Raw genomic sequence first — 144,179 nt, 5'->3', positions numbered from 1 at the left:
TTGTGTAATAGATTCAAAAGCATCAGTTCAATTCACCAAATCCAAGCAATCTGAGTTATCATAGTTTGCTACAGATGATGATCATACTGTAAAAGTGTAGTCAATGTCATTATAGGTAACTCAATCAAATAATACCTAAATTCATTGAGATCACAAAACAAATTGAAATGTCATCCAATCAATCTGTGATTTGATTCAAATTAGGAAATTAATCAACAACATAATTTGTTTCCAATCCTTAACGCATTCAAGATCATGAAATTCAAAAATAGAATTGGAGAAGAAGATGAACATTCTCACAAAATTTGAAATACTTAACCAAAACTCAAATTCCTCATTGCTTCGACTGGATCCTTAGACTGATTAGTTGTTTAGCCTTTCATACTGATCACCCGTTGAAGAACAATGAAATTTGATCAAGAAAAAGGAAAAACAAAGGTGAAGAAAGAAAGAAAGATGAAGAACAATTGAGAGAAAAATATAGAAGAGTTTGATCATAAAACTTGTACAAGAAATTTATAAATTTTTCTTTGTACAAAATGATTCTAACTATCCAACTAACTAACTACACTAATATATATTTTGACTAATCAGAAGGAAAGGATGGGCCTTGATTAAGCACAACTAATGTCTCTAATCAAGGCAATTACACAATGCAAAGGCCCAATTTCATAGCCCAAAATCCAAGTGCAAAGGCTCTGACTTCCACTCCTAAACTGACCCTCAAAAAGAGTGAAGTGGCCCAAGATTATTTCTGAGAAAATTGTAGCTCTTTTCCTTATCTTTCAAGGGACTACTCATATGCTCCATCTGGATTTCTATAGCATCCTATATGTCCTGCACGAGGCGGATTGGTCAAGTAAGCACAAAATCCAAAAATAAGCAATAATTATCAATTAAGCCTAATTATTTGCTTAAGACCAAAACTAAGTTAAGGTGAGAAAATAAGATTCAAAGAGAAGTCAAATAATCTAAGAAGAATATAAGGCATAATTGGTGGCAAAAGGCTATAGTCAAAGAGAGATATCGACTATGATGGGGTATTTGCTTCTGTCACTCGACTAGAAACTATTAGACTAATTATTTCATTAGCGGCTTAAAATAATTGGAGGATATATCAAATGGACGTGAAATCTACTTTCCTTTAATAGGGTTCTTGCAGAAGTCTTCATTGAGAAACCTCAAGGCTACGAAGTCAAGGGAAAAGAATACAAAGTTTTAAAGTTAAAAAAAGGCACTCTATGGGTTGAAGCAAGCTCCAAGAGCTTGGAATGCTCAAATGGACAAGTACTTACACAAGAGAAACTTTGTCAAGTTTCCATGTGAGCATTCCTTTTACGTCAAAGCCCAAAATAATGATGTTTTGATTGTGTGCTTGTATGTAGATGACTTGATCTTCACATGTAGCAATCCAAGCATGTTCGATGAATTTAAGAAAGAAATTATGAAAGAGTTTGAAATGATTGACATTGGTCTCATGTCTTACTACCTTGGCATTGAACTAAAGTAAGAAGATAAAGACATTTTCATCACTCAAGAAGGTCATGCTAAGGAAGTGATTAAGAAGTTCAAGATGGATGTCTCTAATCCTATCAACACACCAATGTAATGTGGAATCAAGCTATCAAAGCATGAGGAAGAAGAAAGAATAGATCCAACACTCTTTAAGAGCTTAGTTGGAAATTTGCAGTACTTAACATGCACAAGGCCCGATATTCTTTATGCGATTGGATTTGTTAGTTGCTACATGGAGAATCCAACAACCACTCATTTGAAGGCGGCAAAGAGAACTCTTCGCTACATCAAAGGTACAACAAATTTTGGCTTGCACTATTCTACTTTTGATTATTACAAGCTTGTTGGATATAGTGATAGTGATTGGAGTGGAGATGTGGATGACCGCAAGAGCACAAATGGTTTTGTGCTCTACATGGGAGACACTGCTTTAACATGGATGTCAAAGAAGCAGTCAATTGTTACTTTTTCTACATGTGAAGTAGAGTATGTAGCTGCTACCATATGTGTTTACCATGCAATTTGGTTACGAAAACTACTAAAAGAGTTAGGTTTGTCACAAGAAGAGTTGACAAAAGATTTTCGTGGACAACAAGTCAGTAATAGCGTTGGCTAAGAACCCAGTTTACCATGACAGAAGTAAGCACATTGATATGCGCTACCACTACATTAGAGAGTGCATCACGAGAAAGGATGTGCATTTGAAGTACATGAAGACTCATGATCAAGTAATTGATATCTTCACCAAGCCACTTAAGAAAGAAGATTTCATCAGGCTTAGAAGTTTGATTGGAGTAACAAAACCAAGTTTACGAGGGGGTGTTGAAATATAAACTTGATTTTGATCTTATTTGTCTAAACAAGAAAGTCCATGTCTAGAAGATTCTAAAAGACATGTTAAGCTAAAATTTTGGAAGTTTGTTCTAGAATAATCTATTTAGAAGATAATTATAGTGTATGTAAAATGTTTTAGAATGTGTGAGTAACTTTGTATGTATGAAGAAAGTTATAAAAAGTCATTTGTAACCATTAGATTAAGTGTGTTGGCAAAATTCTAACTATTGGTTTGGGAGGAGCCACTATTATAAATAGGACTGATGTACTAGAGTTTGTATGAAGCAAAATCAAACAAAAAATTAAGAAGTGATCATTTATACAATTAGCTTCTTCCTCCAAAACTTTCAAATCTCTCTCATTCTCAAATATTTCATTCAATACTAAAATTTCATTCCAACTATCAAATAGTGCTCTCTTAACATATATGACAAGGACTTCCTAATAATCCCACCAATTCCTGAATCTACTTCAAAAATGGCTTCTACCCAATCTTTGAACTTGATCTGTAATTCATTTTCTAGAGCACTGCCAGCATCATTGACTAAGCTGACTAACATGGTGTTACTTAATTATATTGTTAGTACAAATGAAAGTTTGAAAAAAAGAAAGGAAAAAAAAGAAAAAAAAAGCTTCAAGTCCCACATCGCTCAGGATAAACACTTGAATAATGTTTCACTCCCTATATATAGAGAGCTCATTTCTTCTTTTTTCCTTGCCCCAGTTGAGAAGCATTTCCTCAACTTTTCTTTCTCCCTCCCATATTTCAGCCGATGCATTTCCGGCAAACTTCTCCCTCTTTCTTTCTGTCGCTCTAAAATTTTGGTTGCCTTTAAGAGTGACTTTCTAAGTCATATTTTTCGGTTGCCTTTCAGAGTAACTTTCTAAGTCATATTTTTCGGTTGGTTTTAAGAGTGACTTTTTAAGTCACATTTTCCGGTTGCCTTTTAGAGTGACTTTTCAAGTCATATTTTCGGGTGGTTTTAGAGTGATTTTTCAAGTCATACAAGAGGGTGTAATTCTAGAAAAGGTTCCCTCGGTGCAGTGGGAATCTTATACAGTGATCTGGGCTGTTTTATCCTGGGGACGTCGTGGTTGATAGTCTGCTTGCACAATTTTTGGCAGTGCCACGAAACGTCTTAAAGAAAGCGACATTGTTCGTGACTCAGCCAATAATTTTTCGGTTTGCCATAAACTTTTGATACAACATATATCATAATGGCTTCACGAGAAAAATGCCCAAGGTTTTGAGCTGATATTTGCTCTTGAAAAGCTTGACTTACATGGAAATATGCTAGATGGTCATTTTATGAGAACATGCTAGTGACTTCTAGTTCTCTGCAACATAAGTATCTTCCACAAATGTAAGTATTAAAGGATCAATTGTTAGTGAAGGTGAACAACCAGATTGAATACTTGAAGGTGTAGGACCTCATTTACTATCAATTACCAGGAAAATAGCCTGAATTTTATTTTGTTTATGAACTTATAGTCCTTAAGCTCTGCTGCAACAACAAATTTTCAGAATTTATTCTGTCTGGTACCGGTCTTGATGCAAGCTCCATTGGAGCTTGTAGGCCTAGGATCTTCTTCATCAATGGATTCCTTTGCTTCTTGGAAGATGAATGGCAGCGGAATGGAGAAGGAAGAGAGAGAGGAGACGCCACTTCAAGGAGAAGATGAGTCTAGAAGAAGTTCACCACCATAGGAGGCCATAGATAAGAGCTTGGAGGAAGAAGGAGATGAATGAAGGGAGAGGGAGAGAAGAGCACAAAATTTTGTGCTCCAAATGAGCTTTGAAATATGAAGTTTAATATTCAAATGATCAAAGTTCCAAAAAAATGCACACACATGACCTCTATTTATAGCCTAAGTGTCACACAAAATTGGAGGGAAATTCAAATTTCACTTGAATTTGAAATTGAATTTGTGGAGCCAAACTTTGGAGCCAAAATTTCACTAATTATGATTAGTGAATTTTAGTTATGGTTCAGCCCACTAATCTAAGATCAATTCCAAGATTCTCCACTAAGTGTGCTTAGGTGTCATGAGGCATGAAAAGCATGAAGGACATGCACAAAGTGTGACTATATGATGTGGCAATGGGGTGTAGTAAGCAAATGCTCACCTCCCCCTCTAAAATTTAATTGGATTGGGCTTCTACCAATTCAATTAAATTTATTTTCAACCACACACATCAAATATCCACTTAGTGCATGTGAAATTACAAAACTACCCCTAATACAAAAACTAGTCTAGGTGCCCTAAAATACAAGGGCTGAAAAATCCTATATTTCTAGGGTACCCTACCTACATTATGAAGCCCTAAATACAAGACCCAAAATTAATGAAACCTTAATCTAATATGTACCAAGATAAGTGGGCTCATACTTACCCCATGGGCCCGAAATCTACCCTAAGGCTCATGAGAACCCTAGGGCCTTCTCTTGCATTTTTGGCCCAATCTTCTTGGAGTCTTCTATCCAATGCCCTTGGGGGGTAGGATTGCATCAGGTCTTCTTAATTAAAAGAGACTCTTTGGTTTTAACTGATGAACTAGATTTGAGTAGCAACAATCTCGGTTAGAAATGAGCTTCTAAGTTGTTTTCTTTATAAAGATCATATCTTATCTTTTTGGGAATAGTTGGTACTTTCTGATATCTTTTATTACTCCTTGTTTGAATTGCTATTAAATCAACCAATACTCATATTGTCTTTCAGGGCATCTAAGTGTAATTAAAAAACGATTAAGGTTGCAATTTTGTCACATTCCTTGACATTACGCAAAATTGGGGAGAAATATAATTGATCTGGTTGGGTCACATTGTGGTTACATAGGCACTCCAAAAATCTTGATGTTGTAGCAAAAAACACGGTTACCTTCGAGATTAACATGAACAACACTTAATAAAAGATTTAAACTAACTAGCTTTGCTAATAAGTATATACTTATTAACCTAGAAAAATATTTGTAACCTTATTTCATATTCCTACTTTAAAGTAAGTTTTTTTAAATGGACTTTCTCATCATGTTAAACTTTTAAAAAGGTCATATCAAACTTTAAAGAAGTGGTCTTAATGGGCATTTGGACCACAACCACCCTCTAGGGTCATTGCTCTTAACAAGGAAAGAACCAAAGAATTCTTTACTCATTTAGATAGAGGAGAAAGGAAAAAATCAGTGGTACCTAACAAAGTAGGCAAAAGAGTCTCTAGGATTTTTTGTTTATAAATAACACTGCAATTCCTAGAATTATCAAAGTGATTTGTAACATATGACTGTGAGCCAACTCGAGCCACCACAAATTTGAGCTGGGTTAGATTTATAAAAATCAGTCCACCTTAATCATATGTAAAAAGTAGGTTGACTTAAAAAAATTCACTCACTCAAGTTGGCTCACATATTAAAGGTTTTACTTTAAAAAAGATATTTTACTATTATTTAAATAAATATATATATATAAAATATTTCGTGCTTAATTACATTCTCTACAATTACAAATGCAGAAACATTAATTTAAACTTTAAATTTAGATGTTTAATTATTTTAATATTTCGTCACAAAAATATTAAATTAATGTTTTCATTTTGTTTAGTTTATTTTAGGTGAGCCAATCTATTTAATTCACCAGCCATTGATGAATTGAGTTGGGTTAACTGTTTTTTGGTTTGTCAAAAAGTGAATCAGATTGAGCCGTGTCATTTTTTGACCAATATGTAACGAGCCAAATTAATATTGGTTCTTCTATGGCTCGTTTGGAAATTATAAAAAATATAGACAAAACATATTGAAAGTGTAAATATATGCTTACGGTATCTTATATGAAAATATGACTTTTATACCATAGACCATAAAAGCTTTGAGATTGATCATAATTCTATAACCACTCACTTAAATAACATCCCAAAAGTTTAAATTAATGAATACATCTGAATACACATTCTTTACTTATTCAAGGATTATTGGATCATTGGTGGTCCTCTATTGATAGTTGGTAAATATAATGATTTGATATTTTTAAAACATATCTAATGCCTATTAATGAAAGATTGCCTAAATCAAATGACCCCTTTACCATTTACTCAATGCTCTAATAAATCCATTTTTTTTTATCTTTATTAATTTTAGTGGCCAACTTAAGTTAGAGTCGGGCAGGCTTTCGATATTGTATGAGTTGGCCAAACTTTGTTCTATGAAATGTAGTGACGATTATAATCAATTAATTACTAATAGGTTTAGTTCCTTACACTTTTTCTTCATAAAAAAATATAGTTAAGAACGAAGAGATCAATGTGTTTTTTCCATGTATACTTTCCTCCTAGTCATGAATAGGGAAATTAAATCATAAATAAACTTGAAAATATATACCACAGGCCCAAGATACTTATCTTTTCAAGAAGACTAGTCACAAACTTTATGCTAATTATTTTAAAATGTATGAGATGAAATCTTCTATCATGTTGAATATATAAATTATAAAATATGACTCAACGTACTTCCAACCTTCTTGTTGTTATCTCTATCTACTACTCCGTTGGAAGCATGACATCGCATTTGGGATGGCTTTGAGATATATAGGAATAGGACAATGGCAATTTGAGGTGGAGAAATGAGGTGACGTTAGATTTTCTACATGAAAAAGTCACATGCGTTTTTCATAAAAAATATAAAGAAACGTATGAAAGTAAGGTGGGATCCACGTATGAAAATGTTTTTATTTAGGAACCATGCTAGCTATTTCTTAAACGGGACTATAGGTTGATTGGTTAGTTTCATTTCCTAAATTACTATTGCTTCTCAACCAGATCATAGAATAGAATAGAATAGAATCACACACCTAACACGTGGATGGCTTTTATCAGCAGGAAATTCACCAACAAAATCTCACACGTAGATTTTTACTAATATATTATAATCTGTTCGTGCGTGCGCTCAAAACTGTGCATAATATATGAATATGATTGCCTTTTTGCTTTCTTATAATGCAGGTTCATGCATTAGCATTGAAACCCTGTTATTTGGTGTGACCTCTCAATCTCATGGTGGGTCTCCACTCTCCACTATCCACTCTCAAAATGCAATTGGGGGAGTTTTCGTCCTCAGTATTTTTTTAGCGGCTCTTTTAGTCTTATATGGATTAGTGACTTTTCGTGGATTCAAATGTGAAGTCGGTATTGCGTTTTCTCAATTCAAACCATTACACCATAGTCGTCATAGTCCCCAATCATTACTTGAAGGCAAGTGCAAATCATTTCGGATTTAGTCCATCAATAACAGCACTAGAATCCAAAACTAGAATTTATTGACATTATCATGAAATCAATATTGCAGACACATGTGGCTCGAAAACATTTGACATGTACTAAGTTTTATTTAGTTAGAGTAAGAAATAACACATTGATCATGTGTCTACAAATGTGAAATCCTATTATTTCATGTTAAAACTATTGGACATAGCTATAACTTAATTATTAATATCAACTCAATAAATTCAAATCATTATACTCTTGTACGATATTTATAATTCACCCATATGCATAATGGATCATGTGACCAACTAGTGTCACTTTCAGGTTCAAATGACGGCACCCTACTCATCAAAGTTTAATAAACTGTCAACAAAATGAAATGAGTCACGTCACGTTTGAGATATTATTCTTATCCAGATGAATTGTGCCCCTTTGTAACACAAGAATAAATTAATAAAGTAACAAGAAAATTTGGATACGCGTGAGCATGGACAAAGATTTTCCAGCTCTTATTACGTCACAAAATCTCGAAGCATCTCATTCATTAGCCGTCGTCAAACTGAGAGTCATGTGACCACTTTCTGTCATTCTCGTTGGAGTGGAAAGAGAGCACATTACACAGCAATAGTAGCAGTGTAGCATGTGCTTTTTTTGAATGAAGTCGGAAAGTTATGTAGGACATCTTGAATGAGGTCATGTAATCATTAATCAGTTCTATATGATTTGATTAAACTAAAGTCTAGCTATTTACCACTTTAACTCTCGATTTAATAATAGTTTTTTTTTTACAGAGATTTAATAATAGTTAAGAAGTTGAATTTGTTTGACTTTTCTCGAATTATCTTGCCACAATATTATTAACATGTTAGCTTGTAAGAAAAAATTGAGTAATGAATTACAACCAATCACTCACGGGCATTGTTTCCTGTTCCTTTTTCTTCCTCCATATAAAAAAATTAAGCAAGCTTTAATATACATAATTAGTAAATATTTTTTAATTTAAGTAAAGTAAGAAAATAATATCAATAAAATATTTAAAACTATAAGATACTATAAATAATAGATTTTAAAAATTGAAATTTTAATATGAAACTTAATGAAAATAAACATTACCCAATTTTTAAACATTTTATAATTAAAAAAATAATATCAGATAATATTTAATAATTCAAAAATATATACATTGGCACCACTTTTTACGTGAATAATGGTAGAAAAAAGAGAGATAGCGGAGAAAAAAGAAAGAGCAAGGAAGAAGGAAGGGAGTGAACCCAGGAAGGAGGGAGGGAGAGAGAAGGATAAGAGAGGAGACATAAGAGAAGAAATAGAGTGAATAATAGAGAAAAAGAAATGATAGAAGAGACAACATCAAGATTTTCAAATTCTTATTTTTTTTATGGAATTTGAAGTTCTTCAATTTCAAATAATCAAAATAATTTCATAAATTTTTAGAATTTCATTTTTTTTTTCTAAAATTCTTTGTATATCTAAACAACATATTTCACCACAAAGCATATTAATTTTTTTTAAAATGAATTACCCTCTTATAGTTTCTCATCCAAATACAAGGTAAATTTTCATTTTTTTTTGTTTTATACAAAACAAAGAGTGTTTTTCTCCTTTCAGTTTTTTTCATTATTTTAAATTTTAATTTATTTAGGTAAATAAATTTCATTATTTTCAAAGTCATATTTATTTTTTTATAAATAAAATACTTTTTATTTTAAATTTCTGTAGCATTCATTAAAAACAATTTTTTTACTGTGCATGTAATTAAAAATTTCTATTATTCAAAATGAATGTGAATAAAAATTTCCAACATTACAAATTCATTAATTATGTCATCATAATATTACATATATTTTATTTTTTTCAGTATATAAATGAAGTAATTTTTCTTTTTTTCTTAAAATAGCTGAAATAAGGGATAGATTTAAAACATGGAAACAAATAAAAATATAAAGTATATTGGATATCATATTAATGAAAACTACTTATTGCTTACATCAATAGGCACGTATAGTTGTCTTACTATTTAGAAGAAAAGTTTTAATGTTAATAATAGTTTTATCCAGCTTAAATAACATTATCTTTAAAAAATTTATGTGATTTTGTAAGAAAAATTATTGATTCAAGAGGGTAAACTTAAATAACTTTAATTTAGAAGAGAAAAACATAAATATGGATAAAATATGAATAAAGTTTTAAAAATAAGGAATGTATGAAAATTGGGCATTAACTTTAAGTACAAATTTTTGCCTAACTTCAGATGCTGGCGGGAAAAACTTGAATTTATCTGAAATCAGCCTATTTCAGGAAACCGAAAGGAAGCTTCTACTTTAGTTAAATAAAGTCCACTTTCTTTTTGTTTTCACCAAAAAAGAAATTAGTCCACTTTGTTCAGACTTTAACGATAAACACAAATAAATAAAGTACATGAACACACCCTATAAAAACCACAATCTTGAACAAGCCAACCACAAAACTCAGACTCATCTGCAGCATAAGCTTGCTGTATCCATACCTGAAACCGGTTCTAGCTATGGCGCACAGCACCGGATCCGATGACAGTAGTTGCCAAGGATTCTCCCTCACTCAACAAGAGATTTCTATGGCTTCGTATGAATATAACTCTTCAGATAATCAGTTTTTGTATTTTTCATACCTTCACGATGAGGACCACCACGAATATGATGATGATGAACAAACTGCATATAAAAGGGTATTTATTTTTTGCTATGCATGCATGCCATGCTAACAGGATATTTAATTTCTTCCATATATGCACTTCCTATCCTAGCTACAATGACTTACACTCCCTTACTTATAACGCATTCAATATATTCTTCCATATAAACAAATATAAACTATTGTAATATATATATATATATATATATATATATATATATATATATATATATTGGGTGAATCTATTTTCCTTTTTCTTTTTAATTGTGCAGAGAGCGATCACTGATCTTGGTGGTTATGTATTTGTGTTGTTCTTTAATTTACAGGCCCTGAAAGAGTTTTCCCAGCTTCCACCACCCCTAGGGTTGAAAATCACTATGACACCTGAAATGCTGCAATCAACCAGGACAAGCCAAGTTGCAGCCAATAACAAGGTTGAGAAACTGAAGGCGGTGCAGTTTCCAATGAATATGCTCAAGATCGGCTATTTTAAGGTACGTAATATACATAATAGGTCAAATATTGAATGTTGAACTAATGCAGTTAGAATATCATTTAAAGGGAAAAAATATATTATTCAACCTTCGTTTAAAGATTAATATCAAAATCCGCTTGTTTAACTTCTTAGCTGAGCTTTGCGTCTTTTTTCCTTCAATCTACCTACGTTAGAACCTTCAACTGCATGTATTCTAGAAACAAATTTGCCAAATAGTTGGAAAGCATTACCTAGTTTAGTAAAAATTTTAATAAGTTTAGAAGATCCATGTTGAATCCTAAACTGTTGTATTATAAATAAATAAAATTACACTTTGTTATGTGGTTTTCCCAGCTTGTACAGATTTTGATAATCTTAGACTAAAATGGATGACCATTTTCTTTCAAATATTATTCATATATAAAAGGTCAGTATTAGTCTCGATTAAATTATTGACTATACAAATCTAAACACGTGCAGATTGAGGCCAAATATCCTTATGAATTGGTAGCTAAGTGTTATTATGCGAGACAAAAATTGATGTGGGAGATATTACATGATGGTTTGAAGTACAAGATTGAAATACACTGCCAGAACATATCGGCCATTCGAGCTGTTATTGAGGAAAACTCCCATGGAATCCTAGAAATTGAGGTATTTTTCTTTTACATATGTTTTTAGAAGAAAAAATGATGACCTAGTCAAGTACATGATGATAATTTTTTTTATATAAAATCAGTAATAAAATAGTAGGATAGGAAAGTTAAAGGAGTGGAAAGTGGGCCAAGATAAATAAAAATGCAATAGCAACGTCACATTGCCACTTGAGCTCTTCCTTTTTTTATTACATAAATTACATAATTTAGATAATATCTATCACAAAAAATTACGGAGGTTAAAATAATCACAAATCAAGCTCAGTGGATAACGAATCCAAGTATCCAACGATCATTACGAAACAGTCAACAATTTCATTCGTTCTACGATTATTTCAATTGAATAAATGTAAACTTTACAAGTATGAACTAAAAAAAGTAGAATATTTAAAATTATAAGAAATATATATATATATATATATATATATATATATATATATATATATATATATATATATATAATCGTTAAGATTAAATTTCAAAATTATAAATTAAAAATAAATTTTAAACAAAAAAATCGTGTCATGTTTTTGAAAATGAAATGCATATTAAGTTATTTTATTCTTGGTTAATTTTTTAAGAGAACTTTAAACAGAAAATCCTAAAAAGGTGTTCTCTATCCCAGTAAAAGAATATTTAAGTTACTCTAACATAATATATTGTAGTTTAAAAAATAGGAAAAAATATTTCAAAAAAAATCATTAATTAGGTTCCTTATCTTTTTGTTCTTTTAGTAATATACATATAATCAGCAAAAAAAGTGTATACATATTTTTGTTAAGAAATGTAATAAAATTATTTACATACATTGCCCAACCTTCTTCACCAAGTTCCATCCCTACTACTTCTTTTTATTATAAATAGATAATTTTTTTTCTTTGGTGAATCATATATATTAAATTTAGTACACAGAAAAATGAACAAATGCAATATTAACACTTTGAAATTCATAGGGCTTTTAGGGAAAGAAGCATGCATATTCAGATAGTAAAATCATACACATTTTCTTCACCTAACTAGCTAACAGTTTAAGTGCTTCAAAATAGTTTATGCCTCTCTTATGTTCGAAACTTATGTCCATAAAATTATTTCCACTGCAGCTAGACAAAGTACCGTCGTTCTTTCGCGAGATTGATCCAAAGCCTAAAAAACACACTATGTGGACTATATCTCATGACTTCACCGATGGTCAAGCTTCAGAATACCGGTACATATTTTTACTCTTCCTATATTTTTTCCTCTTTAATTTTATGTTGAATTAAAAAATGATATAATTTGCTCACAAATTTGGTCCATTAGTTTATACTTTAAAATATAGTTTTAACTTGTTTAGACATTTTATGTAAAACAAAAGTTATTTTTTATTTGGCTACAATTATAAAAAATACATTTTTTTTATTTTAGTTTAAACAGTAGTTATAATTCGACCTTGTTTTAGAAACTATTAGAAATAACTTCTCATAATGATTTTTTTTATGTATATATTCTATATTTTTTTCCAAAAGTTTAAATATACACACTAAACATATTTTAAGGTAATTTTTCAAAAAAAAAGTTGAAACAATTGTGTGCATAATATAACTTTCCATAGGAGTTTCACTCCTAGATTAGTAGATGTTTAGTTTTCTACTCTCCTTGTAAACAAAAAAATATAATATAACTTTTCATCTCTTATTTTTTTCATTTTTCTGCTAATAATATCTGTTGCTGACAAACATTTCTATTCAGGAGACACTATCTACAATTTCCTCCTGGAGTTCTTGACCAACACTACATGAAGCTACTGCAAAGCAATAATCGATTGCTAGAATTGAGCCGAAAAACTTTTCCTAGTTCATATTCTGCTTATTTTAATTCGCATATAGATCAAGGAACGACTCAATTTTCTTTTGGTCATGATCTACATGCCATTGCCTGCCCCTACTCCCTTATGCTCTGAACATGTTCTTTTGTATTTCTCCATGCTTCATATTTCTAACAGAAAAAAAAAAGTTATTTATCTTTTTAAATTTTCTTGCCCTTTACGCGATATATGCATCACTAGTATGAAAAAGAACGAGTGTATTTCCTCATTTTTATTTTATTTTATCATATGGTGCAACATATACGTAACTAGCCTATTTAGGTCAACAGCTTAAAGAACTTAGTATCTCAAGTGAGATCAACTCTAAAATAAAATATTAAATGAGTAAATAGTTAATTCACTAACACAAAAATAGAAAATTACATTATCATCGATAACAAACTATTGTATATAAGTTCATAAAAATTAACTTTTATGATAACTACTTTCCATAATTCATAGCCCCTTTCTTGTAAGAACGAACAATGTATTATTGACATCCCTTTCTCCATATCCCTAGCCCCTTCCGTAGTAATAATAAAAAATAAAAAATAAAAACGAAGCTAGAGTTTGAGACACAGAGAGACATACACATATATATATTAAGTGGAGTAATTCTAGAGGATGACTCTCCATCCCCACCCTATGTGTGTAAAAAAAATGAACTTGAAAAGTTGTTTAGTATTATTGTATGTATTAGAATATTCTTCCTTGTGAACAACAACACTCCAGGGCCCTGCCTCGGCAAAAAATGTAATTTTTTTTAAAAAAAATCCCTCAAATATAAATATACATGGTATTACAATTGGAATGTCTGAAAAATGGAAATAATAGAACAAGACCTTGAGCCCAAGCGATGAATAGAAACTCCAAAAACCATTGGTACTAAATTAATATAGTACCAAATTTAGCTGGTTCCCAGCTCAACAAAGAATCAAGTTTCATCTCAAGATCCTACAGAACATTAATGACTCTCTATATTCTGAGATTGATCATCACCCAAAGCCAAATTAAATATCTGCATGTAGTCATCAACAAAATGAACATCAAGACCTTCTTTCACATTAGGTGCTAGCTCATCAAAATCTCTCCTGTTAGCTGAAGGGAATATAATAGTCTTAACTTCACTCCTTCTTGCAGCTATGGTTTTCTCTTTAACCTGCAAATTTCACAGCATTGCATGATTGACAGTTTCAGACACAATGTACAAAAAAGAATTCACAGCACAAAATATTGAGGGGTAGCTTCTGAGAAATAATCTGTTGGCTGGGCAACCATAACTAGAGGAGTTTTCTTTTTTTATTCTTAATGTAATTTAGTTAGTGAATAGATACTGAAAGCAGGGGGCCAACTCATCAAGGAAATACCCCTTCATTGTTGAAACAAATGTAACAACTTCAAAACAAAAATTTCCATAACTTGAAAACCAACGACATCTAAAGATGCACACGTTTCTGCATCCACAAGTTATGAACAATAATATTGCAATAGAGGGTATTCTCAACATACCCCGCCAATGGGAAGAATCTTCCCCGTAAGAGTCACTTCCCCAGTCATTGCTAGATCCTTCTTCACAGGCTTCTTCATGGCAAGGGACAACAGTGAAGTGGTCATCGTGCAACCAGCACTTGGTCCATCCTTTGGTGTAGCCCCTGCAGGGACATGGAGGTGTAGTTTTGAGTTTGCAAAGAAAGGATTTTCTGGTTCTTTTTCCAGTAGTATTGCTCTGGCAACAGTGTGAGCTATCTGAGCACTTTCTTTCATCACATCTCCTAATTGACCAGTGGGGTGCAGTGTTCCTTTTCCCTCCCCTTCTTCAACAAGTGTGGTCTCTATATACAGTGTGGAACCACCCATTGCAGTCCAAGCAAGACCCATAACAACACCAACGGGTGTCTGATCATAGATGCGCTCAGCATGGAAGACAGGCTTGCCAACAAAGTCAGTTAAATTAGACTCATCAACCAAAACTTTTTCTATAGTCTTTGTTTTAATTTCCTTATCTTCCTCACTTTCTTTTGCAACCTGCCAAAATTAGGATCCATATATATTAATATATATCAAATAAATGAACCAGTGGCAATAGGACAACAAAAAAAATTCAGGTTTCACAGGGAAAAAAATCAAACTACCAACTTTGTGTATAAAGATTTTTACCAGTTAAACTTTTGAACAAAACCACAAGGTTTCACTGTGGTCAAAGAAGAGCAGGTAAAACACTAAAATGCATGTAAATAGCTCTTATATATCAAAGAAAAGATCATTTTTTATAAAAGAAAGTATTTGATTGTACTTCCAGGGAGCTAACTTACCTCGAGGCATTGAGATTCATCAGATGATAGATCTGTTTGCACCTTGTCAACTTTATCAGAGGTTTCACCCTCTTTTTCAGGATCACTACCCTCCACCAACTCGGAGTTCTTATTTTGAACTGTATTTTGACCCAATTCATCAGAGTCTATATTTTCTTTTATTGGTTCCACGGTAGCATCAATCATTTCCCCTTGCCTCACGAGTTGTAGCGCTATCTGCCATTCCACAAACAGAACATTTTTTGTCACAGCTAACTGAATCATTTACTATTCAAATTCAGATATAGTGATGAAATAATGCAGCCAAAACTATTGAAAACATCAAATCATGAGTGGTTGTCTTTTCAACCATATACAACATAGCCTTTTCACTGTCAGTAACTAAAAGTTGACTGTATTGACCTAAAAAAACAAATTAACAGACCTTTCGGTAAATTTTTTCTATGTGCTTTTGAAGATTCCTGACCCCTGCTTCTCGGCAGTAGTTTTCTATTAGGGCAAGAATAGCAGCATCAGTCACTTCCACCTAAAGCAGGATAATTTTTTAAGTCAATATTTTCATCAAGAAAGGCAAAAAAAGCTGGCATCATTATGCTTGCAATAACACTATGTTAAGACTTTGAACATCCCATTCTCTGCAGGAGAAGGGACTGCAAAACAGGTAGCAAAGATAAATACTTGTTTAGGCTTTATTCCACAAGCTTCACGAGTGGTCTTCTCCAGATAATCTCTAGCAATATGCATCTTCTCATCAGTAATATACCCAGCAATAGCAACAACCTCCATTCTATCCAACAGGGGATTAGGTATCATTTCCACAACATTTGCAGTGCAAACAAAAAGAACCTGCAGTGAGAAAAACAATACGTTCAAGAATTATTTGACCATCCTAAGAACTACCTATCAGCAATGAACACAACTAATAACCATGCAAAAATACTGACTATATCACAACCTCACTATTAAGGCTCCAGATTATCAAATAAATACCTTTGATAGATCAATGGTAACATCAAGATAGTGATCCAGAAAATTAGCATTCTGCTCTGGATCCAGAAGCTCTAACAAAGCACTTGCTGGATCACCAGCATGTCCTCTGCCCAACTAACGATTGAATAAACAGATATTAGTACTAAAATCAGCATTTTTCTTTGAATATTTACAAGATTAGAAACCATGGTAAATTTAATGAAACTGAAATGCAAGCATTATATTTATTAGGGCCAGGACAACCCATACCAAGAGAGAACAGAACAGGAAATCAGAAAAAAAAATTACTCGGCAAAAAAAATTGAACCATTTAGAGATGTATTACTTTGTCAATCTCATCAATCAAAACAAGAGGGTTGGCAGTGCCCACATTCTTAAGGCATTGTACCATCTTCCCTGGCATAGCACCAATATAGGTTCGACGATGACCCTGTAAGATAAAATATTAATGATTCAAAAGATTACCAAATATGTTACCATTAAACTGGTTTATATATTTCAACTGTGACAAGGAAACAGAGACTTTAGCTACCTTGATTTCAGCCACATCAGCTAATCCTCCTACAGAGAATCGGAAGAACTTACGGTTCAAGGCACGTGCAATTGAACGACCAATACTTGTTTTGCCCACTCCAGGTGGACCAGAAAGACAGATAATTTTCCCTGCATATATCAGAAAGATCAGGAACCATGTCACACTTTTTGAACATGCAAAGATTTAAGCACCAAAAGATTAAACTTTAAACAAATGGATTAGCATACTACAGTCAACATCTTAAATCCATTTTAACAAGAATCAACACCAAATACATAAACTTGACACTCTTCTTAAATCCATTTTAACAGGAATCAACACCAACTACATTGTTTCTACACTTGACACCCTTCTTCATCCTTTTCCTACATTTTGGTCCCTTAATGAAAAAATGTTTACAAAATAGTCCCCGTTGTTTGTGACGTTATAACAAGGTTAGATTTAATCTCTACACTTGGTGTCTTTAGTCCTCAAGCGGAAAAAATTTACACTTTATTTTAGTCCCAACATTAAGATAAAATAAAACTCAACACTTTGGTCTTTACTCTTTACACCTGACACATTTCTTTGTTTCATCTCTACATGAAACCACACCATTATAACTTCAGCAAATGGCGGAGACTGATTCTAAATATTTTATTGTGTAAGGACCAAAACGTAGAGTATTTTATGTAAAACAAAAAGGTGCAAGGACCAAATTTTTAATTCAACCTAGTATTTTGTAGACAGTGGACAGTGAATAGCCGGATCAATATAGCAATATAGTATTTTGCATATACTAAAAACCCAGACAAATCTTCAGGATACATTACATAGATGATCATGATTACCTTGTGAAGTCCCTCTTAATTTCCCAACAGCTATGAATTCCAGTATCCTTTCCTTCACATCAGTTAATCCATAATGGTCTTCATCAAGAATCTTTTGCGCCCGAGTAACATCAAAGTTCTCATCACTGGATAGGGGAATTAACTGATTAAAATTCAAGAGATTTGAAGTAGCTTGTAGTTAACATAAAAAGCACAGTAATTCAGAAAATAAAAACCCTTGGTTCCACCAAAAGCCTCTGAAAACTATACTTAAGCATTTATTTGACACCTAAGGGCCTTTCCAAACCATGTTAAGCAGTTGTCCTAAATTTAAGCTGTCAAACACATCGGTCCCACATAAATGGTAATGGGTGGTAATGGGAGGTAAGCATTGAAATCTTAAATAACTTTAAATTACTCTAGCAATAACAGTAAGAATGGAATTCCATGTATGGAAACCTGTATTCACCCCAAGGCAGTGCAGTCAACCAGTCTAAGTAGTTACGGGTAACACTGAATTCACTAGAACTAGCCTCCAACAGCTGTAGCTTTGCAAGTTCTTCATCTATAACTTGTAAAATATGAGGTGGGCATTTTTCTCTCTTTGGCTCAATCCTTTCCCTGAATTTACCTGCAATAAAAAAAAAATGTTATGATAAAAAACAAATTACACTAAAGTATACCTCTATAAACAAATTTTATGGACTAAAAACTAGAAGCTATGTAACTCAACTTTGATTAGATGACAAGAAACCTCAACCAGAAGTCCAGAATACAAAGAAAAGCACAATACAAAGAATATTTCTATAGTACTATACCAAAAAAAAAGGTTAGGTGAACCTTCTTTAGTAATTTAGTAATCAGACTTCAATCACATACTTGTAAGTCCTACAAGCTAAAAGACCTAGCCATGTATGCACACAACAGCAATCCTTTGGTCATGACACGAGTTATATCTTGTACTAAAAGCAGACATTATAGATCAGAACCAACCAGTAAGAGCTGTTTTGTCATCAGTCTCCAGTCCCAGTTCCTGCAAATAGGAAAATTAAACGAAAATAAAATTAGGACCAATTTGAATAAAAGAGCATTCAGCAAAATATGTCATTGGCTTGGCGCATTCAGATAGACAACTTAATTAAGCACTTCCGAATTACTAAATAAGAGCTTATTCATAAGATTGATTGTGAAACTTACTGGAACATGCTAAAAAGAGCTTCTAAAAAGGTCATAAGCCTAAAGAAAAACCTTCCATACATATAATTGCACTCATGATTGGATAAAGGAAAATGCCACCAGCAAGATCAGGTGCCTAGGTCGACACCGAAACTTCCAATACCACAGGATAAACCATAAAGTCTAATTAAAAGACATAGCCATAAGAAATATGTCCTCTGATGGGATATCATACAAGACTTCCAAAAGAATGAAGTCAATGACACAATAAATAAACTAAACCACCCTTTTTCTCGGCATATAGTGATATCATTGCTTTGCTTGCTATTAGAAAATATTAACAAATTGGCTACAAGACAGACTGCCAAATTCAGAGATTAGTGGAACAGCCAAATATTATAAGGTTGCCTTGGTGGTTGGAAAAGGGGTTTAAGGGTTGAATGGAGAAGGGGGGAGGGGGAGAGGTTGTGGGTTCTAATCCCCCCACTAACATTCTAACAAAAAACTAACAACTAAATTGGCTGATTAAAAAAAAGAACATCTAGCATTTGGATGTTATGAATATATTCATGAGCTCCAGTGCAACACGTGGAATTAGGAGTAATCAACAGCAGAAAGAGATCATGCATTGAAACCATGTATAGAAAGAAATAATTCAAACAGTACCTCATGGGCAGGTTAACATAAAAAATTTTATAATTCAAGCTACATAAAAGGCATAATGAACCAACTTTCTGATGAGTAAATTTTAGTTGATATGAGAGAAATACAAACTTGTCTTTTTTTTTTTTTTTTTGAACTGCAAAGATAATTTATATTAATGATTAAAAGTACCAGTGGACAAACTTGTCTAGGATTTGCAACACATGAATGTAAACAAATTACGTCAGATTTGTACCTTCTTTATGGCCTTAAGCTGCTCATTTAACAAGTAACGACGCTGCTCACCACTTATCTTTTCTTCAATTGCTTTAGCAATTGATTCCTGACAAGAATCAACACAAGCCTTAATATATAATGAAAAGTTCAGTGCAACACATACAAGAAAGCCAAAGACATTATTACCTGAATTTTGCTTATTTCCATCTCTTTCTTTACCAACTCCAGTGTAAGTTTTAATCGCTTATACACCTGTACAGCAACACAATAAATTCACCTCCAAATGTGAAATTTTCAGTCTTCCTTATGTTCACATGTTTATATGTTAATTCAATAGTTATAGAGAACATTAAATTTCCAAAAAGGTTTGACCCAAGAAATTAAAACTTATTACAGCACAAAATGGAAAATATAGTCTCACAACATCAAGTCAGTTTCTCAGGGTCAGTGTCAAAGGTAAGGTGCTCACATCTAGCTCTTCAAGAACTTGTTGGCATTGCAATTTATTTGCCCCGGATATTGCAGCACCAAAATCTGCAAGCCTTGGATAAGTAAAATCACCTATATGCTGCACAATTTAAGAAAAAGGAAATCAATATAATAATATCAAAGAAGTAAAGTATTGAACTGTGATAACTGCAAAATATAAGCCAATTTGATAGCCAATTTGGATTAATGAGTAGGTGTAATTTTTTTTTATTATTATTTTTAATGAAAAAATTAACATCTTTGCAATTTTTAATTAGCAAAAGTCAAAAGAAGGAGAATGAAGTATTTTAGAGGGAATTTGATGAAAAATTGTGAAGAAAAAGAGAGATAAGAAGATAGCTCGCTCAGCGCGCACTGTAGGCCCAACACACAACACTCGCTTAGCGGGCAGGTCTCGCTCAGTGTGTGCACTCGCTCAGCGCGCAGGTCCAGCTCAGCGCGAGAAGGCCCACGAAGAGAAGCCCAGTGCGCACATAGCGCGCAGAGGTGTGCTCACCTACGAAGTTAGCGTGAAAAGTAAGCTACCTTAAGCCTATAAAAGGAGTAGGAAGCTGAAGGATAACACACACCGAGTCTCAGAGCCCTCCAGTACATAAATCCAAAGCCTAAGCCTCTCCCTTAGGGGAAACCCTCTTTCTTATTCATTTCCCTTGTTTTTGTTTGTTACTTGTCATCTATCACTTTCTTCTATTAGCCTCTGAAGTGTAAGGTCTCTCATGACTATGAGAGGCTAAACCCCCTCAGTTGGGGCTTAACAGCCAACGCTCCCTTATAATGTAATTGTTCCTCTTATGTATTAATGCAATCTCAATTTCCATTGTTCTTTCCTGCTTATCATCGTTATTGTGTGGTTTGGTCATCCATGCATCTGCTTTAGGGGTTATTCATTGGGAAGTGGTAATGTCTAAAAGAATTGGGAAAGGACATCTCAACACTGCATTTCTAGGGATAAAGTGACTTTATTGTGCCCCTGCATGCATCTTCATACTTAATGTTGTTTATTATTCTATCTTTGCAAAGGGATTTGGGAGAGAGAATACATAAATTAGGCTCTTCAACGTGAGGGATCCGGGTTGAGCATACTAGTAGATGCGGGTGAAAATTGGGAGAGCATTGATTCAATAGAGAAAATCATTAATATTGTATCAAGGGTAATTAGGCATGCTAGGACCCAACATTATCTTATTCTGAATTCATCTTTTATATTTAAAAGCTATTGTTTAATTTTCTAATTATCTTTCTCTTTTGCCCCTTTACTCTCAATTTTCACATTTATCATTTATTTTCTCTTCTACTTCTTCTATTGCTTACAAATTGGGTATTTACCAACAAAAGTACAAACAAAATTCCTATGGACTCGACACTCAGACTTCCATTTTAATCTTTATTACTTGTGATGAAATTGGTACACTTGACAATCTATTAACAAACTATAATCCAATATTACATGTAACAACCATATTATAAGAACTTCGGTACTTCAAGCTGCATAGTCCTTTTTTTCTATATTTTAAAGCAATAAAAAAAATACAGAATAACTAGCAATTGTTTTGAGATAGTCATTTTCATGTATGTGTATGTGGGAAGAATAATAATACACGATCCGTTAGTTTATTTGAAAAAATAACAACAATTAATAACTTGTAGGTATTTAAATAGAATAATAGTTTCCCTATCCTCCGATTTTATTACACAGAAAAATTGTTTCAGAAACATAAGTAAAATCGCTATTCATCTGGAACAAGATCAAGTTGACCCTAATAATTGTTATATAGTAATGAAAAATACAATAACTAAGAAAAGTAATTATCACTAAATTAAATAATTGAGTATTTTACTCTAAGTCCAACCAACAAAAACAACAAAGTCTTATCCCACTAGGTGAAGTCGGCTACATGGATCACACATTTGGCATGGTTAATAACCAAAGTTTCAAGAATATTACTTAGCCTAAGATCTCCCTTGACGATTTACTCCAACTCTGCTTATGTTATTCATAGCCAGTTCCAAGCCCAGGTTACGGAGGAGGGTAGTGTTATGCCCTCGGCAGCCAACATAAAACTTGTTGTTATACCAAACATGGATTACTCCAAGTCCAACCAACCAATACAAAAACAAGCAGCTCAAATATTATATAGATAGAAGACTTACATAGACAATTTATGTCTTTTAATGAGCATGCCAAATTGAAGAAAAAGTATTAACCATTCAGCACCCTAGAAATTTCCTTAACTGGGCTAAGGGCTAATAATTTATTATTATAAAACCTCAGCCACGATGCAAAGATGACTAACATGTCCTTATCACCAATATGCTGTATATTCTACCTTTGTTCAAATTACCTATGGATTCACAGTACCAAATGATACTTGGCGAAGGCTAAGAAGCACCACCGCTATAGATAAAACTTCTCTTGTACCAAAAATGCAAGCGCGCAAAATGATTGAATTTAAAATTCAGAGTAAAATGTTTTCTTGCATTAACATATATAATATTCAATAATATATTTATATCTTAGACATAATTTCCTAGGATTAGTTTCCCTTTTTCCTTGGTTTCCATACTTTCTTACCTTTTATGATTTGTTGCCTTGATAACCTAGAATTATGATCTAGTATTGGTAATATTAGTATAAGTAAAGGTTAGTGCTTCATGTTTTGTATCACATTGTAATATATCACATCATACGAAAATAATATAAATTTCTGTGGTGATATGCTGAGTGCAGAGTAGAAGAAAGAAAAAATGTCAAGAATCCATAAATCCCACTAGGAATCATTCTATACGACAATGGCAAGAAACTTGCTTGAAGTACAGCCAAAAACTTCATCAAACTTAAATTCATTGTTGTCACTTATCAAGATATCTAAAACATGGTTCTTAGAAGTTAAAATAATAATGATTTACACGCTCTTTACCTAATATTTTCTGTTCTTGATTGATCCTTTTATATTTCTTCTTTCTCACTCTACCATTCCACAGGTGGTAAAATTATCACAAAGACTGACATTAACTATTTTCCATGTTTGATAAGGCTTTTGGACATAGAATGAAGCAATTTAACCTAAGGAAGCATATTAGGGTCATTTGCAAGCAACATAGAGCCAATTCATTGGAGAGTTTACACAAAAATACAGTGTGTGTGTGTGTGTCAACTTTCAAAATTTCAAGAAAACTAATGCAAACAAACCTAGCCACTTAGGCATCTAAACAACTCTAATCCCTACTCCATGTTCTAATAAACACATACAGAGAAGGGTCCAAACCTTAGTGTAAGTCTGGACATGATCTCTCCAAAGGGAACTTGTTTTAAGAACATCTCTTAGGGTTGATATAACCTCAAAAGACGTGGCCTTTATAATATCATCGTCTTTGTTATAAGTTTTATCCTGCAGCACCAAGTAAAACCCAATAAGAGAATGGATAATTCAATACAAATCTTTCAGTTTAATGAAAATATAAAATGAGGAAGCAGTAGATAAAGACATACCTTGAGATGATCAACTTTTACAGTAAGTGGATCCTCACTAACCTGCAGAAAAGACAAATTTTCAGTGCTAAATAAACATCGAAGTACTTTAGCTACATACACGAATGATAATCAGAACTGCCGTGAATAATAAAACTCAAGCACAAATATGGATATACTGGAACAATAATAAAATTAAACACTAATCTTTATTAATTTTAACACGTTCAACTAACCATCTCTGTTATACGTAGACGCCGATGACCAATCAGGATCACCTGGTCCCCATGGATACTTGAAATCTGGTATTGAAAAGGGGAATAGTTGCAAAATGTGAGGTACTTGTTAAAGTTATACTAGCAGTCCATCGAAGACATAAAGCAACTAATAAGCTACGTATTTATCACATACCTGAGCAAGAGTCCCAACTTCGTGAAGACGGTTAAACAACTCTTTTCCTTTTAAATCATATACATTCTTATCTGTGTCAGAGCTAGATACTGCACTAGGATCAGCCTCTGGCTCGTCCTTAAGGAGGAAAGCACCAGCATATGGGGCTTGTCGTTCTCGACTTTCCTGTAAAGCTGCTAATAATTTGGGATCCTAGATGCAAAGCAAAATACTCATCAGAATCTGGATAACCATACTTTTGAGTTTCAAGTTACATTCCCTAGTCTTTGCCACATACATGCACTGATCATAGATTACAATTTGCATAAGGTTAAGCCAGAAGCATGTAATGAGCAAAGAAGGATATTTAACTCATCAATCCTGACAACTCACCATACCTTAACAAAGACTGGCATGTAAAATCCTGGGAAAAGTGGTCTATGTATCAATGGTAGTGCCAAAACCTGTTACAAAGGTAAGAAGAAAAAATAAACATCCAGAATATGATGTATGAGTTATCAAGAAAACTGAAAATAAAGCAATGTAGAAAAGAGACTTCATTCACAAGCTCCAATTCTTTTGTTTTACAAAAAACATCTAAATAACAAATACTAGGAAAACTGTACGAAACAGTCCTAGTTTTATTTCCACGATGGGGTGTGGGAATCACATGCACCCCCAAACACAACTGGGAATAATAGCCTAGACATGATGTAGTATAGCAAGGACAGGAAAACCTTCTGGCAGTCTACACACGAACATTGAATTCAAATGCTCTCCAAACCTTCCTTCTGGTTAACAAAAATATCACCCTCCAATCCAATAAGGGCCAACATTTCCAAATAGCTCATAACAAAGCAACCAGGAGCAGAAAACCCCCAAAGATGCCAACATAGTAGCTGAAGGAAAAACACTATATTTGGCTCAGCAAATAAAATCCCTAATCCCTATCACGGAAGCCTGAAAGAACTGTCGAGTTCAGACTTAAGACAGTGATAAACTAACAGTTTTTGCTATACTTCACAGATTAAAACAAATACAAAGAGTAAACTATGGCCATGTTTGGTCAAACTTTTCCATGAACTTGTACGATAAATAAGAAGGTAAAGTGAATTAAGCTTTTCCCATAAGTTAAAATTAACTTATGTTATATCGATATCCATATCATCACACATTTTCACTTGCATCAGAATAATTAAATTTTGCCACAAATCACAACTTGCTCGGCCCATTCAGCAACTAATAACAGCTGAAAGACTTCAGCAACTAATAACAGTAACCAAAGAGTAGAATCCGAAACTAACAGTGAGATAATCTTCGGGTCTGGGATATGTGGGAACGATAGCGGAGGCCTTTGACTCGGACTCCTCGGCGGCTTGGACTCCGGCGTCAACGACGCGATCGGAGCTGTCGCTGGAACCGGAACAGAAAAAATACCTGCCTCCAACATTAGTGTTTCTCCAGCTTAACCCGACGAGAGAACTCAGCACTCTGAGCAGCGGCGAGGCGGAATCGTGTGCGGGACGGAGCACCGTGGGGTGCACCCGGTGGATGCGCGAGGAGGATGCAATGAGCTTCAACATTGGCAATGGGATTTTCAGAATTGAAGGTTGGTTCATGCCCTAGCCATGTATACAAATTATTAGATTGGATAAGATTTAGACGACAAAGTGGGGTTTTAAAGTGCCCAAGGCAAGACCGCCATTGAAACCCAAAGTGGAGCGGAGAGGTCGGGTTGTGTTGTGTTCGTGCATCCAGATTTCTTAAAGCCCTTCATAAACCCTCGTCTACCCTATTTACCAAACTAACCTTTTCTTGCAGCGGAAGTACTGTTTGCTCTTCTGAGTTAGTCAAATAAAACTCGGTTAAGAAACGTGTTTTCTTTTTATTTTTTTGTCATAGGTTTAGATATGTGTTATTAACCTTTAACAACCTATTGAATAAGAGATTATTATATATTTTTAAAACATATACAATGCCTTAAGTAAAAAATTATAAAATTAGATTATTCTAAAAAATATTATAATTTATAGATTAGATAAAAAATTATTTTATGTATTTCACATGTATTTAACTAATATTTTACTATTATTTTTTAATCGTCTAATTTTTTTAAGATACTTAAATCAGGCTTCAAGTATTGCCAGTTTTGAACTAAATTTTAAAATTGGTTCATTTCATTTTTATTTCATGCTTACAAATTTGTGCCTTTAGGGAGTTAATTACCATGATGTATAAATAGGAATGCTAACAATATTTTCTCTAAGAACGTTTGTTTATGTTTAGATATTGTCATTTAATTTTTTTTTATTATTGGAAGTGATCTACTTGTAATATTGGATTGTTTAAAATTAAACAACAATTACTTATTAGTAAAAAAATACTAGTCATTTAAAGATTATTTAAGTGTTACTTAAACCTATATCATTAGAGTAAAATATGAATTGTTTAACTATGACATAATATTATAGAAACCAATTAATATAAGTTAAATAACTAAAAATGGATTTACTTAAATTATATTTATTGAAAATGCTCTCATACTCTTTTTTTAACACTCTTCTTTTAACTCTCTTCTTATAATTGATTGAAATTTATTGAAAATCACTATCAAATTTGATGGATCTTACTTCTAAACCAAGAGAGGAAATCCTTAAACAAGAAATGAGATATATCAAAGATAATTTTTAATAAAAAAATTTTAATCAATTGTAGATAGAATATTAGAAAAAAAGTGTAAGAAAAAATATCATTAGCATTCCTTCATTAAATAATATAAAAATAAGTACCATTTTCATGAATAATATAGTTTAATATTAAGGTCATCATGGTGGGTTTGCATATCCTGGATCATCATGATTGATAAAGATGAAAATAAGGCAGATCGTTCATGAGAGACTTCTGATCCAACTCATTTAAGACTTTTAAGGCTTGACTTAGATTGTTTAATAAAAAACATGTTCAAACTTTTTAAAAAATCTGTCTAATCAAATAAATCAAGTCATAGCCTTTTAAAAAAAAAAGTCTATTAAATTTGAACGGACCTATTTAGCTAAATCTTCGGGAATGTTAAATAAATCTTTTTTTAATATATTTCTATGTTTCCAAAACAATAATCTGGAACGTTAATTAAACAACTTTAGAATTTTTAATTATGGAATAACGAAATTGGAATGTATAAAAAAGGTGTGAATTTACAGATTGAGTAATCCGCAGCATTCAACTCATTCATTGTCCAGATTATGTTTTTCGGATTTCAATTTGTGTGTTCTGGAAAACTTAATCCAGAATATTGATTTTACTCAATCCGTAAAATCACACCCTATTTGCATTTCGGAAAATTTCCCTTGACCCGGTAATATTATGATATCGAAAAAATATATAAGAAAGAAGGAAATTTTGGAAATTTAAAATGAAAAGGGGGTGTAGGATGAAATTTGTGACATAGAAGAATTTTAAATAAAAATCAGAAGAATTTTAAATAAAAATCATAAGTTTAATAAAAAAATTTAGATCAAAATTAATTGTAACAAAACTAATTATGTAAATTTATATATGTATTAAATATACATTAGAAATTTTAATATTATATAACATCATTAATTATTTTTTAACATAATTAACTTATTAATTCACTTGGTTAAAGTGTTATAGTAACAAGGCAAATATCACATGTTCGACATAAAACATTTTTAATATAATATTGATAATATGGATTGTCAATCAGTATGGGACTTGCAAATTGTGGATTGACCATAGGGATTAATAATCCATATGGACTATACATAAGGATATTTTGGATTTTTCCCTTTCACTGTTAGATGTATAAGGAAATATGTTGGGTGCAAGAAGAAAATCCATTGATGGTTTGGGTCTACAATGGTTTTGGTTTGGCCCACTGATTCTTGATTGGTTGGTTCCTTCCTTTTAGACGGTTGGTTTTGTTCTGAAGTTCTGGGTATTGTAGTCAACGGTCAATGTCATCGCCGTGAAGAGGCCGCGGAGAAGGCACGGTTAAGGCTAAGACTCTTCCCTCTCTTTGGTCCATTCAAATTGGCTGTTATACACGATAGTTTCTTATGATCTAGACTCTAGGCTTAGTTAGGCTTTTCTGTTATCGCCATGGATTTCGAGAGTAGAAGGCTTCATTTGCTCATCTCCGTTGTTGCCATCGTTGCTCTTAGCTTCACAGGTAATTCACTTTATTCATCTCTCTCTCTATTCAAATTCAAACTATTCTATAAATTTAAGATCTAGGGTGAACGATAATCCTCCCCAACAACAGATCGCAAATCACTGCAATTCGTGTTGCTTATTTTGACTCTACAATTTTTTTATATTCAATACATGACATTTAGCAACAAAGCCTTTAGTTCACGCTTATTAAATTTTTTCCCCGCTTATTCGTAATAGGAGTATCGTTGATGAATTTGGATATCCCGTTGAGGTAGGGTAGGATTTATTGGAGAAAAACAACTATGACTGGTTGTATAGTCCAAGAAACAACGGATTGATTGAGGGGAAGTTTTCTTCTTTCTTTCTTTCTTTTAGTAGCATGAATTCTAATGATTGCCTTGGACCTTTTGTGCTTATATGTTTTTCTTCTTGTGTGGCCATTACTCATTAGCAAAACAAGTAAACTAACTTCTGGTTTTTCTATAAAAGAAATAACTTTTTATTTGAATAAACCCTCAATTTCATCCTTCAAATATGACCCTCTCGGCAATTGTCCCTGAAGTAAAATTATACAAGTAATTTCTCAAGTATTAGAAATCATGCTAAGTAATCCCTCAAAAATTGAAAAGAATCTTCAAATTAGTCCCTGAACATCAGTAAAATATATTAAATTAGGAACTAAATTGACGGATATTCAATACTTGAAAGATAATTTATATAGTTTTATTACTTTAGGACTACTTAAGAGAGAGGGTAATATTTAGGGGACCAAATTGATGGTTTATTGCTTTTCATTTCTTACCTTACATTGTCATATTTGACTGTTGAAAATCTCAAAATTACCCTGTTTGGTAATTCAAGTGTCTGTTTATGCTCATGTAAGTTGCTTCTTTCAGCTGAAAAATGCAGGGAACTTGTTGGGGAGGAGGGGTCATCTCAGAGTGGAAAGTTTACGATCTTAAATTGCTTCGATATGGGTTCTGGAACTGTAGCATGTGCTGTCAAGGAAGGTGTGAAGCTCTATTTTTACAATATTAGGTCTTCTCATGCTGAAAGAGCAAGGAGCCAAGCAATTGAGTCTGCCCTTGTTGATGCTGTTGCTCAGGGGATGTCCCCAACGGATTCGGCAAAACATGCTCAGAAAGAAGGTAAGAAGGCAGCAAAATTGGCTTCCCGTCAAGCCAAGCGGATTATAGGTCCCATCATTTCTTCTGGATGGGACTTTTTTGAGGCTATTTACTATGGTGGTACTGTCACAGAAGGGTTCCTTAGAGGCACTGGTACTTTGTTTGGTACTTATGCTGGAGGATTCCTTGGGGAGCAAAGGCTTGGTAGAATTGGCTATCTTGTTGGAAGTCATCTGGGCAGTTGGGTTGGTGGTAGAATAGGATTAATGGTTTATGATGTGGTTAATGGAGTGCATTTGTTGTTGCAATTTGTTCAGACAGCAGAAACTGAAGTTCGCGAAAAATCCGAACGATCTGAAAGTTCCTTTTTTGGTGAAACTCCTGTTTATGACGGCTCTGAAGGCTCCAGTGTTTATGAATCACCTCTCGATGAAGAATCGTATGCCTATGAATCTACTGAACGTCAGAGCTATGAAACATATGAAGATTCTGAACTGTGATGAAAATCTAAAGTTCGTATATTGATAAAATTTCAGGCAGCTCCGAGGGCCTTTAGTGTTGACAAAATCATCTCCCAGCGAAGAATCCAATGCTTATATTCTAGTGAACCTCAGAGCCATGTAACATATGAAGATTCTAAACAGATGAAAATTTGAAGTTCATATATTGGTACGTGCTCAAATTTTAGGTCGATTATTAGTGTTTTTCTTCGATGTCTTTGTTTCAATATAGTAGGGATTGCTAACCTCTGGAGACTTTAGAAGTGCTCCACCTCTTGTAATTGGCGAATATAGAAGGTCCTAACAATTATGCTATTGCTCAATGTATCTGTTGCAATACTATTGCTTAACCGGTCGGATTCAAGGGGGGGAAAAAGTCACAAAGAGAAGTTGATCGAAACTATAATGATAATGGTTTTCAGTAGGCTTGAAGCATTGAAATTTTGGAAGCTATCCGTATCCTTCATCTTTAGCAAAAATTGGTTACAACGAAATTCATTCGAGGGTGGGAGAGGGCATATACAAAAGCACTCCTTTATGACAATGAGTGACTTGCAAATCGCAATTAATTGAATTAAACACAAACTCTTTAGGGTATATTTACTTCTTATTGTAGATGGGTCACATGAAAGGAGCATGTCATGATCATTAAAATGAAGACTTGGTTACACTTTATTGGATGAAAAAATTACGATGTTAGTTGTGTGGAATCTTGACAAAGATGTTAGGGTTTTATATTATGAAGGTTAAATAATTATTTTGATCTTTTATTTTATTTTATTTTATTAATTTGGGCCCTCATTTTTTAAAAGATTTATTTTGGTCTTTTATCTTATTTAAAAGGTTCAAAATAATCATTTATCTTTTAAAAATTTTACTTTATCTTATTTAAAAGGTTCAAAATAATCTTTAATTATTTAAAATGATGTTTTATATGAGTGTTATTCGAAGGTTAAAATATATTTAAATAGTTGAAGGAATATGTGAGAATGATCCTTTATATGAATATTATGAAATCATACTTAGGATTTCACACATGATTCGAGTATGTCATAATCATTTTTCTTTACAAAAGCATGTCATAATCATTAAAAAGTGATTTTATATCCTTTGATTTTTCTAAAATAATAAGATATTTCTTTTTTATTGGAAAATAAGATGTTACTTGTTTACGATAAATCTCAATCTTTGTTAAATTAGAAAGATATATTAAAAAAAATAATTAAAAAGGTCTAATTGAAAACTCACGAGCACTTAACAATACTACTATTTTTATTTTTATTTAATGTAAATCACAATTATAAACATACCATAAAGCGATATTTACAATTATAACAAAAGTCCAAGTGATAATTGAAAAAAAAATACATAAGACAAGTGTAAATTTTCAATATAAAAATTTTAATCATCTAAATTTAAAAAATAATATCTAATACTATTTTGAAAAAAATTAAATAACTAAAGTCTATTTGAAAGTTTAATATGCTTTTAAATTTTTGTTTATAAATCATTATAGTTTAACCAACAAAAGGTTAGTTGTCCCTGTTAACAAATAAAAATTTATTTTCTGAAAAAATAATTATTTAAAATAATTTAAAGCATATAAATTTTAATAATAATTTGAAATTAAAAATGATTAAAAATAGAATGAAATAATAAACATTATAAAGAAGTTTTGAATAAACTTTAATCTTTAAAACTATAAGGATAGATGCAATATTACTCACTACTTATAACACAAGATATTATTTTAAAGTTTGTGTATAGTTTATATAGAACAAATTATTGTATGAAAATTTAAATTTAAAATATTAGTAAACATCAATTTTGAACTATGCCAGTTTTAGAAGGAAATTTTTAGTTTCTCATGAATCTAAGGCTGTATTCAATTAGGATTTCAAAGGAATTTAAATTATTGTTTTAGAATAAAAAAAATCTAGTGGATTTTTAAAGACTAATAATTTATAAGATTTTTATGATTATATTTTATAATTTGAATTTTAATAAATTTATAATATATGAATTCATAAGATTTGAAAAGATGACGTGAATTTATAAGATTTTAAAGAATTTCATGAATGAAAAATAAAACAAATAAATGATCAGATTTTGATAAAGAAAAGTAAAAAGGTTCAAATGAAAATGGAGATTTACCTATTGATTCAATTAAAAATTCGAATAACAACATTTTTAGGAAGATTTTTTTTTTAAAAAAAAAGCAGAAAAAAGTATATATTAGTAAGGTAAAAGGGCTACTTAATTAACCCATTTGTTCAAAATCAACGCCTACTGCTATCATGACTAACCTAAATGATAATATCCTAAGCCCTCCTTTTACAAAACATTAATTTATTGTAGTTATCGTAACAAATGGGATAGGTGTTATTATAAAGCAGATGTTAAAGAATTGGCCTTTAGGGTTGGAACTCATCGTAAAAATTGATAGAATGGCTTCTTGCAAATGAATTGCTCCATATGCTAGAAGTATGCATAGGTGAGATATAGATTGGAAGTGACAAATACTCAATCTATCACCGGAAAGGTGTAGGCAGTTTAGTTGCTTTTGTGTTTTGGGTGAGTTTCAATTATAAAACTCTTACTGAAAAGATAACGATGCTTGTAATTGAAGAACATGGAAGGAATTTTAATGATGGGTGAATGCCTAAACAAATGAAAGAAGTGTTGGAATTTTAGAGGACCCTAATAAAATGTCAATAACTACCAAAAACACATTACGTTAGATTATCAGGAAGAATTTTAGGAATACCTGGATCCATAATGATTGATCAAACAAACATAGCGAAATCTGAATTCATAGGTAATTGGTGGCTTCATGGTTCTTCCAAAGCCAAAACATCTTTATTCATTAATATGACCCTTCATAACTCTTCATATGGGAGAAGAGGAAGGGACCATAATTAACCTAATAAGGTTCTCATTATCTCCTAATGGCTCAACACTGGCATCTGCTCATTTAAGTTCATATCCTCTAATTTAGTTGTCTAACGGGTTCATTTAATCACATATAATAAAACTCACTAATGATAAATAACTAATATAATTGTCTTATAATATTAGCCTACATTAATTATTGAAATAGAAAATTCTAACAATCTCCCACTTAAGTTACATATTGTAACAATTATATAAAAAATCCTTAAGTGTGCATCTCTAAGCTATTTACCTTTAGACTTCCTCCTTAACAACAACCTAGTCCATCTCATATATCAATAATGAAATCATTGTGGTTTTCGTCACTACAACAAATGTAACTAGATTCCAATGACCACCACATCAATACACTTAATGACATAGGTCAATATGAATAAGCAGCATGGAAATTACATGCAATGTGATCTTAGTCATGTCTATTTCCAAGTCTAAACTTTATTCTTTATAAAGATCTATCCAAACACAACATAAATATTGCAAACAAAATAAACTTATAATAAAATGATAAACTTCAACATTATTTCTGTAGAAAATTCAAACAACAAAATATTTGTAAATCGTAAGATATAGAACATAAGTAAGATTTTCACTAAACTAAGGTACTATAAGGAATTACACCCATATGAGTTGTGCTCATGAAAAAGTTTAAGTGTCATATCCTTAGTAAGTGGATCAGCTAGCATGAAATAAGTGTCTATATGTTCTATACAAATTCATATTTTCTAAATTCTTTATTTAACAACCAAATACTTTATGTCAACAAACTTTTACTTGATTGAATCCGTAATAATACCGCTAAGATATTGTCCCAATAAACACTCGATGACTACTTAATGTTGGCGATAACAGGCAAACCAGTTATAATAATTTAGCAATCATAAATTCTAGTATGATGTCTTATAGCAAAATATTAACTCCACCGACACGGTTAAATGTGGATCCTTATGTGGAGTGATTGCTATTAAGACATTTTGAAAAAAACAAAGTCAAAATACTCAATGATTTCTAAACTTCTAGACTTTTGATATGAAAATATGCAGTTTCTTGTTCTCTTCAATTAACACATAATGCGCTTTACTACTCTCTAGGGTTGCATGTCAAGATTACTCATATATCACCTTAGGACTCCCACAAAAAATTATTTTATACATGCATATTTGAGAATTACATAATATCTAATACTATTTGTGTATAATTTCTTGAAATTCTAAAATATTTCTGTTTTACATTTATTAGTTTCAGAGTTCAGAGAGCATTGTGGTGAAGTATCTCAACTCAAAGAAGTATATAAAGCAATCTATTTGCAAGTTGGCAATCAGGTTTATTGTTCTAACATTTTTTTTCATAATCTTGATTTATAATTTTTATTTATTTTTTATACATTAGTTGCTTTATTTAAAATTTTCAACTCTAAAATTTGATTCTAGTTATTCAAAACTTAAAAAAAAAAAGAGTTGATGCTTTAATTGAATTACAAAAAGGGACTTTAGATAGATTTATCAAAACATATAAAAATAAATTTAAAAATATAGGTAATTGCTTGTTGAATGAACAAGTTAAAAATGTAAAAATTGATGAAAATGATAATAGAGAAGAATTATTAGTTAATGAACAAGTTAACAATGTAGTAATTGATGAAAATGAAAATAGCGAAGAAGTATTATTAGTTAATGAACAAGATTATATTGATTCTCAAACTCAAAATGAAAAAGAAGAATAAATTAATAAATTAAAAGAAAAACAATTAAAAATATACGATCCAAGTTAATGGACAAATATTAGTACAAGTTTGAGAGATTTATTAGTAGAAAAATGTCCTATTAAAATTACTAATATAGATTTTCCTAAGGATGAATTCTCAAGGCACTTTTTTTCATCATTTGACATTCAAAAGTTGTCTAATGGTGAACAACATGAAAGAAGATGGTTAATTTATTCTCAAGATTTGGATAAAGTCTTTTGTTTTTGTTGCAAATTACTTAATCTTGTTCCTAGTACAACTAGATTAGCTAATGAAGGTAGTAGGGATTGGAGAAATATTAGTCATAAGTTGAGGAATCATGAGATAAGTAATGACCACATTGCTAATATGAGCTTATGGATTGACTTAGAAACAAGGTTACTAAAAATTAAAACAATTGACAAACATGTTCAAGAACAAATAAATAGAGATAGGAAACATAGGAGAAGTGTTTTATTTAGAATTATTGTAGTCGTTAAAACTCTTGCAAAAAATAACTTAGCATTTCGTGGAACATATGAAATAATTTACAAAGAAAGTAGTGAAAACTTTTTAAGTATAATTGAAATGATTGCAGAATTTGATCCTATAATGCAAGAACATATTCGTCAAATTAATAAAAATAATAAAATTAATAATCATTACCTTGGACATTGGATACAAGATGAATTGATAAATTTGTTAGCAAGTGAAATTAAAACAAATATTATAAAGGATATGGGTATGGATGTTGCTATAGAACAATTGAAAGATATTATTTCTTTTTTTTTTTTGAAAAATATAGAAAAGATGGATATGAAAATGCTATAATTTTTGCTAAAGAATTTGCTACTAAATGGATATAGAACCCAAGTTTTGTGAAAAATATGTTATTCGTAAAAAAAAATTTGAAGAGAATATTGATAATGAAGTTGTATAATCTCCTAAAGAATCATTTAAAATTGATTACTTCTTATATACAATAGATCAAACAATTACCGTATTAAGAAATAGATTTGAACAATTTAAAATATATGAAAATATTTTTGCTTTTCTATTTAGTATTAAGAAATTGAAGTTTTTGAATAGTAATAATTTAAAAGAATATTGTCTTGAAAGCTCATTAAAATATAATAATTACTCGAATATTGATGGATTAGATTTATTTATCGAATTAAAAATTGTAAAAGAAATTGTACAAGTAAAAAATGATACACTAATTGACATACTTAATTATATAAAAAAATTGATTCTTTTCCTAATACTTTTATTGCTTATAGAATAATGTTAAAAATTTCAATAAGTATTACTTAGACGAAATTTTTTTTTTCAAAACTAAAATTAATTAAATCTTATTTAACATTAACAATGTCAGAAAGATTGAATGCATTGGCTTTAATATTGATTGAAAAAAAATGTTAACGAAAATCTATTATAATAAATTAATAAATGGTTTTGCATCCTTAAAATCTCCAAAAATAAATTTCCAATAAAAACATTATTTTTTGTTAAAAAATTATTAAACTGAAAAAATCTTATTTAAAAATTGGCTTTACTCCTCTAAATACCTTAAACCGGCCTGTCCATGACAAAGACGGATGGAGATTAAATGCCCACATGGGAGCGACAATTTCATGTGAAATGGAAGCCACCAAAGAGTGGACTCAGTGAATGTTAGGGTGATGGTTAATGTTGCTGAATTTTTTTTTTTTTTTGTACTCTTTTGTTTTATGATGTGTAAATTTCGTATGTTAGGAATATTGCTAATGTTGCTCATTAACTTGTTTGGTAGCACACAAACCTATTTGTTTATGTTTTAAGTCAATATATGTATATGAATTAGAATCAAAAGCAAACGGTCAAGTAAATCCGTCCTTGTGTGCAAGCACACACATATTTTTTTCATGATTATTTAAATATAATCAATTGCAATTTTGATCTTTCTCTGCTATGATTAAAATTTGATTTTTGGTCTCTTTATTTTATTTTATTTTGCAAACTTATATATTTACTATTTCAATTATACAATTTTAGTTTATCTATCAACTTTAACTTCACATTTAATATTGAATAAAAATGTTGATATGATAGTACATAATGTTAAGTCAACATATCATTAAATATTAAATATAAGATCTGAAGTTAACAAGTTGAGAAAAATTATATAATTAAAATAGTAGATGACCAAATTCATGCAAAAAAGGATAGGGATAGAAAAATTAAATTTTGACAACAATAGAAGGATAATGGTAAGCCAATTAAATAAACATTTTTTATTATAATTAAATTTTATTATACATAAATATTTTTCATAAAAAATTATACATAAATATTTAAATATAAAAAATAGATATTAGATTAATAATGTACAATTTACATTATAATATAAGATTGTTTTTAATTATTGATATTTATTTATTTTTATTAAAATTCAATTTGGAAATAAAGATAAAAGATGATATATTGAAAGAAATATACTATTAAGAAGAGCAAACAAATAACAATATATTAAAAAAACAACAATATTTGAAATTGTTAAGAGACAAATTCTCATAAATTAGAAGATGAAGTGTGAAATACACACTCAAAAGAGAGAAAAGATAATATTGTTAATGTCTATTAAAAAATGAGACTAAGAATAAATTTATGGGATAATATATTTATGAAGAAAATTCAAATTATATCGGTGTAACTTTGACAACTATTACACAATTTTATAACTTTAAACTCAATAATATTTTCTTAAAACTTATTATTGGATTCAAAGTTCTTTTCACATAGATCACATATACAAAATTTCATATTAATTCAAAATCATTTGTTATCTCATTCATATAGATTAAAATTGATATAATATAAACATTTCAAAATATTATAAAATATGAATAATTTGGTTACCTTTTTGTTATTGTTCAATTTTGATAAAATTTTACACAAACAATCTTAATAATATGTAAATATAATTCAACAGTTGGATCAATAAAAATTATATTATATATCAAGTTATAAAATTTATGTAATAGTTGTCAAAGTTACACATAAATAATTTAATCTCTTGTCTATTTTGATTATAAATTAATCCTTTACTACATTGCAAATTATAAGAAAATTATATATATATATATATATATGAGCGCTAAAATTTGAGTGGGGACAATTATGCCAACATTCACATGAATGGATCCTAATCTCTGTGCACATCCAAAATATACAAAAACATTTGTATGTTAGTGTCATGAATTAAACCCATGATAGGAAAAACATCTAAATCTATATTCAGAAAGACCCATTGTATTTTTGTTGAATACTTCTGAAATTCAATATTAGTGTGTTGTCAGTAATTAATCTATATTTCTCAAGTGGTGCATGTGTCCTACTAAAAAAACATATGTTTTTAGTTAGACTTAAATATGTTGTAGATGTCCAAAATATATCTCAATTTCATAACTGATCCTTGAAATTTTTTTGTTTTTCATCGGGTCCCCGAAACTTGAAAACTTTTGTGGGAGATCCTTGCCATTAGTTTTCATATAAACGTGATGACGTGCCCGTATTCAGAAAGACCCATTGTATTTTTGTTGAATACTTCTGAAATTCAATATTAGTGTCGTCAGTAATTAATCTATATTTCTCAAGTGGTGCATGTGTCCTACTAAAAAAACATATATTTTTAGTTAGACTTAAATATGTTATAGATGTCCAAAATATATCTGAACTTCATAACCGATCCTTGAAATTTTTTTGTTTTTTATCGGGTCCCAGAAACTTAAAAACTTTTGTGGGAGATCCTTGCCATTAGTTTTCACAAAAACGTGATGACGTGTCCATTAGTTGGACACATTAGCAATACACGTGTGGAGTCACATCAGAGGTATCAATGACATGGCATACCTCTCATTTTTTTATTTTTATATTTATCTTAATTTAATAAACTATTTTATAAAAAAATCCCCAATCGCAACTGTCATCCTCAAAACCACCACCATCGCCGCCGCCGATAATCCCCAACCACAACCACATCCTCCTCCTCCAGTCGCCGCAACAAGCCCCAAACTCCCTTGCATAATAACCTCTGATGTCACGTGCCACCACAAAACATCGTCGAAGCTTCCTCACATACTCTCCGAATCGAGCCTCTATTCCACACCGCGAAGTGAGTATTCAAACTTCTTCGCCACCGCACCTACTTCAAAACCACTACATCCTCCTCTTTCCACCACCACGCCGTCACAAGCCTACGCTGAAACTCCTTCACATCCTCTCTAAATCGAGCCTCTATTCCTCACCACGAAGCGAGTATTCAAATTTCTTCACCACAACTCAACAAGTTCAATCCACCACACATACTTCATAAGCCTCTTCAATTTGGAATTGGGAGAATTTTTTATAACAAAAAGGCCCACGATAATAGTAGGCCTAAAGGACGCACTATGCTTCTACTTACCTTCGTAAATACACATGACCTGCTACTTCCCTGGCATTAAACGTTCCTTGCCTATATATTTCATGATTATGTTATAACAAATTAGATATTTCATGATTCTATTATTATGATATTTACCTTTCTGTTAGTTCCCTTTTGTCCTTTTCTGCTTGGGCCGTATGAGTGCCAAGCTTATCCTGTGATGAGATCCCTATAAATATAATGATCATGCAGTAATAAAAGCAAGGAAAAGTTTCAGTACAAACCTGTAGCTAGCTAGGAGTATTCACTGTGTGTGTCGGCACCTATCATTTGTGGTTTGACCTGCCGTCGGAACCATGTCAGAGCATAACACCCAACAAGCTTCTACTAAACATCTCAAGGAGGTCGTTCATCGCCTTTCTCAGGGACAGACTTGATGCAATCCTACCCCGCAAGGGTATTGGATAGAAGACTCCAAGAGGATTGGGCTAGAGCTGCTAAAGAAGGCCTTAGGGTTCTCATGAATCCCAGGGTAGATTTCTGAGCCCATGGACCAAGGTTGGGTCCTCACTTCTTTGTAAATATTAGAATAGATTTTTCCTTCTTTTAGGCCTTATATTTTGGCCATTCTAGTAGTATAGGGTTTTAGCCTTGTATTTCAAGGCATTTTGAGTAGTCTTTGCATTAAGGACTTCTTTTTTATATTTTCATGTATTTTGGCATGGGGGTGAGCTTAGTTATTAGAGGGGTGTGTGCAGCTAAGCTCTAACTTCTCAAGGAAGTTTTCTCAAAGAAGCTTCTCAAGGAAGTTTTCTCAAGAAAGCTTCTCAAGGAAGTTACTAGTCTATAAATAGAAGCATGTGTAACACTTGTTGTAACTTTGATGAATGAAAGTCTTATGAGACACACTTCAAAGTTCCACTTCTCTCCCTCTTTTATCCCTTCAATTTCGTGCTCCCCCCTTCTTTCTTTCTTTTCCTCCATTAAAGCATCATCTTCAAGCTTCTTATCCAAGGCAATTCTTGGTGGTGAAGCTCCTTCTTCCTTGGCTTATTCCCTAGTGGATGGTGCCTCCCCTCTCCTCTTCTCCTTTGCCTTCCGCTGCATCTCCATGGTGTAAAATCACCATTGAAGGACCTCATTGAAGCTCAAAGATCCAACCTCCGTAGAAGCTCCACAAGCAAGCTTCCATCAAGTGGTATCAGAGCACAAAAGCTTCAAGTAGGTGTTCCTTAAACCTCCATTAACTTTTTGCTTTACCTTCTCTTCCATTGTTGTTTCTTCATTTTTCTCCATGTATCTCCTCACATGTCTTGTGCTAAATTTTGTTAACATGATTCTTTAGAGTTTCCACCGATTAAACTTGCTATAGAAGCTAAATTTGATTTTATATGGTTCAAATTTCTTGTTCTTGTTCTTGAACCATGAATTGTGTTGAGATTAGGTTCCTTTGAGTTTTGTCTTGTTATTTTTTGTGGCTGAAACCTAAACCATAAAATTCTTACAAAAATATTAAAGTAGAAGAAAACCTCAAAAATCTAGAGTGACGTGTTCACCTATTGTAGTTTTGTCATAGAAGTCATGTCTAGTCATGAAACTTGTCACATAAGATTTCTTATGTTGTGCTGAATTTTATTTTCTTGTTTCTTTGTCTAACTCATTTGTTCATGAGTGTATGAAATTCTTTTAGCCTATTATTTGATTTGAGTCAAATCTTTCATGTTAATTAGTCCTTAACATGTTCATGCAAAATTCTTAGAGAGTCTTTGATTGTGAACCTTTTCTTGAACTTTTAGGTTTCCTTATGATTGTGTCTATTGTGAATTTGAGTTTTGGTGATTGAGTTGCTGGCTGAAATGTTGAACCTAAGTGAATATTGAACTTCTAAAACTGTGGTAAACAATCCTAGTGAGTTCAACATACATAGGAAGGTTGAAAGTAAGCCCAATGCAATCAATATGTCATGCTTAAAAAAAAATCGCTGGTGCTGGCAGCTTGGACATACAAAGTTGTAAAAATTACTGAAAATTGGTTACTTTGAATTTTGAGCTGAAATTTTTACTGAATTTTCTACACATCTGAAAAGAAGTTATAAAGAAGAACCAGGTGATTTGGATAAAAGGAAAAAATAATAAAAATCACACAATTTGGCAGAAAAAATCAGTATCCAGAAAAAAAAAAGTGAAAGGGAAGTGTGCTTGTTGTTTTGGCTCAAAATTTATTCTATAATTGGTGCCTATGTTATACCAATCTTAGTTCCGAAATTTCAATAGAAAATTAGTGTGAAAGCAAGTGCCAAAGCTAGAGGTTTGTTGAGTCTTTTTTTTAGTTTTTTTACTCTACTCTAGAGCCATTCTAAGTTTCTCTTTAAGTCTTAGCTTGCTTCTATGTCCTTTTCATTGCTTTAATTGTTGAATAATCCTTGAAAAAATTTCTTGTTAAAATTCCATTGGTTTAACTTTCATTTCATTTTTTGGTCTTTGGTTATTGCTTGTCTCTTTGTTTCCTTATTTGTGAGTTGCCATATAGGGAATTGGAAAGGAGGATTGGTGCCATCCCTTGAAGAATTTGAGTCAAGAAGCAAGGGGCCAACCACCTTATGAGTTATTGGACTAAGAAGCACTCCAAATTGAGTGAATCACCAAAGAGAGAAAACCACCAAAATTGAGGACCTTTTTGCAATTTTGTAATTGATAATTTACTTTACTTTCATTGCTTTCAAATTTTGTAACAAAAAGGCCTTTCATTGGAAGTAAGTTGGGAGCCTCCAATAGGTCACCCTACTTCCCTTTGTGTGTAATAATTTTAGGTAATTTTCCCTTAGGATTGTGAGTTTTTTGTTGGGAACCTTAAATGCGGTCATCCAAACACTCTTAGGATTCCCTAGTTTACATTTCTTGCTTACTTTCTTAGCTTATTTCTTTTACCTTCCATTGTCAAACCGCCTAGATAGCTTGCATTTTACCAATTAGTTTTTACCTTATCTTTCACACCTCTTTTAGTGTTTATTTTGGCTAGTTTCAACCATAGTTTCTTTTACCTTTTGTTTTCAAACCTCCAACAAGAAAGAATCACAACTTAGGAATCAACATGAGTCATCATTTATCTAGTGTTAATGGCAAGGGTACTAGTCATAAAGACCCTTTATCTATAATCTTAGATGAGTTGAGTTCCCTCAAGATATGGAAAGAAAAACGAGAAAAGAAAAAGGAAAAAAAGAGTGGAAGAAATAATTCAAGATGAAAGAAAGAAAATAAGAGAGGAAGAAAGAAGAAAAATAATGAAAGAGATGAAAAGAGAAAAACATGTCTCCTATAGTAGTCATAACTCTTGCAAGAGCCTAAGTGAAAAACTTTGCAACTATTATGAAGGAAGGCATAGGTCACATCTTAGACCTCACTCCCATAGGAGAGAAAAGGAAAGAAAGCCTCAAGAGGCTAACATTAACCTCCCATACTTCCATGAGAAGGACAATGTAGAGGCTAACTTAGATTGTGAAATAAGGGTAGAGCAACAACTTAAAGAGAAGTCTACTTCAAAATCTTATGGCTCTCACTCTTATCCAAAGAAAGACCAAGGTCAAGGAATCTTAGGGGTGATACCTTCTATGCCCAAAGATGATAAGGGGAAGATAATAGAAAAGCAAGCCCCTAAGGTTAGTATGCAAGAGAAGACTAGCTCTATAAAGTGCTTTAAATGTCTTGGAAGAGGACACATTACTTCTCAATGCCCCACCACGAAAACCATGATTATGAGGGGCCAAGACATTTATAGTAGCCAAGATGAGGCTACTACTTCACCTTCCTCTAATGAAAATGAAGAAGCAATAGGGGAAGAATCTAGGGAAGAAATCTATCCCCAAGAAGAAGGACAACCTTTAATGGTTAAGGAGGAGTGTAAGGAGGTAAGTGTCTCCTCCAAGAGGTTAGCTAAGAAGGAAAATCATTTTGAAATAAAGACAAATATTAAAGAAACTTCCCCTCTTAGACAACCTCCACATATTCTCCTTTGTAAAAAGACACTTGTTAGCACTGCCACAGCTCTTGGGCTTGAGGTTATTCCCCAAGTAAAGGAGTTGTTGGATGAGGGTTTGGTTCATAAGAGCTTAAATCCTTGTGCTTTGTTGGTGCCCAAAATAGGTATTATTAGGCACCAAATCCCTAAAATAAGTTATATGATGAATGTGCTGAGTGTTGCAACCTTCTTTTGTAAAATCAGTCATGCACACAACATCTTCATGATTCATGTACATAGGGACTCATTAGGTAGGTTTGTTCTTATTTTTGGTTTTAATACAAACTTAGGTGCTCATATGGGACACCTTAGGTTTGTCGTATTTTTTGGTAGGAATAATCAACACGAAAATATAGAAAAAGGTATGCTTTATTGCATTACTTTCCTTAATTTTTTAAATAGTGGTCAAGGGGTTCCCGCAGACCCTAAGAGAATAAAGGTCATTCCTGATTGGCCCACTCCACCAAGTATAAGGGAAATCTGAGGCTACCATGACTTAACAAACTTTTACAAAAGGTTTGTCCCATATTTTTCTATACTTGTAGCACCACTCATTGAGTTGGTGAGGAACGATGTTCCCTCATGGGAAGATTTCTATGAAAAGGGTTTTCAGACCTTACCCTACTCTAACATACCCAACACCACTAATACATATGTTTTTATTCTTTTTACAGGTGTCGAGGGAAGGAGCCCAGAATATGAAGAACCTCGGGATTTGAGGTCAAATCCTTTCCAAGGTGGAGGGGATGATGCAATCCTACCCCGTAAGGGTATTGGATAGAAGATTCCAAGAGGATTGGGCTAGAGCTGCTAAAAAAGGCCTTGGGGTTCTCATGAATCCCAGGGTAGATTTCTGAGCCCATGGACCAAGGTTGGGTCCTCTCTTCTTTGTAAATATTAGAATAGATTTTTCCTTCTTTTAGGCCTTGTATTTTGTCCATTCTAGTAGTATAGGGTTTTAGCCTTGTATTTCAGGGCATTTTGAGTAGTCTTTGTATTAGGGACTTCTTTTTTATATTTTCATGTATTTTGGCATGGGGGTGAGCTTAGTTATTAGAGGGGTGTGTGCAGCTAAGCTCTAACTTCTCAAGGAAGTTTTCTCAAAGAAGCTTCTCAAGGAAGTTTTCTCAAGAAAGCTTCTCAAGGAAGCTACCTAGTCTATAAATAGAAACATGTGTAACACTTGTTGTAACTTTGATGAATGAAAGTCTTATGAGACACACTTCAAAGTTCCACTTCTCTCCCTCTTTTATCCCTTCAATTTCGTGCTCCCCCCTTCTCTCTTTCTTTTCCTCCATTAAAGCATCCTCTTCAAGCTTCTTATCCAAGACAATTCTTGGTGGTGAAGCTCTTTCTTCCTTGGCTTATTCCCTAGTGGATGGTGCCTCCCCTCTCCTCTTCTCCTTTGCCTTCCGCTGCATCTCCATGGTGTAAAATCACCATTGAAGGACCTCATTGAAGCTCAAAGATCCAGCCTCCATAGAAGCTCCACAAGCAAGCTTCCATCAAGACTTCCCTCACACAAAACCACGTCTCCCTAGCCCAAGCATTGGCCCCCATGAATAACAAAATAGACTTCATTCTGGAGAAACTCGCATCCCTCACCACTACCCCTTCTTCACCAAAATCCCCACCCACACCATGTCTGCCTCTTTCCCCACCTCATAGACCACACATAAAACTTGATGTCCCGTGGTTTGATGTTAAAGACCCACAGGGGTAGATTTTTAAAATCTCCTAGTTTTTTTACTACCAATGCATTCCGGAAAATGAGTGTTTAACGGTTGCTTCATTTTACATGGAAGGTTCAGCTCTGTGCTGGTACCAATGGATGTCAGGCAATGACATGTTGACATCTTAGGCGGCCATGTAGCAAGCCCTCAAGTCATTATTTGCTCCATCTTTCTACAAAGACCCCATGGGGCCTTGTTCAAGCTCCAACAAAAAGGTTCAATCAACGAGTATCTTTCAGAATTCAAGCGTCTCGCGAACCACATAGTGGGTTTGGCCCCCCCGTTCCTTCTTAGCTGCTTTATATTGGGCCTAACTTCGAAACTCCATTGGAAGGTCCATGCCTTGCAACCATTCTCTTTGCCGCAGGTGGTAGCCTTGGCAAAACTACAGGAAGACAAATTACATGATTGCCACTGCCTCATCCTTTCCACACATTTTCCAACACCGGTGATCCCTTCTACGAAAGATAACTCAGGCCCTCTACCGTCAACTCCTACTCCGTGATTACCCGTGAATCGTCTTTTTTTTGAAGACCTTGTAGTTCACCACGACAAGGGTCTTTGCTATCATTGTGAAGATAAGTGGTTTCCTGGCCATCGCTGCAAACCATAAATCCACTTATTCATTGCTGACGACGAGGTGGAGGTCCCAACACCGGCTCTGACCCCAGAGTCTAACCTATGTTTCCTCGTCTGACGACACTCCTCAACTCAACCTCAACGCAATGTCTGGTATGTTGGCTCCTGAAACCTTTTGTATCTTTGGGTCCATCAACAATCATCGGGTCACAATACTAGTGAACGACAGTAGAACTCACAATTTTGTGCAGCTGCGCGTCGCCATATTTCTGCATCTTCCTATAACCACCATTGATTCCTTTTACGTGATGGTCGGAAATGGTGGTGTACTGCATTGCAATCACCTTTGCACGCAAGTATCGATTCTCATTCAGGGCCACTTGTTCAAGACAAACTTATTTGCTTTGAGCCTGAGTGGTGCGGATATTGTTCTAGGTGTCCAATGGTTGAAAGAATTGGGCCCAGTTCTCATTTATTACACCACCCTTGTTATGTCCTTCTCCTACTCAAGAAAACAAGTCCATTTAAAAGTTGATGTTCCATTCGGGCCCGTCCCAGTTTTAGCCCAATAGGTTCATCGTTTGGTGCACACTCAAAGTGTTTCATCACTATTCCAATTAACTCAAATACTCGACCCAGCCAACACCAGTGACTCTTCTTCATCACTTCACCACCCACCCACAACCTTGACAAAACCTTCTTACCAGTTACAACCATTTTTATTCCAGGAGCCTAATGCACTCCCACCATCACAACAATTACCCACCATATTCACCTTCTTCCTCAGTCAAACCCAATTAATATCTGACCATATCGCTACCTGGACTACCAAAAGACCGAGTTGGAGAAGCAAGTGGTCAATATGTCGAAGGCAGGCTTGATTCAACTAAGCCATAGCCCCTTCTTTTCCCATGTCTTATTAGTGAAGAAGAAGGACGACATTTGGCATTGTTGCGTAAACTATCATGTGTTGAATGCAATTACGGTAAAGGACAGGTTCCCAGTGCCAACAATAGATGAACTCTTGCACGAACTGGGGTGTGCTTCATGGTTTTCCAAGTTCGACCTCTGATAGGGCTTTCACCAAATTCATATTGTCGACAAGGATGTACCCAAAACAAATTTCTGGACATATCAAGGGCATTTCGAATATAAAGTTATGTCATTTGGCCTTTGTAATGTGTCGATGACTTTTCAAGCAGCCATGAACGAGCTATTTAAGCCTTTATTTGTAAATTTGTCACCGTTTTCTTTGACAACATTCTGGTTTATAGCCCCTCACAGCCCTCACACATTCTTCATTTACAGGATGTTTTCTCTCTTCTGGACAAACATCAATTCTACCTACACCGAAACAAGTGTTTGTTTGCGAAAAACACACTCCAATACCTGGGACACATAGTCTCCGCTTCCGGTGGATCTGTAAAAAATTAGTGCCATGCTCGGATGGCTTGCACCATTGTCCATAACAAAGCTCTGTGGTTTCGTAGGCATTATGGGATTCTACCGATGTTTTATACAGGACTATGCTTCTATTGCCAATCCCTTGACTTCTTTGCTTAACAACGACCAGTTCCTATGGTCTGCCATAAGATAAGCTAAAGAAGGCCATGACTGAAGCTCCAATATTGGTCCCACCAAACTTTGACAAACTTTTCACTATCGAAACTTATGCGTCCAGGACCTCCATGGGTGCTGTTCTCTAGCAACAATCACCCTTAATAGCTTTCTTTAGCAAATTTTTCTATCCACGAATGCAAAAAACATCCACACATGTCCGCGAACTATATGCCATCACCTCCGCAGTCCGAAAATGGAGGCATTACCTCTTAGGTCAGCATTTCATTATTCTTACCGACCACAAGAGCCTTAAGGACCTTATGTCGCAGGTTATTCAAACACATGAACAACAACAGTACCTTTCGAAACTCTTGGGGTATGATTATTCCATTCATTATAGACTCAGTTCCAAAAATGTTCTCGCCGACGCATTATCTCGTATCTGCCACACCAGCGGCCACTGTTTTGTCTTGACATGCCTCACTTTGCTTTACTGGACAAACTTCATCGTGCCCTCGATGACAATCAAGAGTTTAAGGATCTAACAACTCAAATTCTCGCCAACCCTACGGCATTCCCAGCTTTCACCTTGCAATGCGGCCTTATCTTATTACAACAACGGATTTGGCTTACATCGGGCCACTCCTTCATACCCACTCTACTCGAGGAGTTCCATTCATCCCCTTTGGGTGGCCACTTGGGTGCCGCAAAAACACTTCGCCGTTTATAGGATAATTTTTTCTATTCATAGATATGGAAGGATGTGCGCCAATATGTTTCACAATGTCGTGTTTGTCAGCAAGTAAAGTGCGAGACCAAGTGCCCCACTGGTTTGCTACAACCTTTACCAATTCCTACGACGATATGGGAAGATCTCTCCCTCGATTTTATCAATGATTTGCCTCCATCACATGGATTCTTAGCCATCCTTGTGATCATAGACCGCTTCACCAAGGGAATCCATTTTAGGGCATTGCCTCCCAAGTACACTGCCCATCGTGCCACCTTGCTCTTTATGGACATCGTTAGTAAGTTGCATGGTTTTCCACATAGCCTAGTTTCTGATCATGATCCACTATTCATCAGCACTTTCTGGTGCAAATAGTTTCGCCTATCAGGCACCAAGCTGAAAATGAGTACTTCTTATCACCTAAAGATTGACGGTCAAACGGAGGTGTTGAATCAAGTCCTCGAGTAATACCTCTGCGCCTTCATCCATGATAGACCATCGCAGTGGTTAACCTTTTTGTCCCTCGTTGAATGGTTTTACAATACCGTCGTGCACTTAGCCACCGACATGTCCCCATTCGAGGCCACGTATGGTAAACCACCGCCATCGATCCCTTAATATGTGATTGGCATGTCCCAAGTTAAGGCAGTGGATACTTTGCTGACCACCAAGACTCATATTCTTTCCATACTGCAACGTCGGTTGACCAAAGCCCAGGAAATAATGAAAAAGGTTGTTAATTTGCATCGTTGTGATGTAACTTACTCCATGGGTGACTGGGTCTATGTACGACTACGCCCCTATCAGTAAATATCCCTCCAGCCCATTTACATTAAGCTCTCAAAACGTTTTTATGGGGCCCTTTCTGATTCTGGAACGTATCGGGCCTATAGCTTATCGGCTTCAACTGTGTGCGTCTTCCAAGATCCATCCAATTTTTCATGCTTCACTTTTAAAGTCGTATCATGGAATTCCACCATTTAACACTGGATACTTTACCCCCCTCGCACTTTGATAACCACCCAGTGATCGAGCCCTTATTGATCTTGGATTGCAAATGGGATACTTCCCATACCACTCAAATTCAAAAGGTCTTGGTTCAATGGTTAGGGCTGCCACTAGAAGACACCTCTTGGGAAAAGTGGAATTTCCTACGTCACGTTTACAACCTTGGGGACAAGGTTACTTTGCTAGAGCAGGGTATTGATAGCAAAAAGGCGCACGAGAATAGTAGGCCCAAGAGGACGCACCATGCTCTTGCTTACCTCCATGATTACACGTGACCTGGTACTTCCCCAGCATCAAACATTCCTTGCCTAGATATTTCGTGATTCTGTTATAATGAATTAGGTATTTCATGATTTTGTTATTATGATATTTACCTTTCTATTAGTGCCATTTTGTCCTTTTCTGCTTAGGTTGTATGAATGCCAAGCTTATCCTATGATGATCCCTATAAATATAATGATTATGCAATAATACAAGCAAGGAAAAGTTTCAATACAAACTTGTAGCTAGCTAGTAGTATGCACTGTGCGTGTCGACACCTATCAATTTCTATCCTCCCCGTCTCCTCTAGGCTCCAATTACTTCTGCCAAAAAAATCACAAAACAAAAACGCTGAATCTCAAAACGTCATAATCGAAATCTGAATCGACCTATAATATGTTCTGTTCAAACATTCAACGTATACACAAAATCAAAAACACTGCAAACGTTGATTTAATTTCACAACAACAAGACGTAGAACTTGAAGTTTTGGAATCAAAATTGGAATATAGATACTTATGTGAACCGGTTCAGACGAAGCGTGACAAGGTTTTATGCAACAAGTGGGAGGACCGTTACAGTTCCTCGAGTTCGAAGGAGGAGGAGAAGCAGGAAGGGATCGCCAATGAAGGCTGAATTTGACATTGGTAGCGATGCTCCAATGAAGAAGGTTGATGATGACGTGACAAAGGTGGCTAAGATTGTCATGAAGCATAGGGACTTGAAGGAGATAATGGAAGCAGTTAAGGAGAATTTTGAGAAGGCTACAATTGTCGAAGATCAGTTATTGGAGATGCTCGAAGTTAGAAAAGCGCACCTTGATCGGAACGACAACGTATCAAAATTTTCTTTTTAAAATGTTTTTTTAAATAGCGTTTGGACAATGTCATCATATGATGTGTATCACCCTCTGACGTGGCTTTACATGTGAATCGTTGACGTGTCCAACTAACGAACACATTATCATGTTTGGGACAAAGACTAACAATAGGGATTTTCCATAAAAATATTAAACTTTTAGGGACCTAATGAGAAACAAAATTTTTTTTGGAATCAATTACGGAATTAAGATATATTTGAGGTATTTCCAATATATTTAACCCTTTTAGTTATTTCTATGTAATTTTCCCAACTTTTCTAACATTTTGGTCATTGTTTACTTGCATATGTTCTTGTTTAAATTCATTGCAATTTATTCACTTGTAATTCACTTATAGTCATTTTACTTCTAATCTCACTTTATTCGTATTTCCATTTCTATTTCTTGTTATTTACAACTACTGCAAATTTATTTCATTATACATTTACATTTTGAAATAGTTCATATTTCCTCACTCCTTTGCATTTCCCATATTTTAATTTCGAAATTGCTTTTACATCCAACTTGTACTTCCATTTATATGTTTTTCTTTCAAATTCATGTATTTTTTACCTGAAGTTCTTTTACTTTTCACCTAAATTAATTTCATTGCGTTGGAAATAGCTTTCCGTTTAATTTTGTTTCGAATTGTTCAACTAAATAAAGTTTCTTTTAAAACTTATTTAAATTATATTTATAATTAGTAATAAGTCATTTGTTTGAGTGGTCATGAACTTGGTCTCCTTAAACAAAGTTTCTAATTAATCAATCAGATTATTCGATAAAAATTAATCATCAACAAAAGTGATAAATAATCTATACCAAAGTCATAGTAGTGATAAAAAAAAATTATATTCGTGGAAATCCTCATACATCGGATGTTTAATTCAATTGACTAAATGTTGTGAACATTCTAGTAAAATTAAAGGATAAAGTTTTTTTTTTTTTTTCATATGAGGAAGAAAGAAGAGAAAAAATTCTGAAAACCATAGGACCTACTTTTATTCACCTTTCTCTTTCTTTTCCTTTCTCTTTGTTTCTCTTCAACTAAAATACTTTTAATATACCATTTATTTCTCATTTATTTCCATTCACCCTTTTTATTACCATTCCTCGTATCATATTTCTCTCATATCTGAAGGCATAACTGAGCATCTACTTCGAGCAGGAACATCACCAATAATGGTTAAGTTGGCAACTTGCTAAAATCATCGCAGTCGATGGATATTTTCATCACTTCAATGCATTTGCATGTTCATCCGCAACATCAATTACAAACAGCCATACAAAGTACAACAAAATGCAAGGATAAGATGAAAGTAAAAACTATGAAGCGTCATATATAGTAGCAAATATAAAATAACGATATTACCATCCGTGCCTTAATAATGATGATCAAATTTAAAAAATAAGCAATAGTATAACGTATTGCCATGAAATAATGATTCAGTAACATTGATCGATTATCACTGTCGTCGCGTATATTAGCTACAGTTTTTTACACTTGCATATATATATATATATATATAGCTGAAGGACCTACTTAGCATACAAATGTAGGTTCAAAAAATTAATATCTCGCGGAATAGAAGGTATACACACATCACACGAGCAGAAGATACAAGTATTGGGAATCAACACGGTCCATCTCGAGAAATAAATCACATAGGTCCTCCTAAGCCACTGCCACTTACACCATCCATAATGGCAAATCGCATGTCCTCTGTTGGTTTCCAATGCCGTTTCCTTTGATTGATGAACCAATTATTGATCTGCTTTTGATCAAGTCCGGTCATTTCTGATAGCTGCACTTTCTCTTCCTCCTAACAAATGATTAGTTTCAAGGCATTTATATAAGATTTGGCAATGTCTATTTAAATGGAAACTGTGCTTGATTGATTAATTGGCCACCAGGGCTCAGGGTAAGTTGCATGTGCAAATTTAAGTTAAGCACGCATGCTTAATTAGTAATTACCCAATTTCATCCTCATTTTCTGCAACTAACAAAAATGAAATTACCCATGCTCGCATATTAAATTCAGAAGTTCATACAAAACTTTGTAGAGTTCATCCTCTACTAGAAATATATAAAAAAGGGAAAAATATTCGTTTTTTGTCTCTATACTCTCATTCAAACATGGTTTTGATTCCCATACTTTTCAATTGATTTAGTTCTCCAACTTTAGAAAATATGTAAATTTAGTCCCTCTTCTTCTTAGAGGCTAAAATCCACCTCAAAAAGTTCAAGTTAAAACATGAAGAGGGACTGAATTCACGTATTTCCAAAAGTTGGAAGATTAAATTCATCACTTTGAAATTATCAGGATAAAGCCAAGTTTAACTAAAAAGTTTAAGTGGAAAGTATAAGGACTAAAACCACATTTTTTTCCTTTACAAAACAATAGGAATTCTCTAGGCATGTGGAACACAGTACAAATATGCAAGTTATGAATCCTCTAGTCATGGACTACCTTAAGAAGAAAATTACTATATCACTACAATATACAAATCGGCGACAAAATTCACCAAGTTACAATTTTTCTGCAATTAAGCAATTAGAATGTTTTGTGCAGGGTTAACATAACACACAACTTGACCATAATTACAAACTATGGATTTCAAATCATTGCTGATGGACATACATTATTCAAGGTGGCTTTATATTGGCAATTTGGCATATTTCATCAAATCAGATCACATACTACTGTTAATGAGCAATACACAATATAACGTAAGCTATATTGCTATATATATACTTCATGATATTAATTTCAATTACCGTAGGATAAGGCCACCTATAGTGTGTGTTCCACCAGTCCATGAGTATCATCCTTGCATCCTTTGGTAGCTTACCTTTTTTCCTTTTCTTTAGAAATTCCTTTCTCAAGCTGCTAAGATAACCACCATACTTACGAAGAAGCATTTCTTTAAGCTCTTGATCACCTGGACGTGGGCCAGAAGATTCGTCACCATCAACTGCTTCCACCTTCTCCCAACTTAATTCATCCTCTGATATTCCTGCAGCCTCATCTGACAAAAATGCAAAAAAGAGAATAAAAATGTCTCACAAATAACTGAATAAGAATTCCAGGACACAATGATTAACTTTTCCGTTTAAGAGATAATGAATGGCTGACCAAACTCCGTGTTAATTTAAAATTACTTTATCAAAAGAATAATAAAATGGAAAACCAAGGGACTAAAGCACAGGAAACATGCATAGAAAACGTTAGTAATTTCAGCCCTTGTCAAAAAACAATAATTTTTTTTCTTATGGCTTGGCCGGTATCCTCCTTTGAGGACAATCTTGTTCGAGTCATGATTGAACACAAGATGTGGACACCAGGCCACTCTTGGGGAGTCAAAAAGCAATACATGCTAAGGTGATTTAGTTTAAGAGTGCTAGCAACACTCTTTCATGCACTAAAATTTATTGGATATTAAAACAATGTGAATCATACTCATGAATCTCACTCATGATTTAATAGTTTTTAATAAATTTTAACCTAGAAGAGAGAATATGTTAGAGATAGTGTTGCTAGCACTCATCTTAAAGAGAAATGCTAGTAACACACTCTAGTTTTTTTTAGGGAGGCTGGCTTAATTGAATGGAAATTAAAGTCGATTGCATGTTTCGTAATGGTCAACTTGGCATTGACCCAAGTAGCAGTTTAGTAGTGCAGAGGAAGAACATTGAAGGTGAAAGGCAAAGCTTGCACTGAAAACTTGAAGATGATATTAAAAATTGACTATAATCATTGAGTGGCAGTACACGAAATTATACACCAATTATTACAAGCCAAAGTCTCTGAACATTTTTTGTTGCTTCTTTTTCATCATTTCATGATATTGGATCAAAATGGTCCCCCACTTCAATATTTTCAATTCGAGATTGACTCTTCTCATTTATAGCAAAAGATCCAACATGACACTTTTGCTTTCACGTACGAAAAGCGAAATGCTGATGGCCTCTATCATAAATACACACTACTCTATACAAACTTCACCTTAGATTTTCAGGTAACTATGCCAAAATATTGCACCGCGCAAAAACTTAAAACGTTTCCATTTCATAACATATGTCAGGACTACCGAGACCATCAAACAACTTCTATTTTCCACAAATTCAATATTGAAATTGAAAAGAAAATGCAGCTTTGACATGGACAGGAAACTTAATAGAGCAAGAGTATATCCTCCTACAAATTTACATAATAATTTGTGAACAAAGTATTAAGAAGAAAAAGTAAATACATCCAATGTTTTACAAAACTTAAAACGTTTTCATCATTTTCTCTAGCAACAAGTCAGAAGATTAGTACAGGAATGTAGAATTATTCAAGATACTATTATCACCTCAATATATATAATTCACATGTTATTGCACAACTAATTAATGATTTAAAAGCTAGGATGAAGCAAAGATACTTGTAATTGTTAGCAACTGGGCAAGGGATTATTATGAGATTTATAAATTCCTGATATACTACTGTATAGAACAATTAAAACCACATAATAATCTATAAACATGAAAATCTATTCAAACCTAACAGCATCATCATTGCAATTTGCAAGTAACAAAATAACAATCTATATATTTCTTCCCTATCTAATGTTGAAATACATACACACAATCAAATACTAGGGCCACCTCCGTGAATTTAATCAAGAGGGTAGTACATTAAAAACTACTAGTAAATATATGTTAGAGACTTTGACAATCACAAGACTTTATACTGAATCCAGATAATCACAAGACTTTACTGAATCCAGGCTACTAACAAAAGCAAGATAGAGACTGACACTTTGAACATTATTAGACTATTAAAAGTTATGAAGACATCAATGTACCTCATTATTATTATTATTATTATTATTATTATTATTATACATTCATGCACTCCTTTTATGTTCTATAATCATTTTTATCGCATTTTCTTCTAACTTTTTTTTTCACATCACATCTATCACTTTTTCTCTTTATCATTTTCTTCCTTTCATCCCAATTAAGCACCAAAAGTTTTTCCATTCTATTTTTTTTTTTTGAGTGTGCAATTGCATGTATGTACATATTTAGTTAGTAGTAGTAAGTTGGTCATTTAGACACACACGCACACTCCACACATGACCAATACACTAGGCTGGAAAAAAAAAAAAAGAAAAAGCACACTGCCGTAAATTAACTATAATTTTTTTTTGGAACGTGTATTGGGAGAATCCAACTTAACAGAAGTCAGATGGTCGTAATGTGGGCGTCATTGTAAATATTTAAAATTCATTAAAATAAGAGAAAATCCGTTTCCATCTTCAACGTACAAAAGAGGGCAATTCGTTCGTCCTCACCTAAAAACAAAAAACAAATACAATAACAATATAACAAAGAAGAAAAAAATCATCTCCAGATCCTTTAGGCACAGCACACACCATTTTTACACTATGAGTCGAAACATGAAGCTGGTTTACGAAATTAAGTCTTTTTTACCTGAGCGGTTGTTATTCAGTGGCATTGTTTGCGTTCCCTTACAAAGATTGCTGAGTTGTGATTCGATACTGCACAAAAACAAGGTCGCTTCGTTGAATGGCTTCGACAACTCCTGCTTGTATCTATGAAGAACTTCGCAGTATGATTCCTATATAACATGCATCACAACAACAATTAAAATCTTCATTTCGAATCTGTACGTACAACTCTATAAATCTTATTTAATTTAAGCAAAATAGTTTCATATTAAGAAAAAAAAAACAAGAACAATACCATGAACTCGTCAAGCTCAGGATCATTTCCTATCTCTCGAAGAGCATCGGTTGGGTGGCTTTCACGGGCTATTTCTTCAAGAAGTGAAGCCAGTTCTGGCGGTGCTCCAACCTTCCAATAATTAAAAAACGCAACTACAATTTTATTATTAATATCCATGGGAGTATTAATTAACATACTAGACATATAGAGATGGAGCTAGCATAAATAGAAGAGAAGAAGGCCAATTATTAATTGAAAAACAAAACATAATATTATGTCGGCGGGTGAAGGGAGGAAGGGATAGGCATTCAAATCCAGCTAACAAAAGCTCACAACTAACATTTCTCAATAAAAAAAAAAATTAACATGTCAATGGGTGTGGCATAACCGTAACCTTTCGGCATTCTATGTAAGCGGATACTAGATTTGGATAGAGAGGATGAGTGGCGATCTGGGTCTTGATGAACCGATCCGACATATCCGAACTTTCGGGTTCTTCCAGCTGAAAGAAGTTGTTAGCAACCAGTCCAAGATTCAATTCAGAAGCGGAAGCTGCAATGGCAGAATTAACGTTGACGTTGACCTCCCTAACAACATCACCCCCGGGACATGACAGAAGAGGGTTCATCTTGTAAATATCTTCCATCCCTAGCTACCTATATATATATGCTCTCCACTGCAACAAAAAAAAAAAAAACTCTTCTGCTAAGTCAAGCAAGCAGGTCTAATATTTACTCTCTCATATGTATATATATATCTCCAATTTGCACAAACCCACATGTATGTTGTGGAAAACAGAAAGAAAGAAAGAAGAAAAAATGATCTAGCATACATAGAGTGCAAACCATGCAGGTTTATTTTGAGGAATCCAACAAAAGTGAAGAAAAATTGGTGTAAGAAGGTTGTTGATGAAGGAGTGAGAAGGGTTAATGAAAAGAAGGATGAGGAAGAGGGGGGGGGGGGGGGGGGAGAGAGAAAGTTGGGTTATTAGTCACGGCACCTGGAAAGGGACTAGACCTTGTTTTTTCTTTTCCAATAAAACCTGGGGAAAAGGAAGAAAGAAAGGAAAGAAGACAGAGGGAACAGTGAAAGAGAGTTGTGTTGTGTGCGTGTAAATGAGAAATGAAATGAATCTAATCTGAATCTGGCAAGTGCTCTCTGAAGATGAGAGGACCGTAACAGTAGAAAGGATTTGACAAGGTTAAGGTGTGTTGCTGCAATGCATAATAGCCATGTAGGTCATGTATAGGCCGTATTTGTAGACGTCAGTCACTGATTTTCACCTCGACTTGACATTTCTCCACGTGGCTAATTTTCATTGGTGACTCTAATATGTGGGTCCTACTAACTGCGTGCGCATCACCATGCCAAGCTATCCTCAATAACTATTCTAACCATGTAGTACTAACTACTATTATTAGTACTCGATAAGGGTGATTTTCTTCACGAAAACCGTCTTAAACACACAACTAATCTACATACCATACGTGAATACCCATGGTTTATGTTAAGCTCTTACTATGGCCCTCTTTGGCATCGCAGAAATACCAAGATTAGAAGTAACATGACTTGTTTAGTTTACTGGTGCTGTGTAATTGATAGATGGCTGAAATCTAAATCTTACACGTATTAATAGAGGTTCGTGTGTTTGAGGAAAATTTTGTTTTGGAAAAGAAAAATATTCACTTAAGTGATTTCTTATATTTTTATATTTTTTAAGAATTAATTTTATGACTTTTGATTATAAAAGTATCTTATTTTTAAAATAATTAATAAAAAAAGGATGAAGCTTATTATTATTTTTTTACTTGTTTGAAAAAAATTATAAAAAAACTTAATATATCAAATTCTTTTTTGGTTTTAATTTACTTACTATTTCCGATCTTTTCATATAAATTTTCAGAACATTAGTTAGTAAAATTTTGATGATATTTACATTTTTTTACCGATTTTTTCATGATAAAAAAAATCTCGGATTATCTCTTTACAGCTGGGAACTTGCCCTAAGTAATTACCTTTTTCAATTTTAATTAACCATCAATTTAAATTTCTCTCCTGTAAATTTTATAAGCTACGCTTGTATTTGCATAATTGTATTGGATAACATATATTCATCTAATATAAACTTGGCCCAATCGAAGCAAAACATTGTATGGTATAATAAAAGATTTAATTGATCGAAGTAAATAAATGTATACAATGAAATTATAGGAAATTCAATTCTAATTAACGAATAATATATACATTTATTCACTTTAAAGAATAATATTAAAATAAATTAAAACAAAATATAGATTAAAACACACAAAAATCAACTAATCAAGATCTTTTCTTGTTAATCAAAATTCACAAATGAAACAAATATCATCAATGGGTTGGAAACTAAATTTTACAAAACTTGATAAAAACATTTAAACAAAAAACTTCATCGACCTCAACCCGTGCATTTTTGCAGAATTGTTGTGTGGAGGAGGAGAAGGCTGATTAACCATAGTAGGACACTATTATAAAGAAATTATCAAAATAGGGTCCTTCAAAACATATTTTTAGCATAAGACTGTTTTAACCTAGTCAGTTAATCGTTAGTAAAAGTGGCAAATTTAATGCCACCTGTAATTTAAAAAAAATAGTGACTTAACTCCCAATTGGTATGTATGTGAAACTTTGAAGAATGAAATCATCACAAATTATCAATGTGATTCACAAGTACCATGTGGCATACTAGGTGGAAGAGACTTTTAGGATGATATAACATGACCATTTTATATTTATTTTTTAAAAAATTATTAAATAACATTATTCAATTCATTTTAATGATCCCTATTTCATTAATTGATCATTATTAAGTGAAACATTTATTCTATTTGATAATAATATTAATTTAAATGATGTATGAGTTTAAAAAATTAATAATTAAAAAATAATTCAAGATTGAATTGATGACATTTTAAATTGATTCAAAAAAATTATATTATATGATATTCAATTTTTTATATATTATAATTATGGTAATTTGAAAGAAAAAAATAATTATGGTAATTTTTTTTATTAATTATCATTATTTTCTATAATTTACATGTATAATTAATTTATGGATTATACATTCCTTTTTTTCGCGAGGTACAAATTTTGTGTGACATTTTAGGGTTCTGCATACATTCTATTATTTATCAATATTTAATATAATTATTCTATTAGTATTTAATCTAATGAAATTCTATATTATTATTTTAAAAAATTGATACATTTTTCTAACATAAGTATATAATTATTCTGTATAAAAAAATTCTAATTTGATATATTTTTTCTAACATAAGTATATAATTATTTTTGTATACAAAATTTTCTATTTTAAATTTTTTATATATAACTATTCCGGCACACAAAATTTTCTAATTTGATACTTTTTTATTTTGAAAATATATTTTTAAAATTTTAACAACTTTAACTTATGTAATGTAATTCAGGTCCAAAAAAACTACGTATTTTAATTAATATATTATTATTTAAAAATTAAATAAACATTGATTTTAATAAATTTACAAATTATTACTTATATTATTAATACTTAAATAAAATAAATAAATAAATTAAACTACATTATACATATAATATATCCAAATGATTCTATTAAATTTTATGATTGTTGTTAAATATTTTCATATATACGATAACTTAAACATATTTAATTAATTGATTTAATTTAAAAAACGTATAAAAAAATAATTTTTTGGCACGTGGAAATATGTCACTTTTTTATGAAGATTAGTCATCCAAAAAAATCACTAGATATTTTGTATACAAAATAAAAAATAAACTAAGTCAATATTTTTTAAAAGAAAATAAAAAAGAAACATACAAAACTTAAGTAAGAAAATCTTAAAAAACACTTCCAATAATAATAATTTTTCGTGTGCATGTAAATATTTATTAACATATTTACTAAAAAAAACATTTATTAAAAATTTAAATTAAATATATTAAAAATTTAAAATAATATAAAAAATTATTCTTAATAAATTTAATACCTATGCAACACACAAGATATTAAACTAGTTATTTTTTTAAATAAATAACATGTACAAATCATCATTCCTATTAGCAAAATCTAAAAAACAAAATGCTTCTTGTCCATGTGGTCATGTGTCTCGCATGTCTAACATGTGGCATCGATGAGTCAAAAAATTATTTCCATAGCTTATAAATTTTACTTACATCTCTGCTCCTTCCCGTCACCTCTCCCCCTTTTTATATTCAATATCTTCTCGTTGTGTTTTTGTTACATCGTTGGTTAGTTAATTTTGTTTTATTTACCTTTATAAATTGTTATTTATATATTATGCATTTAAGCTAGCTAGTTAAATAATCAAATTCCCTTTGTTCATTATATATTTATTATGTATTTATGTTTATTAATTTGTGTGTGTGTTTGTAGTTTTTTTGAATAATTGTATATATGGTATGTTGTTAATTTATTTTTATAATTTTAATCATGTTAGTTTGAATAATTATTTATATTTTATAATTTTTATTATTTATAAATTATTTTGTTCTTAATATATTTCTGAATTTATTATTTATATGTTTTAATAATTATTCTAATTTTTACTTGTATTCATTAATACACCATATAACCAATGAACTCGACTAGTGGTGATCATTAGTTTCCTACAATCAGCATGACACTTGGAGGATTAGTTAGTTAGTGTAACCTTCTCAAGATTGAATGTGTATATATAAACTTAAAGAAAACACAATAAGATATGTTTTAATCATTCTATACAAATACATAAACATCTCAGATCCAACTGACTTTTTGTCGAATTCATTTTTGCAGGTACTTTCCTTGAAATTGGGTTAGGAGATCGAAGATTCCACTGAGACGAGAAATGAAAGGAGAAAGGTAAATAATTCGTCGAAACTCGAGCACAACTCACTCGGAACTCGATCGCACCTCACCATAACTCACTCAACCGAAACTCACTCGGAACAATTAATATATTTGTTATTTGTTTATTATGCAGTTATATGCTAGAAAAAAATTAACTTATTTTGTTTCATACACGTGCTTATTATGCATTTATGTTAATCAAATTATTTATTATTTATATTTATAGTTATAGTTATAGTTATGTATATTTATTGTATGATTGTTGTGAAATTATAGTGTTATGATTATGGTGCTTACTTATTATGGCAATATTTATCATTTATTTATGCTTGTAACTTTTATTTGTTTGTTAGGATATTGTTATTTATTATGTTGTGTTTATTCCCTTATCAATAATTTATTATGGTCATTTTTGTAGAGTATTATTTACATTTATCGGTGAAAATGGCATCCTCGCCTCCTTCTGGCTCACGTAACATTCATTCTAAACCAATAGAAGATTTGTCATGGATACAAAAGAAAGATGTGTGTCCAACATATTTGAAACAATGAGTTAGGTAAAAAATTATACGTGAGGCAAGCCTTCCCAACACATAATGGTCATGATGAGCAAATTCCTTGAGCCATTACATGGTACCTAGACGATACTTTTTTTTGGGGTTGCAGAAATGGGATTTATAAAAGTCAATGTTAGAACGGTAAGTACATTGGTGAAGTAATAAAGACCTAAAATTCACTCTCCACATTTGGAGTGTACAATCAGACGTTGCAATATTAATGGAATTCCCTGTGGATGGATCACCTTTTATAGGGACCACAAAGTGTGATTGGGGAAATCTATGGAAGAGTTGTTTGGAGTTAAAATGACAAATCTTGAAGGAGTTCTCCATTTGTAGGGTAATTGTTGAAATTGCTTACTATATCACGAATGCAATACACATGATACACGTGTGGGGGGTTGTGAGTCAAGTTCTTCCTTTTCCATGCTAGATTTTATGCTGTAATGGCGATAAAAAAAGAGACATATACCTTATATATTTGTCACATTTAAACTTAGATACGCTAGGAACCATGACCAAGTGTCGGGTATCTCTCCATGAACAACAACAAATGCAAGAGGGAGAATACTACTATTTTCATCTTACGTGATAGCAATTAATAGAATACCCTGATACTTCCCATGTAAGTGTGTGCCATCAATTTGGATTATTGGATTGCAATATTGCGAAGCATTGCAATTAATCCAATTTTAACAAATGGTTATTGGACCATCTGGGCCTCCTTTGCTAGACATAAATACCAAGTATACATTAATAATCAAATTAAAATATGATATCAAACTTGAACTGCATTGTCAACATAAATACCAATTATATATCAGTCAACATAAATACCAATTATATATCAAGAGAATCTAAGTCAATTGATTATGTTGTAAATTTGTTGGTATCTATTTTATTCTTAAAAAAATAATAAAGTACACATGTGCAAAGGAATTTGAAATCTAATTTGTTATGATCTTCTGTAACGATGGATTTAAATATGTGTTGTCCACCATATTGAGTCATCAAATTTTCTCTGAGGTTTCAACATCCCAAAGAATCACTAAATCATTTATTTATACCTATGATTTTAAAAGGGGTTCAAGAATATATAAAAATAGGCCATACAACAACGAGTTCACCTCAACAACCACAACACTTTCCACGGCTAAGTTGTAAGATTCTTAGTCAAAGTAAAAATAGAAGATAATGTCAATGAATCTATAATAATTCACACACATTTATTCAACCAATTAAACTATACTCCTTAATTTAGTAAAAGTGTCTTGATGAAAGTTGTAAATAAATCTGTTCTTGAAATTTTAACACCAATTCTATGTTATTTCAAATTTTACAACTCAAAATGTACTTAAAACATTGTACCTACTTTGCCACACCTAATTAAAGGATTTCACAATTTTTTTCATTTTAAGAAAAATATCCTAATTTGAATTTTACGAAATAAAACACATATGACATTATAATCATAAGTAAAAACAATTATTTTCCCCGATCCCCACCCCAAAATATATATATACTTCTCCTCTTTATATATATATATAATAGTCGCACTAAGTTTAAATCTAAGATCTCAATTCTAAATCCCACCACTAGACCCATCCTAGTGGCTTAATTTATACTGTTATTATATGCATATGTATTTGATCAAACTGATCGCTACCATAAATTTCTGACTTTGCCTAATTGCCTGATTGCCTCCATACTATTAAATTAAAAGTTGAAACATAACCATAACCGTGAATGAAAGATGCTTCTCAGTAAATCAAATTAAATATCCTGTTTTTTTCTTCCTAAACTGGAAATCAATTCTATCTCTATAAACATTGATTCCATTTTTTATCCAATGTTAGGTTTACTAGAGCCACTTTCTTTTCTCCTCTTTCGCCTAAAAAAACATTACTTAATATTTTGTTCGGGGAGGGGTAGGTCCCGCTAATTATGCAAGTCTTATTATATGATACACAATCATTATGAAAGAAAAATGTATATTTTTTCATCTAAGAGAACACACGAAACTTTCCCTCCACCTTTGCTCAACATATAAAGGGTAAAAAGGCTGAGTGTAAAAGAATATATATATTTTCAGCAGGTAGCACAGTTTGCTTATAATTTGGTGATATCTTAAAAAGGGCTAAAAGGTAATCAGGGCAAATCTTTGACTGAAAAGGATACTCATCCTTTTTACATGGTGCATTGTTGAGCCAGAAAAATAAAAATAAACACAACGCATTTGATTTTTACCATAATTTGGTATTTTGCATAACAAGTTGTAATGTCTTTTTTTTTTTCTTTACAAAAGATTTAGGAAAGAAGATGGTGTCTCAATTCAAAACAAGAAAAATCTCTAGACTTAAACTAATGCTGACAGAGATATTTATAATTATCTTACCCAAAAAAATGAGTAAAGATTCAAACTTGTGATATATAATATGTGAGACTTTATCTTATTTCACTGAATAACCCTTGGTTAATTGTAATGTCTTTGAACTTGACAACTGAATGAAATGATTCCAAAGTTAATTGTATGCTTTAGGAGGTGGATGCATATATTCAGAAAAGCTTAGACACGAGCACAACACTCATTATGATTTCTCAGAATATAAAAGATATTGTGGCACAAAGATTCTGAAGAGGTGTTTGATAAAATTAAAGGTAAGAAGGGAACGACAAAGAGTTCCCCACTTTTTGGGATACAGACCATAGAGTCATGCAAGTCTTAATACTTCTGGCCATTTTCCACCGCAACCTCTCCTTTCTAAAGGCACGTTGTACTGAACTGGGCCCGATTAGTCCAGGAGAAAATAAATTTATTTTACTTTTTTTTTTCCTTAAATTATAACTTGGTTGATCTGGCTAGCTAATAGGTTTAATTGCACCAACTTTATTTTTTGAAAATTAGAATCACATCAGGATCCAAAGAAATAAAGTAGAATCATTATGTTTTGAATTAGATTTAAGTTGTAAGAGAGGTTGGTTAGGCTCTGTCTAAGGTGACGTATTATTTTTAGTTTTATATTTTTTTAAATTAAGTTATATTCTTTATATTAATATGGGGTGTTTGGATATATATATTACATGGTGTTTTCTTTTCTGTTTAAACTCATGCACAATCTCTACGATTTGTTGAAAAATTGATTCATGAAATTAATTTCATCTAGATTTTTTTTAATATTGTTGCTATTTTACTCATGAACAACCTCCAAATTTGTTTCGACAAAAAAAGTTTAGACCAAAATACCTCGAAATTTATGTATGCATAGTTAATAGTAACTATATAAAGATTTGTAATTTCTAACAAATTTTAATCAATAATAAATAAAATGTTTAAAAATATGCTAGAGAATGTGTTGTACCAGTATTTCTCTTTTAGAATGATATTCTAAAAACACACTTTCTAAGACATTTTTTATTTTTAATTGAAATTAATTAAAAACTACTTACAAAATTACGAGTAAAATTTATACAATAATAGGTAAGATTAAAAAAAATTGCAATTTCTAATTTTTTAAACTAATAATAAAAAAAATCAAAAAGCGTATTACTTACTTTTGTCTGTTTTATACATCCGTGGTCTTCCCAATCCTAACTTTATTATCATCAGGGTCACGACAAGTTCCAAAAGTTAAGTTGATCAAAATATCGAACTAATATTTGGCTTTATTAAAAAATGTTCTTAGGAAAGATAAAGGTTCAAAATTCGGGAGGGCCTGTTTATATCTTTTTATGCCAAATTAAAAAAAAAAAGTGTGAAGATATTAAAAATGATGGATTTTGATAAGAGAGTAAAAATAATTTTTTAAATGATGAAATCTCCTGTATTATTTTTTACCCATTTTTACTTCTTTTTTATCTCTCTTTTTTTCTCTTTAACCAAACACATTTAATTTTTACTCTATTTATCACCTATTTTTATTTGCCTTTCTTATTTTCATCCATCTTATTTTTCTCTTTTGCACTAAACAAGGCATAAGGACATATTCGGTTAAATGTTCAAACAATATATTTGGGTGCTAAACATACATTCACATAGTGAACTATGTTTCATAACATATTTAGTACTAAGCCTTCAAAAAGTATGTTTATTTATTAAAAATTTATCCGAAAACTCAATTTTGTAAAAGTAAGACTTGAGTTGTTTTTTTTCTTTAAAAAATAGTTTTGGATTATTTTTACAAACTTAAATTCAATTCAAATTTAAGGTTATAAATTTTAATTCAAACATCCACGATTAAAATTTAATGGAACGAAATTTCTGGAAAAAGTAACTTTTATTTTCACTTCTACTTAAAGCTTTACGACACCGATTCTTATGCCATTGGTAACACTTCACCAACGATCACTGTCTTCTTTCCCCCCTCTTATATTCTTCCAAAGAGTTCATAAAAATATCAATTCCATTAAAAGCAGAGAGAATTATGCACCTAAAAACTAAAAAGTATGCACCTAACATTAAACGTGCTTTGATTTCCATGCAAATCTAGTAGGTTCCCTTCAGACAAAATCACGTTTGATGTTCATAAGATCAAGATGGAAGATGTGACTCCTTCCAAATATAAATTTAAGACTTAAGAGAGGAGTTAAATAATTTTCACATGAAAAGGTTTATATCATATTATAAAATTAATTTTGAGCATAGAATTGATTCTATTTTACAGTATTGAAATAAAATTGTTTAAAAATTGAAATAGCTTAAATAATTTTTTAATATAAAAAAATTATATATTGAAAGTGTAATTTTTTTTAGAAAATCATTTAATTAAAATTTATCATGTATGATAAGTTTATAGACTTTTAAAATAATTATTTTAAAATAATTTAAATGATGATTTATGACAAGATAATAATATAAAACTATTTTATTTTATTAGTGCATAAATATTAATATATATATTAAATAAATAAATAAAATGGTACACTTTCTTACTTGCCAGCTCTTGGAACACAAAAGACATGGTGGGAAGCCAAGTGAAGGTGTGGAAGTGAGACAAGTGAACAAGTGATGGAGGAGGAACAGTTTACAGAAATAAGAAGCCCCATTCATGGAGATGGACCTGACAGCTTTTCAATCATTTGTTTTGGGTTGGCATCCCTCGTTGATGATGTCTACTGGGTAGGTCCCTTCCACCATAAACTCTTCTTCTTTTTAATTTTGTGTTCATGCTTTACCGTTCATCAATATATTCTCCCTTTTCTCTTTGTTGGTATGCATTTTCGTTATTTTTTAGTATTTTATAATTATAATTACTTCGCTCCTTATCCAAGATCTCCCTCTTGGAATCACAACTTTCTCATCCATTGTCGTTTTGGCTTTTATCCCATATCGGATATGGAATCAATAATTCCATGAATGGAATGATATAACATGACAAATCAAAAATAATAATTTAATTGCTATGTAGGGTCAATTAAGAAAAACTTTATTCAATAAAAAGTTGATATACCATTCAAATGTTTATTAACAAATGAATTGTTAAATATAAAAACAACAATATCTAAACCCACCATTCAATGTTGCATGACCAAAGTTTAAGAAAACCCATCACATTGACTCATCTCATATCACTCATCTTAGTTCACGGGTACTACTGTTATGTTTTAAATAGTCATTTACGAAGTTAAAAAAATATAGGCTATGTGCTCCTATTGACATTTGACAATAATTAGTTACACACTAGTTACACACTGCTTGAGTCAACATTTAAGGTCAGCTTACTTTAAAAAAGTTAGATAAAATTAATAATTGATAGAAATAGTTTTAAACCATTAAACATAAGTACTGATAAAAAAATATTCATTAAACATAAGTAGTGATATGGTGAAAATAAAGTATACAAGTCTGATTTGTAAAATAAGTTCAGCTCAAACCCAAAATCTAAAGAAGACAACTCTAATTTTTCCTCTAAATTTTTTGGATAAAAATAGATTGTCCTGAACAATAGAACATTTTTCGGGGCACGGGTAGCAATACTTGGTGACTGCAAAAGATTATTCCTAGATAAAACTAGTTGTGAGTAGACGAGGCTCCTCCAAAACCTTGATTTATTTCACTATTTTTTGTTGGTTCAATTACAATTCATTTACTAGGAAACGGTCATTCTTTAACCGTGATTTGGGGTTCTCTCCAGTTAAGAAATAACTACAAAAAATTCCAGAGAAAACTCAGTTTAATCCTTTCAAATTGCAGAATATAATCTTTCAAAAACTTTAATCACCACTAAAATAGTTTTTCAAATCTATAATAACAAAGACTTGAGGAATTAATTCAGTATAAAGTAAATGTTTGTAAAACTAAATAACAGAATTTTCAAAGAACTAATTTAATGTCAAATTTCAAAAGACCAATATCATACATGTAGTTTTAAAATCCAAATTGAAAATTGTTTTAACTATAAAATAAAAATTGAACTTTATACTTCCAAAGTGGACCTGATCCTAATCCCCTTTATGTATGCATTGTGGCAGATTTTGACTTGGGCAACACGTGCAACCAATAATAACCCTCCACGAACAGGTAGTGCCCACCAGAGTGTGGCAGTGCCAGTGCCATTATACACTGGATTTTCACAAAATAGCAAATTGCCAGTGCAATTGACTCCAAAACAGTGTGTAGGGAAGGCATGCAGCACTGGCCCCCACTTTAAACAGTTCCAGGCTCTGTATACCATAAAGTCTTGAACAGTTCAGTAGAGAAATTGTCATTCTACAATTATATATATCACTGATCACTGAAGTCAAAGTACTGGAACTACCTACTAGTCCTTACAAGGATATAGACCCTAGAAACTCATGTCTGGAAAGAACATTTAACATTAGAACTATACATAGCAGAAAGATGTAAGCATGAAACCACCTAATCTAACACCCAGCAGCCTTGAGGAAATTGTCAAAGGGGCTAGCAGGAGGCAGCTTCATGGGGTCCCTTGGCAATTGGGCATGCCCACCACCATTTGTCACCTACAAAAATAGTATAAATATAACAATGTCAGCATTTTTTTTATTATCAGCAAATATCAATTTGTTAGTTTTATTAGAAATGTCAACTGAGGGAATTCGAACCCGTGACCTCTCCCCCTCTTTTCCCTGAGTCAACCTTATATCTCCATTATAATGCCAGCAATGTATTTAAAGAGTTGGATTTATTTTAGAACAGACCTCGGTAAATTCTGAAGAGTCTTGCTAACTAGAGTCCTTAAAACATGGTTAAGAAATCAATAAATAGAAAGTTTTTATTGAAAATTGTATAGGATTGCATTGGAAATTATGGTAGTGTACTGAGACATTTCTCAATAATAATAATAAAAAATCACTTTTGATTCCTTTAGGACACTTCTGTTTCTAAAATAACTGCAATAATGACAAATAAGGGCACATCAAACCTTCTCAGATGCTGAGTTCCTAATATCAGCAATTGCCAAAAACGATTTATCATCAGGTGTTTGGCTGTAATGATTCTCAAAGGCCAGCCAATTTGAAAGCTTTTTCCTTACACATGTACCGAGTGATTCACACTGGCTAGCCATGGTGTTGTATGGAAGGGGCGAAGTGGAGATAGCTGTCCCTGCCACTTGACCAGCTACCTCTAATGCCTACAAACAGTGTATAGGCCGTTGAGCTTGTAGAACAGTAATCATGAATAACAATGAAACGTATGCATTTTGCATTCCAACACCATTTACATTGCTTGGAAAAATAGGCATGAAAGAAAGACTATGGGAAATTAGCTTTAAGCATTTCACTTAAACTGGCCTCATCCCAAACATACACTATTAGTGTGTTTGGACAACACACATAATTGATTCTTCACTACAAAAATGATGGTGAAAACCATGAAAAATTGTTGTTTCACCTTCACCATGAAAAGTTAATTGACTTTTTTAATTATGAATTTATTTCAAACATACTATATGTTTGGTTCACAAGGGAAAGTAGAAGAAAAGAAAATGAAAGGAAAGAAAATATTTCCCCCTTATTTGATGGGATAGAAAATGAGAGGAAAGAAAACAGTATATTTGTAAAATGATACAAACACCCTTAAATAAATATGCAAACATTATATGGTACCATCAATGATATATTTGTCTTTTTAATTCAAAATGCTTGCCCCTCTCTCCTTTCATCCAAATTGGGGAGAAAGGCAGGATTACACAAACGCCTTATCATACACACATGCAAGACAGAGAATGTACCGATTCCATAAGTTGTCCAATGCTGATAACATGAGGTGCGGAAGGGGATAGAGGCATCTTTGGAATAAATCGAGAAAGGTCAGAGACAGATGCTTCACTGATTGTGTCATCTTCACCTGCTGAATTTGAGGGATCAACCTGATTATATGAAAGCATGCAGTTGTCAAGAATCAAAATATACATTACAAATTATGCGTAAAAATCACGTCATTTTATACCATCAAAATCAGTACAGAATTCCTCTAACAGACATTTAAGAGTAGCGTAGTATCAGAACAGATCGGTTACTCACACCAGACATTGGCAATGATGCAAACACATCATTCAGATCAGGAATCTGATATATTTTGCAGGCAAAGGACAACATGCCAGCAGACAATACATAGACAGACCTCTGACAAGCCGGGGACAATATTCCTGCCAGAGTGAATACAACAACTTTACATCCTTTTTTTTCCCCTTAAAACTTATAATTCCTTTAAAGATAATGTATATGTCATACCATTGCTTTGGTCCAACAACATAGTCCAGAGAGACAGAGGAAGCTGGAAGAAGCGGATCACCAGGCTATCTCTGTCTTTCAGGTTCTGCAACATCGAATTTTGAGAATTTTTAACAATCAGAGTAAAAATTATTGAAGTATTATAACTGAAAGTGCAGTCAAGATTGTGATTATATTCAGTTTACTATGAAAATGAGAATCCAATAGCTGCTGAGAATAAAAGCATAGATATTCATCTATAAGGTAGGGCAATCAGTCAGTGTGAATACAAGACAAATGGAACCAGACTAAATTTGAAGAGAAAATAATTTAAGATGACAAGTTCAACAAATTTGTATAGTTTGCTAACTTGCTTATGACAAAATTGTTTGACAAAGTCAAAGTCACTGATAATTCAGTAAATCTTAATGTCACTAAACTTCTGTTTCTCTATAGTGAAGATAAACTTTTACTGGGAACTCAAGATACAACATTACAAACACTCAATTTACCATGCATGATCTATCCAGAAGCAGAAATACAATAAAGATGAAACTACTGGGATACAAAAATGACAGAGACAGGAAGTAGTACAAATACATATCAAGTACAACCTTTATGCGTAAGACAGTTAGTGTCAATATGAATGAATGAGCTATAGCTTCAATATTTGAAGGTAAATTATCAGGAAGATTGGCTTGAATCCAAAAGGCAGAAAGCAGCTGGGCCATTTGATCTTCAGTTAGTTTCATAACATATGGTTCCTGAGAGCACATTCAATACCAAAACTAAGTAAATAACATTTTAGTAAGAATAACTACAATTAGCAAAACATATATTGACTGAAATCAAATCAATTACTTACTGTGTCAGTCAAACTTGGTTATCCTGTAGCCTTATCAATGATAGAAGTGAGTTTGTAAAAGTTAGGGGAATTCTTTAAGCCACAGCCCTGCTTCCAGTCTTCTGCCACAATATCCCTTTCTTGATCATGAACAATATTCCCATGATTTTCTGCCTTGGTGTTTCTGTTTCTGCAGAGCTTTTCAAGTAAAGCTGTAATTGAAGCAGATGCAGACACAGATGCAGCATGAGAATGCCTTTTGTTGTGTTGACCTAGATATCTGCACCGCAGAGAGGAAATCTCATTCGTATGGAAGGAACTTGGAAAAAGAAGAATGGAAAATATAAGGTGTGCTCCGATGCGAGCCTCCACATCTGAATGCAACATTACTTTTAGGAGTTGCACAAGAAGAGCTTCAGGAAATCCCTACACGAAAGCATAAATAAAATGATCAAATGGATGTATTCAGTATTCCAATATTCCCAAAAGAATCAAATGGAAAAACAGTTCATCTGTTCAAATTTCAAAGTTATGTTCAAGACAATGCCTCTCCTCATCCTCCCTAACATGTAAAACTTTTAGTATAGACAAAACATTAAGTTTCTTAAATCCTTGTCATCAAATTCCCAAATCAAATGAAGACATGTTGATGTTCTACCCAACATTAAATAGCCTCCATTAAGGGTTACAAAAAAAATCCATGTGTCATCTATGATTTTAGAAACTAGACTAACAAAAGAAAAAGTAGTAAATTATTTGCACTCACAAAATTCACTAATCACCTAACGGTAAATGATATGTCCCCACATTGAGTAAATAAGGAAGTTCAATGTGGTACTTAAGCCATGAAACAGTGAAACTCTAGGTTAGATTTTGGACTAAGCCCTCTTTGTGAGCTTAAGTCATAACAATAAACCCGCATGATTAATTAGGGTGTGTCACTACCGGAGAACCTAATTTCACTTTCTTCCGTTTATTTTATCTTCATTTTCTTGCTGTAGGGAGGAGAACAGAGGTTAAAAGGATCCACTATATACAAGAATATAGTTGCTTTTATATTAAAACTTTGCTACCTGGCTAAGAAATGTATATGGTCATCCATGAATAATTGCATATACACAACCACTTTTGGCTTATCCTAGTCATAAACCATCATAAGTTGTCTGATTAAAGTTAGAGTTTTCTACTGCTTAGAAGGTCCAGAAAGACTTAGTGGTTATATATAATCCACATGCAATGGTGGTGGTAACCAAATTCAATGGGTTAACCTTTTCTTTTTCCTGCTGGAAAGGTATTATACATGTTGTATCTTCATCCCTTTCTTCTCTAACCAGCTCATGCTCTCTAAATTAGAGACCCCTATTCCTCCTACCTACTCATCTTTCCTCTTTCTTCTACCTTTATGTGTTTATCTTCTGAGACCTTTAAACTTTCAAGACATTTCAAAAGGCATGGCCAACAGAAACACTTAGAATTTACTATTATAAAAAATACGCACCATCCTTATTTGTTGATGAAAGGCACATTACAATCACATCAAATCTTGGTACCTTGGTCAAATGCTCCAAATAACTGACAACCAGATCCATGTCCTCACTGCCAAAAGAGCAAATTCACTATCATGATTAAAGCTCAAACAATAAAATGATATTTACTTTTGGAGATGACTACTTACGTGAAAAGAGATGCAAGACACTTGATGATCTCAATTAGTATGGTAGAAGACAAGGCATTTTTGAATATTTTCGGCAATTCATAGGGAGATATAGCCTAACATACAAAAAAGAAAAGCTGTTCATTATAACATGAAGCAGAGCACCGAACACCAGAAATTTAAGCATAAAATGGCATCTCTTGCTCTAATCAATACCAAATATGCTAGAAATTGACAATATAATCAAATTAAAAATGAACCGAAAAAAGTTGTACACCTTTAATAGACGAGCCTGCAGAGCAAGATCACCTGAAAATGCTCTCCAGGAGACCTCAAACTGATAAGCTGTAGTTGGAGGTGTTACGTTTTTGGCAGCTTCAGACATGGCTCTAGAAGCAGCGCGAGAAGCAAGCTGTTGAACAGAAGCTTTCATTTCTGGCTTGGTAATTCTGTGATTTCTCTGATAAAAAAAAAGAGAGAGATCAAAATCATGTAAAATGGGAATGCAAATGGGAATATGCAGTTATGCACAATTACTGACATGAAAAATTGCAGAACTACAATAGAAAAAAGTAAGTATACCTGCAAAAAATTTGTAGAGGTAAAACCAAAATATCAATTGAAAGTATACAATGCTTAAATATATCATTTAAAAGCCCCAAAACCCTAAATTTTATTTTATTTCTACTACTTACTGAGAATAAAAAAAATAGTAAAAATACAGAGATGTTTTTAACAAAGCTCCAAAAGAACGTAATGTGGATAATTCATATTTAAATAAGAACTCATGAAGAACATAAAAAATACTTCTGCATTTTTTAAGATACGAAAAAAAAATTGCTTCTAACAGGACTAAAATATGCACTGGAACCAGATTACTTCACAAAGAGGGAAGGATTTCAAGATATTTAACCTGCTCCAAACTGTTGCTTGCACTCAAACCTCCCTTAGAACCATCATCTCCTTGTGATTGAGGCCAGCTTCTGGCTTTTATTTCTCTGCTATCAACATCCTCTGTTAAGAGTGATTCTTTAACAAGTATTTGCCGTTTATTATCCTTTCAAAAACATAGCCAAACTTTAGGGTGGACTACATTTACATGAAAAACACCAAACAAACTAGCATTCAATACCCTCAACCATAAACATAACGATATATCTTGAAATGTGATATTAATTAAAACTCTACTTCTTTGTACCTTTTTATGATGATGAACTTCAGCTAGTCCAGACTTTTGAGTACTATGTGAAATGGGGTGGATGCTGTCTCCATTAACTTTTTCCTCTGACTTTCCCACTTTTTGAGTTCCCTGTACAGTGCTTCTCAGAACCCCTGATGCTTTCTGAAGAATATCCTGGACAACAGAGATTTTAAAAAAGAAAGAAAAACATTAATCTACGCAACAGAGAACCTGGGGGGAAAAGTAGACACAAAACCATAATAGTTAATAAATGGCATAGTGTTGCAAAGCTTGGTCAAGAAATAAATGGAATTGTCTCTCATCTATACTCTCTCTATATAACTAATTCCCCTCGCTACCTTCATGTTTCCATCCTAGTTACAATAATGCTCTAGTTGTCTTAGGTCTACAGGTACAAACTGGTAAGGTCTTCTACTCCTTGGACCCATCCAAAAAGAGTTTTAATCCTGCAGGTCTATCAATACAAATATCTGGTACCGACCACATTAACTGGCAATAACATTTGCTCACAAACATCAGACTTCAAAATTTACCACCATCAATGGTTTGTCAGTCAAGGAAAACAGTTATATCAATGCTCTTAGATTTTCAAGCAGCAATATTTTCTTTTCGGTAAGACTCATCCTCAACATTCTTATCATTTTCAGTTGTTGAATATATATTCCCAAATCGCTACTGTGAAGCATATTATCCCTTCATCTCATCTCTAAAGTCTTGCTAACAAAGTAACATCATAGTTCTTTACTCTGTCCTGATTTTACTAAATCAAAGGCCCTAACATTCTAGAACCTTACTTCAAGCCATCAATTCATTTGGTTTTATGCTACATCTACCACTATTTAATCTACTTTGCTAGTTTGTTTTAGGTGCCAGTATGTAAATTGGTTATTGGTTATGTACCATAAGTTCAAACCTAATAATTCCATGCAACCTGATATAGGCACTCCTTAGTGTATTGTTCATGAAAAATAGTAAGTTATTAAAATTATGCCTTTTTGTGATAGTTATATAGCAACACTGGAAATATTGATGTGCTTACTTTCTCATAGAAAGACTTAGCATCAGCATACTGTTTCTTGATTTCTTGATTGTTTGGTTCCAACCTCAAGGCAAATTCAGCATCTGCGATTTAAGCAAATGAGAGAGTCAACAAATCAGAATGTTTTTATATTAGGATAATTGACAAGTATATTGCTTGGATATTAACACACCGTCCATTGATTCTTTAATTTTTCCAAGTTCTTTTCTAGCTGTTGCTCTTCGTGAGTATGCTTTTATGTAACGATCATCAAGATTTAAGGCCTCTGTGCAGTCATCCTCAGCCTCTTGGAATCTAGTGACACAAAATAGGTGAGGAAAAAAACAACTACAGAACACAACTACAGCAACCTGTACTGATGAAGGGCCCTTCAGCGACCCACACAGAACACAACTACAGCAACGGAGACGAAGTGGGAAGTGACGACTTTACAAAACAACTTTCGCGAGTTGCGATTGATGAGTATGGGCCAGCCCATGAGCCCAAACTTTTTAGTGGTAAACGGTAGTGGGCTAACCCTTGGTGAGACCCAAGTAGCAAATGAAAAAAATAATGGAGGGCTCAGAGAGAGTCAAAGTGTCACCACTGAGTACTCCGAACTGGTCTCTGCAAAGCCTTATACAGGGCTTGTTCTCTTAATGGCCGAAACTAACGCCGGCAGCGGCAGTTAACGGAAGAACGTGACGGTGCTCACCCTCGTAAGTCACTATTAGCATCTTGGGGTTATCTTGCGCACGGTATGGATGTGTTTTGCGAATTGTGATTGACATGTTTGCCTTATACAGGGCTTGTTCTCTGTTTTTATTGAAACCACTTTATGAATGAATCTCCCACTTCTATAGCTATCCTTCTGCTGAACCGCGAAGTGCTCTTCCAACCTAACTTTGAAATCCTAAATCCTAAACTAAAAATGCCTCCACAGATTCCAAAGCCAACCAAACCAAGGAATTGCGGCCCTCCGTTTACCACCCCCAAACCCACCAACAAGTTCTACTTCTTCTACGGCCACCGCAACCCCTCCCAGAACCGCCCCACCGTCCGCGGCGGCCTCTTCTCCAACCGACAAACCCTAAACCCTAACCCTTCCCAACCCAAACCCACCACCAAACCCTTCAACATCAAAAACTGGGACCCTCACTTCCTCTCCAACCCAAACTCAAACCCCTCCCCATCAACCCTCTCCTCCGCCTCCCTACGCCTCTCCCCGATCGCGCGCTTCATCGTCGATGCCTTCCGCAGAAACGACAACAAGTGGTGCCCCAACGTCGCCGCCGAACTCAGCAAGCTCCGCAGGATAACCCCCAATCTGGTCGCCGAGGTTCTCAAAGTTCAAACAAATCACACCCTCGCTTCCAAATTCTTCCACTGGGCCGGCAGCCAGAGAGGCTACCATCACAATTTCGCTTCCTACAATGCCCTCGCCTACTGCCTGAACCGCCACCACCAGTTCCGCGCCGCGGACCAGCTCCCGGAGCTCATGGAGTCCCAGGGCAAGCCCCCCAGCGAGAAGCAGTTCGAGATTTTGATTCGTATGCATAGTGATGCCAATAGAGGGCTTAGAGTTTATCATGTGTATGAGAAGATGAGGAACAAGTTTGGGGTGAAGCCGAGGGTGTTTTTGTATAACAGGGTTATGGATGCGTTGGTTAGGACGGGTCATTTGGACTTGGCGTTGTCAGTTTATGATGATCTTAAGGAGGATGGGCTGGTTGAGGAGAGTGTGACCTTCATGGTGCTGGTGAAGGGGCTGTGTAAGTGTGGGAGGATTGATGAGATGCTGGAGGTTTTGGGGAGGATGAGGGAGAGGTTGTGTAAGCCGGATGTGTTTGCATACACGGCGCTGGTGAAGATTCTGGTGCCTGCAGGGAATCTGGATGCGTGTTTGAGGGTTTGGGAGGAGATGAAGAGGGACCGGGTGGAGCCGGATGTGAAGGCATATGCTACCATGATTGTGGGGCTGGCAAAAGGGGGGAGGGTTCAGGAGGGGTATGAGTTGTTCAGGGAGATGAAGGGGAAGGGTTGTTTGGTGGATAGGGTGATATATGGAGCACTGGTTGAGGCGTTTGTGGCTGAGGGTAAGGTTGAATTGGCTTTTGATTTGTTGAAGGATTTGGTGAGCTCCGGGTATAGGGCTGATTTGGGAATTTATATTTGCCTTATTGAAGGTTTGTGCAATTTGAATAGGGTGCAGAAGGCATACAAGCTTTTCCAATTGACTGTTCGGGAGGGCCTTGAGCCAGACTTCTTAACGGTGAAACCGTTGTTGGTTGCATATGCTGAAGCGAATAGAATGGAAGAATTTTGCAAGTTGCTTGAGCAGATGCAGAAGTTGGGTTTTCCTGTTATTGCTGATCTCTCCAAATTCTTCTCTGTTTTGGTGGAGAAGAAGGGACCGATAATGGCATTAGAGACATTTGGCCAATTGAAAGAAAAGGGTCATGTTAGTGTTGAAATATATAATATTTTTATGGATTCTCTTCACAAGATTGGTGAGGTGAAGAAAGCGTTATCACTATTTGATGAAATGAAAGGCTTAAGCTTGAAACCTGACTCGTTTACGTATTGTACTGCGATTCTGTGCCTTGTTGACCTTGGGGAAATTAAAGAGGCATGTGCATGTCATAATAGGATCATTGAGATGTCTTGCATTCCTTCAGTTGCAGCTTATAGTAGCCTCACTAAAGGGCTTTGCCAAATTGGAGAGATTGACGAAGCCATGTTGCTTGTTCGCGATTGCTTGGGCAATGTTAGTGATGGACCATTGGAGTTTAAGTATAGTCTTACCATCATTCATGCATGTAAATCAAATGTTGCTGAGAAGGTGATTGATGTATTAAATGAGATGATAGAACAAGGTTGCTCTCTAGACAATGTCATTTATTGTTCAATCATCTCTGGCATGTGTAAGCATGGAACAATTGAAGAGGCCAGGAAGGTTTTCTCAAACTTGAGGGAGCGCAACTTCTTGACAGAATCCAACACAATTGTGTATGATGAATTACTAATTGATCATATGAAGAAAAAGACAGCTGACTTGGTGCTATCAAGTTTGAAGTTCTTTGGTCTAGAATCTAAATTAAAAGCAAAGGGCTGTAAGCTGTTGCCAAGTTGAAAATAATTTTGGGAGGGAGGGGGACTGATTGTTCTCATTTTTGTTCAACATGTTGAATACAGAATAGCATATGGAAGGATCAACCATTGTTTTTATCTGGTTCTGGATTATCTTCCTTCTGATATCTCACATGTTTAATTTTGTGGCTGTGAACACAAGTATCTTACCAAGAATTAGACACATGTTAAATATTGGACTGTTGCATTGTGATGCTCATAAATTAACAGGTTGCATTGATTGCATCCTTTAACAAGCCAAAGTCCTCCAGAAAGGTCAACTAACATCAAACCATAGTTTAAGCTCTTACATGGTGTAAATGGAATTCTGAATATCAATTGTTAGTGCTCATGACATAAATCCAATGTGGAATAAAGTATTGAATATAGATATTTAAAATACATTTTTTTATATATAAACTATATAATTAACAGTATTAAGAATTTATGCAAAATCTCTTTGCTCACACTCAATCCACCTTTCTCCATCCCCTCATCAGGTCTTAAGGCCTTCATCGGAACTGAATAAAAAGGCTTTTTTGCTGTCTTTCAGGACCATTTTTCAGGTGCTGGGATGATTTAGAGAATTTGTCTTTTGTTATGTTTATGTGTGTTGCAAGTTCTGACACGGTTTGAATTTAAGTTCATCGAGTTCTGATTGCTTTCCAATGTTTATTTTCACGTAAAATTTCATGGTTGCAGTGAGTTTTACTGTTGTTTCAGAGTCTTTTAGGAGTCAGGGCATTGTTTATTTGACTTCTTTTTCTCTTGGCAGGTTTGGTTTATAGCCGAATTTTCACATATTTTTGTAGATTTTGATGAGGTATGTTATAATATTAAAGATGCTCCCCATTGAAATCATTGTAGCCTTTTATTGAAGCTTCCTTACATATGCAATTGTAAATGGTTCCCCAACTTTGAATATTATTGTTGGACTAGGCATATCTCTGATAATAATGAGGTGAAAATATAATGAAATAATTTTTTAGATGGAAATATCTGGGACTTCAAATCATCCAAGGTTTTGTGATGCTTTCATTTTCATGACTAATAAGTGATAACCTATTTGTCATGAAAGTTTGATGTTCCCACTAATGGGTAAGTAGGAATTAAACCCAACAAGCCTGTCGCTACAATTATACTATATTTTCTTGATCAATAAATGCTTTAAAATTTGCATAGTGAATTTGTTTTCTCTCTTCTGTCAGATATCATCACTAATTGGTTAATTCATTCAAAATTCAAAATGTAGATTGTTCGTGCCACTTTAGATAACTATGAGTGGAGTAGACAAAATGAAGAAGCTGATGTCAGGGCAGAGGCACATCATAATTGGGTGGATGAGGTTATCCGGTGTGAAGGTCGGGGTGGTTCAGTTATTGGTAATGACAATCGCTCTAGTTGCTTGATCATCCAGCCACGACCAGAAATAAAGGGTCCTTCCCTTTTAACTAGGTATATGTTTTTCAAGAGTTAGTGTAGGCCATTTATTTGCTGTTTTATCTGTGTAATCAGTCTGTTACATGGCTTTTAATCACCATTTGGTCCCCCTTCTAATTTGTTTTTAATTATTATAGAGAAGAAATTGAAAAACCAGAAATATGGGCTCAGATATGTATTCAAAGAATGGTTGAATTAGCCAAGGAAAGCACAACTATGCGTCGTGTGTTGGATCCAATTTTTGTCTACTTTGATTCTAGACAACATTGGGCTTCTCAGAAAGGGTTAGCAATGATAATTTTATCAAGGATGGCCTACTTCATGGAGAACTCAGGTATTATTCTCTCTTACCACTTTCGGCTCAATTAATTTTCACAAATAAATCATCCAGTGGATGTATTGCCAAATTTCATGTTTTACTTTAAAGATGTGGATTTGATGATCTTGAAAATTGAAACAGTCATGAGCTATGAATAATACTATACAAGGGTCTTTCGTGAAATCTTCAATTCGTGTTCCATAATCATGTTTTTCTTTCTTCTGGCCTTTCTTTTGTACAGGGAATCAGCGCTTAATTCTAGCTTCTGTGATACATCATCTGGACCACAAAAATGTCATGAATGATCCTCAACTTAAGACCTGTGTTATTCAGGTTGCCACATCTTTGGCTATGCAAATTATATCTGAGAGTGGCTTGGCAGAGATTGGTTTTGTTGGTGTCCTTTGCAGACATCTTAGGAAAAGCCTTCAAGCCTCTAGTGAATTTGTTGGAGAGCAAGAATTGAACTTAAATATATCACTTCAAAATTCCATTGACTATTGCTTACTAGAAATTGCCAATGGGGTAGGCTCATGAATGCAACCCTTGCTCCCAAAATTCTATCAATTGGGTCATTGCATTTGATCAACTACTAAACTACTTTTTCCCTTTTTTTGGTTGGCTAGGTAATTGATGCCCAGCCACTTTTTGACTTGATGGCGATAAACCTAGAAAATATTCCATCCGGTGTTGTTGGTAGAGCAACCATTGGATCTCTGATCATCCTTGCTCGTGCAGTCACTTTAGCATTAAGTCACTTATATTCACAGCAGGTGAGAGGAGCTTGTTGATCCAATATTGTTTAAAGCAAAATGTTTCTCTGCAAGCTGGATTATCTAGTAACATAGTTTACAAAATATGATTATATTGTCATCTATACTAAAAGTTTTACATGTTTGGGAGGATGAGGAGAGGCATTGTCTTGAACATAACTTTGAAATTTGAACAGATGAACTGTTTTTCCATTTGCTTCTTTTGGGAATATTGGAATACTGAATACATCCATTTGATCATTTTATTTATGCTTTCGTGTAGGGATTTCCTGAATCTCTTCTTGTGCAACTCCTAAAAGTAATGTTGCATTCAGATGTGGAGGCACGTGTCGGAGCACACCTTATATTTTCCATTCTTCTTTTTCCAAGTTCCTTCCATACGAATGAGACTTCCTCTCTGCGGTCCAGATATCTAGGTCAACACAACAAAAGGCATTCTCATGCTCCATCTGTGTCTGCATCTGCTTCAATTACAGCTTTACTTGAAAAGCTCCGCAGAAACAGAAACACCAAGGCAGAAAATCATGTGAATATTGTTCATGATCAAGAAAGGGATATTGTGGCAGAAGACTGGAAGCAGGGCTGTGGCTTAAAGAATTCTCCTAACTTTTACAAACTCACTTCTATCATTGATAAGGCTACAGGATCACCAAGTTTGACTGACACAGTAAGTAATTGATTTGATTTCAGTCAATATATGTTTTGCTAATTGTAGTTATTCTTACTAAAATGTTATTTACTTAGTTTTGGTATTGAATGTGCTCTCAGGAGCCATATGTTATGAAACTAACTGAAGATCAAATGGCCCAGCTGCTTTCTGCCTTTTGGATTCAAGCCAATCTTCCTGATAATTTACCTTCAAATATTGAAGCTGTAGCTCATTCATTCATATTGACACTAATTGTCTTACACATAAAGGTAGTACTTTATATGTATTTGTACTACTTCCTGTCTCTGTCATTTTTGTATCCCAGTAGTTTCATCTTTTTTGTATTTCTGCTTCTGGATAGATCCTGCATGGTAAATTGAGTGTTTGTAATGTTGTATCTTGAGTTCCCAGTAAAAGTTTATCTTCACTATAGAAAAACAGCAGTTTAGTGACATTAAGATTTACTGAATTATCAGTGACTTTGACTTTGTCAAACAATTTTGTCATAAGCAAGTTAGCAAACTATACAAATTTGTTGAACTTGTCATCTTAAATTATTTTCTCTTCAAATTTAGTCTGGTTCCATTTGTCTTATATTCACACTGACTGATTGCCCTACCTTATAGATGAATATCTATGCTTTTATTCTCAGCAGCTATTGGATTCTCATTTTCATAGTAAACTGAATATAATCACAATCTTGACTGCACTTTCGGTTATAATACTTCAATAATTTTTACTCTGATTGTTAAAAATTCTCAAAATTCGATGTTGCAGAACCTGAAAGACAGAGATAGCCTGGTGATCCGCTTCTTCCAGTTTCCTCTGTCTCTCTGGACTATGTTGTTGGACCAAAGCAATGGTATGACATATACATTATCTTTAAAGGAATTATAAGTTTTAAGGGGAAAAAAAAGGATGTAAAATTGTTGTATTCACTCTGGCAGGAATATTGTCCCCAGCTTGTCAGAGGTCTGTCTATGTATTGTCTGCTGGCATGTTGGCCTTTGCCTGCAAAATATATCAGATTCATGATCTAAATGATGTGTTTGCATCATTGCCAATGTCTGATGTGAGTAACCGATCTGTTCTGATACTACGCTACTCTTAAATGTCTGTTAGAGGAATTCTGTACTGATTTTGATGGTATAAAATGACGTGTTTTTTATGCATAATTTGTAATGTATATTTTGATTCTTGACAAGTGCATGCTTTGGTATAATCAGGTTGATCCATTCTTGAGTATCAGTGATGATTATCGAGTATATGCTAAGATCCATGTGGATGTGAGAGAATATGGTACTGCTGCTGATAATCAGTTAGCATGTTCAGTATTATCAGAGTTACAGAACAAAAGACGTGAATGTTAATCGATCATAAGAGATGCTATGGTTCATAATTCAGCTAATATCACTGAGGTATTACATTATATGCAGGGATCATATTTTGTTCATAATCCCCCACTCTCTCACTTTCTGGTGTTTTCCTGTTTCTGAAGCTGGATGCAGGTGAACTGGCTATGCTATTGTCAGAGAAATTTAAGCCCGATGAAGAGTTTGTGTTCGGTCCACAGTCAATGCTTGATCAGAATCAAATAATTTTTCATTCCCAGGAGTCACTGTCATTTGATGGGGTATGTCATCTCTTAACAACATTTATGTTATTTCTAAGTGGGTGATTGGTGCCAGGAGATTCATTCCCTACATGAAGATGTTGTCCTTTCTATTTAAGTATGTGTGTGTGCACATATAAAAACAGTTTGAGATGTCTGCTAAGGCTAGCTTTCATAAGTTCCAGATTGCATGAGTGAATCTTGATCTGTAGCCGAGACATTATAATTGGGTAGCTCACAAATGTCACTGGCCATGGCTTGATATCATGGGTTTGATCGCTTGCCCCTTAGCAGGGCTGCAGACTGCAAGCTTCCTGGCTATAAAAAGATAGTGACTTTTTGGTTCAAAACATATGACCACCTGTTACTATTTACCTTGGCGTGCATTTTTTTACTTTATTTTGTGTGTGAGAGGGGGGGGGGGGGGGGGGGGATGAAAGAAATGAAGGTTTAAAACCAATTGTTTTTTTTCCCATGATTATGCAGGATTTTCCCTCAAATTCAGCAGGTGGAGATGACACAATCAGTGAAGCATCTGTCTCTGACCTTTCTCGATTTATTCCAAAGATGCCTCTATCCCCTTCGGCACCTCATGTTATCAGCATTTGACAACTTATGGAATCGGTACATTATCTGTCTTGCATGTGTATATGATAAGGCATTTGTGTAATCTTGCCTTTCTCCCCAATTTGGATGAAAGGAGAGAGGGGCAAGCATTTTGAATTAAAAAGACAAATATATCATTGATGGTAGCATATAATGTTTGCATATTTATTTAAGGGTGTTTGTATCATTTTACAAATATACTTTTTTCTTTCCTCTCATTTTCTATCCCACCAAATAAGGGGGAAATATTTTCTTTCCTTTCATTTTCTTTTCTTCTACTTTCCCTTGTGAACCAAATATATAGTGTGTTTAAAATAAATTCATAATTAAAAAAGTCAATTAACTTTTCATGGTGAAGGTGAAACAACAATTTTTCATGGTTTCACCATCATTTTTGTAGTGTAGAATCAATTATGTGTGTTGTCCAAACACACTAAGTGTATGTTTGGGATGAGGCGAGTTTAAGTGAAATGCTTAAAGCTAATTTCCCGTAGTCTTTCTTTCGTGCCTATTTTTCCAAGCAATGTAAATGGTGTTGGAATGCAAAATGCATACATTTCATTGTTATTCATGATTACTGTTCTACAAGCTCAACGGCCTATACACCGTTTGTAGGCATTAGAGGTAGTTGGTCAAGTGGCAGGAACAGCTATCTCCACTTTGCCCCTTTCGTACAACACCATGGCTAGCCAGTGTGAATCACTCGGTACATGTGCAAGGAAAAAGCTTTCAAATTGGCTGGCCTTTGAGAATCATTACAGCCAAGCACCTGATGATAAATCGTTTTTGGCAATTGCTGATATTAGGAACTCAGCACCTGAGAAGGTTTGATGTGCCCTTATTTGTCATTATCTATATGTTTAATTTTGTGGCTGTGAACCCAAGCATCTTACCAAGAATTAGACACATGTTAAATATTGGACTGTTGCATTGTGATGCTCATAAATTAACAGGTTGCATTGATTGCATCCTTTAACAAGCCAAAGTCCTCCAGAAAGGTCAACTAACATCAAACCATAGTTTAAGCTCTTATATGGTGTAAAGGGAATTCTGAATATCAATTGTTAGTGCTCATGACATAAATCCAATGTGGAATAAAGTATTGAATATAGATATTTAAAATACATTTTTTATATATAAACTATCTAATTAACAGTATTAAGAATTTATGCAAAATCTCTTTGCTCACACTCAATCCACCTTTCTCCATCCCCTCATCAGGTCTTAAGGCCTTCATCGGAACTGAATAAAAAGGCCTTTTTGCTGCCTTTCAGGATCATTTTTCAGGTGCTGGGATGATTTAGAGAATTTGCCTTTTGTTATCATGCTGAAGTAGGATAGGTACTGTCACTGTTGGGTTATAAATTGTTAACTATAAAAAATCTGAACACACTCAATAATTTTACTTTTACCATAATTGAACCTTATCTTTTAGTATATGCAAATGAATGGCTTGTTTGTAGTTTGTAGAACGATGTATTAACTTTTGTTGCATATGCCTGCCTATTCCAAAAGCATCTGGGGTAGGTTTTACAAAGATGAGCAATGGACTACTAGCCATTAATGTTGCTGCTGCACATACCTTGGATAAAAACATGGTTGAGGCCAACTCTGCAAGCAATAGAGCAAGTAAGACGCCTTTACATTTACTTCATTTCAGACCTTCTTTATGTAGTGGTATGTGTGTATTTATTATTTTTTCTGCACTTAGTTATTTACTTGAATGCATCTCAGATGCTAAGCCACTTGTTTAGCATATGAAACAGTTTTTTTTTATAATATTGTTTAGGACTATACTAAACTTCTTACTCCTTTTTTTTGGTTTCCTTTTTGGACTACCAAAATTCTTAATTTTTTCCTGTTCATTGAAACAGGCTGAATTATACCAACCTTAATGGGATAAAGTTGCCTTACTGGTTACGTGTGTAAAAGGACACACAACTAAGACATTATCAATTATAATCATTCAACAGCTTGTCATTATAAATTTAATTCAAGTAAGGATAATCATGCATTTTTTTAAATATCAATGATCTCCAAAGCTTAATATTGGAAAATGGCCTGATTATGTTTATAATAAGGAAATTTTTATTTGGTTTTTCCCTTGCCCATCTTAGGTCACTTAGCAAGTAACTTGAATCTTTACGGTCTTGAGTTTTCTTTCTTCACTGTTTGCAACTTTCCTTTATGTTTTGTTTCCCTCATACTATATTATGATTTGTGGCATGTATGGGATATGTGCTAGATAGAAAGGTGCAGGATATGATATATCTTATTCACATGAGAGAATGTGTTTATATACACACATTATAGTACAATCGTGATCCTATAATTAAGCTAGGAGTAATTACACTAATTATAGAAATGAACTTATATGGAATGAATTGGTCCTGATAGCTACACACGCAGAAACCAAATCATAGAGCAATCAAGGCCATGATACAGGATTGAGAGGATTGACATAATATCAATGATATTGTAATCAATGTGTAATCATTAGAATTATAACTTTCTCTAACTCCCCCTTTCAAACTGATGGTGACATAGTCACCCCAAGTTTGTCTCTCAAAATGTTGAAGATGCCAGTGCCATTATATGAACATATATGTAGTGCCCACCGGAGTGTGGCAGTGCCAGTGCCATTATACACTGGATTTTCACAAAATAGCAAATTGCCAGTGCAATTGAATCCAAAACAGTGTGTAGGGAAGGCATGCAGCACTGGCCCCCACTTTAAACAGTTCCAGGCTCTGTATACCATAAAGTCTTGAACAATTCAGTAGAGAAATTGTCATTCTACAATTATATATATCACTGATCACTGAAGTCAAAATACTGGAACTACCTACTAGTCCTTACAAGGATACAGACCCTAGAAACTCCTGTCTGGAAAGAACATTTAACATTAGAACTATACATAGCAGAAAGATGTAAGCATGAAACCACCTAATCTAACACCCAGCAGCCTTGAGGAAATTGTCAAAGGGGCTAGCAGGAGGCAGCTTCATGGGGTCCCTTGGCAATTGGGCATGCCCACCACCATTTGTCACCTACAAAAATAGTATAAATATAATAATGTCAGCATTTTTTTTATTATCAGTAAATATTAATTTGTTAATTTTATTAAAAATGTCAACTGAGGGAATTCAAACCTGTGACCTCTCCCCCTCCCTGAGTCAACCTTATATCTCCATAATAATACCAGCATTGTATTTAAAGAGTTGGATTTATTTTAGAACATATCTCGGTAAATTCTGAAGAGTCTTGCTAACTAGTGTCCTTAAAACATGGTTAAGAAATCAATAAATAGAAAGTTTTTATCGAAAATTGTATAGGATTGCATTGGAAATTATGGGAGTGTACTGAGACATTTCTAATAATAATAAAAAAAATCACTTTTGATTCCTTTAGGACACTTCTGTCTCTAAAATAACTGTAATAATGACAAATAAGGGCACATCAAACCTTCTCAGGTGCTGAGTTCCTAATATCAGCAATTGCCAAAAACGATTTATCATCAAGTGCTTGGCTGTAATGATTCTCAAAGGCCAGCCAATTTGAAAGCTTTTTCCTTGCACATGTACCGAGTGATTCACACTGGCTAGCCATGGTGTTGTACGGAAGGGGCGAAGTGGAGATAGCTGTTCCTGCCACTTGACCAGCTACCTCTAATGCCTACAAACAGTGTATAGGCTGTTGAGCTTGTAGAACAGTAATCATGAATAACAATGAAATGTATGCATTTTGCATTCCAACACCATTTACATTGCTTGGAAAAATAGGCACGAAAAAAAGACTATGGGAAATTAGCTTTAAGCATTTCACTTAAACTCGCCTCATCCCAAACATACACTTAGTGTGTTTGGACAACACACATAATTGATTCTACACTACAAAAATGATGGTGAAACCATGAAAAATTGTTGTCTCACCTTCACCATGAAAAGTTAATTGACTTTTTTAATTATGATTTTATTTCAAACACACTATATATTTGGTTCACAAGGGAAAGTAGAAGAAAAGAAAATATTTCCCCCTTATTTGATGGGATAGAAAATGAGAGGAAAGAAAAAAGTATATTTGTAAAATGATACCATCAATGATATATTTGTCTTTTTAATTCAAAATGCTTGCCCCTCTCTCCTTTCATCCAAATTGGGGAGAAAGGCAAGATTACACAAATGCCTTATCATATACACATGCAAGACAGATAATGTACCGATTCCATAAGTTGTCCAATGCTGATAACATGAGGTGCCGAAGGGGATAGAGGCATCTTTGGAATAAATCGAGAAAGGTCAGAGACAGATGCTTCACTGATTGTGTCATCTTCACCTGCTGAATTTGAGGGAAAATCCTGCATAATCAATTGAAAAAAACCGATCAACAGATTGGTTTTAAACCTTCATTTCTTTCAACCCCCCCCCCCCCCCCCCCCCCCCCCCCTTCACACACACACACAAAATAAAATGCACGCCAAGGTAAATAGTAACAGGTGGTCATATGTTTTGAACCAAAAAGTCACTATCTTTTTATAGCCAGGAAGCTTGCAGTCTGCAGCCCTGCTAAGGGGCAAGCAATCAAACCCATGATATCAAGCCATGGCCAGTGACATTTGTGAGCTACCCAATTATAATGTCTTGGCTACAGATCAAGATTCACTCATGCAATCTGGAACTTATGAAAGCTAGCCTTAGCAGACATCTCAAACTGTTTTTATATGTGCACACACACATACTTAAATAGAAAGGACAACATCTTCATGTAGGGAATGAATCTCCTGGCACCAATCACCCACTTAGAAATAACATAAATATTGTTAAGAGATGACATACCCCATCAAATGACAGTGACTCCTGGGAATGAAAAATTATTTGATTCTGATCAAGCATTGACTGTGGACCGAACACAAACTCTTCATCGGGCTTAAATTTCTCTAACAATAGCATAGCCAGTTCACCTGCATCCAGCTTCAGAAACAGGAAAACACCAGAAAGTGAGAGAGTGGGGGATTATGAACAAAATATGATCCCTGCATATAATGTAATACCTCAGTGATATTAGCTAAATTATGAACCATAGCATCTCTTATGATCGATTGACATTCACGTATTTTGTTCTGTAACTCTGATAATACTGAACATGCAAACTGATTATCAGCAGCAGTACCATATTCTCTCACATCCACATGGATCTTAGCATATACTCGATAATCATCACTGATACTCAAGAATGGATCAACCTGAATATATGAAAGCATGCAGTTGTCAAGAATCAAAATATACATTACAAATTATGCGTAAAAAACACGTCATTTTATACCATCAAAATCAGTACAGAATTCCTCTAACAGACATTTAAGAGTAGCATAGTATCAGAACAGATCGGTTACTCACATCAGACATTGGCAATGATGCAAACACATCATTCAGATCAGGAATCTGATATATTTTGCAGGCAAAGGCCAGCATGCCAGCAGACAATACATAGACAGACCTCTGACAAGCTGGGGACAATATTCCTGCCAGAGTGAATACAACAATTTTACATCCTTTTTTTCCCCTTAAAACTTATAATTCCTTTAAAGATAATGTATATGGCATACCATTGCTTTGGTCCAACAACATAGTCCAGAGAGACAGAGGAAGCTGGAAGAAGCGGATCACCAGGCTATCTCTGTCTTTCAGGTTCTGCAACATCGAATTTTGAGAATTTTTAACAATCAGAGTAAAAATTATTGAAGTATTATAACCGAAAGTGCAGTCAAGATTGTGATTATATTCAGTTTACTATGAAAATGAGAATCCAATAGCTGCTGAGAATAAAAGCATAGATATTCATCTATAAGGTAGGGCAATCAGTCAGTGTGAATATAAGACAAATGGAACCAGACTAAATTTGAAGAGAAAATAATTTAAGATGACAAGTTCAACAAATTTGTATAGTTTGCTAACTTGCTTATGACAAAATTGTTTGACAAAGTCAAAGTCACTGATAATTCAGTAAATCTTAATGTCACTAAACTGCTGTTTTTCTATAGTGAAGATAAACTTTTACTGGGAACTCAAGATACAACATTACAAACACTCAATTTACCATGCATGATCTATCCAGAAGCAGAAATACAATAAAGATGAAACTACTGGGATACAAAAATGACAGACAGGAAGTAGTACAAATACATATCAAGTACTACCTTTATGCGAAAGACAATTAGTGTCAATATGAATGAATGAGCTATAGCTTCAATATTTGAAGGTAAATTATCAGGAAGATTGGCTTGAATCCAAAAGGCAGAAAGCAGCTGGGCCATTTGATCTTCAGTTAGTTTCATAACATATGGTTCCTGAGAGCACATTCAATACCAAAACTAAGTAAATAACATTTTAGTAAGAATAACTACAATTAGCAAAACATATATTGACTGAAATCAAATCAATTACTTACTGTGTCAGTCAAACTTGGTGATCCTGTAGCCTTATCAATGATAGAAGTGAGTTTGTAAAAGTTAGGAGAATTCTTTAAGCCACAGCCCTGCTTCCAGTCTTCTGCCACAATATCCCTTTCTTGATCATGAACAATATTCCCATGATTTTCTACCTTGGTGTTTCTGTTTCTGCGGAGCTTTTCAAGTAAAGCTGTAATTGAAGCAGATGCAGACACAGATGGAGCATGAGAATGCCTTTTGTTGTGTTGACCTAGATATCTGGACCGCAGAGAGGAAATCTCATTCGTATGGAAGGAACTTGGAAAAAGAAGAATGGAAAATATAAGGTGTGCTCCGACGCGAGCCTCCACATCTGAATGCAACATTACTTTTAGGAGTTGAACAAGAAGAGCTTCAGGAAACCCCTACACGAAAGCATAAATAAAATGATCAAATGGATGTATTCAGTATTCCAATATTCCCAAAAGAATCAAATGGAAAAACAGTTCATCTGTTCAAATTTCAAAGTTATGTTCAAGACAATGCCTCTCCTCATCCTCCCAAACATGTAAAACTTTTAGTATAGATGACAATATAATCATATTTTGTAAACTATGTTACTAGATAATCCAGCTTGCAGAGAAACATTTTGCTTTAAACAATATTGGATCAACAAGCTCCTCTCTCACCTGCTGTGAATGTAAGTGACTTAATGCTAAAGTGACTGCCCGAGCAAGGATGATCAGAGATCCAATGGTTGCTCTACCAACAACACCGGATGGAATATTTTCTAGGTTTATCGCCATCAAGTCAAAAAGTGGCTGGGCATCAATTACCTAGCCAACCAAAAAAAGGGAAAAAGTAGTTTAGTAGTTGATCAAATGAAATGACCCAATTGATAGAATTTTGGGAGCAAGGGTTGCATTCATGAGCCTACCCCATTGGCAATTTCTAGTAAGCAATCGTCAATGGAATTTTGAAGTGAGATATTTAAGTTCAATTCTTGCTCTCCACCAAATTCACTAGAGGCTTGAAGGCTTTTCCTAAGATGTCTGCAAAGGACACCAACAAAACCAATCTCTGCCAAGCCACTCTCAGATCTAATTTGCATAGCCAAAGATGTGGCAACCTGAATAACACAGGTCTTAAGTTGAGGATCATTCATGACATTTTTGTGGTCCAGATGATGTATCACAGAAGCTAGAATTAAGCGCTGATTCCCTGTACAAAAAAAAGGCCAGAAGAAAGAAAAACATGATTATGGAACACAAATTGAAGATTTCACGAAAGAACCTTGTATAGTATTATTATAGTATTATTCATAGCTCATGACTGTTTCAATTTTCAAGATCATGAAATCCACATCTTTAAAGTAAACATGGAATTTGACAATACATCCACTGGATGATTTATTTGTGAAAATTAATTGAGCCAAAAGTGGTAAGAGAATAATACCAGAGTTCTCCATGAAGTAGGCCATCCTTGATAAAATTATCATTGCTAACCCTTTCTGAGGAGCCCAATGTTGTCTAGAATCAAAGTAGACAAACATTGGATCCAGCACACGACGCATAGTTGTGCTTTCCTTGGCTAATTCAACCATTCTTTGAATACATATCTGAGCCCATATTTGTGGTTTTTCAATTTCTTCTCTATAATAATAAAAAACAAATTAAAAGGGGGACCAAATGGTGATTAAAAGCCATGTAACAGACTGATTACACAGATAAAACAGCAAATAAATGGCCTACACTAACTCTTGAAAAACATATACCTAGTTAAAAGGGAAGGACCCTTTATTTCTGGTCGTGGCTGGATGATCAAGCAACTAGAGCGATTGTCATTACCAATAACTGAACCACCCCGACCTTCACACCGGATAACCTCATCCACCCAATTATGATGTGCCTCTGCCCTGACATCAGCTTCTTCATTTTGTCTACTCCACTCATAGTTATCTAAAGTGGCACGAACAATCTACATTTTGAATTTTGAATGAATTAACCAATTAGTGATGATATCTGACAGAAGAGAGAAAACAAATTCGCTATGCAAATTTTAAAGCATTTACTGATCAAAGAAAATATAGTATAATTGTAGCGACAGGCTTGTTGGGTTTAATTCCTACTTGCCCATTAGTGCGAACATCAAACTTTCATGACAAATAGGTTATCACTTATTAGTCATGAAAATGAAAGCATCACAAAACCTTGGATGATTTAAATTCCCAGATATTTCCATCTAAAAAATTATTTCATTATATTTTCACCTCAGTATTATCAGAGATATGCCTAGTCCAACAATAATGATTCAAAGTTGGGGAACCATTTACAATTGCATATGTAAGGAAGCTTCAATAAAAGGCTACAATGATTTCAATGGGGAGCATCTTTAATTTTATAACATACCTCATCAAAATCTACAAAAATATGTGAAAATTCGGCCATAAACCAAACCTGCCAAGAGAAAAAGAAGTCAAATAAACAATGCCCTGACTCCTAAAAGACTCTGAAACAACAGTAAAACTCACTGCAACCTTGAAATTTTACGTGAAAATAAACATTGGAAAGCAATCAGAACACGATGAACTTAAATGCAAAACATCATAAGCACAATGGATATCAAAATGAGGCACCAATTACCATTGCTGAAAGGCATTGCAAGCTTGATGCCCTCAAGCAGCGCTTTTCACATGCTTCACCATGTTCCCGTGATAGCATGCACACTTTCGGCACCAACTTTTCAATGTTATGAGTATAAGTAGCATCCATCTGTTTTTTTTTCATGATGTCAATAGAATGAATATGCATGGCAAATTGACATCAGCTAATTTATAGGTTCAAAGAAAGTAGGAGGAGGAAAACCAATCAATAAATCATTTTTGAAAGGCTGAATTTCACCCAAGGAAGGACCTATAGTTATTATTAAAAACAGACCAGACCTAACTCACTTGCAAAAGCTAGCTCAATTGACATCTTGATACACCCCCTAACCCAAGATTGGACATCTAGAGCACCCAACATTAAGACTGAATAGATTTAGATACCATATTAGACATGGGGGTTGAGCTTAACTCACTCCCAAAAATTAGCTAAAGGGAACAGGACTGACTAAGTCTTATTAGGAGTATTCCAACCATATTACTAACCAACGTGTGACATCTTAACAATTATCAAACAACTCTCTTTTGAAAATTACTAGAATACTAGTATATAAACTCAATTTTGGTTGTATACAGAGACATTGTCTGCAGTTTTTTTCTGTTCCCAAGTACAAAAATCCAAGAGAATATTGATCTAACTCAATTACAATCATGCATAAGCCACAAATGCAAGCAGCCAATAGGTATCTTAGGGTTTTTGGATTGTATAATTCACCTGACAGTAGATGAACTTTGATAAGCACTGGCAACCAAGTGTCTGAATGGTCTCATCCTTAGAATAGCTCAAGAGCTCCAAAATTACATTAAGCACATCAACAGCAAAATACGCTCTGGAATATGCAAGAGGCAGATAAAAAACTTAGAAGATGAATCACATAAAAACTAGCCAGTGGAGATCAATACATTATCATAAAGAAATAATGGAAAGAATCCAAAACATATCAATTGTTTGATTCCAGTGCACCACCAACAGAACATGGAAACATATGCTAATTAATCATGAGAAACTTACATCTGCACCTTACAAATGGAAAGCAACTTGTTGAAGGATTCTGCTATAATATTGACCAGTTTGATGTGCTCATATCTGAGTTCTTTGTAGCACCTTTCTTCAAGATATTTTGCTATCTAGCAGAAAGAGCGGAAATAGTGAACTTCATCAATGGATACAACTAATTCAAGCATATCTGATTTCCTCTTCTTTGTTTAAAGAAGAAATTACCAATACACATGCAAAATAAAATAATAAAATACCTTTGGAATCCGGAAAGGGTTTTTTGCAGCATATTCACATAATTTGGTAATCTTCCTTTCACTTGGAGACTCATCCTGAGAAGAATAAATTAAAGCATGAAAACTGGGCCTAGGGTTCTACTTCATGTACAAATGAGGGTAAAGTGAAAAGATATTGCCATATAATCAAGCATAAAAATTTTCTTTCCATTGAGAACAAGGAATAACTGAAAACAATAAGGGCGAAACTTAGATACCGTTCCTTAAGTGCTTTTGGTGCTATTCTTCAATCAAAATTGGAATTTCAACTCGGTAATTTATGTTGATCTTTAATGCAAACCTTTATTAAGAGATTATCGAGGTGAAACTTCGATTCTAATTGATGAAGAAGAGCACCAAAAGAACCTAAGGAACTGTATATAAGCTTTGACCAAATAATAAGCCCACAGCAATGCACAGAAGACACAAGAAGTTTCAAATTGTTCGCTTCGCAAAAGAGAAAAAATATTTTTCTACTTCCAGTGGGGATATAATGGCACTATAAATACTAGATTCCACGAAAAATTTGTTTCCTATGAGGTCATACCGGAGAAAAGAGTTCAATGAGATTACTATTTCAATTATCAAGGAAAAAGAGCCACAAAACACGTACAGGGGACTTAGGGAATATATCAGCAAGCAGTTTTCTGTATCGTTTGACTGGCTGGCGTGATCTTGACCTCAAAGCTGGACAGCAAACACACATGTTCCCACATGCTGGGAAGATCTTCCGAGAGATGACACCCATTTCCTGCAATTACAAGAACCAGAGCAAAATGTGGCCAAATTCAGAACAAACCAAGCTAAAATATCCAAACAAAAAACCCAAAATCAACCAGCAAAAAAACAAAAGCCCTAATAATTACTCAACCAAAAAAGAAAGAGCCAGTAACAACCGAAAGCCAAAATGAAAGCACATTGAAACCGAAAACATTCATACAATAAACAGCTACAATACAAACATGTCCAGCTTTTCAAATTTCAAAATGAAAAACACAAACAAGAGAAAACCAAACCACCAAGAAAGGAATAAACAAAGCAGAATCAACCACACACACACACTGTAAAGAAAGAAACCAACCACACCAAAAAATTTCCTAGTGATAACAATTAACAGCCAGAATCAAAGGTGAGAAACAGACATCAATAATTCTAGAGAAGAGAGAAACAAAAAAAAAAAAAAAACAAAGTGAAAGAGAAGAAAGATGAGAATAACACCTTGCACCTATGGAAGAAGATCTGGGAGGGGAAGGTGAAGCCTTACACAGAGTGAGTGAGGGCAAGTGTGTGAATAGTAGCAATCAACGACAGCGAATAACAGCAAAAGGAACACAAAACAAAACTAAGATGGCGCGTGAGTCAAAACTCAAGACAAGGTGAGACTATGTTGTTGGATGTGGGAGATCACGTGATTGTGTCAGGTGGAACACAAATTCATTTTCCTTTTCCTTTTTTTTCTTTTGCTGTAAAAAGTGTACCTATGCCATTGCGGTTTCAAACCGTGTCAGAACTTGCAACACACATAAACATAACAACTGAAATTTTGATCGTTGTTAGAAATTTTTTTTGAAAAACTCCCACTGCACGCTTGTGGAAACTAATGTTACAATTTTTTTCAGTACTACTGGTGAATAATGAAACTTTATTTTGAACTCTCCTTGGGGGTTACCATTTCTAGGAATGTTAGTGCCATGGTAAGTGGACAACACGCGCAAAGTTATTTAATTGAAATATCTATAATTACTGACAAATCCTCATCAATGCGGTGTAATTATAATATAATTTAACACAAAGACTCATTGAAATATCTGTAATTAATAGTTATCACAAATGGTCAAATGCTAACAAATATTTTATTCATTAAGAACTAACAAGTAGTAACAATTTTATTTATGGGTAACTTTTAATCATTTTTATTGATTGATTTGTTGACTAACATTTTAATGACATTTTTTTATGTCTTTACGAATGTTATGAAAATTGGTCCCCCAATTGATCTGATTGAGGTATTTGGTTAATGATTTAAGTGGTAGGTTAATAATTGATTCGGTATGTATTAAAAAAATTAAAATTATATATGTATTTATTATATATAAGTATATAATTAATATTATTTGATTAAAAAAAATTTATCCATATTTTAAAATCTAAAATAACAATCAAAGCACTATTCTTGAATTTTCTCAAAACTGATCGGATTTGATCTGATCATCTCTAACCATATCTCTGATCAGATACATAAATAGTCCAATAGCATAATCAGTCTGATGAGATCACCGATCTCAAATAGACCGACCCAAACCAATTTTTTATAATACTATTCTTAACCTTTCTTTCATCAAGGAAAGAAATACTAACTAATTTGAAATTCGATAAAAATAAATAAATAAAAATAGACAAAAATTTATTTTTGTCGATAAACAAATTAGATATTATCTGAATAATTTTAATGACATTAACTAAATAGATCGTGTTACTTTTTAATCATTTCGTTACAAAGATTAGAAAATAGAACCGAGTAATGGTGGTGCCAGCCAACGGATCTATGTGTATATATAAATAATCAGTGCACATGTTGTTGGAGCTTGGAAAATGTTCTGCCCACATGACTTGAAATGTTGGGACTTAAGGGGGAAAATCTGATTTCAATACGGCCGTGGAAATAAATATATAGTAACCGAAAAGGGCCAAACAAGAGCATTTACCTGGGTGCTGAATTTATGCCTCTACGACTATAATAATTGTGTGATGTGTATTTTGTTTTTTTTTTTATTACAACCAGCCATGACCATGAGGGCAAGCACCGAACTTGTTGACTTATTTGGAAAACGGCGATGCCATCCACAAGCGTAACACGAGACCACAATACGATGCACATGGACTATGCATTCTTTTCTGTAGAGTGTGCAGGGATAGAATTAGATGAGATTTGATTAAATCTGTTATTTAATCGAAATAAAAAAAATTATTTGAGTTGGATTAGTTTGTATATTTTTTTCTATCAAATCTATGAATAAAAAAACATAATGAAAGAAAAATATATACTTTCTATCACAATAGTGGATCCAATCATTGAATTTGTGGATTTATAAAATAAAAAAAGTTAAAATATATTTTTCTTTCCAATAAAGATTAAAATGTTTGAAATTTATCTTTTTGTAAAATTTTAAGTATGTTTTTTGTCCTCACAAAATATAAATCTGTGATATTTTGGTTTGAAATTGATTTCGAAAGATCAAATTCTACGTGTCAATGTCAGTGGATTAACACATAAAGTTCTAATTAACACGTGACAAAAACTTCATACATGATCAGATCTTTTTAATTTGACTCCGAGTCAAAATATCACACATTTATATCTTTTGACAAAAAAAAATACGTAAAATTTTACATGGATTGATTCTAAATATTTCAATGTTTATAATATATATATATATATATATATATATATATATTAACAAAAAAAATTACCAAAAGTAAAAGTCATTATTAAATTTCAACCGACTAAATTAAATTTGACTCAAAATAATGTCAAGATATAAACAAATATATTTATGTCAAGTGAAGTTCACAAGTTATCCTTAATGATTCTTGTAATTTTTTTAGAACTTACTCAATGATAGAAATGAACTTATTTAAATATTAGGGTAATTATTTTCATTTAACAAAATTTAGTTTTTTAGGTTCTGAAAAAACCACTCTATATATAGTATTATTGTGAAGTAATAACATTATTTTCTTATTATTTTTTGGTTTAATTACTCTTTTTTACAGTCTTCATTACACAGATAATTGCACATTTTTTTTCTTTTTTACACAAATATTTGAGTATTATTTATTTTTCTCTTTAATAGTTTTTTTCTTTTTTAATTTGTTATTACTATTTTGAATGTTATGAATGATTTTATTTGCAATCAAACGATTTTTTTAATCTATTAATTTGACTGGTAATGATTTCAGAATTAAAGACTATTTATTCCTATTAATTTTTGTCAATGAAGCAAATTTATGAATACTGTCTAAGGAATTGAGAATTTTAACTTTGAGATATTGACTCGGCACTCTAACTCTTTATTGTGCACAATTTTAAAAAAAAAACGCAATGCTCTTCAATCAAACGACCATAAGTACAAAACCCACTATTTAATGCTTGAATTGATTTAATGTCTATAATTGCTGATCCAACAAAGATATTTTAATTGAAAAGTATTCTTTTACATTGTCTGGTAGTAGTTTATTAATTATGTACACAACACTTTTTAGTAGCAGTCATTTCATTAAATTCAGAACTAATTAGTGATCATAATACATAATTACCATGTTGAGCCCATGCTGAATTAATAGTATTTTGGACTAGAGTAATGAACTTTTTGGAAGTGATTCATTTCATACCCGAGAAAAAATATTCTTATCTTATAATTATACAAAACAAATAAGATGATTAAAGTTCAAGATAATATTAGTACTGTACCACATAACATGCGACAATAATCTTTCACATAGCATGCGTTGAGTTGCTTAAGGAAAATGAATGTTTTAATAATGCTTGTTTAATTGAGGTTTTAAAAATTACGAAACAAATCATTTAACCGATAAAAATTCTGAATCATAATTTATTAATCTAACTATAATTGGGCTGTATTCAACAATAATTTATTGAATAGTAATTTAGTATAAAATTAATTAATTGAATTTTAAATTAGCATAAAGTGTTATATTTATACCCTGCAAGATAAAAAATGGTTAATAAGTCAATTTATCTTAAAACTATTTAGTTAAATAGGAAATTCCAAGCTGCCTTTTTCCACTAAACTCGATCCATTCTTGATTTCTTTACCAATTCTTTGATCATCTAAAGGGCAGCATAATCAATAAATTATTTTTTATTTTCATTTTTTTTTACTTTTAATTACAATAACATCACTTTATTTTATTTTCGAAATTTTATATAAGAATTAATAAAATAAAAGTTTATTGGTCAAGGGGGAGGCTCAAAAGCTTTTGTTGACTATCTATTTAAACTACCATGGGGTCCAAGGAGATCCTAGTTCCGATTACTTTTTCATGAATCTACTCACCACAGCCTGACTGACACCCATATGGTAAGATTTCATCACTCACAATTTCATGGATTGATGGTTGTGGGCCTCGAATGACTTTAGACATTGGGCCCCAAAGTAACCTAACAAATACGAAATCTAGATTAAATAGTTTTGAAGAAAATAAGAAAAATAAACCAGCCACTTGTAACATGGCCTTCTAAGTTTTGTGACTCTATCTCCCAAATGGTCCCACACTCGTAAGACAACAATTTGAAAAACTGTCCTTCGCTCATGAGTGGGACGAACTATTTTTATAATTCTACACTACCCATCAGACAGTCCGTGTAACACAAGCATCCAAGTCATCCAAATTCTCAAGTGAATTAATTAACCACAGCTTGAACATCCTCTAAATCCGTGCATAGATCCCATCAGAAGAGACGAAATGGCTTGGAATCATATGAAGGAACAGGTTTAACAAAGCAACTCACTTTTAAAAGAGTAAAATAAGTATGACTGATAACAAAATCAAAGGTTGATATTATGTGCAAATACATTATAGATGTATTAAAATGTTGATTTTCTCATTATCAACTAAAATTACTTCCTTTACTTTTCCTCATTTTAGAAGACCCAAATTCTGAAGGAAAAAACCATTAAAACGTACTGGACCCTCAGCCTCAAGCACTACACATGAGCCTTTTGTTTTTCTTTTTCCTCCCATTTCCTCATTATCAACTAACGCTTAAAGATGGATCAAGTTGACCGTCAATAATGCTCAAACATTTCAATAGCATAATAATTTACAAGTGAAGATAGTTGCGGAAGGGAGAGGATCCACCGAGGAAAAAAAAATATTAAAACATACAGGGGAAGATGTCACTGTCCAAGGCCGAACTTTGATTGAAGGTTGTCCAGAATCTCTGCATACTCTATTGGTGTTGCCTCACCGCTGAACACTTCATCCCAGATCTTGCGTATGTCTGCACAAAATGTAACCAACTTATCAATCAGATTGACAAACCTGGCAATGATAACCATTAGCTTTAAATAGCACCACCGTAAAGGAACCTTTCATTTTGATTTTAAGCAACTTCGCAACCAACCAAGGGACATACTAATAAGACAAAACATCAAGTTTCTTAAATCCTTGTCATCAAATTCCCAAATCAAATGAAGACATGTTGATGTTCTACCCAACATTAAATAGCCTCCATTAAGGGTTACAAAAAAAATCCATGTGTCATCTTTGATTTTAGAAACTAGATCAAAGTCTTCTTGATACTAACAAAAGAAAAAGTAGTAAATTATTTGCACTCACAAAATTCACTAATCACCTAACGGTAAATGATATGTCCCCACATTGAGTAAATAAGGAAGTTCAATGTGGTACTTAAGCCATGAAACAGTGAAACTCTAGGTTAGATTTTGGACTAAGCCCTCTTTGTGAGCTTAAGTCATAACAATAAACCCGCATGATTAATTAGGGTGTGTCACTACCGGAGAACCTAATTTCACTTTCTTCCATTTATTTTATCTTCATTTTCTTGCTGTAGGGAGGAGAACAGAGGTTAAAAGGATCCACTATATACAAGAATATAGTTGCTTTTACATTAAAACTTTGCTACCTGGCTAAGAAATGTATATGGTCATCCATGCATAATTGCATATACACAACCACTTTTGGCTTATCCTAGTCATAAACCATCATAAGTTGTCTGATTAAAGTTAAGAGTTTTCTACTGCTTAGAAGGTCCAGAAAGACTTAGTGGTTATATATAATCCACATGCAATGGTGGTGGTAACCAAATTCAATGGGTTAACCTTTTCTTTTTCCTGCTGGAAAGGTATTATACATGTTGTATCTTCATCCCTTTCTTCTCTAACCAGCTCATGCTCTCTAAATTAGAGACCCCTATTCCTCCTACCTACTTATCTTTCCTCTTTCTTCTACCTTTATGTGTTTATCTTCTGAGACCTTTAAACTTTCAAGACATTTCAAAAGGCATGGCCAACAGAAACACTTAGAATTTACTATAATAAAAAATACGCACCATCCTTATTTGTTGATGAAAGGCACATTACAATCACATCAAATCTTGGTACCTTGGTCAAATGCTCCAAATAACTGACAACCAGATCCATGTCCTCACTGCCAAAAGAGCAAATTCACTATCATGATTAAAGCTCAAACAATAAAATGATATTTACTTTTGGAGATGACTACTTACGTGAAAAGAGATGCAAGACACTTGATGATCTCAATTAGTATGGTAGAAGACAAGGCATTTTTGAATATTTTCGGCAATTCATGGGGAGATATAGCCTAACATACAAAAAAGAAAAGCTGTTCATTATAACATGAAGCAGAGCACCGAATACCAGAAATTTAAGCATAAAATGGCATCTCTTGCTCTAATCAATACCAAATATGCTAGAAATTGACAATATAATCAAATTAAAAATGAACCGAAAAAAGTTGTACACCTTTAATAGACGAGCCTGCAGAGCAAGATCACCTGAAAATGCTCTCCAGGAGACCTCAAACTGATAAGCTGTAGTTGGAGGTGTTACGTTTTTGGCAGCTTCAGACATGGCTCTAGAAGCAGCGCGAGAAGCAAGCTGTTGAACAGAAGCTTTCATTTCTGGCTTGGTAATTCTGTGATTTCTCTGATAAAAAAAAAGAGAGAGATCAAAATCATGTAAAATGGGAATGCAAATGGGAATATGCAGTTATGCACAATTACTGACATGAAAAATTGCAGAACTACAATAGAAAAAAGTAAGTATACCTGCAAAAAATTTGTAGAGGTAAAACCAAAATATCAATTGAAAGTATACAATGCTTAAATATATCATTTAAAAGCCCCAAAACCCTAAATTTTATTTTATTTCTACTACTTACTGAGAATAAAAAAAATAGTAAAAATACAGAGATGTTTTTAACAAAGCTCCAAAAGAACATAATGTGGATAATTCATATTTAAATAAGAACTCATGAAGAACATAAAAAATACTTCTGCATTTTTTAAGATACGAAAAAAAAAATTGCTTCTAACAGGACTAAAATATGCACTGGAACCAGATTACTTCACAAAGAGGGAAGGATTTCAAGATATTTAACCTGCTCCAAACTGTTGCTTGCACTCAAACCTCCCTTAGAACCATCATCTCCTTGTGATTGAGGCCAGCTTCTGGCTTTTATTTCTCTGCCATCAACATCCTCTGTTAAGAGTGATTCTTTAACAAGTATTTGCCGTTTATTATCCTTTCAAAAACATAGCCAAACTTTAGGGTGGACTACATTTACATGAAAAACACCAAACAAACTAGCATTCAATACCCTCAACCATAAACATAACGATATATCTTGAAATGTGATATTAATTAAAACTCTACTTCTTTGTACCTTTTTATGATGATGAACTTCAGCTAGTCCAGACTTTTGAGTACTACGTGAAATGGGGTGGATGCTGTCTCCATTAACTTTTTCCTCTGACTTTCCCACTTTTTGAGTTCCCTGTACAGTGCTTCTCAGAACCCCTGATGCTTTCTGAAGAATATCCTGGACAAGAGATTTTAAAAAAGAAAGAAAAACATTAATCTACGCAACAGAGAACCTGAGGGGAAAAGTAGACACAAAACCATAATAGTTAATAAATGGCATAGTGTTGCAAAGCTTGGTCAAGAAATAAATGGAATTGTCTCTCATCTATACTCTCTCTATATAACTAATTCCCCTCGCTACCTTCATGTTTCCATCCTAGTTACAATAATGCTCTAGTTGTCTTAGGTCTACAGGTACAAACTGGTAAGGTCTTCTACTCCTTGGACCCATCCAAAAAGAGTTTTAATCCTGCAGGTCTATCAATACAAATATCTGGTACCGACCACATTAACTGGCAATAACATTTGCTCACAAACATCAGACTTCAAAATTTACCACCATCAATGGTTTGTCAGTCAAGGAAAACAGTTATATCAATACTCTTAGATTTTCAAGCAGCAATATTTTCTTTTCGGTAAGACTCATCCTCTACATTCTTATCATTTTCAGTTGTTGAATATATATTCCCAAATCGCTACTGTGAAGCATATTATCCCTTCATCTCATCTCTAAAGTCTTGCTAACAAAGTAACATCATAGTTCTTTACTCTGTCCTGATTTTACTAAATCAAAGGCCCTAACATTCTAGAACCTTACTTCAAGCCATCAATTCATTTGGTTTTATGCTACATCTACCACTATTTAATCTACTTTGCTAGTTTGCTTTAGGTGCCAGTATGTAAATTGGTTATTGGTTATGTACCATAAGTTCAAACCTAATAATTCCATCCAACCTGATATATGTACTCCTTAGTGTATTGTTCATGAAAAATAGTAAGTTATTAAAATTATGCCTTTTTGTGAAAGTCATATAGCAACACTGGAAATATTGATGTGCTTACTTTCTCATAGAAAGACTTAGCATCAGCATACTGTTTCTTGATTTCTTGATTGTTTGGTTCCAACCTCAAGGCAAATTCAGCATCTGCGATTTAAGCAAATGAGAGAGTCAACAAATCAGAATGTTTTTATATTAGGATAATTGACAAGTAAATTGCATGGATATTAACACACCGTCCATTGATTCTTTAATTTTTCCAAGTTCTTTTCTAGCTGTTGCTCTTCGTGAGTATGCTTTTATGTAACGATCATCAAGATTTAAGGCCTCTGTGCAGTCATCCTCAGCCTCTTGGAATCTAGTGACACAAAATAGGTGAGGAAAAAACCAGATCAACTTTAGAAAAAGAAGATCCCTTCAAGAGAATCAATCAGGTGATAGACCATATAACAACTTACAGTAAATGGAAAAAATTATTTTCTTTTATTTAAAATCCCACTAATGATAAAATCCACCATTTTGTGAATATTTTGATGAGTAAGCCAGAATTCTTTAAAAATAAATTAACAAAACATAAGCTTGCCTTCTGAGCTTGATATTGGCCATTGCCCTATTTGCATATGCTACAGCTGTTGGTGATAAGGCAATGCTCCTTGAATAGCAGTCTCTAGCTTCCTTAAACTTTTTCTGCTTGAAAAACTCGTTACCCTGGAATATACAGATGGATTTCAGTATCAGCATCATACAGGACAGGAACACTAAAATCAATATATTATAAATCCTAACAGATCAATCTCCCCCTACCCTGTCACCCCAAGACCAAACAGAGAGGGGGGGGACCTACCAGGTCTTTCTCGGAAGCAGCATCAGGAACATCTTCAGGAACAAAACTACTATGCAAATGATTAATTCTTGATAAATCATACTGTCCTGGAGAATTTCTTGCATTATCAAAAGAAATGGTATCTCCTTTTGATGCCTTCTCCACACCCACAGATCCCGTAATTCGAGAAGATGAAGCCTTTTTGAATTGCCATCAGAATATGACACATCACAAATGCATTAATTAATTCATCCATACAAACACAAGCACAAACATATTTAGGATATGCAAAATCAAGGAGTTCTTTGCCTCGTCATTACCCAATTATAGTACAAGAATGCATGGAAATTAATAGAAGAACCTTGCAAAGAAATCAAGCTTCCAACATTCCACAAACAGATAATATGCCATATACTTCTTGCTTCATATGAACTAACAGTGCAAAATTCAGTCTAGTTATCTGAACCAATACATCCGACACTAATATTTCTTACTTTCCTCCATAAATGTTTATTGTTTTCAAACAGCATATTCACAAAGTTCACATTTCCTTTGTACTACTATGATTTTTGAAGTAAACTGAAACGTTCGTTCGCGGTCGGACGATGATTGTTAATTTTGAAGTTAAGATAAAATTACCAACATTTTCCTTTTGTGGTCGTGCTTTATCCTTTCTAGAAAATTCCCAATCCTGCAAGTCGTTTAGGAATCCATGGAAATCCTGTTAAAATGCGACAAAGAAAACAAGTCGTTTAAAAAAATTGAAATTAGAAGCAAAGTGCTAAAACGGCACCGTGAGGAACCGACTATACCATCCTGTGCTGATGAAGGGCCCTTCAGCGACCCACACAGAACACAACTACAGCAACGGAGACGAAGTGGGAAGTGACGACTTTACAAAACAACTTTCGCGAGTTGCGATTATGAGTATGGGCCAGCCCATGAGCCCAAACTTTTTATTGGTAAACGGTAGTGGGCTAACCCGTGAGACCCAAGTTGCAAATGAAAAAAATATAATAAATAAAATACTTATTTTAGTCCCTAAAAACATGAGATTGTGACCAATTGATTCCTGAAATATACAAAATTTAAATTTAGTCTACAAATATATATAAAGTGTAACATATTAATGATGGAAACAATTTAAAATGACAAATTAATCCTTAAATTTTACAACTTAATATCCAATTAGTCATTAAATCATGTACTTATTGTCAAGTTGATTCTTCAACATAACAATTTAAAGACAAAATGGTATCACAAATTTAATGATAAGACCAATTTGTTACACTTTTTCTACATTTGGGACTAAATTAATTTTTTTTTTTATCTTGCATGAACGAATTTGTTACCATCTCCCACTTTTAGGGACCAATATCAAAATGGCTATTTATCAACAAAAAAAATTAAGAGTGTCATATTTAACTTATTTTTAACGGTAAAAAAAGTACTATTCATACACGTGTTTTTACATTTTCCCACGTTATGTAATTTAATTATGTTCCTTATTATATTCATAATTATTATATTCAGATATATTTAAATATTCTTCTATAAATAAAATGATTAAACTTTATATATGTCAAATGACATATATATAAGAATTTACTTTAATTATTTACTATGAATAATTTTTTACTTCTTTTGTAATTAATAATTATAAAAAATGATAATATATTACATTTGACTTGTGTAATATATGAATTAAAACTTATTTTTTACTTCTATTATTTGTCTCGAGCAATAGTAATGTTAATTTTCATAATCTACATGGTGTAAAGTAAAATCTGTGATTGAAAAATTAATTTTATCCAATTGCAAAATAGTAGTAATAAAACCATAAGTCGTTTCATTCTCACAGCTTAAGGGATTTCAGTTTTGACCTTCAAAAAAAAAAAAAAAGGAAACTGAAGTGTTGGGATTGTGCTTGAAAGCTTATGAGTTATATTGGATTTAGGCCCATGAATAAGCTTGAATTAATTTAACCGTTGATGACAGTCCTAACACAATTGAGTCACAGTGACATATATAAAAGATGAAAAATGTTAAACAGTATTCTAAGGTATTAATTGAGAAATTAAAATAAAATAAATTATTAAAATACGTAAAATTATTTTTATATAATTTTTTATTTTTTAAAACTTTCACAATAAATATTTTAAACTTTTTTAATCATTACTATTCTAAGTCCACTAGTGAACCAGACTCAAAAAATATTAGAATAGAAGGGACTGCTAAATGAGATGAAGTCCTCACGGCATTGTGGATGACGGGAGCAACATCTGTATGTAGCCTGTGACTCTCGCTCTCTCTGTACAAAACACGTACACTAGTCTTGTCCAAGGGCAGTGCAAAAACCGGTTAGGAAAAAAATCGAACCCAAACTAGTTTTCGAACTGATTTAACCAATTTGATTTTTAACTCAAATCTACAAATTAGTTTTCAAACTAATTTGAAATCGAACTGAATTAAAAAAATCAGTTTTGAACTGGTTGTGAACCGATTCTAAACTGAATTGATTTTGAACTGGTTATGAACTGATTTCAAATTAGTTTAAAACTGTTTAAAGAGTCCAACTGGTATTGAATTGGTTTTCAAATTTTGAGATTGAGAAGAGGAACCCACTTATAAGAGATATGGGAGTGGAAACATTTGGTCTGCTGATCTTTCTGTCTATGCAATTTTGATTAGTAACCCAGTTGATCAATTGAATGGGTATGCAGATCTACAGAAGGCATTTATGTAAGACAAATTTTCTTCACTGCAAATCAGTACCAAGAACCAAAACGAGATCAGTAATGTGAAGATATAATAATAAACTCACAAGATCATGATTCAAATAAGTGGGCTCAGGATAAAAAAAAAAAAACAAGGACTAAAAAATAATCATTTCAAATTTTAGAGGGATGAAGAACAGAAAAAAGGTTTAGACCAGAGTTAAGAGTTTGGCATCCTACAATTAAAATACAGCCTAAATAAGCAAAACAACAAGGGATGGTATTAAGAATTAACCTAAACATTTTGGCATCTTACAATTAAAATTATCCATATCTACTAATTCACATGACAAGTCAGAAATCAGAATAGACAAAAAATTAGAAAAAGAAAAAAGAATCCAGTTCACAGCTTGGAACGTAAGAATAGAAATTAGGGAAGGGAAGGGTAGAATAGAAATATAGGGTATTCAGATTAGATAACATTTGGTTTTCTCAACTCAATCAGCGTCTAATTAAGAAGTTTTCTTTTCCCGTTTCTTTCATTTCCACAAATAAAGAAGAATCGAAATCAGATTAATTTTACCAATTGGCGCGCACGAAGAGCAAGGAGTGATTTCCGAGCTAAGATAGCAGCCATTCCCTAAACCTGGAAATTTATGAAAACATTAGAGAATCAAACGCAGTGTACTATTTATTTCAAATTGAAATGATTAAGTTGAAGCGAAACAATTATTTACAAGGATTCGAATCGAAAAAAGTGTGAAGAGAATATTGAATTAAAGGGGGAGAAACAAGTGGTGGTTGAACCAAATACAAGTTAAAATTAAGAAAATTGAAGGAATAAAAGAATAGAAGGAATTGGTAGGGTTCGGCATTGAACGTTGATGGTTCAATTCAAGTGTTTGTGAAAGGAAATAAAAAAGTGAAGAGAAACACCTGATGCGAGGTCGATCTCAGAACAAACGACTGAGAAACTAATGAACGAAACGAAGTCCGATAATAGAGTATGAAATGTTCGTGAATGTTGAGATTGGGGAGTTGCTATGTGCACCCAGCATTATTGTTGGGGCACCCAGCATTATTGCTGGGGCACCCAGCAAACAGTGAAGTGGCAATATTGCTTTTCAATAATTCTTTTTTTGGAAGAAGTATTTCCGGAAACTTTTCGAAAAAAGCTTTTCCGGAAAGTTTCCGGAAAAAAACATCTTCCGGAAGAAGAATTTGTGAATTCCGGAAGTACCACAAACTACTTCCGGAAGAACGTCATCCGGAAGTTTCCGGAACAACCTTTTTCTGGAAGTTTCCGGAAGAAACTTCTTCCGGAAGTTAACTTTTTTTTAAAAAAAATTATTTGATAATATAATTTACTTTTAATGGATAAACTAAATTATAAAATAATTAATATTATTATACATAAATAATTAAATAATTAGTGAACGTATGTAACCAAATAATAATTTTCATTTTATAATAATAAGTAAAAATAAAATAATATTTAATGCGTATGTAATGACGATTTTGCCCTTGTGTAATTTTCTTTAAATTAACGCGTACACGCTTCTTTCTACTGCGCTTTCGCTTTCTTCGCTTCTTTTTACTGTCTTTCGCTTTCTTCTGCTTTGTTTCTTCCGGTTGCTTGGTGTTCTTTCGGTGGTCCCTTTTGCAGTTTCCATTGGTGGTCCCGTGAAGTATTTAGAGATTCGGTGGTCCCGTGTTCGGTATTTGAAGTTTTGTTAGTGGTTGTTCTTCCTATTTTGTCGGAGGTACGCTTTTATGGGTATTTTTTTTCTTTTCCGGCTAGTTTTTAGAGAAGAAAAGCAGTAAAAAAATGTGTATCCGAAAGAAATTTTAGACACTAAGGCCTTTTCCGGAAGAAGTGTTTCCGGAAAACACTTCCGGAAGAACTTCTTCCGGAAGGGGTAACTTCCGGAAGACCTTCTTTCGGAAGTTACTGAGGCCTATTCCGGAAGAAGTGCTTCCGGAAACACTTCTTCCGGAATAGGCCTCAGTAACTTCCGGAAGACCTTCTTCACAAAATGACATGCATGCGTATTATAGTTTGAGCGTGACAACACATTGGCTGACTTCAGTACACATTTTGAAACTAGGAGTCTCACTGTGCCACCTCTCCACAAATGCGGATATAAGTCCAGGATCGCCAGTAATAACTAAACAATCTATCAATGGACTTAATCCTGTGGCAGCCACCAGGCCTTCAATCTCAGGCACTGGCCTCCCAATCAGTGTCACCTTCCTCCCATGTGACACTAACTTCAAATCAGGACGTTCCTGATTTGAAGTACAAATTATACAATTATTAAAAAAAATTAATCATAAACAAATAAATAAACAATGACAAATAATTAACAAATTAAAATACCTGTCCACTCCACACGGCATGTGCAACATGCTCGGCAAATGATGTGAGCACTGACGAGTCACGTGGACCACCAGGGAATCCCTCTGCAGCATCATCACCATCTGACCCCTCACCACTATCAGCACCCTGTGCGTCCGCACGCATCTCAGGTGCCTCCGTAGGCTGCTCAGGGACATCATCAGTCATGTCAGCGACGTCCTCAGCCATATCACGTCCCTCCGTAGCCATCTGATGAACGCGTAGTCTACGGGCTGAGGCAGTAGGCCTACGCCTCTCGGAAACATCGCCAGCATCCTCATCAGCAGCTCTATCTCTGCCTACAACTCTACCTATGGCACGACCTAAACCTCGTGTTCTGGCCATGATCTGTAAATCATGTCGAACACGTATTTTTTTCGGTCAAAATATACACAATTTTCTTTATAAAAAATCAACTTTATTTATAAACAAATAAGACTAACTTAAATCAAATTATTTTCACACATACACGACCTAATTTTAAAAAAAAAAATTAAACAACTTCATTTATATATAAAAAAAACAACTAATGTAAAAAAAAATTATTAATAAACATGCACAACTTAATTTTTTTTAAAAAAATTAAACAACTTCATTTATAAAAAAAAAACACAACTAATATAAAAATAATTCATTACTAAACATCCACAACTTAATTTAAAAAAAAATTAAACAACTTCATTTATAAAAAAAAACACAACTAATGTAAAAAAAATTAATTAGTAAACATCCAACTCTTAATTTAAAAAAAAATAAGAAACTTCATTTCTAAAAAAAAACACAACTAAATTACTTAGTAAACATCCACAAGTTAATTTTTTTAAAAAAAAAATAAACAACTTCATTTATAAAAACAAAACACAACTAATATAAAAATAATTCATTACTAAACATCCACAACTTAATTTAAAAAAAAATTAAACAACTAATGTAAAAAAAATTATTTAGTAAACATCCACAATTTTTTTAGTAAATAAAATACTTCATTTATAATAAAATAAACTAATTAATTATAAAAAATTAGTATTTTTATAAAACTTCCAAAACACACAACTTTAATTATAAAAATAGACAACTTCATTTTTAAAGAAAAAACACTAATTTAAAAAAATAAACAATAAACAAAAACAAACACAACTACTTTTATAAAAAAAAATTAATTTACAAATTAATATTTAGTAAAAATACACAATTTAAATTATAAAAAAAATATGACATCAAAAACCCAAACTTCATTTTTCATAAAATCTAAAAAACAAAATAACCAAAATAAATAAAATAATTCATTTAAAAAAAACAAAACAATTTCTGTTTAAAATTTTTTTAAAAAAAAAATACAAAAAAAAAACAAAAAAACCACTTCCGGAAGCAGTGGTTCTTCCGGAAACATTCCGGAAGAAGGGGTTCTTTCGGAAAGGTCTTCCGGAAATTTGAAAGTTCTTCCGGAAGTGCGCGTCTTCCGGAATTCTTCCGGATGAACCACTTCTTCTGGAAAGTTCCCGGAAGAGGTTTTTCGGGAGTCTTCCGGAAGACGTTTGGTTACTTCCGGAAGAACACTTCTTCCGGAAACTTTCCGGAAAAGGTTCTTCCGGAATTTCCGGAAAAGGTTCTTCCGGAATTTCCGGAAGAACCCCTAACGGGTCTTCCGGAAGACTCCGTCGTCAGCCATTTCCCCATTTTTTCCGGCGTCTCTTGCTCTCGTCTTCTACCCTACGGTTCCGCTAACCTAAGGTTCTTCTAACCTACCCTAAATGCTACAACTACAGTGCATAATAAAAGCAAAGGGAAGATTAGGGACACCTACCTCGAACGGAAATGGCGTCCAACCGAAAGAAGCAGCACCTGGGCTCGCGGTGAAGGAGAAGGCTCGCGGAAGAGGTAAGCAAAGGAAGAAAAGCAGAAGCAAGAAGAAGTGGCTGAGTGATTCCGGGAGAGGAGAAGAAAACTATTTAAATATTTTAAACTTTTTTAATGAAGGGTAAAATGGTAGTTTCAATAAATTGCTGGGTGCACGAGCAATATTGCTGGGTGCACCTAGCATATCCCTTGAGATTGGCACAACCGGTAACCCACAAGGCCACAACTAGAACAGGCCCAGCCCAGCCCTTTCTTTTTTGTCATGGATATTTTTTTTTTTGAGAAAAATGTAAATTATATTAAATTCATACAACAATAAACGGGATATATTTCGCAGCTAGATAAAATCAAAAGTCTTCATAATACAAGAAGGCATATATCAAGATGTTAAAACAAATACAACAGATGCGCTTATCTATACATAAGAAACTTAATCTATAGACTGTAATTGCTATAACCAGAGAACGAAATTTCCGTTGATTCTTGAGAGGTTAGCTCTGTCTTGTTTTTTTTTTCCCTCAAAAGTTCAAAGTTCAAGTAAGTTGGGTTTCAAGGACTCAATTGGTTCTTTTTCTTTTCAATTTATCAAAAAAATTATTATTTTGAAAAGAAGGTAGCTGCATGTGAACGTGTGAATTACCGATAAAAAGTTACTACTTCTTAAGTTTCGTTTTTGTGATTTGCCATTGTTTTTTCTCAAGTTTAAAAAAAATTAAATTTTTCTCTTGTCAACATGATTGCCACTATGTTTTCCTTTCAATTCAAGTCAAGAGTTTATTTATTTATGTCACTCCTTTTTAATTTTCATACCTCACTTCTCCGTTCTCAAGGCTGGCCATTTCACTTTTTTAGGCTTTCATTCACCCACTCAATCTTAAAATGAATCAAACAGTCACACATTTAATCAATCAATCACCCTTGACTCTCTTCTTTCCTTCACTCAATGTCCACTGTGCTACCACTATCTATCAATCGTCTTTATTTTTAGATTTTAAAAATAACACATGTTTAATATTTTTAGATTTTAAAAAATATTAAATCATTATTATTATTTCATATTTGACATGCTTAATCAAAATGAACATTTTAAATTACATGAGTAATGTCTTACATGTGTCTATACCTTGAAAATTCCTAACCAAGTTACATGAAAATTATTACAGATTACTTAAAATGAGAAACAACTATTCCAACGATGATTGATGTTTCTCGATAATATCAACAAGATTCTTTAAAGTCAAGTATGCTAGGAACATCAAATCAAATACAAAATCCTGTGCCAAGGCACGACTATATTAGAAATACTAACGATAATTTTCAAATTCTTGTGTTTTGAACATGAGAATTCAATCATTATTTTAATCTTCTCTATCTATTATATAAACAAGGGCCTTTCTCTCATACAGTGACACGTGTTCCAATTTTTTTTTTTTATATTTCAAGACTTTTTCTTTTTCTCTCTTCCATTCCGAAGGTTTGTGTTTTAGAAAGCTCCTTCTCTCTTTCTTAGTGTCAGCTATTGCAATTCCCTTTTTTTAATTTATTTATTACGTAAAAAGATCTCTCCTCAGTATCAGCGGTTGCAATTACGTTTTCCCTTCTTTTCTCTTTCTCTTAAATTACGTTTCCACTCTTTCTACTCTTTCTTGCTCTGGGTTTGTCACTATCTTTTCTTTCTTTCTCTCTCGTCCCCTTTCTGTTATTATTCAGAAACTCTATTGTGTGTGTTGTGCCATTTATTTTGCATCTTTGTTAATCTTCCGTTCCTCCCTCTTTCTCTTCCTTCTTTGTTCGATTTTTTTTTTCACTTTGGTTTTTATATTGCTTTTGACGAAAAAAAGGTGTGACCTTTGTCTTTTTTATTCCTTTTTTTTGTCTAATTTTTTCTGGTGGGACAGGCTAACGGCGGTGTTGAAGGTCACGACGCTTTGCCCATGCAAGGGCATTCTTTGTTCGATTTTTTTCCCCTTTGATTTTTAAATTGCTTTGGATGGGAAAAAGGTGTGACCTTTGTCTAATTCCGACGAGGTTCCACGGAAAAAAAGGTGTGACCTTTTGCAGCAATATCACTCACGGGGCAGTGTTGAAGACTAAAGGTTCCATTTTTATTTATTTTATTTCTTTTTTTTGTCTAATTTTTTGTGGTGATTTTTGGGACAAGCTAACGGTGGTGCTAAAGGTGACAGCGCTTTGCCATGCAAGGGCCTTCTTTGTTCGATTTTTTTTCGCTTTGGTTTTAATATTGCTTTGGACGGGAAAAAGGTGTGACCTTTGTTTGATTCCGACAAGGTTCCATGGAAAAAAGGTGTGACCTTTTGCAACAATATGATTCACGGGGCAGTGTTGAAGAATAAAGGTTCCATTTTTATCTATTTTTTTGTCTAATTTTTTGTGGTGATTTTTGGGACAGACTAACGGCGGTGCTGAAGGTGACGGTGCTTTGCCATGCAAGAGCCTTCTTTGTTTGATTTTTTTTTTCGTTTTGGTTTTAATATTGCTTTGGACGGGAAAGAGGTGTGACCTTTGTCTAATTCCAACGAGGTTCCATTTTTATCTATTTTCCCCTTTGATAGAAAAAAGGTGTGACCTTTCACAACAATATGATTCGCAGGGCAATGTTGAAGAATAAAGGTTCAATTTTTATCTATTTTATTCCTTTTTGTTGTCTAATTTTTTGTGGTGATTTTTGGGACAGGCTAACGGCGGTGCTGAAGGTGGCAGCGTTTTGCCATGCAAGGGTCTTCTTTGTTCGTTTTTTTTTTTCGCTTTGGTTTTTATGTTGCTTTGGACGGGAAAAAGGTGTGACCTTTGTCTGATTTTGATGAGGTTCCATTTTTATTTATTTTCCCCTTGGACAGAAAAAAAGTGTGACCTTTCGCAACAATATGATTCACATGACGGTGTTGAAGAATAAAGATTCCATTTTTATCTATTTTATTCATTTTTTTTGTCTAATTTTTTGTGGTGATTTTTGGGACAGGCTAATCGCGGTGCTGAAGGCGACGACACTTTGCTGGATTTGTTCTTTATTTATGAGAATATTTGTGATTTTTCTTTTTTCCCAAGACACTTCTCTTTTATGGAAGACTAAAAGTGTCATTTTTATCTTCCACCACGAATCTATTCCAAGCACACTATTTTTCTTATTTTTCCCTAAACCTAATCAATTTTTTTTCCTCATTTTTTGTGGTCGATTTTTGGGACAGTTTGTAATGTTGTTGTAAATCTAACATGTTGAGGCAACCCTTCACAAGGCAATAGAACATTGTCATCCAAACCTGTGTTGTTTCATCCTCTGGCATAGCCTTTAGCGGTACCTTCTTTCTTTCACTATATTCTATGCCTTTGTGAATTTGTTGATGTTGTTGTCATAGTTGTAGTGTTTTGAATTGGTTAGTTTTTGTGATTTGTAACCTTTTTTTTTGTTTCATGAGCTCGATATTGTTGGTTTTGAATTTAACAATAATTTTTTTCAAAGGTTGGCTTTTTGTTTCTGTTTCAGATTATGCAATGTGATAGTCTGTGGGAGATTTGGATTTTATCCGTTGTGATTTTCTTTATTAAAGTTCTGTTTTTCTTGCAATTTTTATTGTAACCTTAGATTGTTTCTTAAGAGGATGGTGAAGCTGCATCTGAGAAGGTGACAAACAGTTACCATGTTCTAAGACAAATAGAGTGATGATGACCCCATTTTGATTGATGGAGAAATTTTTATGTTACTTTGTTTTAACAGTTTAAAGTCATAATTTAATCATTATGATTTTCAGGCAATGCATTTTATTGTTTACAATTTGCTGAAAAAACGTAGATTGAAAACACATTTTTAATATTACTTACAATGAGTTATTTAATATTAGTAATTTTATTGATTTCACTTTGATATACAAATATTTTTTCCATTAAAAGTATGATATGATCTTTTCGTTTTGATAATAATGAAGTTACAAAAATTGATTCCAGTATTATAAACTCTCTCATTCTACTTCTAACAGTTTTTCCTCTTTAAATTTAGAATCAATTGTGGGTAAGATTTTCGTAATTTTATGGATCATATACTTGAAAATATATTATTTATGGTATAATAATATTATTAAGTGTGCAATGATTGCTTATAAGCAATTGTTATTATATAAACAATTACTTCATATTATACACTTCAATAATAAATAAAAAAATTTAGTAACTTTATTCAACATTAAACAACTCATGTAAATATCCCATTAAAATTTCTCTAAGCAATCAACCCATATCTAAAATTAATAGCAAATTTGATTATATTAATGAGCTTGTTTTTACGTTATTTCACACTGTATTGTACAGTTCCTTTATTTGTGGGATTTATTTCTCATACAATAATTCATTAAATTATAGAATTGATTTTTACCTATGTCTAGATTTTAGATAAATTAAAATTTTATTGATAAAACCTTTTCAATTGTGACCAATATCTTACTGCGAATAATTTCAACAACTTCGGGAGAAAAAAAAACATTCACTTATTACAGAGATGATACGATTTGATCCTCATCATCTACGTTTTGCCAATTGGAAAATCCTAATCCTATTATTCAATTTGAGCCCATCACCAATAACATACCTAGATTATAGATATGAAAGAATATTTTTGGTAAAAGTAATTATTGATAATTTGTAATAAACGATTCAACTCTTACTACAAATCCATTTGTTTGGATAAAACCTAGCTCACTGCAAATGAAACAAAAACATTAGAAAAATTGAAAAAACCTTTCCATTAATAGGTACTTGGCAATTAATTTTAAATATTCTGTTGGAGTATGAAAATGGTCATGATCTTCAAATTAATAAGAGTATTCCGTTAGGATATGAAAATAATTATAATATTATGTTACTTAACAATCAACTTTAAATATTATACTGTCAATTTTAATATATTATTAAAACCAACTTCAATTTCGTATTCCTAATTATGTAGTCATTTTTCCTTTAATCAAACAAATCATTATAATAAATTCATTTTTTTAAAATTTGAATATTAACATAAGATTAATGTTTCAAATGAAAAAAAAAAATTTAAATATATCAAAGATTAAAATTAAACTTTTAGAATTCAGTTTATTCGAATTAACCAAATAATTAGATTGATAAAAAATTATAGTGAACTAGCTTCAATTCAAATTAGTAGGTACTTAGAAATCAATATTAAATATATTATTAAAATCAACTTCAATTTTGTTGTTCTGTTTCCCGTAATCATGACCAATGTGTTAACATTTAATTAATAAGCATATTTTATTAGTATTTTTGTTAATTTTTATTTTGAATTAACATCTACTTAACAATCAATTTTAAATGGTCTGTTGTTAAGATATGAAAATAATCATGATTTTCAAATTAATAATCATATTCTGTTAGCACATGAAAATAATGATAACTTAAACGTTAACTTATTCCTAATTAATATATACTTAACAATTAATTTTAATTATTACACTATCAATTTTAACATGTTATTAAAGCCAACTTTAATTTTGTATTTATTTTTGCCGTAATCATGTTCAATTTGTTAACATTTAATTAATAAACATATTTTATTCATATTTTTGTTAATTTTCATTTAACTTGAAGTACAGTTGTCAGCCAAAGATAAAAAATAACATATAGGAATCAATTTGTTCCATTCTAGAAAATAACTAGAAAATAATTATTACAATTGTTAATATTAATGAATTTTATTGATTTTATTTCATATTTATTATTTAATATTAATGAATATTATTAAAACTAGCTCCAATTTTGTATTTTTTTTGCCATAATCGCGGTTAATTTATTAAAGTTTAATTAAAAAACATATTTTATTCATGTTTTTGTTAATTTTCATTTCAAAATAACAGGTGCTTAACAATCAATTGTAAATATCCTGTTAGCATAGGAAAATAATCATAAATTTTTAACTGATTAACATATTCTGTTAAGATATGAAGATAATGATGATTTAGACGGTGACTTATTTCTACTTAGTAAATACTTAACAATCAATTTTAAATATTACACTATCAATTTTAAATATTACACTATCAATTTTAACATATTATTAAAACCACCTTTAATTTTGTATTTGATTTTACCGTAATCATGGTCAATTTGTTAATGTTTAATTAAGAATTTTCATTGCAGGATTATAGAAAATCAACATCTTTGTGTCGCCTTATTTTAAAATTAAAAATAATCCTTCAATTGTTTAAACACGTTCAATTTTATAATTTGAAAAACACTTGAATTAAAGATCATTTTAAATATATTCAAATAATTAAATTATTATTTTAAATACTTTAGATAATATGAGTCACCAATATTAATATTTTAAATATGAATGATTTTGAAACTTTCAAATCAAATGAATAACTAAAATAAATTACTTAGAAAAGATAAATAGTCAGATTAAAAAATCAAATTCATCATTTATCCTTCTAACCAGCGGTTTGGTCACCTCTAAAAATTCATTTGCACATGAAATTTTAATTTTATAATAACAAGACTTCAGTTGTTTTTCCAAAAAGTTAGACGTAAGTTTAAGAACTTTAATAGAAGTATATACAAATACTAAACAAATAGACTCTTCATCCTCTAATTAAAATCAAATATTATTATTAATCCATGTATACTCTCTAAATTAATTTTAATAATTTAAGTTGCAAATGGTATTTTTTAAAATATGTTTGTTTGAAACATTTACATTAATCCTAATATTTTAGGAGACTTTGTACTAATTTTAAAGAATAAAAAACTATTATTTTTAAAATAAAAAAAGGCTCAACATTAGGTGCATGTGATTTTCAAAGGGGTAAACGAATAGAGGGGTAATAAATAATAATAAAATTAGGTACATGTGATTTCTATCACAAATTCCATGAAAACCTTAAAATCATACTTTATTCCTTACATGCAACTCAATATTAATTTTACGCTAATTTACTGACTTCAATTAAAAAACATATTTTATTCGTATTTTTATTAGTTTTATTTCAAATTAACAGATACCTAACAATCAATTTTAAATATTCTGTTAAGATATAAAAATTATCATAATTTTCAAATTAATTATCATATTATGTTAGGATATCAAAATTATGGCCATTTCGGCGGACTTATTCTTAATTAGTAGGCACTTAACAATCAATTTAAAATATTACACTATCAATTTTAACATATTATTCAAATAAGCTTGAATTTTGTATTTGTTTTTGCTATTATGATGTCAATTTATTAATGTTTAATTAATTAGCATATTTATTTGTATTTGTTTTTTCCATTATGTTACACCTTATTCTTTTGTTTGCCAATGTCTGCCATGACCAATTTCATTGAATCAAAAATATACTTTATGACCCTAATCATTATGCTTAAAAAATTGTGGTCCCAAGTTTCAATTGATACGCTATCAGATGGTCAATCTATTGACCCTTTGTTTTTCAATTATCGATTTTTCCTGTTGAGACCATTTCAAAGAGTTTAAGAGAGCCCATGACATTAACAACGGTGTCATTATCCGTTTTTTTGCTCTTGCCAAAAATACAAGTTTTACTGTTGATATTATGGGACCTATCAATAGGCTAGCACATGCAAGGTTTGTTGTTTCAACTAGAAGGCACGTGTTTACAACCGATGTCACTCGAGACATGGTGGAGCACAATTTCCCTTTGGTAGGTCTTTTTTACCCACTAAATTATGTTGTTATTTTTCATTGCCTCCTTTTCTTGATCATAGTCAAACTAAACTATTATTAAATTCCTTACCTTTATAGACAATCAGTATTGATTTATTCAGTGTAAAAAAATATCATTATATAATCACTCTTATCATTCCGATGCAGGTTCTACCAACAACAGTCAACAACTTTTTGCTTGGCTCAAAAAAAGTTTTCCCTGTCAGCCGTGGTTATGCAAAATGTAACCATTGGGAGATCACCATTCATGATGGTCTGCCATGTCTTCGGGAACCATGGTTCCAATATATCTTTGAAAATAATTTAATGCCTGGAGATGAAGTTATGTTCTTCTTCAGATTTGACAAACATGTATGGGAAATCCTATTTAAGCAAGAAATATCATGGGATGAGGACCTTTGCACTTGAAGGCCATTCCGCAGACAATGACCTTTTTTAATGTTTTTATCCTATTTTCATTTGGGTTAATGTTGTTACTTAAATGCCTTAGGGCATCAAACAATTTCTTTGACTTTATGTTGCACAGTTAATGTTTATAAACATATATTGTTGGATTATGGTTTATATGTATTGTTACTTACTTGATTCCAATATTCACTTATTTTATTGTTGATTATATTTGGCTATAATGAATGCAAAAAACATTATATTCACCCTTCCCTTTCCCTCCCGTGATGCCTTCTACTCAGGGTTATCAACCCACTATTACTAGGAAAATGAGTTATAAACAGTGACTGAATATAGTCCTCAACATCTGCTTATAGGTTAGTTTTCAAACATATCATTTTTGTTTCCTCTTTCTTCTTCGTTTCAATTTCTCAAAATGGATATGTCTTTTTGGGGCGGGACAGAGGGATGGATCCATCAACATTGACGGGACTTGAACACACGATTTCCGTCTTGATAGAGCCGCGCTGGCCAATTGAACTGCAATCCCAAAGAAAGTTAGTTATATAAAAATTACCATTAATTTGTTCAATTATCTATGTGCTACACCAAATCATTTGTTCTGTTTCAGATTCTACAGGAAGATAGTTTGTGGGGGATTTGAATTTTACCACCTGTGGTTTTCTTTATTTAAGTTCTGTTTTTCTCCCAGTTTTTATACTTCCCTTAGATTGTTTCTTATATCGTTTGTTATTTCTATTTTGCTAGAATAGTGAAGTTGCAACTGAGGAGGTGAAGAAGAGTAACCATGTTTGGAGAAAATTACAATAATGATGACCCCATTTTGATTAATGGGGAAATTTTTATGTTACTTTGTTTTGACAGTTTAAAATTGTAATTTAATAATTATGGTTTTCAGTCAATGTATTTTATTATTATTATGCTAGTTGAGGTTATTTCAATGGCTTATACTTTTTATATTTTTTCATCCCTTTAGGTTACAGGGATTCCAACTTACATTTATTGCTAGACCATCTCAACATTTTTTAAACGATTTTGCATTTTTCTCTTTTTGTATAAATATTTTGGCTCCAACCAATTTGGTATACAAATGGATTTTATTTTTACTTTTGTGCATAAAAGAAAATTTGTTGCAGGAGATAAAATGAGGACTCAAAACAAACAAATGAAGAAATGGGGAACAATGGTATAGAAAACAAACTTGTAGTTACGATTGAGGGATACCTATGACTGACGTTCTTTCTAAGAGTTGTCGTTCTCGGATGTTTGCTGTTCTCAGCCAAGAACATAGCACAAGTGTAGACAGTACATAGAAAAGTTAAAGATGGTAAAGCAAACAACATCATTTTTAAACCCCCACTACCTGCCACGTTATTTGCATGGGATCATGATAACAATATTTGATATGTGTATCCAACAATATATTAACTACCTCCTTACATTATTTAAAATATGTTCTTAATAAGCATCTGATATATCCTCTGTTGTAATTACAATCACACTCAATCCTTTAAAAAAATTATCTACACAATATTTATACTACTTACAGTAAAATGTTAATCCGGGCGTCCGCACGAGCCTCAAACTAGTTTAGTTTAAAAACCATCCCAGGAGACATCTAGCAGCTCAACAAGAATTTTGACCTTTTAACGATCCATATATCCCACTCAATTTATGTTATTAACAATTTAAAATATTTTTAAATATTAAAAATTTCAAACCAAATCACGAGATTTCAGTTATTTTCACACAAGTACAACAAAAATTTAGTATTGGTTCTCATATATATATATATATATAATAATTGTTGGACTTGGTCATACAATCCAATAAAATGAATGAAGTCTATCATTCTTTTATGGAGAAAAAAACAAAAAATTATTATAGTATTGGGTAGAATAAAAATAGAAAAAAATGAGTGAAATGTAACTTTTGCGTGCATGTATAAAAATCATGTTGGAATTTTAAGAGAATCATTATAAAATACCAATAACTACTAGGAACACATCACCTTAAATTATCAAAAAGAGTTTTAAAAATACTTAAATCCATGATTGATGAAGCAAATGCAACGGAATCCGAAAAACAGTCACAAACAATTGGTTTGATGACCTTCTTCAACCAAATCTCTTTATTTCTTTTGGGATCTTCGTTTTCTCTTCGGGGAGAGTAGAAAATTGTTTATGATTTGATGTCTTGGGAAACATAACCATGCCTCAGGTTTTAAACCTATTAGGGTTCACATTTTCCCCTAATGAGCCAAATTGGTTTCCGCCCATTAAGTTCATATCAATTTTCTCTGATGATAGTCTAATAGACTCACTAGATTAGATCAATTATATTGAGCCCATAAAAATATAAATAATTAATATAAATGTTATAATGTAATATGTAGCCCACATTAGTTAATTAATTAGGAATTATAAAATTAAGTGTTCCTTCAACACTTAATTTTCTCATGTTTGTTCATTTTCCCTTTATGCATTCAACACATACTTCAAAGTATGATAAATCTACATGTTCAAGAATTTCATTCGATACAAGTCTATGAATTCTCTTTTTGGAGATATGACCTAAGCGTTTGTGCCATAAGGTGGTCGAATTCTTATTTAAATTTCGCTTTGTACCACGTGATTTTGTTTGCAGTGTTTCATTATAGGAACAAACATATATATATATATATATATATATATATATATATATATATATATATATTATCAATTAAATAACCGGAACCAATTAAATTTTAATTTTGATAGAGACTAACTTTATTATTTCCCAATGAACAAGAGAAACCAAATTTGTCCAAATTAGAAATTGAAATCAAATTTCGTCTAAAGGACGGTACAACAAAAGTCTCAAATAAATCCAAATAAAATCCAGTTTTCAACTATAATCTAAAAGTTCCTATAGTCTCCACTGCAACCCTTTTGTCGTTGCCTACAAATATGAATCTTTCATCATCACTAGGCATTTGGCTCCACAGGCAACCCTACATGGATACAAACAAGAGAAAAATATTTATCTTTCTTTACACGCCATGCAATGTACTTTGGACACTCTTTCCTCATGTGTCCAGAGTTCTTACAGAAGTAGCAGGTAAATTCTTCATCTTCAATTTGTTTATTTTGCTGAGAAGACCCTTCCGCAGCATCCTTACTTCTGTTCTTATTCTAAGACGTCAAACTTAAATGAGCACTTTCAAATATGTCTTTCTGTCGCCTTTCTTCCTCTTGCACTTCATGAGATGAGTCTAACCAAAGTATTACTTGCCTCTGCCTTCATGTTTTTTGCAAAGTATTGTTCAATTTCCTCAAGAAATTTCTTTGCATTTTCACTCTCAGAAATAGAGCCCCAAGACGCTTATGGAATAGAGCGCTTCATGATCTTAATGCATATTAGATTGGAAAGGTCTCATTTCTCAACTTTTGCCTCATTAGAGATTTCCAAAGTGGAAGTGGGTCATTCCATTCTCAATGCCAAATTCGTACAACCAAGAACAATTTCTACAACTTCCTTCTAAACCTTGAAATTTGTCCGATTCAGCATTGGGAGACAATTCACTTGAGTAGATAAATTTGCAACACTAGCAATATTAACTAAATAGATAACACAAAATTAATAATATGCTAAAAAAATGTCATATAAGATATATATACCATGTCTTGTAAATATTTTGCAGAACAGACCCATCATAAGATACCTAGCATAACATTAGTTTCTAGTCTTTGGACATAGAAATTAATTTCTAATTTGTACTCTTAATGCAATGATCAAATATTGACAATAAATTCTATCAAATAATAGTCTTTTTTTAACCGACTATTATTCGCATTAAAACATCTTTATAATTGTCACACATTTATCATCACATGTACAATATTATTTGGCCAAATTGCATTTTTCTTAGGAGTGAACACAATTCGCAAAAATAATTTCATCTTGATATCTATGTAATTTTATTCAAATCAATTTCCACACTAGAGATTCCTTTATATTGCATTGATTAATTCAATTAAAAAAATACTTGACATATAAATAAATGGGAATGATCTGTTACAGCTAAATTTACACCCAAATTGATAACAATAATTATATAAAAATAATCACATTCGTAAATAACATTATCACAAATTCATGAAAGGAATTAAAAAAAATATAAATCATGTATTAATTCCTGAAAGAAATTTTGGATGATAAAAAAATGGAAAGACAATAATATAATTCACAAAATAAATTGTCTTATTTCCTTAATCCTGTAAAAGTAGACTTGATTGATGAGGGATACATGTAAAACATTCATGCTGATTGAGAAAACAAGATTATCCTTAATCGTCATTTAAAGTGGCAAATGAGTAAGCACATGGAATTTTGCTTTAATTAAAATTGAAAGGGTTACTTGAATTTTTTTGTTATGATAAAAAAATGGTTTTTATTTTTTCATAAATATATATTTCATCATTCATAATAATATCCCAAAAATAAAATTAGGATTCATATAATCAAAGAGATTCAAGCATAAAAAATCAAAGAACTTTAGAACCCAATAATCTAACAGTAATGGTAGCTCTGATACCACTTGTTAGAATTTTAAGGGGATCCTTATAAAATACCAATAACCAGCAGGAATACATCATGTTAGATTATCAAGAAGAATTTTAGAAATATTTGGATCCATGATTGATCAAGCAAACACAGCGGAATCTGAAGAACAGTTACGAACAATTGGTTTGATGACCTTTCTCAACCAAATCTCCTTATTCTTTTTGGTACCTTCGTTTTCTCTTCAGATGGGAAGAGGAGAAATTTTTTTATGATTTGATGTCTTGGGAACCATAATTGTGCCTCAAGTTTTAAATCTATTAGGATTCTCATTATCCCCTAATGGGTCAAACAGATTTCCACTCATTAAGCCCATATCAATTTTCTGTTGATAGTCTAATAGTCTCACCAGATTAGATCACTTATATTTAGCCCATAAAAAATGTAAATAACTAATATAATTTTTATAATGTAATATGTAGCCCACATTAATTAATTAATTAGGAATTATAAAATTCCTAACATACCATCGTACTACAACTACTATACAATCAATTGCAACGAGAAAAAAAAGAGGGAAAGATAGAGAGAAAAAAATAATATTGATATATTTTCTGGGTGTAATTGGGTTGTGAGTTGAGTGTTTATAAACACCTATTATATAATTTTATCTCTCAATAAAAGGATTGTAATTACCCGAAGAGGTAAGCATAATTGACTAAACTCCATTATCAATTTTGTGTGTGATTATTACGAATTTATTTTGTTTCTCACAAATCTGATTATAAGAAATTTGTGTAATTTTCCAACAACTAATATCAGAGCTTTGGTTTTTTATTTTTGTCAATTATAATAAATAATCCAAAGGGAGTCAGATTTGAGTGGGAGCAATGGCTGTAGAAAATTAAGAAGTTCGATGGTGCGAACTTTGGCTTTTGGAGGATGCAGATCGAAGATTATTTGTATTAGAAAAAGTTGTATCAACCTCTCTCATGAAATCAACCGGAGGGCATGAAAGATGAAGATTGAGCTCTTTTTGATAGACATGTCTTCAGAATTATCCAATTGACATTATCTCACAATGTTACTTTCAACATTGCAAAAGAAACAACCACGATAAGTCTTATGGTGGCTCTTTCAAGTATGTATGAAAAGTCGTCAACCTCAATCAAATTTAATTTGATGAGGCAATTGTTTAACTTGCGAATGACAGAAGGCGCATCAATAGTGCAACATCTCAATGAACTCAATATAGTCACAACCCAATTGAGTTCGATTGGAATTGAATTTGATGAAGAAGTAGTAGCATTGATGCTTTTGTCTTCTTTACCATGAAGTTTGAATGCTACCGTCATAACTGTGAGTAGCTCATCAGGAAGTAATAAGTAGAAGTTCAATGATGTTCGTGATCTAGTTCTCATTGAAGAGATCCGATGAAGAGAGTCAGGTGAATCGTCAACCTCTTCAGTTTTGCAAATAGAGTCAAAAGGAAGAAATTCAACCAAAGGATATGGACATGGAAAATCAAAAGACCACAAGAGGTCCAAATCTAAGAATCATCGAAGTTCCCACAACTCAAAGACTATCGAGTGTTGGAATTATGGAAGGATCGGGCATTACAAAAACCAATGCAAGATTGCATCAAAGAATCAAGAGGTGGAGGCTGAGGCAAATGTTATCTCCACCTTAGGAGGATATGATACATTAATATGTTCTTTAGAGAGCAAGGAAGAATCTTAAGTGTTAGATTCTAGAGCACTTTTTCATGCTACTTTGCAGAGAGATCTTTTTGAGAATTATGTCCCCGATAATCTTGGAAAAGCTTACCTTGGTAATGAACAATCTTGTGATATTTTGGAAAATGTGTGGTGAAGATTAAGTTAAGCAGGTCTATTTGGGAATTGAAAAGTATCATACATATTTCTTATATGAAAAAAAAACTTAATCTCAATAGCCTAATTAGCCAATGAAGGTTATACAATAGTCTTCTGTGGTGATAATTGGAAGATTTCAAAAGGTGCAATAATGAAAATCCTAATTTATGGTATCAGAGACTTGGCCATATGAGTAAGAAAGGGATGAAGATTATGCACTCAAAGGGGAAATTACCAAGACTTTAATAAGTTGAAATTGACATCTGTGAAGACTGTATATTTGGAAAGCGGAGAAGAGTTAACTTTTAGATAGATAAAAGAACCCCAAAGAAGGAAAAAACTTGAGCTTGTTCACTCTGATGTTTAGGGACCAACATCTGTATCATCTGTTGGTGGGAAATAATACTTTTTTACTTTTATATATGATCATTCTAGGAAGGTATAGGTTTATTTTCTAAAACACAAGTCAGAAGTATTTGAGGCTTTTAAGATCTGGAAAGCCATGGTTGAAAATGAGACAGTGTTAAAGATAAAAAAGCTTAGAACTAACAATGGTGGTGAATATGAAGACACCAAATTTAAGAGGTTTTGCTATGAGAATTGAATAGGATTGTATCAAGTAGTCCTCAATAGAATGGTGTAGCTAAGTGTATGAACTAAACATTGACTGAAAGAGTTAGAAGCTTACGTGTACAATCAAGCCTACAAAAGCAGTTTTGAGCAGAAGCTATCAACACAACAACTTACTTGATTAACTGAGGTCCACTAGTACCATTGGAACATAGAATACTAGAAGAGGTATTGAGTGAAAAAAGGTCAAACTTACGCATTTCAAGTTTTTGGTTGTGTAACTTATGTGCATATTAGTGATCAAGGAAGAAATAAACTTGATCCCAAATAAAAAAAGTGCACTTTTATTGGTTATGGTGAGGATGATTTTGGCTACCGCTTTTGGGATAATGAAAAAAAATTGTAGTAGAGATGTGATCTTTAATGAAAGAATAATGTAAAATGAAAAACATAACATAGACACTAACAACTCAAAACAGAGTGAGTCAATGTATGTAGAGGTGGATGATGTCCCAGAAACTCTTGTAATTGTGAGTCATCAACCAAAGGAATCAATGGAAGATAACAGTGAGCAACAATTCAACATACGAGATCATTATATTCCAACTCCAATATTACGAAGGTCTTCTCGACCTCATGTTCCTAATAGGAAATACATAAATTATATATTATTGACTCATGAAGGGAAGCCTAAAAACTATGAAGAAGCATACCAAACTATAAATGCTGGCAAGTGGGAGCATGCCATAAAAGATGAGATGAAGTCTTTAATCTCTAATTAAACATGGGAACTAGCTACTTTACCCATGGGAAAGAAGGCAATTCACAACAAATGGGTTTATCGAGTGAAGGAAGCTCATGATGGCTCCAAGAGATATAAAGCCTAAATAGTTGTGAAATGATTTCAACAAAAGGAAGGAGCTAACTACACTAAAATCTCTGCTTCACTTGTGAAACTAAATACTATCAGGTTCATCTTAAGAATTGTTGCTAGTAAAGAGCTCTACCTTGAGCAATTGGATGTGAAAATTGTATTTCTTCATAGAGACTTAGATGAGGATATTTACATGCACCAACCTGAAGGTTTCTTAGATGAAGGGAAAAAGTATATGGTTTGCAAGCTAAAGAAGAACTTATATGGCCAAAAACAAGCTCTAGGATAACGGTTTAGTAAGTTTGATGGCTTCATGGACAAGGAAGGATACCATAAGTGCAATGCTGACCATTGTTGTTTCTTCAAGAGATATAAGTCCAGTTATATCATTTTGTTACTTTATGTCGATGATATGCTAGTAGTAGTTTCAAATATAGATGAAATTATAAAATTGAAGATGCAACTATCTAAAGAATTTGACATAAAGGATTTGGGTCCGGCAAAGAAGATCCTTGGGATGCAAATCAGGAGAGATAAGCAAAGAGAAGTTTTGTAGTTATCTCAGGTAGAGTACATCAACCGTGTTTTGAAAAAATTTAACATGGTTGATGCCAAGACAATTAGCACACCTTTGGCTAGTCATTTTCTCCTATCCAAGGATTAGTCACCTCAGATGGAATAAGAAAGAGAGTTCATGGCTATGGTTCCATATGCTTCAGCCATTGGAAGTTGGATGTACCAGATGATTTGTATGAGGCTAGATATTGGCCATGTAGTGGGAGTTGTAAGTAGGTTTATGTCAAATCCGGGTAAAACTCATTGGGGGAAGTAGTTAAGTGGATTTTGAGGCATCTATAAGGAACCATAGTGAATTGTATGTACTTTGGTAAAGGAGAATTAAAAGTACATGGCTACATAGATGCATACTTTGGAGGTGAATTCAATCATCAAAGAAGTACCATTGGTTACATTTTACTGATGGTAATACAATTGTTAGTTGGATGTCACAGATACAAAAGATTGTTTCTTTATCCACTATAGAGGCTAAGAATGTAACAGTAACATAAGCTAGTAAAGAATTGATATGGCTTCAAGGATTGTTAACAGAACTAGGATTTACCCAGGAAAAGAGTGTTTTGCGTAATGATAGTCATAGTGCAATACATCTGGCAAAGAATTCAACATTTCATTCTAGAACGAAGCACATTGGTCTCCGCTATCACTTCATCAAAACTTTGCTTGAGGATGAGGTGTTAACATTGAGAGAGATCCAAAGAAGTAAGAATCTAGCTGATATGTTAACTAAGGTGGTGACTATTGACAAATTGAAGTTATGTTCAAATTTAGTTGGTGTTAGTCGTCATTTACAACTAACTTTTGTGTTGAAAAGCTTTATGAAAATCATGTCTTTTCCCCCAATTTATGGTTCTTTTTGTAGGTTTGTACATATTTTTAGGTTTAGTTTGATTTTTATGCAAAGATATTCCCTTCAATGTGAATTAATGTGTTTGCAACTTCAGTTTCAGGTGAAAAGATGAAGAATAAGAAGGTTGTTGTGGCTGGTGTCTCGCTAAGCGAGGCTTGTGCGCTTTGCGAGAATCATCCGCTAAGCGAGACATCAGTCCGCTTAACAAGTCGGGAGAATCTGTCAAGCATTTGCACGCTCAACGCGTCATCAGCTCACTCAACGAGTCATTTGTCTTCTCTCGCGCTAAGCGCGCCTAGCGGAAAATCATTAACTCGCACTTAAAAGCTGAAGTTGGCGAAAAAGGGCATAGCTTTGGAAGAAAACACATAGAATTATTACGTGAGAGACGCAACAGGGAAATGGAGCACCAAAACCCCCAGCTTTAAAGAGGATTCTAGGATTTAGGGTAATTTGTAGGTTCCTAGAGGTGGAGGAGACATCCCCACCACTGTATAATATATATTTTGCTTCAAAAAACCCCTATTGTAGCTGAAAGGTGGTACCTTTCCATGAAAGGCTAAAGCTTTTGTTGGGAAGCTCTTTCGAGTCTTGATGTAAATATTCTTTACTATCTATTTAATGTTGTTTTGATGTGTTCATTGCTTCTATCTGAATTTAATTCTAGCATACTTTTGGTCTGATCACCCATTTGTGTGTAAAGTTAGGATTTTTAGCATTGGAAAATGTTTTGAATCCTTAGAACTGGATAGAGCAGGGCTAGATAACTGTATTATCTGGACACGGAGTGTAGGGACTCTAGTTTTTATTATGCTGTGACCTTAATGTTGTTCAGTTAGGCTAAGTTCGACGAGGGATCTGAGAATGAAGTTTAATTAGAATTAGCCCATTCATGCGAGAAATCGGTGTTTGGGACAATTGTCCTCAGCACAAAACACAGAAACAACATTAGATAGAGAAAAAAAATTTAATTGCATCAAGTTACTCAGTAGAAGGACCCAATGTTTTTAATTCATTTGTTTATCTTTCATATTTAGATAGTTAATTTTGTAGTTATCTTTAGAATTGCAACTACATCCTGTGTTTATCTCCATTTCATGATGTATACAAATGTTTACTTATTGAATGAACGCTTTTCTGAATGAAAATTCATACTCGGTTCTTACTGTTTTATATTACTTGTGACTCAGTACACTTGCTGATAAATTTTGCAATTGTCAAAGAGCGGAACAATTGGCTTGTTAGAATAACAAACTAGAGAAGGTTGTTGCATTGATAGAGATGTGAAGACAAAATGAAATTAGTCTTCAAGTGGGAGATTGTTGGACTCAGTCATACAATCCAGTAAAATGAATGAAGCATATCATTCTTTTATGGAGAAAAAAAATGGAAAATCATTATAGTATTGGGTAGAATAAAAATAGAAAAAGAAATAAGTGAAATGTAACTTCTTTGTGCATGTATAAATACTACCCTTCCATAACTACTATACAATCAATTTGAACAAAAGAAAAAAGAGAAAGAGAGAGAAATAATATTTATATATTTTATGGGTGTAATTGGGTTGAGTTGAATGTTTTGTAAACACCTATTATATAATTTTCTATTTCAATAAAAGGTTTGCAGCAACCCAAAGACATAAACATAATTAGTTGAACCCCATTATCAATTTTTGTGTGTGATTATTCTACATTTATTTTGTTTCTCACAAATCTGATTATAAGAAATTTGTGTAATTTTCCAACAATAATTTTCTATATGTATATATATTATCATATTAGTTATTTTGTCTCACACTTTCCTTTTTCTTTCTTTCTTTTTTTATTTAGAAAGAATACTATATAAAATTAGCATATAATAACATATTAATATAGCTACACTATAATTATTAAGAAATTGTAGTGTAAAATTTTATTTTACGCCATTCTTATACATCTTTCCACGAGGACAATTCCAATAAATTGAACTGCCAACAATGACCAAGTGTGTGGCCCATATGTAACACATATATATTTCAATTGCTTTTTGTGAGGTATTATTTCAATTACATTGCAAGTTTACAAATAGGCAATTAGCCATAGGTGGCTGGGTGTAGTTGTATTTTAGTTTTTTTACTATGTTTAAGTTTTTTTTTATATGTAGGAATCAAAGATAGGATCACAAGGTTTACAATAACTTATGCATTATGTGATGCCCTCTATCCTTCACATATATGTACTAATAATAATAGAAGTAAGAAATCAAAATTAATTAAAAGTTTTTAAAACACATTTAAATACAAGTCTTTCAAAAGGGTAAAAGGCTCATTCACTTTTCTAACATCATAATAAAACTTGTCCAAATAAATAATAAATCATCTCGGCTCAAAACAAGGTTGTCTAAGACTTCATAAATTAATATAGAAATCTATACTCTAGTATCACATCCTATCAGAACATTGTGTTCCCGTGTCCTCTAGCATGAGGTTCTTCATAGTCATCCACCTAATCATCTGCTCTCACGAACACAAAGTTCGAGATCATCACAAGATCCAAACACAAATAGCACACAGGGAGTGAGTTATCACATTCTTAATTAATAGAGAGAAATAAGACAACATATAGGTATAAATATCATATAAACAAAATACAACTTATTTAAGCATAACTCACATTATTTCACCACTTTGTCGCACAACAACACACATCTCATTCGTTTTCACAACATTCACGTACTCAATGATCAAAACACAATATCACTAAATCAATCAATATCGATCAATACACAAGCGTTATGCAACAGATACACTAAGACTCAATCCTATATGCAATGTGGTACCATGTCAATGAAAAACCTCATCGGGCGCTAGGAGTACATGACAAGACAAACCATACACTAGCAAGTCAGATCACTCTCACTAGATAAAATCATAGGGAGACCAGTCAGGGTCACGCTGTTTTGTGAGAATGCTCCAACCATGTGGGATCGGCACAAGCTTACAGGAGCACTTAAATTGAGTGTATTTACCCCAAGGCCTACACTTCGAAGAGTTCGTCAGGGCCTCTCCCTCCTGATTCAAGTCCAACCCAAAACATTTTAGCACACAGACTCTATCTATGTACTGTACAAAACACACGATTCCTCAATTGTTCTCAAAATAGTTTTATCTTGTCGCGCTTGTGATTAAACTCGTCGGGTTCCCACAGTGGTTTCCATCACAATACTCGTTGTGCTTTAACTCTTCACCCTTAAAGGGTCTTAGCATTAACTCGTCGCCTTTAAAGGGTCTTAGCATTAACTTAGCGCTCTTAAAGGGTCTTAGCATTAACACGTCGCCCTTAAAGGGTCTTATAGTCGTGTGATTGTACAATTCATAGTTCACAACTCAATGCACACAATATTTCAATGCACACATATATTACGAGTCAATACATACTCAATTTATCACATATATTCGATCTTAATCACAATGGTATAATCCCAAAATAGCATGTTATCACACCTCATGAATCATATACACTTTACCTATGAACTATGCAATACACACAACTACTCAATTGTTTTCAAAATCATTTTGACTGGTCACGCTTGTGATTAAACTCGTTGGGTTCCCACAGTGGATCCCATCACAATACTCGTCACCCTTAAAGGGTCTTACAATTGTGTGATTGCACAGTTCATAACTCACAACTCAATACACACATCTTAATACACATGTATTTCACCTTTCATCACAGGTTCAATTTATTACATACTCACAACTTGAATCAAAATTTCATAATCTTAATATAACAATTTATATAAAAGGTTTATCATAACATGAGAAGTAAAACCCCTCAAATAATTTCACACAATTATATCAAAATCAATTAGTCAAAATTGTAGGTATGAAAAATGAAAACACCAAGAGAACTCAATTTTATCAATCAATTCACATCAGGACATCAATATTGCATTTATAATCATAAAGGAAAAATTCAATAAACATCCCAAAATAAACCCAATTTAATCCTCTAAGGATCCCTGCACATGTTCATTCTAACCCTAATTGCGATAAACTCATCTCTTACCTCTAAGCGGGCTCACGTGTGTATTCTGACAGTGATTGTGGTATCTCTAACAGTTTCCTGAGATTCCTCAAGCTTTTCCTCTTATTGCTCTGATAGGGTTCCCAAACGTTAGAGAGAATGAGAAGGGATTGAAGCCTTCATTCTACTATCTACATGTGATGAGTATTTGTCCCTCCACAGATATTATTTTTTTGATCCCAATGTTGAAGATGTGCACAAATGAATCTTGAACCACATATCAAAATTTTATGACAATCCAACGGCTAACGAATCCAGGATCGCATTTTTACTGAGACACTTTTGGGTTTCTACGGGAAAAGCAAAAGCTATTATGCAAAGTGTATTTTTCTCAGCTCCGACATGTTTTCATAATTCCCAATGATGAGAATGTTTGGAAATGAGTTTTGAACCGGGTGCTCAAATTTAACGACGATCCAATGGTGAATAAGTCCGAGATCGTCATTTTTTTTTAAACAGGTTTGGTGATATGCTGGAAAAAGAGAGGGTTTTGGGAGGGGGAGAAGGAAAAACCAAATTGAGAGGAAGAGGAGGCGTAGAGAGTATCGTCACCCTGAAAACTGACCTAAATGTCTCTATTTATAGATAGGGTACTCATAGCCTATTATTACTCTATTTATTTATTTTTATTATTTTATAAAAACAAACTCTATTTTATTCCCTATCAAATGAATAAATAAAATATCGTTTTCATTTTCTCTCAAACCATTATTTTAATTAATAAAGTTATTTCTTCTTATTTAATTAATTATAAAAACTTCATCATTTTTCTAAAACTCTATTTATTTACAAATAACAATCATTTTTAAATTAGTCTACGAAAAATGGTATGTTACACATTATGCTTAACCAACTAAATCAGACACATTTTTAAGTACTTATTATGAGTAATATAATACTAAATGTTATTAAATGAAGGCTTGAATATGTTTTTAGTTCCTCAATTTGGGATAATTGTTTTTTTAGTCCTTAAAAAAAACTCTACAGATATTATTCCTTCAAATACTAGAAAAATCAGTTTTAGTCTCACATTGTCAACTTTTTTAACCTTCTCCCTTACGTGACAAACGGAGGACACGTCACCATTTGCCTCCTTTGTTTAATGAATCCATGTGCCAATGACACATGTATTATTGGACATGTAAGTTTATATTCTTTTTTTTTTAATAAAATCCCTAACATCAACGAGAAAAGGGAATAATTATGAGTTTGTTTGTTCTTAGCTTTGAAATTGGTGGGGTAAGTGAGGGAGTACAAAAATCATATTCTCCATTTGTAGGGTTGTGTTTTTGTAGGTAGTGGTTGAGGCATGGCATCTTCATCTCGTGGTGGTCGCTAATGTGAAGCGTTGAGGTCTTCTGCAATAATGAATATCATTCCAAATTTATAATTGACACAACAATAATTATTCAAACCAATACAAAATTGGTAACTCGAAATTATTGACAAATCAGTGAAACTCATTAATTTTGAATTAGTCACCCTAAATAATTTGCAAATCAACAAAACCCAAAGTCCCAAATTTCCAAAACTCTTAATTAGAAAAACCTTCTCCTTAAATTCCTAAATGTGTACGTACAATAACCTTGTTACAATGTCTTCACACAACGACCACCAAAATAACGATGTTCAACTAGCCCAACAAAGTCTCTTCCTTCGTGTAACGGCGTCCCCCTAACAAGAAACACCACTTCACCTCGCCCTAAACATCGTTTGTACTTGAACCTGTTGTTCGTCCTCGCCCCAAATGTTGTTACAAACATGATTCTCCAATCCAAATAGTAAAATTACAAACGTCTTCCGTCAACCTTGCACAAAGAGCTTGAATTTTACAATTCTTTTGTCTTCTTCTAAAAACCTAATAGTTTTTTTTTATATATTTTTAGAACAAACCTAATAGTTTGTATTACTCACTCATTATTTTTTTTTAAACTTTAAAAACCTTACTATACAACATAGGTGGAGTTTGTGACGTGTCCTTTATTTGCTACGTCAGGGATAAGGGTTGATGGTGATGGACCAAAATCAAATTTTCTAGTATTTGGAGGACTAAATATCATTAGATTTTTTTCGAATGACTTAAAAAATAATTATTCCAAATTGAGAGATAAAAACATATTTAAGCCTTAAATGAATAATATGTCTTTTAAGATGCTTTAATAAAATATTCATGTTATCTATATAAAACATTATGTCAAAATCTCTTATTAATATTATTGATTATTAATGATAAAGAGAGATTGAAGATCATTAAATAAATTAATTTTAATAGAATTAATTTTTAACTGTTATTGGTAACTAATATGCATGTCTAATTAATTTTTAATTATAATTGTTTTACTTGAAAGTGTATCACATTAAAAAAATAATTATGAGTGAAATTTCCAATTAGATAGCATTTAGTATTTTTTGGGTCATTATGTATATATCAGTTTTTTTATGATAAATTTTTTGAAAAAAAATGTGGTTGGTTACCTTTATAGTATTTAATATATACACTACTAGAAAATAGGTTTTTAACATCAATTATTAAGGACTTTCAACATCATTTATTAACCAATGCTGAAAACTACCGACGTTAATTTATCAATAAACAACCAATGTTATTGTAGCAAAAAACATCGGTTTTTTTAATAACCAATATTGTTGTATTCTTACTAACATTGATTTTTTTTAAAAGTCAATGTTGCCAGTAAACAATAACATCAGTTTTCCTAAAAGCTGATGTTGGTAAGAAGAAAACAATATCGGTTATTCAAAAAATCGATGTTTTTTACTAACAACATCGGTTTTCCTATATGATTTATTTTTAAATATTGTATTTGTTTTCTTAGTTAATAACCTGTAGTAATTAATTAATTCAGCTCACAACTTATCGTTCAAAGTTGTATAAAAACGCATAAAATTGGTCATGCACCAAAAGTTATAAACAAAGTATATCAGTATATCATACACCAAGGGTAGTTATAAACATTTCTAAACAAAATAACATATTATAAACAAAATTTTACAAATTAATAATATATTAGAGTACTCATGTACTTAAATTACAAACAAAGCCAAAATAAAACAAAGTTAGAAGTTACTTCTGGAAACTTAAATATAATTTGAGTTCCAGGAAGTAAATTTTGTGTTTGTGTAAAAGTCCTCCATCCATTTCCAATTTTTGTGGTCTTCCTATGATGATTATAAATTATTCTACACTCCGTCCCTTCCAAGTTTAGATGAGTGAATCTTGCAGGTTTCCTAAATGAGTATATGGTACTTGACACATCCTGAAATGCAAAAGAAATTCATATTAGATAACTATATGATATCAAAATTTGACATACAGAGAGGAGTTCTTAATTACTCACCCAACAGTTGCAAGTCACTTTGTACTCAGTGGGTAGGACTTTAAAAGTGACTGAGTTAGGAACTTAGTGGTACAAGGAGTGCCATTTAGGGAAAGCTTTTGGTTCAGAGCTGCTTTTGAAGATGGTGAGGAGGAAAACACTCTATCTATAGTGAGTCAAGGTGACCTAATGATTTCCAGTGAGCCCATAGAACTCTCTAAGTTTCGTCTATCCAACAAGTAGAGTTGGGCTCGCCAAATTTTGGTTATATGTGATAGAGTGCATGTTGCCACTTGAGTGTAGCAGATGTCACGTAGGCTCTAGTTCATCCTTCCATCTTATAGCAAATGACCTACTCACTTCACCGTAAAGCTACATTTAACAAACAAATTAATATAAACAAAAGTACTGTTATATATCAAGTCATGTTTATTTTAGAATAATCTTGAAATAATTTCTAACCTGATCAATAACATGAATGGTGTTGAACATTTCATCTGATTCTTTGTTAATCTTTATCATTATGTTAGTCATTTCCTTCCAGTTTTGTTAATCTTTATCATTATGATATTCCTATTTTGGGGGTCTACGACTATGGCAGAATTCTCACACCAACACAAAGTCCCATTAACAAGCACATACACACAAAACCATGCAAACCAAAAACAAAATTGTGCAACCAAAGCCTATTTTCTAGCCGTGTGTACATTAAGCTACTACCATATACATGACCCAAAAGGCCACTACTATATACAACAGGATGCACTACCATAGCTTAAAAACACATGTATAATTTAACTTCCCTGGTAATAACCATAAACCAAGCAAAATAAAAAAAAAAACAGCAACATTACCATAGCTTACGAACACAAGCTTCATTAGAGAATCGTAATAACAACAACACTAACATTTACACTATTATCAATTTCAGAGAGCACATTTTCATACATAAAGCAAATGTGTTGCGATGCCGCCACCACCTCACTCGCGTTTCGTCTTCTCGAAACCAAATAGATCTTATTTGTCGTGAGATATGGAGCAGACGAAACACGGCTAAGGTGGTGAGGGCAGAATGTTGGAATGCGAGGAAGAGGAGACACGGGGAGTTACTTGCTGACGGAGCAAACGCGGCAGAGAGGCACGAGGAGGTGAACAAGCAAGAGGAGGCAAACAAACAAGAATGCGAGAAAGAAGAGTGCGCGTACGAAAGAATAGTGCTCGTAGAAGCAATTCATATATTTTTAAATATAAATTTTAACATCGGTTTTTACTAAAACTGATGTTAACTAAGTAATGTTAACGTTAACATCAATTTTTTTTTTTATAAAAATTGATGTTAACGTATCATTTATTAACATCGATTATTAATAATAAAAAATCGATGTTAACGTTAGTATCACATGGTTAACATCGGTTTTTAGTAAAAATCAATGTTAACTCAATCATGTTAACATCAATTTTTCGAAAAATTGATGTTAACGAAATCACGTTATTTACAATTGTATCATCATGTTTTTTTGTTAACATCGGTTTTATGGAAAATTGATGTTAAAGGTAATGATATTAAATCTATATGTTGTAGTAGTGTTGAAAAATGAAATACGATACTTTTATTTTGTTGTATTATTGTTACTTACAGTATTTTATTATATGATAGAATATATTATATTTTGTTTTACAGTAAATGCATTATTTGGTATTATTATTTTTTATATTATTTTATAAATGATTAAAAAAATAAAACAAAACATTATTTTATGTTGAAAAATAATTATGACTATTAAACATGTATAGTTAGAAATTGGATTAATTTTCGTATTTGGAGATTAGACTCTAATTCCCTTAAGACTTTCAAAAAATGAATTTAAATAAAAAAAATAGCATATTTGCTATAATAATTTACTATAAAGAATCAAAAGATTGAAATAAAAAAGGATAATTTTTTTACTATAATAAATAGAATTAGAATTGAATATTATAGTAGTATAAGGTTGGATTAGGAGACAGCCACACATTCCGCGGAATGCTCGGGGGAAATTTCTGTTTTGTGAAACTGTAACTGAATCCCACTAATCCCCACCCATGAAAAATCCTTCGTACCACGACTCTGTCTCTGCAGTGTTTCCATACAAGTCAGAATCAAATAAATGCATTACCACTAATATCATTTAGTAATTACTGTTTTTTTTGTCCTCTCTTATGTCTCACACAGTATTTTTTTTAACTATCTTCATTTTCAGCGACAAATAAAACTTAGAACACAGAATTAATGTGATATGTGATAGGTGGTGTGCATGTATGTTTTTGACCTTTCCTCCTTTGCACCACTACGTGCTGCTTACTGTTTAAGTTGACACTTTTTTTTTTTTTTTTTATATCGCATATACTATACCAAGCAAGTAGAACCATGTGCCAATTATCAACAATTAAGCCTCCACATATTTTCCCCCCTATCATATATCTTTTCTTAAAATCTATTCGGGGTATGTTTGAGTATCCGGTTGTGTTTCGCAAGCGGATCAAAGGAGTGTCTCTCTTCTATATATGTTTGTTCGTTATATGTGTCTTGAAACACACATCGCCACAAATTGGACGAGAATCCAAACATGGACTCAAAAGACAATCTAACATTTTCCCCCGGCCTCGATCACATATTACTTAAAATATTACTAATTAATTATTAAACAATAACTTCTTTAATATTTTTTAAAATAATGAGTATAAAGTTTAGAATAACCTTATTTATTTAGAACCTAAAGTAAGTATTTCACTTGCTTTAGCAGGTTAGGGCCGGCCCTACCGATAGGCAAGATCACATGAAAAAATAGTTGAAGTGAAGGAGAGCACCTGTTTTGATTTAAGCTAGTATATAGTACCATGATATTTTTTTTTTTGCCTCAAACTTTGACAAACAAAGATCAAAGAAGTAAAGCTACTTCCAAGGGTACCAAAGCAAACTCTAGGCACCCTTGAGACAGGATGTAAAGGAGGTTCACATCTCACAAATGAAGAGATAGATACACAACCAACACAAGTTGAATTTAAGCATAAGGAAAGTCTATGCATTATCCACACTCCAAACTAGCCTTTACATAAAGAGTCCGGCTAGAGACATGATATAACAATCATTCGTATATCTTTATCTTATCTTTTATTAAGCTTTTTTTTTTGTTTGTTATAGAATTGTCAATTCATGATAGTAGGACCATGATTGAACAATGCTTCGTGCATATCATTTATCACTTTCATTTCTTTCAACATCCATAGGCGGCAAAATAAAAAATAACTATACAAATAAGATTAATATAAAAGATCAACTGCAATCAAATAATTAAATTTATAGTGAAAAATATTAATGAGTTTAGATCAATTCGTTGAAAAAAAAGTAATCTCTTATAAATCTAAATGCTATTTTTAATAATAATTATGTCTCTAAAAATAATTACCCAATCCATTGCATGAAATTCTATAGATAAGTAAAGTATGAATAATATATGAAGAATATTTAATTTAATTTTTCATAAAGATATTGATTTATTTAATCAAACTATTTTATTAGTGTTGTAATATGAAATAAAAATACAAAAAATTTAGTTTTAAAATTCTAAACGTTAATTTAGTTAGTAAAAAACTACTATATAATAATTGATAAACATTGATTGAAAAATTAAAATATTCGTTAAATAACTTAAAAATTATTTCAATAAATAATTTAAAAATATTAATTTTTATTTATTGTAAAATTTAAAAGAATATTACATAATTAGATTTACACTTAATTATGGAAGAATAAAATACATATAAAGTTTGGATAAAAAAATACATATGAAGATATGAAGGAATTGGTTCAATGGGTTTGCAAGATGCTTCCTTTGGGTTACGTCAATGTTGTCTTTTTTGTGCATTGGACATGAGGGGGAGACATGTAAGACTAAAATATTAAATATGTGATGTTACAAACAACAAAATAAAATACATGTAATTAACGAATACGAAAAATAAAATTAGAATATACCTTGAGTTATTATCATGAAATAACTGTTTTGTTTTGATTATTTCAAACTTTCACTCTTTCTTTGTAGATGGTGTATCCAACAAAAATGAAAGAGATGAACTCAAGGACCAAACATATGTGTTATATATAGACATTTTGTCATCAAGAATGCATTTAGTAGTCATTATCACCCATTCATATCATTCAATATTTGACCTTTCAACTCAAAAACTGATGGAACCCTGACCTTCCAAGTCCAAAACGTATAGACCACTATTAAGGAGTTAATCAAAGCTTTGAATAAAAAATTATTACATTCTCCCACTTAATCCAAACATTTTGACTCATTGGCTAAAATAAGTCAATGCTCAATTTCCTTAAGAAATGGACATGTAAATCCTAACGATAGTTTCTCAAGTAGTATACTTAATGTGGTAACAAAACTTAATTAATAAACCCAAAGTTTATTCTTGGTCCAAAACATAAATTTTCTCAAATAAATCAATGTCCACTTGAATACAAGAAAATATCACAATATAAGAATTTCAACTTTAACTTGTATGTATGCAATCAAGTAGAACCAAGTCTCATTCTCTCTACATGATCCCTTAACTTAAACAGTGGCATGCCCTTAGTCAAAGGATCAACGATCATTAGCTCAGTACTTATATGCTCAATGGTCACTTGTCTTTTACTCTTTCTTTGATGACTAAGTACTTAATGTCGATGTGCTTACTTTGGCTTTCACTTTTGTTATTCTAAGCCATAAAGGCAACAACTAAGTTATCATAGAAAATTCTCAAAGGCTTGACATAGTATCAACTATCTTCAGCCCATAAATGAAACTCTTAAGCCATACACCATGTGATGTAGCCTTAAAGCAAGAGACAAACTCAGCTTTCATGGTAGAAGTAGCAGTCAAAGTCTTCTTAACAGTCCTCCATGAAATAGCTCCACCAGCCATCATGAGAATGTACCCAGATGTTGATTTGCGAGAATCAACACAATCAGTAAAGTCTGAGTCTAAATAACCAATTACATCTAGATTGTCCGTCTGTCTATACATAAGCATGTAATCTTTGGTCCCTTGAAGGTACCTCATCACTCTGATATTTTCCTAATATTCCAATTGCAAAAACAATGTTAGGCCTTGTGCATACTTGAACATACATGAGACTTCCCACAACTGAAGCATAAGGAATGTTTTTCATTTGTTCTCTCTCAAGGCCATTCTTTGGACATTGGTTCAAATTAAACTGTCACCCTTCACAATTGAACACTTGGTGAACAATCTTTCATTCGAAATCTTTCCAAAATTTTATTAATATAGGTTTCCTGCAATAGACCTAAAATACCTCGAGGTCTATCTCTATGAATCTAAATGCCAATGCCATAAGATGCATCACTCATATCCTTCTTGTCAAAATTCTTAGCTAGAAATTGTAGAAGCAAGCTTCATGATGAATCAAGATTGATTCAAAGAAGTTTTGATGATAACAAAGGTGATGACAAAAAGCTCAAAGGTCAAGAACACTTCATGATAACAAAGATGATGATCTCAAGAATCAAAGGATGAGTTCAAGATGTTCAAGATTGAATCAAGAACAATTCAAGGTTCAAGAGGAAATTTGGTTTCAAGAATCAAGATTCAAGGTTCAAGCTTCCAAGAATCAAGATCAAGATTCAAGAATCAAGAGAAGAATTAATCAAGATAAGTATGAAAAAGTTTTTTCGAAAACTAAGTAGCACATGAATTTTTCTCAAAACATGTTTACCAAAGAGTTTTTACTCTCTGGTAATCGATTACCAGATTGTTGTAATCGATTACTAGTAGCAAAATGTTTTTGAAAAAGTTTTCAACTGAATTTACAATGTTCCAATTGATTTCAAAAAGTTGTAATCGATTACAATGTGTTGGTAATCGATTACCAGTGTGCTTGAACGTTGAAATTCAAATTCAAATGTGAAGAGTCACATTCTTTCACAAAAAAAGCTTTGTGTAATTGATTACACTTATTTGATAATCGATTACCAGTGATAGTTTCTGAACAAATCAAAAGATGTAACTCTTCAAAAAGTTTTTGACTTTTTCAAATTGGTTTTAAGTTTTTCTAAAATTCATAACTCTTCTAATGGTTCTCTTGACCAGACATGAAAAGTCTATAAAAGCAAGACGTTGTTTTGCATTTTTACAATCAACCAATCAATCATTCTACACATCAATCTTTTCCAATTCATTCTTTACACAAGCAATTTTTTCCATATTAATTTATGAGTCTCTTTGAACTTCTTCTTCTTCTTCTTCCTTTTGCCAAAAGCTTTCCAAAGTTTTCTGATTTTCCAAACCTTGATAACTTGTGCTATTCATCCTTTTCATTCTCTTCTCCCTTTGCCAAAAAGAATTCGCCAAGGACTAACCGCCTGAATTCTTTTTGTGTCTCTCTTCTCCCTTTTCCAAAAGAACAAAGGACTAACCGCCTGAATTCTTTTGTGTCTCCCTTCTCCCTTGTCAAAGAATTCAAAACGACACAGCCTGAGAATTCTTTTGATTCTTCCCTTTCCCATATACAAAAGATTTCAAAGGACTAACCGCCTGAGAATTCTTTTGTATCCCCATTCACAAAGTTTCAAAGGTTTAACCGCCTGAGAACTTTGTCTTAACACATTGGAGGGTACATATTTTGTGGTACAAGTAGAGGGTACATCTACTTGGGTTTGACTGAGAACAAGAGATGGTACATCTCTTGTGGATCAGTTCTAATGGAGGGTACATCCACTAGGTTGTTCAAAGAGAACAAGGGAGGGTACATCCCTGTGGATCTTTGCTTGTAAAAGGATTTTTACAAGGTTCAAAAGAAATCTCAAGGACCACAATCGCTTGGGGACTGAATGTAGGCACGGGTTGTTGCCGAATCAGTATAAAAACTCTTGTGTGTTTGTCTCCTTCTTCCCTACTCTTTTAATTTTCACTGTGCATTTTAATTTCCGCTTTTACTTTTGGTTAAGTTTCTCTTCTACTCTTTATTCACTTAACAACATAGTAAAAGCCTTAGAAGAGTAAATTTTTTAATTAGTAAAGGTTTAGGAATAATTAATTCAACCCCTCTTCTTAATTATTCTAAGGCCACTCGATCCAACAGAAATTGTTTCACCTCATGTACCAAACCCTGATCATTGGCTGTAAGTAAAATATCATCTACATATAAAACAAGAAAACATATTTTATTCCCACTGACCTTGTGGTATATGCATTGATCCATGAGATTTTCATCAAAACCAATTGAAGAAATTATCCAATGAAACTTAAGGTACCACTGATGGGAGGCTTGTTTTAAACCATATATAGATTTCTTAAGCTTGCAAATCAAATGCTCACCACTACTAGAGGAGAAGTCTTCAGGTTGTCTCATATAAACCTCCTCCTCTAAATCACCATTAAGAAAGATTGTTTTCACATTCATTTGTTGCAACTCAAGGTCAAAATGAGCAACTGATGCGAATATAATACAAAGAGAATCTTTCTTAGATACAGGAACAAAAGTCTTTATGTAATCAATTGCTTCTTTTTTAGTAAATCCCTTAGTAATAATTCTTGTCTTGTATCTCTCAATGTTGCTTAATGAATCCCTTTTGGTCTTAAAGACCCATTTATAACCAATGGCCTTTGTCCCATTAAGCAACTTTACATGGTTCCAAACTCCACTACTTTGCATGGAATTTATCTCATCCTTCTTAGCATCATACCATGAATTTGACTCTTTACAACTCATGGCTTGATCAAAAGTTTCAGGATCATTTTCAGCTCCAATATTATAGTCAGATTTTTGCAAATATACAATATAATCACTAGGAATAGCTAATTTTCTTACTCTAGTATATATCCTTAATGTTGCATCAACATTTTCTTGTGGATCATGCTATTTAGCTGGTTGTTCATCATTTTTAGGAATTTGATGATTAATTTGATCTACTGGATTATCAATAATAGGTATTGGAATGTCAGTCATTGATTGTTCATCATCCTTTGAACTTGAAGGGTATGAATTACAACCAATCTTTCACTTAATATGGAAGGTTGTGACTCTATATGATCAATTTCAGAACCTAAGCCTTAGTTGATCACTCCCACTGATCAAGTCATTTTCAAGAAGCTTGACATTTCTTGATTCCACAATCCTAGTACTATGATATGGACAGTAAAACATATAACCTTTAGACCTTTTGGCATATCCAATGAAATACCTACTAATTGTCATTGGGTTAAGTTTCTTCTCTAGTGGGTTATATATTCTCACCTCAGACCGACAACCCCAAACGTGCATGTGTTGGAACACATATGGTCATTTCATTGATAGACCATTTGTCCTTATTTGTGTTGTAGGAAATCTTAAACGACCCATATTCCAGCGGAAGGGTGTTCAAAATAAAGTGCACAAGGAAGGTCTCGAACATATCAACCTTCAGTTTCTTAAGTTGAGATGAAATATCTCACATTTGCATTATTTACTCATGCACACCTTCTTTCTGCAACACCGTTTTGATTTGGAGAACCAGACATAATGTACTGGGCAACAATCCTATGTTCTTGAAGAAACTTTGTAAAAGGACCTATGCACTAACCTTTTAATCCTCTTAATGGAGATATGTCCTAACCTTCGGTGTCATAACATAGAGGAATTCTCATTAATATTACACCTTTTAATACCAATTTGAACATGCATTAAACTATAAGTGACATCATTTTGTAAACCAAGAAGATAAAGA

The 144,179-nt window shown here is 32.8% G+C and overlaps 11 protein-coding genes and 2 long non-coding RNA genes across 27 annotated transcripts; 7 read left to right on the top strand and 6 right to left on the bottom strand.

Moving 5' to 3' along the window:
- The first annotated feature begins 10,060 nt into the window (after positions 1–10,060).
- LOC114402886 lies at positions 10,061–13,427 on the top strand. Its single transcript, XM_028365569.1, has 5 exons — positions 10,061–10,321; positions 10,614–10,781; positions 11,243–11,416; positions 12,519–12,625; positions 13,147–13,427. The coding sequence occupies exons 1-5, from the start codon at positions 10,142–10,144 to the stop codon at positions 13,355–13,357; spliced, it is 840 nt and encodes a 279-aa protein (XP_028221370.1). The 5' UTR covers positions 10,061–10,141; the 3' UTR covers positions 13,358–13,427.
- A 500-nt stretch (positions 13,428–13,927) lies between these two features.
- Positions 13,928–26,078, bottom strand: LOC114403444 (lon protease homolog 1, mitochondrial-like). The gene is made up of 20 exons (XM_028366425.1): positions 25,615–26,078; positions 24,709–24,774; positions 24,332–24,523; positions 24,157–24,222; positions 23,942–23,983; positions 23,718–23,840; positions 20,432–20,530; positions 20,149–20,214; positions 19,982–20,068; positions 18,901–18,940; positions 18,367–18,538; positions 17,929–18,053; positions 17,096–17,226; positions 16,889–16,993; positions 16,564–16,677; positions 16,252–16,419; positions 15,998–16,099; positions 15,574–15,789; positions 14,771–15,286; positions 13,928–14,420 (listed from the first exon to the last, which is right to left on the bottom strand). Exons 1-20 carry the CDS (start codon positions 25,927–25,929, stop codon positions 14,226–14,228), a joined length of 2,940 nt encoding a protein of 979 aa, XP_028222226.1. The 5' UTR covers positions 25,930–26,078; the 3' UTR covers positions 13,928–14,225.
- Positions 26,079–28,160: 2,082 nt separating this feature from the next.
- On the top strand, positions 28,161–30,554 carry LOC114403710. Of its 3 annotated transcripts, XM_028366826.1 has the most exons (3): positions 28,162–28,502; positions 29,383–30,026; positions 30,060–30,554. In XM_028366826.1, the coding sequence occupies exons 1-3, from the start codon at positions 28,433–28,435 to the stop codon at positions 30,111–30,113; spliced, it is 768 nt and encodes a 255-aa protein (XP_028222627.1). In that variant the 5' UTR covers positions 28,162–28,432; the 3' UTR covers positions 30,114–30,554. The 3 variants fall into 3 exon arrangements, with proteins under 3 accessions (XP_028222628.1, XP_028222627.1, XP_028222626.1); XM_028366827.1 differs by having other exon boundaries at positions 28,161–28,502; positions 28,724–30,554; XM_028366825.1 differs by having other exon boundaries at positions 28,163–28,502; positions 29,383–30,554.
- Positions 30,555–51,334: 20,780 nt separating this feature from the next.
- Positions 51,335–56,882, bottom strand: LOC114402384 (homeobox protein knotted-1-like 1). Of its 2 annotated transcripts, none has more exons than XM_028364928.1 (6): positions 56,504–56,882; positions 56,066–56,347; positions 55,690–55,800; positions 55,417–55,564; positions 52,714–52,964; positions 51,335–51,757 (listed from the first exon to the last, which is right to left on the bottom strand). In XM_028364928.1, the coding sequence occupies exons 2-6, from the start codon at positions 56,315–56,317 to the stop codon at positions 51,596–51,598; spliced, it is 924 nt and encodes a 307-aa protein (XP_028220729.1). In that variant the 5' UTR covers positions 56,318–56,347; positions 56,504–56,882; the 3' UTR covers positions 51,335–51,595. The 2 variants fall into 2 exon arrangements, with proteins under 2 accessions (XP_028220729.1, XP_028220730.1); XM_028364929.1 differs by having other exon boundaries at positions 56,672–56,882.
- A 9,208-nt stretch (positions 56,883–66,090) lies between these two features.
- LOC114401506 lies at positions 66,091–67,820 on the top strand. Its single transcript, XM_028364027.1, has 2 exons — positions 66,091–66,235; positions 67,588–67,820. Exons 1-2 carry the CDS (start codon positions 66,125–66,127, stop codon positions 67,798–67,800), a joined length of 324 nt encoding a protein of 107 aa, XP_028219828.1. The 5' UTR covers positions 66,091–66,124; the 3' UTR covers positions 67,801–67,820.
- On the bottom strand, positions 67,427–71,023 carry LOC114402074. Its single transcript, XM_028364612.1, has 7 exons — positions 70,688–71,023; positions 70,407–70,556; positions 69,814–69,898; positions 69,604–69,728; positions 69,312–69,449; positions 68,502–68,711; positions 67,427–68,079 (listed from the first exon to the last, which is right to left on the bottom strand). The coding sequence occupies exons 1-7, from the start codon at positions 71,021–71,023 to the stop codon at positions 67,981–67,983; spliced, it is 1,143 nt and encodes a 380-aa protein (XP_028220413.1). The 3' UTR covers positions 67,427–67,980.
- On the bottom strand, positions 70,940–75,300 carry LOC114402073 (RNA polymerase II-associated protein 3-like). The gene is made up of 9 exons (XM_028364611.1): positions 75,184–75,300; positions 74,703–74,898; positions 74,531–74,613; positions 73,489–73,644; positions 73,204–73,347; positions 72,568–72,750; positions 72,312–72,406; positions 72,135–72,232; positions 70,940–71,062 (listed from the first exon to the last, which is right to left on the bottom strand). Exons 1-9 carry the CDS (start codon positions 75,298–75,300, stop codon positions 71,052–71,054), a joined length of 1,083 nt encoding a protein of 360 aa, XP_028220412.1. The 3' UTR covers positions 70,940–71,051.
- Positions 75,120–77,737, top strand: LOC114401504 (pentatricopeptide repeat-containing protein At4g20740-like). Its single transcript, XM_028364024.1, has 2 exons — positions 75,120–75,228; positions 75,316–77,737. The coding sequence occupies exon 2, from the start codon at positions 75,348–75,350 to the stop codon at positions 77,640–77,642; it is 2,295 nt and encodes a 764-aa protein (XP_028219825.1). The 5' UTR covers positions 75,120–75,228; positions 75,316–75,347; the 3' UTR covers positions 77,643–77,737.
- Positions 77,738–77,968: 231 nt separating this feature from the next.
- Positions 77,969–83,025, top strand: LOC114401505. Of its 2 annotated transcripts, none has more exons than XM_028364026.1 (13): positions 77,969–78,204; positions 78,414–78,461; positions 78,891–79,093; positions 79,216–79,412; positions 79,639–79,922; positions 80,024–80,170; positions 80,433–80,837; positions 80,981–81,088; positions 81,597–81,681; positions 81,767–81,891; positions 82,046–82,237; positions 82,318–82,452; positions 82,918–83,025. In XM_028364026.1, the coding sequence occupies exons 4-11, from the start codon at positions 79,265–79,267 to the stop codon at positions 82,187–82,189; spliced, it is 1,446 nt and encodes a 481-aa protein (XP_028219827.1). In that variant the 5' UTR covers positions 77,969–78,204; positions 78,414–78,461; positions 78,891–79,093; positions 79,216–79,264; the 3' UTR covers positions 82,190–82,237; positions 82,318–82,452; positions 82,918–83,025. The 2 variants fall into 2 exon arrangements, with proteins under 2 accessions (XP_028219827.1, XP_028219826.1); XM_028364025.1 differs by having other exon boundaries at positions 80,939–81,088.
- Positions 83,026–83,869: 844 nt separating this feature from the next.
- On the top strand, positions 83,870–84,831 carry LOC114401507. Its single transcript, XR_003664288.1, has 2 exons — positions 83,870–84,378; positions 84,553–84,831. It is a non-coding gene; the product is annotated as an uncharacterized LOC114401507 (long non-coding RNA).
- Positions 84,832–85,738: 907 nt separating this feature from the next.
- Positions 85,739–95,024, bottom strand: LOC114401503. Of its 3 annotated transcripts, XM_028364021.1 has the most exons (20): positions 94,617–95,024; positions 94,012–94,149; positions 93,381–93,455; positions 93,139–93,254; positions 92,842–92,956; positions 92,107–92,235; positions 91,873–91,920; positions 91,239–91,441; positions 90,920–91,116; positions 90,402–90,685; positions 90,154–90,300; positions 89,485–89,889; positions 89,234–89,383; positions 88,643–88,727; positions 88,434–88,558; positions 88,088–88,279; positions 87,873–88,007; positions 87,257–87,394; positions 86,503–86,712; positions 85,739–86,087 (listed from the first exon to the last, which is right to left on the bottom strand). In XM_028364021.1, the coding sequence occupies exons 2-20, from the start codon at positions 94,144–94,146 to the stop codon at positions 85,989–85,991; spliced, it is 2,988 nt and encodes a 995-aa protein (XP_028219822.1). In that variant the 5' UTR covers positions 94,147–94,149; positions 94,617–95,024; the 3' UTR covers positions 85,739–85,988. The 3 variants fall into 3 exon arrangements, with proteins under 3 accessions (XP_028219822.1, XP_028219823.1, XP_028219824.1); XM_028364022.1 differs by lacking the exon at positions 92,107–92,235; XM_028364023.1 differs by lacking the exons at positions 92,842–92,956; positions 93,139–93,254.
- Positions 95,025–98,953: 3,929 nt separating this feature from the next.
- On the bottom strand, positions 98,954–107,405 carry LOC114403408 (RNA polymerase II-associated protein 3-like). 9 transcript variants are annotated; one of them, XM_028366354.1, is made up of 16 exons: positions 107,302–107,405; positions 106,949–107,011; positions 106,274–106,409; positions 105,905–105,982; positions 104,461–104,720; positions 104,292–104,369; positions 103,670–103,846; positions 103,409–103,533; positions 103,062–103,183; positions 102,890–102,972; positions 101,850–102,005; positions 101,565–101,708; positions 100,928–101,110; positions 100,672–100,766; positions 100,495–100,592; positions 98,954–99,423 (listed from the first exon to the last, which is right to left on the bottom strand). In XM_028366354.1, the coding sequence occupies exons 5-16, from the start codon at positions 104,461–104,463 to the stop codon at positions 99,320–99,322; spliced, it is 1,368 nt and encodes a 455-aa protein (XP_028222155.1). In that variant the 5' UTR covers positions 104,464–104,720; positions 105,905–105,982; positions 106,274–106,409; positions 106,949–107,011; positions 107,302–107,405; the 3' UTR covers positions 98,954–99,319. The 9 variants fall into 9 exon arrangements, with proteins under 9 accessions (XP_028222155.1, XP_028222153.1, XP_028222158.1 ...); XM_028366352.1 differs by having other exon boundaries at positions 105,905–105,977; XM_028366357.1 differs by having other exon boundaries at positions 104,288–104,339; positions 104,442–104,720; positions 105,905–106,409.
- A 4,872-nt stretch (positions 107,406–112,277) lies between these two features.
- Positions 112,278–114,381, top strand: LOC114403096. Its single transcript, XR_003664581.1, has 3 exons — positions 112,278–113,419; positions 113,601–113,933; positions 114,237–114,381. It is a non-coding gene; the product is annotated as an uncharacterized LOC114403096 (long non-coding RNA).
- Positions 114,382–144,179: the final 29,798 nt, after the last annotated feature.

Source organism: Glycine soja, chromosome 20 (assembly GCF_004193775.1).
Source record: "Glycine soja cultivar W05 chromosome 20, ASM419377v2, whole genome shotgun sequence".
NCBI lineage: Eukaryota > Viridiplantae > Streptophyta > Magnoliopsida > Fabales > Fabaceae > Glycine > Glycine soja.
This window is presented reverse-complemented; position numbering and strand designations above follow the sequence as displayed.

Bases quoted from the DNA above. Each gene is read 5' to 3' on its own strand.
- LOC114401503 (XM_028364021.1), bottom strand. From the start codon at position 94,146: ATGGGTGTCATCTCTCGGAAGATCTTCCCAGCATGTGGGAACATGTGT. The intron at 93,456-94,011 runs GTACGTGTTTTG...TATTCTTCTCAG, and splicing joins ATATATTCCCTAAGTCCCCT to GATGAGTCTCCAAGTGAAAG. The intron at 87,395-87,872 runs GTATGTCATCTC...TTGATTATGCAG, and splicing joins AGTCACTGTCATTTGATGGG to GATTTTCCCTCAAATTCAGC.
- LOC114403444 (XM_028366425.1), bottom strand. From the start codon at position 25,929: ATGAACCAACCTTCAATTCTGAAAATCCCATTGCCAATGTTGAAGCTC. The intron at 23,984-24,156 runs GTTAGTTGAACG...TCTTTTCTGCAG, and splicing joins GTCTACGTATAACAGAGATG to GTTAGTGAGGATCCACTTAC. The intron at 18,054-18,366 runs GTTTCCATACAT...TCCCCTATCCAG, and splicing joins CTGCCTTGGGGTGAATACAG to TGATGAGAACTTTGATGTTA.
- LOC114402384 (XM_028364928.1), bottom strand. From the start codon at position 56,317: ATGGAAGATATTTACAAGATGAACCCTCTTCTGTCATGTCCCGGGGGT. The intron at 55,565-55,689 runs GTATTGTTCTTG...CATGTTATATAG, and splicing joins CTGAGCTTGACGAGTTCATG to GAATCATACTGCGAAGTTCT. The intron at 52,965-55,416 runs GTAAAAAAGACT...CATTTTTGTCAG, and splicing joins ACTGAATAACAACCGCTCAG to ATGAGGCTGCAGGAATATCA.
- LOC114402886 (XM_028365569.1), top strand. From the start codon at position 10,142: ATGGCGCACAGCACCGGATCCGATGACAGTAGTTGCCAAGGATTCTCC. The intron at 10,782-11,242 runs GTACGTAATATA...AAACACGTGCAG, and splicing joins TCAAGATCGGCTATTTTAAG to ATTGAGGCCAAATATCCTTA. The intron at 11,417-12,518 runs GTATTTTTCTTT...TTTCCACTGCAG, and splicing joins ATGGAATCCTAGAAATTGAG to CTAGACAAAGTACCGTCGTT.
- LOC114401506 (XM_028364027.1), top strand. From the start codon at position 66,125: ATGGAGGAGGAACAGTTTACAGAAATAAGAAGCCCCATTCATGGAGAT. The intron at 66,236-67,587 runs GTAGGTCCCTTC...GCATTGTGGCAG, and splicing joins TCGTTGATGATGTCTACTGG to ATTTTGACTTGGGCAACACG.
- LOC114402074 (XM_028364612.1), bottom strand. From the start codon at position 71,023: ATGTTGCATTCAGATGTGGAGGCTCGCATCGGAGCACACCTTATATTT. The intron at 69,729-69,813 runs GTATGACATATA...TCACTCTGGCAG, and splicing joins GTTGTTGGACCAAAGCAATG to GAATATTGTCCCCGGCTTGT. The intron at 68,080-68,501 runs GTTTGATGTGCC...CTATTTTTGTAG, and splicing joins GGAACTCAGCATCTGAGAAG to GTGACAAATGGTGGTGGGCA.
- LOC114402073 (XM_028364611.1), bottom strand. From the start codon at position 75,300: ATGTCAATCACAATTCGCAAAACACATCCATACCGTGCGCAAGATAAC. The intron at 72,751-73,203 runs GTTAAATATCTT...TTTTTTTATCAG, and splicing joins CAAGCAACAGTTTGGAGCAG to AGAAATCACAGAATTACCAA. The intron at 72,407-72,567 runs GTGTACAACTTT...TTTGTATGTTAG, and splicing joins TGCAGGCTCGTCTATTAAAG to GCTATATCTCCCTATGAATT.
- LOC114401505 (XM_028364025.1), top strand. From the start codon at position 79,265: ATGGTTGAATTAGCCAAGGAAAGCACAACTATGCGTCGTGTGTTGGAT. The intron at 79,413-79,638 runs GTATTATTCTCT...TCTTTTGTACAG, and splicing joins CTACTTCATGGAGAACTCAG to GGAATCAGCGCTTAATTCTA. The intron at 81,682-81,766 runs GTATGACATATA...TCACTCTGGCAG, and splicing joins GTTGTTGGACCAAAGCAATG to GAATATTGTCCCCAGCTTGT.
- LOC114403408 (XM_028366354.1), bottom strand. The intron at 102,973-103,061 runs GTGTGTTAATAT...CTTAAATCGCAG, and splicing joins AATTAAAGAATCAATGGACG to ATGCTGAATTTGCCTTGAGG. The intron at 99,424-100,494 runs GTGCGTATTTTT...CATTTTGTGCAG, and splicing joins TTCATCAACAAATAAGGATG to ACATACGCAAGATCTGGGAT.
- LOC114401504 (XM_028364024.1), top strand. From the start codon at position 75,348: ATGAATGAATCTCCCACTTCTATAGCTATCCTTCTGCTGAACCGCGAA.
- LOC114403710 (XM_028366825.1), top strand. From the start codon at position 28,433: ATGGATTTCGAGAGTAGAAGGCTTCATTTGCTCATCTCCGTTGTTGCC. The intron at 28,503-29,382 runs GTAATTCACTTT...TGCTTCTTTCAG, and splicing joins CGTTGCTCTTAGCTTCACAG to CTGAAAAATGCAGGGAACTT.